The sequence below is a fragment of the Gopherus flavomarginatus genome, unplaced genomic scaffold, assembly GCF_025201925.1.
Source record: "Gopherus flavomarginatus isolate rGopFla2 unplaced genomic scaffold, rGopFla2.mat.asm mat_scaffold_89_arrow_ctg1, whole genome shotgun sequence".
NCBI lineage: Eukaryota > Metazoa > Chordata > Testudines > Testudinidae > Gopherus > Gopherus flavomarginatus.
In genome coordinates this window covers 16,787-143,240 of record NW_026115175.1, presented here as the reverse complement: position 1 = coordinate 143,240, position 126,454 = coordinate 16,787, and the positions used below count along the sequence as shown (strand labels likewise).

The window sequence follows — 126,454 nt, the reverse complement described above, 5'->3', positions numbered from 1 at the left end:
TGGCACAGAAGTTAAACTAACTGGTCTGTAGTTTCCTGGGTTGTTTTTATTTCCCTTTTTATAGATGGGCACTATATTTGCCCCCTTCCAGTCTTCTGGAATCTCCCCCGTCTCCCATGATTTCCCAAAGATAATAGCTAGAGGCTCAGATACCTCCTCTATTAACTCCTTGAGTATTCTAGGATGCATTTCATCAGGCCCTGGTGACTTGCAGGCATCTAACTTTTCTAAGTGATTTTTTACTTGCTCTTTCCTTATTTTCTCTTCTAAACCTACCCTCTTCCCGTAAGCATTCACTATACTAGACATTCCTTCAGACTTCTCAGTGAAGACTGAAACAAAGAAGTCATTAAGCATCTCTGCCATTTCCAAGTCTCCCGTTACTGTTTCCCCCTCCTCACTGAGCAGTGGGCCTACCCTGTCCTTAGTCTTCCTCTTGCTTCTAATGTATGACAGATACCAATGTCCTGGCTGTAGATGTTCCTCCACGGTGGCCTCAGGGCTGGAAGAGCTCCCACTCCCTTCTATTACCTGGGGGCTGCAGCAGGGGCACAGAGCTTCTCTGGTCTCACTCCTTTACCCCTGCCCCGCTGTGGCCCTGACACCAGAGAAGCTCTGTGCCCCTGCTGCAGCCTCTGCGCCATATCAGGGAGTGGGAGCTCCTCCAGCCCTGGGGCCACCGTGAGGGAGACTTTTCCAGGGGGGACCCAATTTGGCCAGGGGCCCCCGGGACCCCGACAGCCTGGATGTAGGGTTATGTGCGACCACAGCCCCTCTATGTACCCCAGGAACATCTACAGCCAGGACATTGGTATCTGTGCCCCCCGAACCCACAAAGCCCCCCAGGGACCTTTACAGCCAGTATGTTGGTATCTGTGCCCCCCATAAATCTCCTAAGCGCTCCAGGACCCCTCCAGTCTGCATGTAGGTATCTGTGACCCCCATAATTCTCCTAAGACCTCTGGGACCCCTCTAGTCTGCACGTAGGTATCTGTGACCCCCAGAAATCCCTGAATGCCCCAGGAACCCCTACAGCCTGGACTTAGGTATCTGTGACTCCAACGAACCTCCTAAACCACCCAAGACACCTCCAGCTATGACGTAGGTATCTGTTCCCCCCTCAACCCCCAATCCCCTCGGGACCCCTAGACCCTGGACGTAGGTATCTGTGTCAGCCCCGATCCCTTAAGCACTCCCATTACCCCTTCAGCCTGGACGTAACTACCTGTGACCCCCACGAACCCCCTAAGCCCCCAGGGAATCCCTACAGCCTGGACACAGGTGTCTGAGCACCGCACGAACCCCCTAAGCTCCTCGGGACACATCCAGCCTGGATGTATCTGAGCCCCCAGTGAACCGCCTCATCTCCTCGGGACACCGACAGCCTGTACCTAGGTATCTGTGCCCCCTACAAACCCTCTATACCCCCAGGACCCCTCCAGCCTAGATGTAGGTATCTGTACCCCCACAGCCCCCCTGGGACTCCTACAGCCTGGAGGTTCGTATCTGTGCCCCCCATGAAACCCCAACCCCCCCTGCCCCCTCCAGCCTGGACATAAGTATCTGTGCACCCCATGAACCCATAAGCACCTGTAGGGACCCCTACAGCATGGACTTAGGTATCTGGGGCCCCCCAAAACCCCCTAAGCCCACCAGGGACCACTACAGCCTAGAGATAAGTATCTGTGCCCCCTGAACCCCATAAGCCCCCCCTGGATCCCTCCAGCCTGGATTTAGGTATCTGTGCCCCCTACGAACCCGCTAAGCTCCCCAGGGACCCTCCAGCCTGGACGGAGGTATCTGTGCCCCCCCACAATCCCTAAGTGCCGAGACACCCCTCCAGCCTGGAGGTAGGTATCTTTGCCGAACACAAACTGCCTAAGCCCCCCCCCATCGGGAACCCTCCAGCCTGGATCTAGGTATCTGTGCCCCCCCAACACACTAATTCCCCCTGGAAGCCCTATTGCCTGGACTTAGGTATCGCTGCCCCCCACAAACCCCCTAAGCCTCCCAGGGACCCCTACAGCCTAGACGTATGTATCTGTACCCCTCAGAAAACCCCTAATCCACCCGGGGACCCCTACAGCATGGACCTAGGTATCTGTGCCCCCCAGGAACCCCCTAAACCCCCAGGAACCACTCCAACCTGGACATAGTTATCTGTGCCTCCCAAAAAAACCCTAAGCCCCCCAGGGACCCCTAGATCCTGGAGATAGGTATCTCTGCTGTCCACAAAAATTCCTTATACTCCCTGGAACCTCTCCAGCCTGGACGTACATAGCTGTGCCCCCCACAACCCCCCTAAGCCCCCCGGGACCCCTCCAGCCTGGATGTAGGTATCTGTGCCCCCCCAAAGCCCTAAGCCCCCCCAGAATGCCTATAGCCTGGACGTAGGTATCTGTGTCCCCTACAATACCACTAAGCCCCCCCAGGGACCCCTCCAGGACAAACATAGGTATCTGTGCCCCTCACCAAGTTCCTAAACCCCCAGGGATCACTGTGCTCACCACAACCTCTAAGCCGTCCAGGGACCTCTCCAGCCCGGACGTAGATATTGGTGTCCTCCAGGAAGCCCTTAATCCCCACCAGGACCTCTACAGCCTGGACGCAAGTACCTATGCCCCCCACAACCCCCCTAACTCCCCCAGAGTCCCGACCATCCTGGACGTAGGTATCTGTGACCCTACGAACCCCCTTAAACCCCCCAGAATGCCTCCAGCCTGGACGTAGCTATCTGTACCTCCCATGACCCCTAAGCCCCCAGGGATCTCTACAGCCTCTACGTAGGTGTGATGCTCTGTGCATTACCCTGAGTGGCCACACAGTGTCACTGTTGCTCCATGCAGGAAATGCTCTGGGCATTACCCTGCGTGGCCACATGGTGTCACTGTTGTTCCATGCGGGAAATGCTCTGGGCATTACTGTGATGGAGTGGGGACTGTCTGTGTGGGGGATGGGAGAGCAGGGGGTGACTTTAGGTGAGGGACAGGACCTAAGCCTGTAACTCGAGCTAGGCAGGGCTGAGAGAGTGAGCACCTTTGCCCGGGAAGCTGGACACAGGAAGGGGTCGGCTGGAGGGAGTTAGTTCAGTTTTGGTTTGGAGCTGGGTAGTTGGAATTCAGAGAATCCCAAACTGGGAACTAAGCTTCCTGAACCCCCAGAAGGACTCGAGGGAGTTAGTTCAGTTTTGGTTTAGAATTCCTTGGTGCAAAAACACCGTGAAACTCCCCTTTCTTCTTCACAGAGGGCTTCAACACCCCTTTTCTCACTCAGGCTCACAACTGCCCAGAATTCGAGAACTGTCCCTGTTCCCATTGGACAAATGGGAGGAGCCTGAGGTACAGAGAAGGGAGGTGACCTACCCAAGGGCCTACACAGCAAGGCGGTGGCAGAGCCAGAAAGAGAAGCCGCCAGTCAGACTCCTGTTCTAACAGACAACAAATCCCCCCAGAGGCAGGGATAGAGCTCAGGAACTGCGATGGTGGGAAAATTTCATTCCAACCGTTTCTGTCCAAATATCCCATTCAGACTAAACCAGTTTGTTTCTCAGAATCATAACAAGTGAGATGGAAGTTCTTTGCAAAAAGATTTTGTTGCAAAACAAAAGCATCTCCTGTTTGTCACAGTGTGTTAAATTGTGTCATCACACACAAGGAGGAGACACTTAGATCTTGAAAATTAGATAAGATGCTTCAGTCTGAGCTAAGTCATTGCTGCTCTTAACAATTCCAAAATAAAAAAATACAAATAAAAAAGACTGTTTCAGCTAATCTATTATGTCATAATCTGCTCTGAGTAAACGTGATGGGACACCTCATATTATGCACTACTCTTAGTGACACTCTCCAATGGATCCCCATCCTCCACCCACCATGAGGTAGGTAAGAGTGGATCATTATTATCCCTACCTGAAAGCACACCATGGCCGCTTCACTTCTCCTGCCTCCCCTAGACCCTGGACGTAGGTATCTGTGTCAGCCCCGATCCCTTAAGAACTCCCATTACCCCTTCAGCCTGGACGTAACTACCTGTGACCCCCACGAACCCCCTAAGCCCCCAGGGTTCCCTACAGCCTGGACACAGGTGTCTGAGCACCCCACAAACCCCCTAAGCTCCTCGGGACACATCCAGCCCTAAGCCCCCCGAGACCCCTAGAGTATGGAGATAGATATCTCTGCCATCCGCAAAAACCCCTAATCCTCTCCGGAACCTCTCCAGCCTGGATGTACATATCTGTGCCCCTCCCCACAAACCACCTAAGCCCCCCGGGACCCCTCCAGCCTGGATGTAGGTATCTGTGCCCCCCTAAAGCCCTAAGCCCCCCCAGAATGCCTATAGCCTGGACGTAGGTATCTGTGTCTCCTACAGTACCACTAAGCCCCCCCCAGGGACCCCTCCAGGACATACATAGGTATCTGTGCCCCTCACCAAGTCCCTATACCCCCAGGGATCACTGTGCTCACCACAACCCCCTAAGCGTCCAGGGACCCCTTCAGCCTGGACGTAGATATTGCTGTCCTCCAGGAAGCCTTTAATCCCCACCAGGACCTCTACAGCCTGGACGCAAGTACCTATGCCCCTCACAACCCCCCTAACTCTCCCAGGGTCCCGCCCATACTGGATGTAGATATCTGTGACCCTACGAACCCCCGTAAGCCCTCGAGGGATCTCTACAGCCTCCACGTAGGTGCGATGCTCTGTGCATTACCCTGTGTGGCCACATGGTGTCACTGTTGCTCAACGCAGGAAATGCTCTGTGCATTACCCTGCATGACCATATGGTGTCACTGTTGCTCCATGCAGGAAATGCTCTGTGCATTACCCTGCGTGACCACATGGTGCCACTGTTGCTCCATGCAGGAAATGCTCTGTGTATTAGCCTGCGTGGCCACACGGTGTCACTCTTGCTCCATGCAGGAAATGCTCTGTGCATTATCCTGTCTGGCCACATGGGGTCACTGTTGCTCCACGGGGGAAATGCTCTGTGCATTACCCTGCATGGCCACACAGAGTTACTGTTGCTCCATGCGCGAAATGCTCTGGGCATTACTGTGATGGAGTGGGGACTGTCTGTGTGGGGGATGGGAGAGCAGCGGGTGACTTTAGGTGAGGGACAGGACCTAAGCCTGTAACTTAAGCTAGGCAGCTGGGAGGGGGTCAGCACCTTTGCACAGGAAGCTGAATAAAGGAAGGGGCTGGCTGGAGGGAGTTAGTTCAGTTTTGGTTTGGAGCTGGGTTGTTGGAATTCAGGGAATCCCAAACTGGGAACTAAGCTTCCTGAACCCCCAGAAGGACTCGATTGAGGGGTCCTGGTTGTGCCCAAAAGCCCTGCTGTATCCTTCGTTCCTGTTGGCCAAAAAAACCTTCTGTTTTACTGGCTGGCTGAGTCACTGTGTGTCCCAGGAAGAGGGGTGCAGGGCCAGATTCCACCACACTACGTGACACCCCCTAAGTCCCTCTGGGACCCCTGCAGCCTGGACGTAGGTATCTGTGCCCCCCACCAAACTCCTGAGCCCCCCCCGACCCCCTACAGCCTGGACCTAGATATCTGTGCCCCCCACGAACTCCCTAAGCCCCCCAGGGACCCCTTGAGCCTGGACGTAGGTGGAACCCTTCTGCCAGGCTGAACTGATAGCAGCAAGGACTGGGTTCAATACATAGGGGTCCCTTGCCTACAATGTAATGCAAACCAGCTCGAGTCCCCACCCAGTGACATGGGAAAATTTTACATACGCACTCCTAGGTGCCTCAAAGAGGCAATACTTCCCCTCTCGCAAGCACAGAGTCTGGGTGTAGCAGAAAATGTTTAATAACGTGAGATAAACAACATAGCATTAAATTGGGAAAACACCTCAACTAGGCCGTGTCCTTTTCCCTGGGCTCATGAGTCCAGCAATCCCCAAATCACCCCAAGGCTCCAAAGTCCAATATCTCCAACGTTTCAAGAGTCCAGCAACCCCAAAATCACCCACAGTTGCGCAACCCCAGAGCTTCAAGAGTCTATCTGCAGGGTTTTTCCCCCTGCCAGCCTGAGTAGAAAGGGGCACCTTATGTGGTCCACTGCTGACTGCTCTGCCTCTCCATGGGATTCTGCTTTTGCCTTCCCCACAAACTGCTCAGCTCGGTCCACCAGCTGCTCTGCCAGCCGACCTGTGTTCTGCTCCAGCTATCCCCCAAAACTGCTAGACTCATCTCACTCCATGGGACACTCCCACAAACTGCTCCTGTCTGTCAACTACTGTGTTCTGCAATACAGTTTCAGAGTCCCCCACAAGCTAACACATCTTTTCAGTGATTTCAGCTCAAGAACCTAGAAATTCAACTTTTAAGAGAATAAAAAATCAACACTGCTATTCAACTGTTAAAAGAAAAAAAGTGCAATTGGTGACTCTAGCTCACCCAAGGAGCCCACTCCCTTGTCTAGTGAGTGCCACTCAACTGATGGTGAGAATCCCTGTCTCAAAGCTGTTTCACAGTTCCTCATCCACACAATCAGGGTGACAACACTCCACATCTCACACCCCAACAACAAATAAACTGGGGATACCATAGCTGCCAAAGTAACCATCCCAGGCTGCCGTGGCCGTGTCACGCACGGTGAGTGTGTCTATGCAAACATGATCAGACCCTGAAATCCTTTTCCACACTTGCCATAATTCACCACCAGATGTGAGGGTAGAGTTCATCCTGCTTCTGTTTACATAGGTATCTGTGCCCCCCACAACCCCCTAATCCCACCAGAACCCATCTAGCCTGGATAATGGTATCTGTGCTCTCCACAAACCTCTAAGCCCCCCAGGGAACCCACAAGCCCAGATGTAGGCATCTGTATGCCCCACACACCCCTTAATACCCACAGGAACCTTCCAGACTGTAGGTAGGTATCTGTGACCCCTAGAGCCCCACAAAGTCCCTCGGGACCCCTACAGCATGGATGTTTGTATCTGTGACCGACAAAAACCGCCTAAGCTACCCAGGGCCACCTACCATCAGGATGTAGGTATCTGTTCCCCTCCTCAAACACACCTAATCCCCCCGGAACCCCTCCAGCCTAGATGTAGGTATCTCTGACCCCACGAATCCGCTAAGACATGACAGGACCCCTCCAGCATCGACATAGGTATCTGTGCCCACACAACCCTCCTAAGACCCCCAAAACCCCTCCAGCCTAGACGCAGGTATCTGTGCCCAGCATGAACCCCCTAAGGTCCCTAGGACCCCTCTTGCCTGGATGAATGTATCTGTGCCCCTTACAAACCCCTAAGCCCCCCCCAGGATCCCTATAGACCGGACGTAGATATCTGTGCACCCTCACGAACCCACTGATCCTCCCAGCGACCCCTACAGCATGGAAGTAGGTATCTGTACCCCAAAATTCCCCAAAGCAACCCCAGGACCCCTACAGCCTCGATATAGGTATCTGTGCCCCCGCACAACTCCCTAATACCCCCAGAACTCCTCCAGCCTGGACGTAGATATTTGTGACTTCCAGGAACCCCCAAAGCCCTCCCCAGGACTTCTCCAGTCCCTACATAGGTATCTCTGCCCCCCACCAGCCTTCTAAGACCCATAGGGCCCCCACCAGCCTGGTTATAGCTATGTGTACGCCACACAAACCCCCTAAGCTCCCCAGGGCCCCCTCCAACCGGTACGTAGGTATCTGCGCAACCACAAACCCTTAAGTCCCCCAGGGACCCCTCCAGACCATACTTAGGTTTCTGTGACCCTTACCAACTCCTTAAACCCCCAGGGACCACTACAGCATGGACGTATGTATCTATGCTCACCACAACCCCCTAAGCCATCCAGGGACCTCTCCAGCCCTGACGTAGATATTTGTGCCCCTCATGAAGCCCCTAATGCCCACCAGAATGTCTCCAGCCTGGACGTAGCTATCTGTGCCCCCCATGACCCCTAAGTCCCCCAGGGATCTCTACAGCCTCTACATAGGCGTGATGCTCTGTGCATTACCCTGCATGGCCACATCTTGTCACTGTTCCTCTATGAGAGAAATGCTCTGTGCATTACTCTGCGTGGCCACATGGAATCACTGTTGCTCCATCCAGGAAATGCTCTGTGCATTTCCCTGCATGGCCACATGGTGTCACTGTTGCTCCATGCAGGAAATGCTCTGTCCATTACCTGGTGTGGTCACAAGGTGTCAATGTTGCTTCATACGGGAAATGCTCTGTGCATTACCCTGTGTGGCCACATGGTGTCACTGTTGCTCCACGGGGGAAATGCTCTGGGCATTACCCTGCATGGCCACACAGTGTTACTGTTGCTCCATGCGCGAAATGCTCTGGGCATTACTGTGATGGAGTGGGGACTGTCTGTGTGGGGGATGGGAGAGCAGCGGGTGACTTTAGGTGAGGGACAGGACCTAAGCCTGTAACTTAAGCTAGGCAGCTGGGAGGGGGTCAGCACCTTTGCCCAGGAAGCTGAATAAAGGAAGGGGCTGGCTGGAGGGAGTTAGTTCAGTTTTGGTTTGGAGCTGGGTTGTTGGAATTCAGGGAATCCCAAACTGGGAACTAAGCTTCCTGAACCCCCAGAAGGACTCGATTGAGGGGTCCTGGTTGTGCCCAAAAGCCCTGCTGTATCCTTCAGTTCCTGTTGGCCAAAAAAACCTTCTGTTTTACTGGCTGGCTGAGTCACTGTGTGTCCCAGGAAGAGGGGTGCAGGGCCAGATTCCACCACACTACGTGACACCCCCTAAGTCCCTCTGGTACCCCTGCAGCCTGGACGTATGTATCTATGCTCACCACAACCCCCTAAGCCATCCAGGGACCTCTCCAGCCCTGACGTAGATATTTGTGCCCCTCATGAAGCCCCTAATGCCCACCAGAATGTCTCCAGCCTGGACGTAGCTATCTGTGCCCCCCACGACCCCTAAGCCCCCCAGGGATCTCTACAGCCTCTACATAGGCGTGATGCTCTGTGCATTACCCTGCATGGCCACATGTTGTCACTGTTCCTCTATGAGAGAAATGCTCTGTGCATTACCCTGCATGGCCACATGGAATCACTGTTGCTCCATCCAGGAAATGCTCTGGGCATTTCCCTGCATGGCCACATGGTGTCACTGTTGCTCCATGCAGGAAATGCTCTGTGCATTACCTCGTGTGGTCACACGGTGTCACAGTTGCTCCATATGGGAAATGCTTCTGTGCATTACCCAGTGTGGCACACTGGTGTCACTGTGGCTCCATGCGGGAAATGCTCTGTGCATTACTGTGATGGAGTAGGGACTGTCTGTGTGGGGGATGGGAGAGCAGGGGGTGACTTTAGGACCGGACACGTGCTCAGCCTGTAACCTGAGCTAGGCGCGGGGAGGGGTCAGCACCTTTGCCCGGGAAGCTGGACACAGCAAATGGCCAGCTGGAGGGAGTTGGGTTAGTTCAGTTTCGGTTTTGGTCTGGGTGGTTGGAATTCAGGGATTCCCAAACTGGGAACTAAGTTTCCTGAACCCCTAGAAGGACTTGATTGTGGGGTCCTGCTTGTGCCTCCAAGCTCTGCTGTATCCTTCGCTCCTGTTGTCCAATAAACCTTCTGTTTTACTGGCTGGCTGAGAGTCACTGTGAGTCCCAGGAAGAGGGGTGCAGGACCGGACTCCCCCACACTCCGTGACAGACCCTAAGCCCCTCCGAGACCCCTGCAGCCTGGACGTAGGTATCTGTGCCTCCCACCAAACACCTAAGACACTCAGAGATCCCTCCAGCCTGAACTTAGGTATCTGTGCCCCCCACAAACCCCCTAAGCCCCCGAGGGACCTATACAGCCAGAACATTGGTATCTGTTCCCCATATAGACTCCATAAGCCCCTTGCGACACTCCAGTGTGCACGTAGGTATATGTGCCCCTCAGAAACCCTCTAAGCCCCCAGGAACCCCTTACAGCCTGGACATAGGTATTTGCACTCCCACAACCCCCCTAACCCCCCCCTCCCGGGACATCTACAATCTGGACGTAGATATCTGTGCCCCTCACGAAACCTCTAACCCCCCCTGGGAACGATACAGCCTGGACATACGTATCTGTGCCCACTCGAACCCCTAAAACCCACTGGTACCCCTACAGCCTGGACATCATAGGTGTCTTTGGCCCCCACAAATCCCCTAAGACTCCCAGGATGCCTCCAGCCTGGACGTAGGTATCTTTGCCCCCCACTAACCCCCTAAGCCCCCCTGGTAACCCTACAGCCTGGATGTAGGAATATGTGCCCCCCACGAACCCTCTAAGCCCCCATGGGACCCTAGAGCATGGAGATTGGTATCTGTGTCCCCCCAAACTCTCTAAGCCCCCCAGGGACCGCTATGGCCTGGACATAGGTATCTGTGCACCCCAAGGCCCCTAAGATCCCCCGGACCTCTGCAGCCTGGCTGTAGGTGTGACGGTGCTGCCCGTGGGAGCCAGCTCAGCTCACTCAATCAGAGTGAATTGCAAACAAAACAGGGCAGACAAATCCCAAACGCTGCTGGTTATTTCAATACTTAGATTTACCAAGCCAGCACAAAACAGCTTCTGTAGTACCTCACTGGTTACTTAGAAGTTTAAACCACGCAGTTCCCTTAAAGTACCCAGCCTCAGGCCTCCGTCCAGACACACCTGTTAGATATGATGATGATTCCTGAAAATCTTACTTCATCATATAAAAGAAAAGATTCTTCCGATCCCAAAGGATCAGCCACATAACCAGGTTCAATTATAACTTAGATTTTACCTAAAATACATGCTATAGCCAATTCTTATTAACTAAGCTAAAATTTATTAGAAAAGAAAAGAGAGAGAGTGAGTGTTGGTTAAAAGATTAATAGACATATAGACTTGAATTCAATTTTTGAGGTTCAGATACAAAGTAGACATGAGCTTGTAGTTGCCAAAAGTCCTTTTAGAAATAGTCCATAGGTTATAATCCACTGTCCATATTCAGGGTGGCTCCAGTCAATGACTGGGGATCTCAATCCTTGTGGCTTAAGGTTTCCCCCTCTTGAAACCCAAAGCAGATCTGAGATGAAGAAGGATCGTGTCCCAGGTTCTTAAACATTTCCAGCAGCCTTTCAGCCTGAGAAAACAATAGGCTTAACTCTTCTTCCAAACATCCTGGCAATTAGTACATCCATCAAACAGTTCAGATACAGATTACCACAACCTTCAAAGAGACACAGACAATAATACTATTTCACTCAAGTATCATCATAAATGTTAATATTCTTTTTTTGCTCTTTGAATTAAAACTAGAGCAATAGACAAGACTTGTTTGCTGACATCACAAGACCTGAGCAAACACCTCCCCTTCTACCTCTAACACTGCAGACTTGCATTTCAAAGCTCTGTTCATTTACATATCTTGTTAACCAGTTTTTAAGGTTCACCCACGGGTCAGGTCAGTCGGTGAGGTGAGTTAATTAACTCTTTCTGGCCCTGTCACCTTTCAATGAGATATTAGATTATACTTATGTCAGGGACTCTAACCCAGACGGCAAAGTTCGTTGTCTGACCGCGAGAGAGACAGGCAACACCAGCAAGGTCCGATCAAAAGCTCTTTATTGACAAGTGCACGCATCAATAGAGAGCAGCTCGTCTCCAGAGAGAACCAGCCTGCTCTTTACATCTTAGTATAAGCCTATGTAGACAGTTCCGTCGCGTCATAAATTATTCACTGGAGCAACCCACCCCCTTCTTCTAACAACTAGAAACTAGACACCTTTAGTATACATGCATGCCTAAAGTTAGAAATGTAGGGGAGTTAAAAACAAACAAAGAACAAAACCAGGAGCGAAAACAAGGAGGCTGGGAAACTAGGACTCTTATCAGTTCTTCGAAGGAGCTGCCCGAACACAGCACATCTGGTACTATGCCAGGAATGCAGCTTCTCTCTTATCTCACTTTTTCCCAGCGCTTGTGAGACATGCTGCTGCTTCTCAGTGTTTTCCACTCAGGGATTACCCACAAACCTCTGTTAGCCTGACTTTGGTCAGGTTGGCATACCTGGTTTTGTCTGCTATATCTTTATTCAGGCCTAACAATCCCCCCTTTGTCCCTAGAGGACCATAATGGGACTCTTGGGACACATATCCATTTAACAATTGTACGGGGGAGGCTAGTAAACCATGACCCAAGGTCTGAGTGGAGGTCCTTAAAACTAAAAGTGTGATCAAGAGATATAGCATGGAAAACAACAGCAACATTCTTAATAGCTTGTAAATCTTTGTCAATTAAGCCAGAGTGATTAACAGCAAAGCAACATTTTTCCCCAATGCGAGCACAAGCCCCTCTCTAATTCAGCATTCATGGCATTTAGCACACGTCTATTTTGCAAAGTTACTTCTGCTACTTCATCAGTCTTTCGTTGCAACTTTTGGAAAGCGTCTATTAATGCATTAGCTGGTTTTTTTCAAGCTCTGCAGAAATATTTACAACTGCTCTCTTGAGCTTAGCCACCCACAATCCAGGAATGAGTGCACGGACAAAAGAGTGGAATCCTGTTTGTCTGACAACTAAGGGATTGGGGCACTGACTATAAATCAGTTAGGTATACCAAGTGGTCTAATTTCCCAGATGTTTCGGTGAATAATCCAGTCCCATGTGCATCCTCCCCATGGACCCGTCAGGATTCGGTATGTGGAAGCCCACACCCCCCAGTCCAAATGCTTGGAAGGAGCACTGTAAATGTTTACACTTCCACCCAGAAAGTCTTTAGTATATCTCCATGACCACAGATCAGATGGTACTCCTGATGTGTCTGTAAGGGCAGTGGGCCAAGTCTGGTACTCAAGATCACTCCAAATGGCCATCAGCTGGTCATTCAGGAAATTCTGAATCTCCAAACATACTAGATCCCACTGCAATGCCTTCCCAGCCTCAGTGATATTTAATACCATCTTTCCTTGGTGTAGTACTATATTACATTTGTTATTTAACTATTTTCAGGTACTTTTAAAAGGCATTGACATTAATAGCATAGGAGGGGGTTACATTATTAGTCACTGGAATGGTTTCAATACAGGTAAAATTTCCAGTGGCAGAACAAACTCTTCGGGTACTTGTTATTTAAAATCCAATTAGAGAGAGCAATACATGCTGAAGAATTTATCCACAACACAGGGCACAGCCTGTAGAATAAACCCCAAAATCCAATCAATACCACATTCCCAAGCATGGGTCCCACAAATTTTTTCTGCCAGTGTACAATTCTTTGTTTCTTCACCGGGGTCAGTTCTTAATGTCCTTTCTAGTCAGGAATTCCTGGACTTTAGCAATTTCAGTGGAGTGAGTGTTCCTTCTTCTTTCCCAAAACAGTCTTGGTGCAGCATCATATAGGGGAGAGGTTACTAGCACATCACCCTGTAATGGTTTTGCTTTTTCTAGAAAAATTCAAAGGCACAGTAGATCTGTCAGTGGATAAGGGAGAGGCTACTAGCACTTCACCTTGTACTTTTTCCCTACTGTCCAGAAGGCACAGTGGAGCTAGAAGGTGAAATAGGCTAATCATCAGTAGGAGAATTCTCCCAATGTGGAGGGGTCTTTTTGCAGTGAGAATCTTGGGTCCAAGCAGTCAGTCTTTGGTACTTCACAGCGGTGTTGGTAGTCATCAGGACTTAAGGGCCTTTCCAGCATGGAGCCAAGGCAGTCTTTCGTTGGTGGACCTTTACATCAATCCCGTCTCCTGGTTCCAAGGAGTGGCAGGGCTGCTAGGGTCTTTGGGTAGCGCTTCCTTACCTGTGAGAAAAAAAACTTAACACATTTCATTAGTGCCTGGCAGTGTTTTTCAGATCTCATAGCTGCATGGGCAAATTCAAGCCCTCCTTTTCCTGGTTGTTAACCAAGTCTTAACTGTGAGCAGTGTCCTTGAATGGAGTCAGTGTCTTATCTATAGCCTGAGCTTGCTATTTTATTTTATTTTATTTTTTCAGTTAATTCATTCTGTTCTTTGTGCTTCTTCCCTTCTTGGCTTCTTTTAACCTGCAAAGGAAACTTTCACTTTTTACTTATACACCTTTTTCCCAACAATGAACACCTACACATTGTCATTATACAGTACATTAGTCTTATTATTTAATATATGCCACACACACCCTTTTACTAAAATAACCTTATTACAGAGCTTTCGAGCAACAAGCCAGGACAAGCACACCCACTTTGAGGAGTTCACTCAATACAACCTCTAGTCCAATAGCCTTCCACCATCCCCAGCCCTCTGGCTAGAAATCTGAGGTAGCCAGAAAGATCCCATGTACAATATGGGGAGTGGGTTAACTTTTCATGTCCTTGCTTTCAAAGACTGTTGGTATGCAAATTTTAACAACAATTTTTGCAATTAACAATTTGACCAATAAAGTTTCTTTTCCTTACTTAAGGAAATGCATTAGACTTTAGTATATCACATTCTCCTGATTTACCTAAACACTTTGTATTCCAAGTTGAACAAAACAAGTATCTGCATTTTAATTTAACCTTTTTGTTTGCTTTTAAACTAGATTATTTTATAAAAATATTAAACACAAAAATTCCGGCCACAAGACAAACACCACAAGACAGAACATAGAACACAAAACATAATTTCTATTGTGCCAGTAAATGCATGGTACGTTGAATGCTGTTTAGCTGGCATCAGTTTTCTCTGATTATCTGAAAGACAAAAAAACAGAGGTCTACCCCTTCTGGGCAGACAATCATTGCTTAAAATAGACAAATACCCTTGTTGATTTCAGGAAAAACAGAGGAATTATCCCATATTTTATGTGTTTCATAGGCAGCCCAGGTTTCAGTGGCTCCTACCTTATCAGTTAGATAATTTGCATGAATACAGATGCTTTCTGGCTTGCTTTTTACTTTTAACTCTTGCTTTCAAACACTGAAAGAAAACATCACTACTTATAGTGCCCTTACAGCCTAATAAAATTTCAATTACATAGCACTATATACATTCTTCAGCTAATTTAACTAAATTCTAAATGATTGCAATTAACAATTTCTTTGCCTCAATTTATTTACAAACATTTCAAAGACACCAAGAACTTTCCTCTTCAGCATTTTTGCAAAGTTCAACTGCTGTTTCCTCCAGCAACTACAGAGTTAACTTCTCACTCTCCCTTAAATCACTTGCTTGTCTCCCAACAGCCACTTTTATCAACTCAAATCACCATTCCAAGTAAGTTCTGGGTATTTGAAATCCCCATGCTTACACTTACTTACTCCTTCCTTCCACTACACCCTTAAAGTTTTCCAACCTGTTTTCCAATCTCTCTGTCTGTTGCCTGCCCGCCTGGGCCCGATCCTGCTTTTCTCACTGAACCGTCCCTTCCATAGGCACCAACTTCTTCCACTACCAGTTTAGCTAGGAGGGTGGGCTTCTCAACTAGCCCCCCACCCCTCCTGGTCTCTTCCCTTAAACATTCTTACTCACAAGACTACCCGAGTCCTCCTTCATGAGGCTTGCCACCTAGACGAAGACACATGGCCCATTGGGCAAAGGCCATTTACTTAACATATAATTTGAAGGACTACTCTTAGAGGGTTTACCCAGAGACTCATTCATCTGTTTGACACTTAAACAGAAAAGAGAATTACACAGAGAGCAGAGGGAATTACAGTCTAAGCCAGACTTTCCCACTTCTATACACTGACCGCTACAGGGGACAGGACAGAAGGATCTCAATTTAACCTCAGAGCTGTCTCGCACACATGGCTTCCACTCCGAGGAATTACGAACAAGAGGTTCAGTTCCACCCACACTCCTAACACCCAAATGAACAGAGAAAAAAAACAACAACAGTAACTGGTTAAATAGAACAGAACCAGAACCAAATAGTGTTTCCTTATCCTATTAGGACTCACTTTTACTCATGCAGTTCTCAGCATATAACACCAACAGTACCAAGCAAAGCAAACACAAAATAACAAGGGTAAAACAAATAGATGGTGTAAATTCTGCAGGGCTCCCCCCTTCTTAATTGCTCACCAAACTGTGACAAATTTCTGTTACCAATCTATCCCTCATGTCAGATGATCAGGCTGACACTACAGGATCGTTGGGGGAAGATAAAGAAAACACACCATATAACTGAATTTTAAAGCTTCATTAATAAAATAATAAAACAACAACGGAGAGTGTTGGGAACGCTCCCACATCACTCAGGAAAATATTAATGCCCCAAGCCCGAAGCTCCTTTCATACTTACACACGTACGTCCAGACTGGCCACTTCTGTGTATAATGTTCAGAGGAGGGGGAGAGGTGGAAGGGAGATTATCCTGTATACAGCTTGTCCAGAATTTCCAACATGCTTCTGCTCTTGGGAGGGCTGTTCTTTTACACCCTGGAATCTCCTGCGGCGTCTCTTTCAGAGATTCCAGTCCAGGTCGGCTGCCTGTGGCTTCTTTGGTGTCACCAAGCCACACCGACTCCAGGGTCACAAAGGCACACTGTTGGATCTTACTGGACAGTTAAGCTTTGCAAATGTAATTTCAGTTCTGTAACTTGTATTTCCTTTGCTTCGCCTCTGTCTATATTTTTTCCTTCACAGCCAGCTGGGGCCGAAAGCAGCCCCTCCCTGCACCAAGCACAGTCCGCGCCGATTCCTGACCCTGAACGCAGAGCACCCCCCTCCTTCCATCCCGGGGCCAAGATGATTTTTAAATTAACCCGTTCCTTATGTCTTTTTCTTTCTTTTTCTCTTTCCCATTAAACATTCTAGTAGCAATGCTAACTACTTCAGACAAACTTTTCCCTTGCGTACCATCTGGATGCTTTCTAAATCTTTTTGCAATATCCTTTGCACATTGTGACATGAAAACCATTTTAACCATCTCCTTTCCATGATCAGTTTCAGGATTTAAATTCCCATGCTTTTTAACTTCACAAATCAGTCGAGCACAAAAGTCAGAGAGGTGCTTATCTGGATGCTGAACACAAGCAGTCACCTTGCTCCAATTTGGAGTAGCCTCCCCTGCATCTCTAATACCATTCAAAACAGCTTTTAAAAATCCATCCAACTTTGTCTTTTGAGCTGGATTATTGGGATTCCAGTTAGGGTCAGTAATTAGCCAAGGTGCATTCAAATGAGCTGCAGATTTTTCTTTTACTTTTTGTCTTTCATCTTCTGTCATGAGAGTATCTAATAACTGATTTACATTTGCCCAAGTGGGCACATGAGTGAAAAAGATTGTGCAGAACATTCTTTCCACTGCCTCAGGATTGTCTCATAAGTGAGGCATAGTGCACTGCCAGTTAAACAAATTTGAAGTTGCAAACAGGGTATGGGTAAAACCATCTCATGTTCCCCAGCAACCAGTAGAACCAGATAAGTTCTCAATGAGGCTTGTAATATCAGAGGTGTCTCAGAAACATTCTCTCTCATGGAGTTAAGTAACCTAGTGGGGGTCCACAAGGGCAAGGACAAGGGCTGCTGTAATATTGGGGGTGTTTGAAAAGCAGTCCCTGACCAAGTTTGCAAAAGGCTGGCTGGAGGCTGCACAGAGGGGGTGAGGCTGCCTGATTCCTCTGAAGATGAGGGAACATCACTCTGAGCTCCCCCTTGATTCTCCTCTGTCCCTGAACTGTCCCTAACCTGCTTTTGAATCCTTGCACTCCATCAGACGGGGAAGAACAGGAACAAAATTGTCCTCCTCCCGGTGCGGCTCTGGTGCATATGGTGGGTGATTTTTTTACAAGAGCTCTCCATACAAACAGCTTCAAAAGCTACCCATCCCTCCATGGGTTTATAATTATACCATACAAACAAGTAATCCATTTGTCTCGGCCTAAGATCAACCAAAATATCCCTTAAGGAGTTCCTCCTATCTGTGGAAAAGGTTTCACCCACCGGCCAGTCTCTAGTTGGGGACAAATGAAAGGTAAATGATGGCCATTGGATCCAACACAGATTTCTCATCTTAAATTTAACTAGATCAGCTGTCTCAGAAATCTCTTTCCAATCTCTAAGTATCAGAGACAACGGGGCATCCCCCGGGCACTTACTGCCAACTTGTCTCATTTTAATGAAGGGACTCTAACCCCTCTTCATGAAGGGACTCTAACCCCTCCTCCCCGGGTCGAGGTAAAGGGACTCTAACCCCCACCTCCCCGCGTCGAGCGCTCGCTTACCTCTCCAGGGACTTGAACACCTGGACTGAAACTCAAACCCAGGCTGGGACTCTAACCCAGACAACTTGGATCCTGTGCAAACCTGGACTGGGACTCTAACCCAGACCTGGACTGGGACTCTAACCCAGACCTAAGTAGTCAGGGACTCTAACCCCGACAACCTGGACCCTACTCAATGGGTAGGTGGACGTTGCTGGATTTCTACGAGTTTCAGCTGGTTCACAGAACACGCCTTATCGCCAACGCAGAGATCAGATCACCAGGCAAGGCTCCTCTAAACTGGAGGATGCGCGCTGCGTTGCCTCAGGGTCCGATCCCCCGCCGGAGAGTCAGACGGGTCCCGGCGGAGTCGCCAAAGATGTCAGGGACTCTAACCCAGACGGCAAAGTTCGTTGTCTGACCGCGAGAGAGACAGGCAACACCAGCAAGGTCCGATCAAAAGCTCTTTATTGACAAGTGCACGCATCAATAGAGAGCAGCTCGTCTCCAGAGAGAACCAGCCTGCTCTTTACATCTTAGTATAAGCCTATATAGACAGTTCCGTCGCGTCATAAATTATTCACTGGAGCAACCCACCCCCTTCTTCTAACAACTAGAAACTAGACACCTTTAGTATACATGCATGCCTAAAGTTAGAAATGTAGGGGAGTTAAAAACAAACAAAGAACAAAACCAGGGAGCGAAAACAAGGAGGCTGGGAAACTAGGACTCTTATCAGTTCTTCGAAGGAGCTGCCCGAACACAGCACATCTGGTACTATGCCAGGAATGCAGCTTCTCTCTTATCTCACTTTTTCCCAGCGCTTGTGAGACATGCTGCTGCTTCTCAGTGTTTTCCACTCAGGGATTACCCACAAACCTCTGTTAGCCTGACTTTGGTCAGGTTGGCATACCTGGTTTTGTCTGCTATATCTTTATTCAGGCCTAACAATTATAATGTCACAGTCTCGGTGAGTTGACTGCTGCAGCTCCCCGTAGACTCTGCCTGCGCCTCTCACCGAGCTGGAGTACAGCAGGCGAGGGGAGAGCACTCAATGTATTGCATCTACACTAGACGCGATATATCAACCCCCGCTGGATCGATCGCTGCCCACCGATTCGGCAGGTGGTATAGACATACCCCGAGTATCTGGTGATCGGAGCTGGACCCCCGAGGGGGACACATTGAAGGAACTCAGGGGTTAAGGTGCCTCTATTGTCAACTGTCAGGGCTGCTGTGGCTCAGAGGAGGGTGCCTGACTGCCTGGCAGGCTTAGGCGCCGCAAGCCTTGGAGGTGGGAGAAGTGAAGCGGCCACGGCGTGCTCGGGGTGCTCGTGCTCGGAGCAGGGGTGAGCTCGGGCGAGGGGGGTGCCGCAGGGCAGAGCAGGAGAGTTGCCACAAGAGGGGAGCCTCAGGGTGGAGGGGGGAGCTGCCACGGGTGGGGCGCCTCAGGGCAGGGGTGCGGGGGGGGGAGGGTGCAAGGTGGAAGTTTCGCCTAGGGCATGAAACTTCCTTGCACCGGCCCTGCCCCACGCCCTGCCTGCAGCCAGCCCTGCACCCCCTGCCCTGCCCTGCCGGCAGTCAGCCTCTGTCTCCAGCCAGCCCTGCACCTTCTGCTCTGCCTGCACCAGCCGCATCCTCCCTGCCCTGTCTCCAGCCAACCCCTGATGCACCCCCTTGCCTGAAGCCAGCCAGCCACGCAGCCCTTGCCCTGCCTGAAGCCAGACCCTACCTCCAGCCAACCCCACATCCACTGGTGCCCTGCACTTCCCAGGGCAGTAACCCTGCACATCTGCTTCAATGAGGGGGGGCAGGGAGCAGCTGGGACCCACACATGTGCACACCCTAGGGTGACCAGACAGCAAGTGTGAAAAATCGGGACGGCGTGGGGGGTAATAGGATCCTAGATAAGACCCCAAAATTCGGACTGTCCCTATAAAATTGGGACATCTGGTCACCACAGCACACCCCCAGGACTCCTGAGTTCCATTGCTGGGTTTCCTATTGGTTCCTCTGCTGGTTGTTTTCCTTTTCCTGGGGACTTTGGGCAAGTTGCTCCCCACTCTCGGGCTCTGTCCCCAGCAGTCAAATGGGGATTTCATACCTTCCCGCTATTGGAAAGTGCTGGGAGAATCCCCCAGCAAAAGCTGCTCTGACAGTGCTAAGCAGCATCTGACCATTCAAGGTCGGAGCTCACTGCCCAGGAGGAGTGCTTGGCTCTGGGGTTTCACTTCAGCCCAGTGTAGAGAGAGAGCCCTAACCATGGAGTTTGGCTCAAGAAGACCAAGTCTCCAATTTGTTAAGGGTGTTTTGAATTTCAATCCTGTGCTCCAAAGTGCTTGGTGTCAGTTGTAAACTTTAGGAGCATGCTCTCCACTCCATTTTCCAAATCATTCATGAAAATATAGAATAGTACCTGACACCGGACTGATCCCTGCCAGACCCACTAGGTTCACCCTCCCCGTTGGGCAGCTAAACATGGAGAAGGGCTCCTGGAGTCTTGGCTTTCAACCAGCTCTGCACCCACATTACACTGATTGCAGCTGGACTACATTTCCCTCGTTTGCTTCTGAGAATGTCCTATGGGACTGTGTCAAAAGCCTTAGTAACACCAAGCTAGATCCCATCTATTGTTTACTCACCTCTACCAGGCCCAGAACCCTGCCAAAGAAGGAAAGAGGATTGGTTTGGAATGATTTGTTCTTGACAATTCCACGCTCACTAGTCATAAGAACCAAATCATCCTGTAGGTGCTGCTGACAAACTGAGTGTTTAAGAATGTATTGCAGGATCTCTCCAGCTATGGCAGTCAGGCTAGCTAGTCTGTAAGTCCCAGAGGTCTTTTTGTTCCCCTTTGAAAGATAGGTCCTGTCTTGTTCATGGATGGGAAGATGTTCTTTTTCAGGGGTCTCAGACGAGAACTGGGGCACAACACCTGGTTTGTTAAGGCCACAAAAACGGAGGCAGGAACCTCTTCTCTGCTGCTGGCAAAGAACCACAGGTACCTAAAAGATAGGGACTCACATCTTTGAATGGGCTTTAAAAAGGCAGTGGTTAATAAGTTTGGCCCCGACCATTTCTTGTTTCCACAGACTAGACATTTTAGCAAACTTTAGAATTCCTTGGTGCTAAACACTGTGAAACTCCCCTTTCTCCTTCACAGAGGGCTTTAATACCCCTTATCTCACTTGGGCTCTAAACTGCCCATAGTTCGAGAACTGTTCCTGTTCCGATTGGACAGATGGGAGAAGGGAAGTGACCTACCCAAGGCCTACACAACAAGGCGATGGCAGAGCCAGAAAGAGAAGCAACCAGTTCTGACTCCTGTTCTAACAGATGAAAACACCCCAGAGCCCAGGAATCGAGATGGTGGGAAAATTTCATTCAAACCGTTTCTGTCCGAAAATCCCATTTAGACTAAACCAGTTTGTTTCTCAAAATCATAACAAGTGGGATGAAAGATCTTTGCAAAAATATTTTGTTGCAAAACAAAAGCATCTCCTCTTTGTCAGAGTGTGTTAAATTGTCTCCTCGCACACAAAGAGGAGACACTTACATCTCAACCATTAGATAAGATGCTTCAATCTGAGCTAAGTCGTTGCTACTATTAACAATTTCAAAATAAAAAAATACAAATAAAATAGACGATTTCAGCTAATCTATTATGTCATAATCTGGGAAACTTCATATTATGCACTACTTCTAGTGACACTCCCAAATGGATCCGCATCCTTCACCCACCATGAGGTAGGTAAGAGCGGATCATTATTATCCCTACTTGAAAGAGGGAGAAGCTAAGGCTGAGAAAGGAGAATTGACTTGTCTTAGGTCACACAGCCCGTCAGAGGCAGTGTTGGGAATAGGACCGAAGAGCCCTGATTTTCAAACAAACCATCGGATCTTGAATTTCAGACATTGAATGACCTGAATACTGTGCTCTCAGATGAGCTCCAGACCAACAACAGTGACAGTAATTATTCAGCAAGTATTTGAGGAGAACTGCAATGTTAGAGGGAATCATCAACTGCTCAGAGACAATTAATGCAGAGAAGCAGCAAAATTAATCAAAGATAGAACTGGTTCTGACTTATTTACTTGATCTTAAAAGAGAACAACAAGGACCTGAGTCTCCTCCCTGTCAACATCCCCCTGCTCAACCAATCAGGGTAGAGACGGAGGACGGGAGGCTGAGGGTTCTCACCAGAGAGCCCAAAGGATGGCCCAGGTCACCGGTGGGGATCACTGCCCGAGCACTATTTCAGTCCCACATTTTTGGGTGGACCTTCCATAGTGGGAGCTGCAGAGGACTTCCCTGCAACACACACACACACACCTCCGTCCTGTTGTTGGGAAGGGAACAGGAGAAAGGACAAAAGAAGCAAGAGAAGAAGAGGAGGGAGGGATGGAGGAAGAGGTGAAACAAAAAGGACAAACCCTAATGTCCCCAGCGATTCTAAGGGACAAAATCCCAGGTGCGCAATAAAATTCTGCCTCCTTAAGCTCGTGTTTTCCATGCCTAGAATTCACTTGTCACCAGATAGATCAGACTGAACAGGTTTCAAACCTCCAGGAGGCTCTTACCTTCTAAACAGGGACGGCTGTTTTCTAGTAAAATCACTACAAGGGAAGGAGGAAACTCGGAAGAGGTTCCTCCTGGCGCTCACGTCCATGACCCCAAATAATCTCTCAGTCCTCAAAGAGAGACCTGGAGAAGGAAACGTGCTGAAGCAAAGCCACAGAGGTCTCTGAGGTTTCCCTGGCCCCTCGCCCCTGTCCTGCCTGGCTGATGTCAGCATCTCTCTGTGAGGTCACCACCTCCCCACCACCTTTGACCAATAGTCTGAGGTCCTGCAAACGGCCTTTGTGATGTCACTGCCACACCCCTCCCTTGCTGGGCTAATGTCCTGCCCCTGGCCAGGCACTTTGGAGGTTTGAGCTACTCCCTGTGGATCACCCCACTCAAGGAGCGTTCGTTCTAGGCAGCAAGCCGGCTAGACAGGAAAACATCAGACGCTGCTCCCAATGCTACACTCAGTTTTTCAGAAATTAGTCGACTTCATGGTCAGAAGACACCATTAGAGCATCTAACCTGCATATCACAGGCCTCCTGTATGACATAACAGCTACTTTGGGGGCAAACACATTCCAGAAAGGCATCTAGTCTTCATTAAATGACATCAGGAGATGGTGAATCCACCACTTTCCTTGGTAGCTTGCTCCTGTGGTGAATCATCCTCGCTGTTGACTATTGTGCCTCAGTTGTAATATGAATTTGTCTCTTTTCACTTTCCAGCCATTGGGTCTTGTTATGCCTTTCTCTGCTCCATTCAAGAGCCCGTAAATACCCAATCTTTTCTCTCCATTAAGGCCCTTCAACATTTCAATGAAATCACCTTTCAATCTTCTTTTGATAAGCTAAACAGGTTGAGCTCTTTCAATAGCTCACTGGAAGGCATTTTTCTCCAGCCCTCAGAACATTTGGTGGCTCTTTGCTGCCCTAGCTCCAATTTCACAACATCTTTTTCAAATGAGGATACCAGAACTGGAGGCAGTATAAAGGTTGTATAAAGGTAAAATTAAATAGGTTGCAGAGGAGTTTTTTTTAATTTCGGCTTTTGTTGCTAAAAATTTTGTCTCTCTGCGGTGAGAAAAAACACTCCCCGAATGCCAAAATTTGAGCCATGAAAAGCGGCAGTGTGAACAGCGCATCATAGGTGGAGCTGTGCTCCCGGTGACAAAGCTCCTGCCCCTCATTGGAGGTAGTTTGGCTTTGTTGCCGGGGAAGCTCTCTCTCAGCGATAAGGACGGCCACACAGCGCACCTTACAATGGCATGGTTAGAGTGGCACAGCTGCACCGTGGTAAGGTGCGCGGTGTAGACACAGCCTCAGAGCTGGGGAAAGCCGACAGGCGCTGAGGAGCACAGGGTTCAGACAGAGACATCCGTTAGGAGAGGAACTATTCACAGGGATTCTCTATAGCCTAGTAAGGTGGAGAGGATGGAAGATGATAATGTACAGGTAGGTTCTGATGAGAAACAGTGAAATGAAAGAGTCTCCCTCAATTACATCATGTAATAGCAGACAGCTAAAATGGGACACATTTTAGAAGTGCTTAAATACAAACGCTAAACGTCTAAGTACTAAGACTGGTGAATTTGAGTGCCTGGTATTGAGTGACGATATTGATAGAATAGGCATCACAGAAACCCTTGCACCCCCTCCTGCACCCACATGGGGAGACTGACCTGTGTGCATGGAGCAGCTGGCATTGCTGCCCCCCACTCCTCCCTGGAACGCTGCTCATCTGGGCACCCCTAGGGGCTGTGGGATGTGGGGGCAAGAAGTGAGATCATCCGAGCTCCCTGCATCCAGGTCACTTTCCTCAGCCGGGCTGCGTAGCGGGAGGGCAGAGAGCAGCAGCTTCTGATGCTCCCCTCACAGCACAGCCCAAGTGGGAAAAGTGACCAGGACGCATGGAGCACATAGGGTTGCTCCTTACTCCCCTCAAACCTCTATGGACCCATGGAGGAGCATTGGGGCAGGGGAGAGCAGTGAGCACCTTTGCACTGCCACACGGTGCCCTTTGACCCCTGGAGCCCTGGGCGGCTATCGGGGGGCACCACCCCTAAGGCCGGCCAGGCTCCCCAGAACGAGCAGCAGAAAACACAGAGACTGGCCACACACTGAGCAGTGGTAGCCTGGGCGGCTCGTAATGGAGGCTCAGGGGGGAGGGGCGTCATAACATTTTTTCCCAGATTTGGACCTTAGCGTCCAAAATATGGGTGTTAGCATGAAAACCTCCAAGCTTAGTTACCAGCTTGGACCTGGTAAAGCTGCCACCAGCCAGGGATTTATACAGTGCCTGGCTCGCTGTGGTCTCCCCAAAACCTTCCCCGGGGGACCCCCAGACTCAGATGCCTTGAGTCTCACAACAAAGGGGAATAAACCATTTCCCTTCCCCCTCCTCCCCTCCAGGTGTTCCCTCCCTGGGTTCCTGGAGAGATATACAGAAGCAAGCTCCGTGAATCTAAACAGAGGGACTCCCGCCTCCCTGTTTCCAGTCCTGGAAATAGAAGTACCAAGATAGCTAATCTCTCTTCCCCCTTACCCAGAGGGTATGCAAAGTCAGGCTAGTAAATCTAACACAACGAGATTTTCCCCCTGACTTCTTCCTCCCACCAATTCCCTGGTGAGCTGCAGACTCAATTCCCTGGAGTCCCCACTAAAGAAAAAATCCAACAGGTCTTAAAAAGAAAGCTTTATATAAAAAGAAAGAAAAGGACATAAAAATGGTCTCTCTGTATTAAGGTGACAAATACAGGGTTATTTGCTTAAAAGAAAAAAATGAATAAACAACCTTATCCAAAAAGAATACAGTTTAAACATTCCAGCAACTACACACATGTAAATACAAAAAAAAACAATATAAACTTATTGTCTTATTATCTTTGTACTTACAACTTGGAAACAGAAGATTAGAAAGGCAGGAGATAGAAAAATCACTCTCATAGCCGAGACGCCACAGACACAAGACAAAGAACAAAGAACTCACACACAAACTTCCCTCCACCCAGATTTGAAAAAGTCTTGTTTCCTGATTGGTCCTCTGGTCAGGTGTTTTAGGTTACTGGTGTTACCCCTTTATAGGTAAAAGAACATTAACCCTTAGCTATCTGTTTATGACAAGGGGGCTCAGCCTCCCCAAACCTTGCACTGCCAAGGGGACAGTGGGGCCCATGATCAGGGGCCCTGGCCAAGTTAGGTCCCCCTGGAAAAGTCTCCCCTATGTCAGCCCCAGGGCTGGAGGAGCTCCCACTCCCTGCTACAGCCCGGGGGCTGCAGCAGGGGCACAGAGCTTCTCTGGTCTCAGGGCCACAGCGGGGCAGGGGTAAAGGAGTGATAGGGTGGGGCTGGTGGGGGAAGGGGTGGAACAGAAGTGACAGTGGATAGGGCCATAGGTGGAAGGGGGTAGAGCCACAGACAGAAGGTAGGGGCATGGTTCTGGTGCTGGGGCCCCCACACTTGTTCTCCCTTTCCCGGGGGTTTGGCATCACTAGCCCCGGCTTAGCGAGTAGGGTTCAGTGGTCCCCATAATGTGGGGTGCGACTCCTAGGGGGACACAGAGGAACATTCATGGGGGCACCTCAGGACCTGAGCCAGCCCACATAGAGGGCAGGGAGGGAGCACCACTCTGCCACAGCTCTTCCCCAAACCCACCCTCAGCCTGAGACTCTGGCTCCCAGCCCGGCGTCGACCCCTTTTCCCCTGTCCGCACCCCTCACCCCAGCAAGCAACAGCCCCACTCCTCCCAGCCCCGGTTCTTGACCGTGGCTTCCGAGGGGCCACAGCCATGGCTAAGAGGGCACAATGTGAAATGTTTGGGGACCACTGGTTTAGGGTGACGTCCTCAATCACTTCTCTGCAGTCCAATAAAAGCTATTCCTCACTCACCTACCCCTCCATCAGGACGGACTAGGTATGTTCTGCTGCCCTTCACTCATACAGGAAGGAGAATAACATTTCATTCCACTCAATCCTAAAGTCATTTGTAACCCAAGACCATCCCAAACTGGTCATTTTGGGGAAGCGGCACCATCATGCTGCATAGCTAGGCAGAGTAGGTGTGTCTATGCAAACACGGTCTGTTCCTGAAGTCTTTCCCCAGCTCCTCACTAGGTGAGAGAGGGGAGCTCATTCAGACCCTGCTTTCGCTTAGTATTTAAAAACTCCTTAGTGTCCCTATCTCTGCCGGCCTTAGATTTCTCCTCCTGTCCGTTTTTTGACAGCTCAGATGAGGTGACCGAGTGGTTAAGGTGATGGACTGCTACCCCATTATGCTCTGCCTGCATGGGTTCAAATCCCATTCTCATCAGAGGCATTTAGTCTTCACCCACTTTTATAGACAACCATCTCCCCCTTTGGTACAATAACAGATCAAACAATGTTGCTTGTGTTACCCAAAATTGGGTCAGTTAGTAAGCTTAGAGAGGACTAATAATGCCCCTCCCCCCCAGAGTTTGGCAGAAAGCAGCACATTTATTAGCTTGATAGCTAAGCTCAAAAGAAGGGATGGGGGAGGGTGTCACACTCATACTCACGCTCCCAGGACAGGCCTGGCAGTGGAGATGACAGGATCCTTTAAGGTAAGTGTCCCACAGCGCAGCGATGGACGGTGCGATGAAGATCAGTCTCCCTGAGGTGCAATAGAATGTAACACAGCGAACCACTGGCCAGATGGGCCGGGTGAAGGGCATTCACTGGAGGTACAAAGGAGAGTGGGAAAGCCACTTCACAGGCATTCAAAGCGGGAAAGGACACAAGCTGGGGGAGTTTAACAGACCTTTTGAGCATACAGGTTATACAGAGCATACAGATCACTGCTGCTCCTACAACATGATAAGTTCCCAAGCAGCATGTTTCTTACTTTGCCCATCTGTCAATTTTGATGATTATTGATGGAAATATTTTGCCATTGGGTTGTGTGTTTACACAGAAATTGACATTTACCAACAAATACACAATTCTTCCAAGCCTGCCTAGTCTGCAGTTGATGGGTTTAGAGGGACACATTCACTCTTCCAGGTCCCCATTCCAGGCCTGTGCTCTCCAGGTTGTCAACTTCCCGCACTGCTGGGATCCTTCCCTCATCTCCCCGCAACCACTGCCCCACCCCCACTTCTGGGGTCCCCTCCCTACACTGTCTAACTCCACTGCTGGCAGGATCCCTTCCTGTTCCTTTCATTTCCTGCCTCCACTCTGGGCAAAAGCTCTGCACTCTTCCCACACCAGAAGTTGAACCCAGGCCACCTGGGTGAAAACCAGGAATCCTGACCACTAGCCCATATGGGACTATTGTTGCATCTGACGAAGTGGGTATTCACCCACGACAGCTCATGCTCCAATACGTCTGTTAGTCTAGAAGGTGCCACCGGATTCTTGGCTGCTATTATTACTACAACTCAGGCCTTGGCTACACTGGAGAGTTACAGTGCAGGTGGTGGCTTTACAGCGCTGTAACTTACTCCCCGTCCACACTGGCAAGGCACATACAGCGCTGTATCTCCCTGGCTACAGTGCTGCATGTGCTCCACCTCGACCAGAGGAATAAAGAGAACAGAGCTGGTGATGCAGCGCTGGGGTGCCAGTGTAAACAGTGATTAATCTTACTACGCTGTCACTGACCTCCGGAACCTTCCCATAATGCTTTTAAGTAGAGATAACGCTCTTTGTTTTGGTGTGATGCCTCTGTTTGCTTTGCTGTGAGCTCAAGACTCCCGGAGCTGCTTATCTAAAAACCAAACACAGTTACTGTTTGCAGTGAATGAGCAGAGGCAGGGGGATCCCTTTGGAACACCCACAGCTGGTGTTTGCTTGAGGAGAGAAGCAGCCGGGTGGGCACGGGGGAGGGGGGGTCTGTTTTGGATCAGCGGCTTATCTGGTCTGTGAGGAAAAAAACAAAGGCGGCTATTTGCATTTAGTGAATGAGAGAGGGGTGGGGGAGGAGGCTTGAACTTGCCAGGCAGGGAGCTGACACAGTGTCAGCTCCAAAAATCCACTCGCTCTGTCTCCTCCACGCTCCGTGTCACACTCCACCCCACCCTCCTCTTTTGAAAAGCACATTGCAGCCACTTGAATGCTGGGATAGCTGCCCATAATGCACCACTCCCAACAGCGCTGCAAATGTGGCCATGACAGAGTGCTGGTAGCTGTCAGTGTGTCCACACTGCAGCGCTTTCCCTAAACAGCTGTAGGAAGACAGCTTTAACTCCCAGCGCTGGACAGCTGCAAGTGTAGCCAAACCCTCTCTAAGCCGACCCCTTATGAGAACAGCAGGGACTAGCATGACTAGATGTCCCGATTTTTGGGTCTTTTTCTTATATAGGTGCCTATTAACCCCACCCCCATCCCAATTTTTCACATTTGCTGTCGGATCACCCTAGCAGGGGTTGCACACAGGGCTGCATTAACCTTCAGGTGCTGAGGTTTCCCTCTCTCCATTCCCAGAGCCTGTGATCAGGAAATAGACATCAGGGCTCCCAGGTGCTGCACAGACCATGACTGAGATCAGACCCCATATTATGCAAGGTGCTGTACAAACCCTGGGCAACACTGAGACACCCAGGAGGTTCCCCTCAATTTCCCTGAGCCTCTGCTGCCCAACTTCTTCTGAATCCCTCTGGCTCAGCCCCCCCCCACAAAAAAAACCCACCTTTCCAAACAGTCCTTCTTTCCTTGCCCCCTGACTCTGGTTTCACACCCTGGGACCATCTCCTCTCTTTGTCTCTCCCCCTCCAGGTGAAGCAGAGATGGAGGCAACTTCAGCCACTGGAGTCAGCCTCAGCGAGCACTGCAGCCGGCCCCGGGGGAGGGGGGTGTTTGCAGACACAGGAAGGGAGCAGGGGGTGCTGGGAAGAAGGCGGCAGGAGAACAAAGCTCAGAGACCCAATATGGGGAAATTCCAGGGGGCGGGGCTCTGACACATCCCAGGTGCGGGCAGCTCCTGGGGGCGGGGCTCTGGCTCAGCTCGGGGGCAGGGCAGCTCCTCGGGGCGGGGCTCCAGCACAGAGCAGGGGTGGGGCAGCTCCTGGGGGCGGGGCTCCAGCACAGAGCGGGGGCGGAGCAGCTCTGGGGGGAGGGGCTCTGGCACAGCCCGGGGGCGGGGCAGCTCCTGGGGGCGGGGCTCCGGCACAGCCCATGGGCAGGGCAGCTCCTGGGGGCGGGGCTCTGGCACAGCCCGGGGGCGGGGCAGCTCCTGGGGGCGGGGCTCTGGCACATTGTGACGCGGAGCCCGGGCTGAACAGCTGCTTCCTGGTTCTCCACGTGCTGCCAGCAGCGCTGGAGCTGCCCGAGCCGCTGTTCTCAGCTGCAGCCAGGATCTGCCCCCGGCCCCGCTGGGATCCAGGTGGGGACAGAGACTGGGGCCCGGGGGTTCCCCTTGGTGTGGCTGGCGGGGGCGGGAGGGGAGAACCGGAGCTGCAGCCGGGGGAAGGGCGGTGGGACATTGTGACCCGGAGCCCCTGGGGAATGAGAGGAGCTGGGGGGCAGGAAAGTGACTGTGCCCCAGGGAGCTTGGGAGAAGCCTTGAACGCGCCTCGGCCCCAGTGGAGCTGCAGGAGGATCCGCCCGCCCGCCCCGCTGGGATGGGGGGGCCGGGGCCCGGCCGTCGTGTGGGGGGGAGGGGCGGACCCCGGGCCAGGCGGGGGGGGGCGGTGTATTAAATCCCTCTCCTTAGCAATGTGCTACTCCCGGGCACTGCGCATGCCCAGTAACAGCCGCTGAAGCCGCTGCCCTTCCCCCTGCCCGGACCAGCCGTAACGTTCCGCCGGGCGCTGGGGGCGGGGCTGGAGCGGGGCGGGGGAGTGACAGGGAGCGTGGGAGGGGCGGGCGCAGAGCAGGAAATTGATGGGCGGGGGGGGGTCAGGCAGCTGGAGGCAGGGTTCGTGGGGGGCTAAAGGGCACAATCCGGGCTGGGGGGAGGAGCAGAAGTTGAGCTCAGGGTGAGGCGCTGGCAGAGCCCCCCCCTTTGGTGTGAGGGCGGAGGTGTCGAAGGGGGAGGAGAAGCCGGAGTTGCAGGGGGGGGAGGTCACTGGGGTGGGGGTGTAGATCTGTCTCTGTGCAGCCAGGACATTCCCGGGGTGGGAGGGAGGTGAGTTAACTGGATCCTGTCCCTGTTTTTGCCACTTCCTCCCACACACACATTCTCTCAAGATTTCCCCTTTTCTCTCTCATTATCACACGTGGCTATAAAATCCAGGGAGATTCTCCTCCCCCCCCCAATGATCAGCTCTCTAATTGCCTCTGATTTTCCCTTTTCTCTCCATACTTCTCAAATGTCAATTTAAAATCTCTCCGATGGGGGGTGGATTTTCCCACCCATTTTATCTGCAGCGATTTGTCCTTGTTTGGGTGGGAAATTGTTGCCCTGGGTCATTCCCCAGAACATGGCTCCCACTGGAGTGGGATGGGATGAGGTTCCCGTTCTCTGCCAGGGCAGGGAAGGGAAGGGAGGAGCACATCCCCCATGGAGACTGCCCAGACCCCATTTCCCAATTCCCCTGCGGCCCCCTTCCATTGTCCAGGGAGCCTTCCAGCTCCCCCCCGCCCTTAAATCAGCTCCTCGAAGGGCTCTGAGCTGCTCACGTGAATGGTTGCCCCGTGGCCGGGGTGGGGACCATCACATTCTGTTTATGTATTGGACAGTCATATAAAATCCAGTCCAACAGTCCCCCTTTTCCACTAGTTATTTAATAGCAACATCAAATCCCCTCCGATCTTGGTGGTTTTCTCTCATGTTATCAAATGTTGTTTGTGACAGGGTTCTCTCTGCGTGTGTCAAAGACTGATATAAAATACCCCAAACATTTGCCCCACTTCTCTCTAGTTGTTTTATTTCTAATTGAATATGATGGGTTGTTTCCCAATGTGCTAAGATGCAGCCGCCTCTGGGGTGGATCCATGGTGGCCATTATTTGCTAGTGACAGCCCGTGGATCTTTCTTGCCCTCCAGGCCTTCCATTCTCCTGTTAAAGAAGCACTCCCCAGGCTCCCTCTGCCTGTGTGACTGGCCAGCAGGAGGTGGTGTTAACTTTCTAGCCACTTCTCACACTCTGTGAGGTAACACTTGCAGGGGCAGGGAAGGTGTCTGTGTGGGGAGATTGCAGCTGAAGGGGCATTGTGGTAGGGGGAGGCCTCTGGGTGGCTGGGCAGGGGGTACCCTAGTCAGGTTGGTGGGTTGTGGAGGTTTGGGGTTTTCGGGGGTGGTGGTTCTGATGTGCCCATCCCTGAGGCTATGGGTCCTGGAGGTGGGTATCGCTGGGGGCCTGGTGGCTGCAGAACAGTGGGGGTGGGTGTCTCTTGGGGAGGCGGGACAGAGGGTTAGAGGGAGCCTGGTTCTGTGCCAGGGGCTCTGTCTGTGCTTCCCCCGCTGGTTCCTGGTTTTGTTGCCATGCCCAGTGCACAGAGCTGGGGGAGGGGATCCCTGGCACTAGGTGAGGGCATGCCAGGGAAGCAGAGTGATGGGTCGCACTGTAAAGCATCAGGGGGTCACACTGGGCAGAGGAGGGGGTCCCAGGCAAATGTCAGGGTAGATCGTTCTGGAGGGTGGGGAAGTTCCTAGGCAGGCAGTGAGGGACTGAGTTCCCAGTGGGGGGGGGGATCCCTTGAGGGGGTCCCTGGCTGCTGGGGGCTCTTGGTGGGGGGAACCCTTTGGGATTCCCAACCTGGCAATCATGGTGTGGTGGGGGTTCTCTGGCCGGTGGGGCTTTGAGGGGTATCTGGGGTCCCTGGCCAGGGACTCTGGGGGCTGCGTCCCAGGGAATATCTGATGGGATCCTGGCTGGGGGGTGTCTGGGGCCCCTGGCTGGGGGGTCTGGGCTCTGGGTACTAGGGGGTGTCTGGGGGCTGCTGCTAACCATGATCCTTCTCTCTGGTCAACTTGTACCAGAGTCCTGGCTCCTAGTCACCAGGTCACCAAGTCCATTCCCCAGTCACGTGCCCTGTCACTGTGATAACTTTCTGTCCACTTAGCAAACACTGTTAGTGTGAATTCACAGAATTTACTTTTCTCCTCTTTTGAAAACTGCAGGAACTTTCGGTTCCGTTTGGAAAATTTTTGCCCCCCAGTCCTTGTCCTAGATCTGCGGGGGTGAGGGAGGTGGGAAGGGAGTCAGCACTGCCACACGATGGTCTTTTCCACAGCGTTCTGAACTCATTCTTTCTGAAATCCGGTGTCATTGAGACCGTTGTTAATCCAGAGTCACTGTATGGAAAGACAAGGAGTGATTCCAGATGGACAGTGGGTCAAATGAGATCAGCCATTCTCCCTGTGAGGAGGGGCTCCCATTAGCTGCTCTCCCCAGAGAGCTAAAGGAGGGAAGCTGCTCATACACTCCGTCCCTCTCTGCTCAGGATATTGGGGTTCAGCTTCCTGGGTCAGATGCTGCAGCCTCCATTGTGATCTGGGAGACCAGGCTTGGCAGCTGCTGCTCCCCCAGTGGGGCTCTGTGCTGGGAAGTGACCTTAATTAAAGCTTCTTCTCTGCCCGGCCCAGGGGATGACTTTCTGCAGCTGGTCCTAGCCCCCTAGGGCAGTCCTGGGCCCTGTTACTACTAAATTCTGAGCCAGAGTCTCCAGGTAACTGAAAGACCTCAGGGAATGTCCTAGGGTCTGGCAAGAAAGTGACTCTGCACAAACAACACCACCTCATTTCTCCTCCCATTAGCGGTTGCCAGGAGGAAATCCAGCCATGGGAGAGCAAAGCCCCCAGGAATGGGACTGTCCCAGCCAGAGGGGCAGGGAGAGAGGACAGGGGAAGGAGAGGCTGAAAGGGGGAGTGGGAGAAATGAATGTGGGGGAGAGATTTCCAGCTCTCTAGTCCACCCAGACACATGTATTGCTGCATCCTGGGGCAGAACCACTTTCCAGTGAACAAAACAAGGATCAGACAGAGCAAAAGCCAGTTCCTGACTCCATATTCCCCCTGCTGGGGTGTGGCTGCCGTGGGGTCAGTGTCTGAGGGAATCCCCCACAGTGACTCCTTTGGTTCTGCTCTTTTCTAGCCTTGTGTTCAGAGAAGGGGTGAGGGGAGAGAGAAGGGAGGTTAAAAATGTGTCTGTGGACTTAGCCTGGCAGGAGGGGCCAGGTCTAAATTGTAATAAACAGATTGAGCATTTCCCAGCATGACAGAATCTAGGGTGTCTGTCTGCAGGGAAAGGGCCTGGGGGAATTGTGATGTGAAATTAACTAAAACCGGTTCTGAAACGCCCACAACTGCCCTTCTCCCCCAGACAGGCTGCAGAATGTTTTGCTCCAGCTCATCCCAGCCTGGCGTGGGACAGGGAAGAGAAATGGCTGCAGTGGAGTCAGTCCAGGTAGAGATTATCGGGGGGTTGCTGGTGGGTTCCTGCTGGAGGAAAGGGAGAGCAAATACACCAGAGGTGGGAAGGTTTGCAGAGTCTGGTTTGGAGGTTGGAGCGGGGCAGGAAATTCACAGTGTGGGGAAAGGAGGAGGCCAGGGTGTGGCAGACCTGCTGGGAGTTATTTACTAAGTGGCCTAGATTCTAGGAACAGACCCAGGAGGTTTGGAGGTGGAAATGCCCTAATTTGTGAAGAGAGAAAATAACCCACCTACATGGAGCTAGTCAAACTGACCAGACTCCTAGTGCTGGAGCCTGACCTCACTAACCATCAGCTGCTGTGAGATATAAAGGGGACACCCATGAGTCAGGCTTATTGGAGCTGCCTCTCCCTTCATATCCCACTCCTCACAATGAGGAGGGTGTTGGGCATCCTACCAGCGAGCTCTCCCTGGACCCTGCTAGGGGCTCCATCTCCTGTATCAGTCAGTGGCTAGTAGGGGGGTGATGGATATGCTGGGAGAGATAAGGGGCTCTCTCTTCATCCCCTCACCCTGGCAATTGCTGGATACTCTGAGCCAGGTCGAGGTGGGACTCTCCTGACTATGATCCACCCAGAGCTTCCATTTGATTCACTCTTCTCTGCCACAAATAGTGGGGCAGCAAGTCCTTAGTGTTGGACTCTTACTCTTTCAGGGGCTGGTGACCTTCAAGGAGATGGCTATGTATTTCACCAGGGAAGAGTGGGCTCTGCTGGACCCCACTCAGAGAGCCCTCTACTGGGATGTCATGCAGGAGAACTATGAGACTGTGACCTCGCTGGGTAAGGGTTCCTGTCCCTTCTGTTCTTGGAAGGGGAAATGAAGAGTGAAGGTTCACGCCACCCCCACAATGCCATCTGTACCCTGTCCTGTTTCAGCATCACCCCAATAGGCCAGTGACACACATAATACCAGAGACCCTCCTCTGCTGCAGAACACTTTGGGAACAGAGCACAGGAGCCGTATTGCACAGTGTCAAATATCTCCTGTTTGCTCAAGTGAAACTGGGGGTTAGGTCTGGCATAACTGTCCCATACCCCTAATCATTTTTGTTGCCCTTTTCTGAACCTTTTCCAATTCCAATATTTCTATTTTTGAGATGGGGTGACATGTGCATGCAGTATTCAAGATGTGGGTGTATCATGGATTTATTTGCTGTTTTTACAAATATGATCTATGAGATATTCTGTCATATCTATCACTTTCTTAATTATTTCCTACATTGTTCACTTTTTTTCACTGCTGCTGCACATTGAGTGGATGTTTTCAGAGAACTATCCACAGTGACTCCAAGATCACTCTCTTGAGTGGAAACAACTAATTTAGACCCCATCATTTTGTATGTATAGTTGGGATTGTGTTTTCCAATGGGCTGCACTATGTGCTATCCTGTCATCTAGTACTGCTGAGATCCTGGATTCAGTAATATCCCTGCCCTTCCTGTTCCCTTTCTCCACCGAACCCCGCCAGCCCATGCTTCCTGTTCCCAGCTTCCCCAGGATTCTCGCACTGTCTCTGAACCTCTCTGTCAGCAAGAAGCAGTGCCAGGGACACTTGCCCTCTGTCTGGAGTCTTCGATTTCTGGGACATGGATTTACTTTCTCTGTGTTGTAAGAGGCTCTGTCATAATGAGTGTCTGTGATGTTACCCAGAGTACAATCTGGACTGTTAAATAGCTGTACCTCAGTCCTCCAGCATGGGGTGCCTTTTCCACTGTTTTCCCGCGAGAACAGCCCCTCTTGGCCAATTAACACACAGTCTCCAGCATGTAACTCACTCCCAGCTACACAGTATTGAGTGCTGCTAGACAGCCACTCATGAATTACACCTCAGGAGAAAACCAGCAAATTCTCAAGTGCCCAACTTTCCCCCAGAAATGTGCATCTTGCACTGTCCAGCACGCTACTGAACGACCCAAGCTCATATGAAGTCTGTCATTTCATCAGCGGAAAATGACATGCACCAGCTTGTTATCCCAAACAGAGTTTCCAACACACTTCAATCCACACATACTGGTTAGATGAACAATAAACCAAGCTTGTTAACTACCAAAAACTAAAACTAGGCCCAGTCCATGAAAGGGGCACTCCCAGGAGAGACTGTATAAAGGCTGGAACATGAAACACCTTTGTACACCTGAGACAGCTGCCTTGGGGACAATGACAGGGAGAATCCCCCAAAGTGACTCCTTTGTTTCTGCTCTTCTCTGGCCTCCGATTGTTCCTTCCAACGTGGAGTACTTTGCACTTGTCTCTACTGAATTTGATCCTATTTACTTCAGATCATTTCTCCCGTTTGTCCAGATCATTTTGAATTTTAATCCAATCCTCCAAAGCACTTACAACCCCACCCAGCTTGGTGTTGTCCGCAAACTTGATACGTGTAAGAGAGAGACTGTTACTGGGAGGGTTTCCCCATGTGTCAGAGGGTTACACCCTGGTGGGAGGGGGCTAGGCCTGTACTGGAATAAGGTCACTCTGTGCTTCACAGTGTGCTAGAACCTAGAATGTGCATTAGCAGGGGAAAAGCTGGGGGGAATCGGCTTGTGGAATGGACAAAAGCCTAGTCTGAATTCTCACACCTTGCCCTTTTCACCCCGGCAGGCCAGAGAATAACATCCATGTTTCGCTGCAGATCATCTCGTCCTCCCAGGGGCAAGGAAATGGCTGCAATGCAGCTGGCTCAGGTAAGAGATTATCAGGGTGGCGGGCTCTGCTTGGAGGTTGAGGAGCAGTAAATGCATAAGAGGGTGGGAATTGCTAGAGGTGGTGGGAAGCAGGAAATATCTCGGGTGGAGAAAGGGAGGGGACAGCATGTGACAAACCTGCTGAGACTTGTGTAGTGTAGGGCGTGATGGGTTGTCACCCCCAGGAGGCAGTTTGTGGAGCTTCTGGGAACTGCTGTGTCCTCTAACCCTCACGCTGGGCTGGCCCTTCTCACACTGCTTTGCTGGAGATTTCGCCAGCCTCTCCAGGGCCTGTTATCACCCAACACAACAGCAGGTGGCGCCATGCAGCCAACTAAGCTACCTGAGTGCGTTACCTAAGCCACTCAAGGACAGATAGAAGACAAGAGCCAATTTCCCACTCCCCAACCTTGCACACTTGCTGTAGTATAAATCCAGAATGATACCATCTTATAGTGCACAGGGATCTCTATAATACAAGCTCATTAATGTAGTTCCCCTTCCCCTCGATATGGGACAGATGTGCACAACAAGCTGAGATTTTCCCCAGACACTTCACTCAAAATACGCTGGTTAAGATAAAGCATCAAACAAGTTTATTAACTGCAGAAAGATAGATTAAGTGATTATAAGTGATAACAAACAGATCAAAGCAGATTATTTAGCAAATAACCAAAACTCAGACTAAGCCTAACATACTAGATGGATAGAATTTGAATTAGCAATTTCTCACCCTGACTGATGGTACAAGCAGTCCCCCAAGTTTCCATACACAAGCTAGAAATCTCTTGATCCTGGGAGCAGCACTTCCCCCACATCCGTTTTTGTTTCTCAGGTGTTTCCAGAAGTTCTCTTGTGTGGAGAATGAGGCCAAGAGATGATGTCACACCCCACCTTATGTAGCTTTTCCATATGGTGGGAACCTTTTGTTCCAAACTCAGTTCCTAGTCCAGTTTGTGGAAAAATACAGCTACTAAAATGGAGTTTAGTGTCATGTGGTCTGGTCACAGGCCCTGCTGAGTCATAGTAGCCACGACTCATAGGCTGGCTGAAACATTCACAGGAAGGCTAAGCTCTTCCACAGTCCATTGTCTTTGTTGAGCCATCAGCACTGTCTGGCTTCTTCATTGTTGTACCTGAAAGGCTCATTGTGGGTGTTACCCAGAGTAAGCACATTTGAAATACAGATACAGAGTCAATATCCATAACTTCAGATACGAACATGATATGTGCACACAAATAGGATAATCATATTCAGCAAATCAGAACTTTTCCAGTGACACCACACATGATGCATCTTCTACAAAATAGATCATAATTATGTCCTAATCATATTATAATCATACCACTATGATGAATATGGGGGTGTAGTGTCAGATAGGTCCTAATTTCAAGGCACAGGAGTTGGGAATGGAACTTCCCCTCTTTGTGGAACAGGAAATAACCCTCCAGCCAGGGCTGGGACAACTTCCCAGACTCTCAGCGATGGAGCCTGAATCTACTGACATTTCATTAATTACCACCAACCCCAATCTTTGTGGCAACTGTAAACTTTATCAGTGATGATTTTGTACTCTCTTCTAAGTCATGGATAAGAATGTTAAATAGCAGAGGGCCAAGAACCAATCCCTGCAGGAACCTGCTAGAAAGAAATCCACTCGATCATGGTTCCCCATTTACTATCAGAGTTTTTAATCTATTTAATGTATGCCGTGTTTATTTTGTATCATTCTAGTTTTTTTTAGTAAAAATATTGTGCTAATCAAGTCATGTCCCTTACGGAAGTTTAGGTATATTACACCAATACTATTAGCTGCAACCAAACTTTTGATCTCATCCAATAAGGATATCCCGTTAGTTTGATAGGCTCTATTTTCTCTAAACCTTTGTTAATGGGCACTACAATTCTGACCTTCTAACTTCTATTCTTTATGATTGACTTCCCCTTTCTTCCATATATTTTATTTGGAGAGTGCTTGGATTCCTACCTGGGAGCCACTATCAGGGTCCAGAGACAGCCCCATCTCCTATATTAAGCTCTGGCTAGTAGCTATGTGATAAATGTGAAGACCCTGCTTCTGTCTGTCAGATGGGAGACACAAAGGTTCTCTCTTTCTACCCTCTGATGCCTCCTGGCTGCTGTAAGCAAGGTGGGGTGGGACTCTGTTAACATGTGCCTCCCGGAGCTTCCATTTCCCTGGTGCTGCTGTTCCGTGAATAGTGGGGTTGTGAGTGGGTCAGCAGGTACTGAGTATTGGACTCCTGCTCTTTCAGGGGCCGGTGACCTTGGAGGAGGTGGCTGTGTATTTCTCCAGGGAAGAGGGGACTCTGCTGGACCCCACTCAGAGAGCCCTCTACAGAGATGTCATGCAGGGGAACTATGAGACGATGGTCTTGCTGGGTAAGGATTCCTGTCCCTTCTGTTCTTGGAAGGGGAAATGAAGAGTGAAGGTTCATGCCACCCCCACAATGCCATCTGTACCCTGTCCTGTTTCAGCATCACCCCAATAGGCCAGTAACATACATACTACTAGAGACCCTCCTCTGCTGCAGAACACTTTGGGAACAGAGCACAGGAGCAGCATCACACAATGTCAAATATCTCCTCTTTACTCAAGTAAAACTGGGGTTAGGTCCAGCATAATGAACAGAAGCTTCCTACCCCCAGCCTTCTCTCAAACCCTGAGCCTTCTCTACCCAAACCAGAATGTGCTTGGGGTGTAACAAGCAGGCGGCTGGAGTCAGAGCTGCCAGTCCAGGGTTACTTACATACAGACACTCAGTGCGTCCTTGAACGCTGGCTGGGAGTATCCAGACAGGGGAGCTCCAGCAGCAGAACACTGAATCTCACCCAGGATTACAGATGACACAACTCCTCGCCGATCTGGATTGCACCCCAGCATGTGAAAATGGCCTAGGTTGGTAGTGACATTTCTTGAGACATGGAGAGTCTTGCTCCCATATCACCAGGTGAAATAAAAATAACAGGAAAGGCCAAATATGGAAAACTGATTGTTCAGCTTGCTTTTGACCTGCATCATATTTTGCAATATATTCCAAATAAGGAAATTAACGTGCAACGTATGTGTCATTGTTTGTGGTTTTAAACTGTAAAAGGCTTGTGTGATTTTTAGCTCAGGAACAGTATTCCAATAGCTGTCGCCCCCTGCGTGCTTGTAACCAAGAAAAGAGCCTCAGGCTGAGCCGATTCAAATATTAATCCTGTGGTCGTTTTCCACAACAGCCTCAATAGGTCCCTGTGATGGAATGTAAGGCTACATCTAGACTACCCACCGTATCGGCGGGTTAAAATCGATTGCTCGGGGATCGATATATGGCGTCTCATCTAGACGCCATATATCGATCCCCGAGCGCGCTTATATCGATTCCGGAACAACCCCAACCCCAACGGAGTTGCTGATTTGACAGGGGGAGCCGCGGACATCGATCCCGCGTGGTGAGGATGGGTGAGTAATCCGATCTTAGATATTCGCCTTCAGTTACGTTATTCACGTAGCTGAATTTGCGTATCTAAGATCGATTTCCCCCCGTAGTGTAGACCAGCCCTTAATGTCTTCACACCTTCCCCCTGCAGGAGAAGGGCTGTTTGACCAGCTGTTTGCCTTGCTGTCTCTGAGGAACTGGTCTGTGGGTGTTCCCCAGAACTGTAACTTTTTCAGTAATATCATACTGTAAAATCTCACAATTTTACATACAGTGTTACTACACATTTTAACAGGAGGATAATATTCAGTAGGTTATGTGTTTTCTAATGATACCTCACAAGCCATACTGGGTACAAAATTGATCATAATTTTCTAGAAGAGTGAACACAGGGGTACAGATTGACACAGTGTCTGTGTGTGTGTTCCCAGCAGATATGTGGGTATTTCAATCCCTCATAAGCACAATGTTTGGCATCTTCAAGGACCTGGGGAACTGGTCCTGGGAATTCACTAGTTTAGCAAGTGTGAGACTGCATGAAATTGTGAGACACTTTGGTATTAATAATGAAATAATGTAATCTGATAAAATTGCAATGAATCATGCTAGGTATGCCATGTAAAGTGTCAGTGAAAATGTTATGATTTGCCAAGTATGATAATTTTGTTTCTATGTTTCTATCACCTTTGTATTGTGAGTTACAGATATGTAAGGTATATCTGTATTTCCAGACTTGTGCAGTTTTTCTGGGTGACACCCCCAGACATATTGGCATCAACATTGCCTAGCATGTTTGATGGCCCATTGAGGGTCATCAGCTGTACAATGAACCTATGGACCAAGGGGACACACCTATTGAGTCAGCAAGACATGCCGGGGTTTGCCTGTGTAATGAAACCTCCAAAGCTTTTCCATGCCATGTGCTGTGAAGCTTGTGTTTGGGACACAGGAAGTACAAGCCACATGGCAAAAGGAATATAAAGCGCAGCTGCATCATCTCCATCTTGTCTTCAATCCCCCTTTCTACCTCTGGAGCAATTTCTCTACAAACTGAACCCTGGAACAAAGGACTGAATGACCCATCCAGGCTGTGGATACGTTCCAGACAGACTTTCAAGCCAGCAACTCACCAATACTGCTAAGAACCTGATATATCCATTTTGGAATGTATCTGACTGCTTTTCCATTTAAATTCTTTCTGTCTTTCTTTCTTTTAAACCTTTAGTTTAGATGCTAAAGAATTGTCTGGAAGGATGGAATTTAACTTCATTCTTTCATTTGTTCTTTCTTCTAAACATTTAGTTTAATTGCTAAAGGATTGGCTGGCAGCATGGTATTTTGGATGAGATCCAAACCTGGGTAATGTGGCTAACCTTCTACCCACCCACTTCCTGGATCCAATTAGGATCACTCTCCTGCTGCCCTCTGGCCATGCTGTATCACAGTGAGCAGAGTTTTTAAATAACCTCTCACTGTACGGGACCTAGTTGCTGATTAGGAGTCAGAGAACTGTCATGCAATAAAGGGGGCCGTGTGATTTCTTTTTTCAGAGTCTCGTTAACCAGTGTGTGGGATCAGAAGCACAGTTTGTGACTGGTCAGTGAGTTTAACTTCAGTGTTAACCACCAGTATGGGGAGCATCTGCTCTCCCTTTTTCAGCCTGCTCTGACCTTGGCATTTTCAGTGAGGACTGCCCCAGGCACACTAGGTCACACTAAGCACTGAAGATAAATTAACAGAATGTTTTTGATGATCAAGTTGTATGAAATCAACTGAACTCCTTTGTTTTCTTTCATCTGAGCGGAGTTTCTGGTTTTCCAACGTGATATGATCTCCCAGCTGGAACAAGGGGAAGAGCCATGGGTCCCAGAGCTCCAGGGTTCAGAGGAAAGAGAGATCCTGAGATCTCCCCGCACAGATGAGGAAACATTAAACCAATTCAGAATCTGTAAGTGCCTGAAGGAAACATCTAGGATGCCCTACAAAGCTCTTGGGAAGTCTCTCAGTTCATTATTGTCCATAGCAGGGGTCGCATCCGCAGGGTAAATATAGCTCAAGGCTTCCTATAGATGCTAGCAGACACCGGGCAGTAGCTTTCTCCCTTCCCCCTGTGAAGTTGGATGGGATGTGAAGGCTGAATTGATCCCCTCCTCTCTCCTGTTGGGGGGAGCTGAGTTCCTGATTTTTATTTGTCCTCTCTCCAGCACTTGTTTTGGTTTGGCCTTCCCCTTTCCATCCCTGTTTGAGGTTTCTGTCTCTATCACAGCAGGTGATGCAATGACGTGTGAGGTTCAGCACAGACCAGAAAAAGAGCAGGGAAACCAGCCAGGGGAGAAAATGGATAAATTTATTTCCTGTCAGGGAACTCAGAAGGGCCTTAAGGAAACCAGAATACAGCAGGAAATCTGCAGGGAAAAGCAAAAAAAATACATGTGCTGAGTGTGGGAAAAACTTCACTTACAGATCAGGCCTTTCTCAACATCAGAGAATCCACACAGGGGAGAGGCCCTGTGAATGCAATGAGTGCGGGAAAACTTTCAGTTGCAGCTCGCACCTTATTGGGCATCAGAGAATCCACACAGGGAAGAGATCCTATCATAGAATCCTAGCTTATAAGGGTTGGAAAGGACCTCAAGAGATCATCTAGTCCAACCCCCTGCTCAAAGCAGGACCAATTCCCAAATGGTTCCCTCAAGGATTGAACTTACAACCCTGGGTTTAGTAGGCCAATGCTCAAACCACTGAGCTATCCTCTCCCTCCTGAATGCACTGAGTGCGGGAAAACTTTCAGTCGCAGCTCACACCTTATTCGGCATCAGAGAATCCACACACAGGAGGGGTCCTATGAATGCAGTGAGTGCGGGAAAACCTTCAATCGCAGCTCTCACCTTATTCAGCATCAGAGAATCCACACGAGCAAGAAGCCCCGCGAATGCCGTCAGCAGGCCTGCACAACTCGTAAAGTGGTGATGTAGAGAAATCTCTGTATTAACTATCTCTATAAATCTTTATAACGTTGCATTGTGTTATTTTGTATTAAGTATCTTTATCTTTATGACATTGCATCCGGCATGATGTTATTTTGTAATTCATATGACTTGGCATTGTGCCTCTCTATTTTCATACAACTTTGTATTAGATCCCTATATAGAGAATTGGTAGAAAACTTTGTATCAAATGTTATAGCCCCTAAGGATAGTATAGTTAAAGTAAAAGAAAACATGTGCCTTTTTGCTAGAAGTAGAATAAGATCTTCCCCCGCACTCTGTAATCAATTGCTCTATTGACTGAATGAGGTGTGAATGAGTGAGGCTTGGAAGACACCCACCTCCAGACAGCTACAACAGTTGAAGAGGGAATGGGAGCCAGAGCAAAGGACAATACAACTTGTCAAGTGGGCCCAATAAAGAAGAGCAGACATATTGATGGCCTCAGGGATTAGAAGCAAGCACCTTCTTTAGAAAACACCCTCTTTGAGCAGCATTGGGACAACACCCAGAGAAAAGCAGCACAAAGACCAACGGACGCAGACCCAGATTTTGAATCTGGTCTAGATTTGCATAAGAGGGAAGCTGCTATAAATGCGAGGTGTCTTGCAGAAGGACCCCGGATCTCGTCTTGTCACCATCGGACCATCGATTTGGATCGGTAGAAGTCCGGCTCCACCCCTCCCCCATCTAACTCACCTGGCCAGTGCAGTTAAGGGGAGCAACTAGTTGGTAACAACAGCAAGACGGAGTGTGTTTATGTCTGTGTGTGTGCGTGAATGCATGACTGTGATATATATCTCATGTGCATATCATAGAGTATTAATTGATACCTGTATTACTAATAAATGTGGCATTTTGCCTTAATCCCCCTGAAAAGTTCCTGTACAGTACTTTGAGTAAAACAGCGAGGGCCACAATACTCCAAAGAAAACAGCTGAGGACCGAAACCCCCCGGCCCTGCGGAAACACCCCCCACTCAGGACCTCCCAGCCTGGCGGAAACACCCCGCCCAGCCCTGCAGAAACAAACCCTCCTTCCCCAGCGCCGCCCCACCAAAACAGCTGTGGGTCAAAAAGGAAGGTTGGTGGTGGGGAGGTGTTACTTGATGTTAAATCAACCAGGGACTCCCAGCCAAAGAGGTGGCTGGGAGCCCTCAGGGTCAAATTAAAGGGCCTGGGGCTCTGACGACTGGGGGAACCCGGAGCTTTTCAGGGCTGGGGCAGGGATTTAAAGGTCCCAGAGCTCCTGCTGCTGAGGGGAGCCTGAGCCCTTGAAATCCCAGCCTCACTCCATCCCCTGGAGCTGCCGCCAGGATTCAAAGGGCTCTGTGCTGCCTGCAGCCACAGGGATCCCTGAGCCCTTTAAACCTCAGCTGCAGCCGGGAATCTCTGCGAGCAGCCCAGAGCCCTTTGAATCCCAGCCGTGGCTGGCAGGCCGGCTTTAGGAAGTGCGGGGCCCCGCAGGGATGACTGGGGAAAAAAAAGCCTTTCAGTTCTTAACAACCGGTTCCCTATAAAAAGTTCTGCCACAGTATGTATTTTTTGTACCAGGAGGATTACCATGCGTCCGTATTTTCCTCCCAGATGGCGATTTAACAACCAAAAAGCCTGACATGTCCGGGAAAGTACAGATGTATGTTAACCCTACCTAAAAGTTCTTTTTTAAAAAGATGGGTCTGAACTAGAAATGAGCTCTGCCACTCCCTTAGGTTGTGCTAGGGTGCACATGTGTGGGTCCCAGCTGCTCCCTGCCCATCTCATTGAAGCAAGTGTGCAGGGTTACTTCCCTCGGAACTGCAGGGCACCAGTGAACATGGGGCTGGCTGGAGGTGGGGGAGGGGGAGGATGCGAGAGGTAGGGTCTGGCTGCAGGCTGGGCAAGGGGTGTGAGGCAGGCTGGAGACAAGAGGTGTGGGGTGGGCTGGCTGGCTTCAGGCAGGGCCACAGGGAGGGTGCTGCATGGGTTGGCAGGGCTGGAGACAAAGGAGTGCGGGACTGGCTGGCTTCAGGCAGCGGGGTGTGGCAGGGGTTGGCTGGAGACGGGTTGGTGCAGGGCTGAAGGCAAGGCAGGGGGTACGGGGTTGGCTGGAGACAGGGCAGGGGGTGCAGGGCTGGTGCGGGCAGAGCAGGCAGTGTGGCAGGGGCTGGCTGGAGACAGGGAAGGGGGTGCAGGGCTGGCTGGAGACAGGGGTTGGTGCAGGGCTGAAGGCAAGGCAGGGGGTGTGGGGCTGGCTGGAGATGGGCAGGCTGCAGGCAGGAACTGGTGCAAGCAGGGCAGGAGGTGCGGGGCTGGTGCGGGCAGGGGGTGCAGGAGGGGCTGGCTGGGGATGGGCTGGCTGCAGGCAGGGCAGGGGGTGCAGGTACAGGGGGTACAGCCCATCCTCTGTGGTGAGTGCCTCCTTCTCCTCCTCCTCCTCCCCCCTCTCCCTCTAGGGTAGCAGCAGCAGCCTGGGGCTTGGGGGCTATTTCAAGGGCCCGGGGCGCCCCTGCTTCCACTGCCCCAGCTCTGTAAATAGCCGCGGGAACCCTGGGGAAGTGGCGGGGCTCCAGCGGCTATTTAAAGGGCCAGGGAGGTAGAAGCAATGGGAGTCCTGGACTTTTTAAATAGCCCCCAGAGCCCCGCAGCCATACCCCAGGGCTCCAGAAGCAGGGCTCTAGTGGCAATTTAAAGGGCCTGGGCTTCCAGCTCCTGCTGGGAGCCCCAGGCCTTTTAAATTGCCCCCTGGGGAAACTGGGCCACCCTGGTACAGCGCACTGGCTTTTGCTGGTACTGGGGCTTGGGTGCGGGGTCCTCTTAGGAGCGAGGCCGATTCAAGGGAATTGGTTAAATTGGCCTAAAGCCGGCCCTGGTGGCTGGGATTTAAAGAGCTCTGAGCTCCCCGCCCGCCTGCCCAGAGCCCTATAAATCCTGGCCGCGGCTGAGATTTAAAGAGCTCTGGGCTCCCTGCGGCTGCGGGCAGCTCAGAACCTTTTGAATCCCGGCCACGGCTGAACTTTAAAGGGGTTTGGATTCCCCGCGGCTACGGGCAGCCCAGAGCCCTTTGATTCCCGGCTGCGGGACGCACAGTGAGACTTCACGGACCGCACGTTGCCCGTGGGCCGTATGTTGTGCAGGCCTGGCATGGAGGGGCAAAATAGGTAAGAAATTTCCGTGGCCTGTCACTAGCAAATAGTAGCCACCATGGATCCTGCCAGAGGTGGCTACATCTTAGCACTGTGGGAAGCAACCCTTCACAGAGACCATTTGTCTTGTGGTTTGGGATACTTCTCAAGACATGCTGCACTCAGAGTGACCCCCTCATCCTGTGCCAGCTGGAGAAAAGAAAAGGAGCCAGCCAACTCTCCCACTACCAGCTGCGAACCACTGATCCCCAAACAGGGGGAGGCCTCTGGCTTTGATGTGTATTAAATATCAGGCTGTTCTCTTTCTTTGGCAAATATCTAACAGAGCTAAAAGAGGAAACAAATGATCCTCAAAGGAGAGGGGAAAGACAATCACTGGGAAATATAATCCCCTGCAACATCCAGAATGGAGAGCGACTCAGGGCAACAGGTTCCCCCGAAGGAAGAAGTTTTTGGGATTTAGAAACATAAGGAACAGCACAAAACTTGAGAGGATTGTTAATTGACATTTGATAATGACACAGAGGGAAAACCTGAGCTTTCAGATCAGTGTTCAGAAATGAAAGACAAGGGGTGGAAATCAGAGATTTTGGATCCATTTTGCAAATTATAGAGAGGAAAGTGGAAAATCAGAGGGATTTTATATCAGTTGTTGATAGGAGGTAAAATCTGAGTGTTTCACATGAATACTTGATAAATGAATAAAGAGGAAATGGGCAACATTTGCAAACATTTTGTGTTCAATAATCTGAGAAAAGGTGTAAATCTGAGATTTTCTTATTATTTTATAATTAGAGACAGGAAAATCTCAGGGCATATTCAATTAGAAATAGACAACTAGAGAGAAGTGGGGCAAATGTTTAGGTTATTTTATTTGAATCTTTGAGATTTGCAAAGAAATTGTGTCACAAACTGCATATTTGATAACATGAGAGGAAAACACCAAGATCTGAGGGGAGAGAGTCACTTTCCTGTCAGGGCCCAGTGCTCCCTCCCCCTCCCCCTCCGGGGTCTCTCACTCACTGGGGGCTCCAGGTGGGGCTGGTGCGGTCAGAGCCTGGGGCTGCCTAGGGGGCAGGTCCCAGCTGGAGAAAGCCCCTCCCCCTCGGCCAAGATAGGAATGTGCTACTGGTAGCAGCCTGGGGCTGGACCCTCTCTATGGGGGACACTTGCTCCCCCCTCCCCTTCCTGGCCCTTCCCACGCCCTGTTGCCAGCAGAGAGTGGCCCCCCCAGCCCAGCCCAGAGGTGTCCCTGTCTCAGGCCCCCCCCCAGCCTCTGCCCAGTTCAGAAATCACTCGGGGTACCATTTCCCACCTACACAAGGACAAATCACTGCAGGTGAAAATGGGGGGAAACACCCCAAACCTGAGATCTGAACTGGCCATTGGCAAAGGGGAGAGAAAATGGGGCACAATGGGGGGAGGGGAACAGGGAACTTCTCAGGGGTTTGAGGGAAGGGGGTGTCAGCCTCGATGTTGCTTGTTGCTCTCTAGGGAGAAAGGGGGCAAGACAGGAGAGGAGGGGGGTCTCCACGGAGGGGGCAGTGGTAATTCCGAGGGGATCTCAGCCCTCCCTTTTTCTCCCCGCTCCTCAGGGGTCACCTGCTCTTCTCCCCTCGCCCCCCGGCCATGTCCCGGCTGCACAGACATTTTCCATCCATCCCTTTCCCAGGTCTCCCCCCTCCGCAGCCCCCGCCCGACCCCACGCAGGGGCTGCTAGGTGTAATGCATGTTCAGTAGGGATTTCTCCCCTACTAATGCTGGGGTGTCCTTCTCCTATAGGTTAGTCTACTAATGATCTCATCTTGGTGCCATGTGTGTCAGTTCATTGCCATGGCACTCGTGTGCTTAGACATCTGAGGATGCTCTATAGAAAAGCTCCTTGAGTGGGGTGATCCACAGGGAGTAGCTCAAAGCTCCAAAGTGCCTGGCCGGGGCAGGACATTGGCACAGCAAGGGCGGGGTGTGGCAGTGACATCACAAAGGCCTTTTACAGGACCTCACACTATTGGTCAAAGACTATTGGTGAGCAGGTGGTGACCTCACAGAGAGATGCTGACATCAGCCAGGCAGGACAGGGGCGAGGGGCCAGGGAAACCTCAGAGACCTCTGTGGCTTTGCTTCAGCACGTTTCCTTCTCCAGGTCTCTCTTTGAGGACTGAGAGATTATTTGGGGTCATGGACGTGAGCGCCAGGAGGAACCTCTTCCGAGTTTCCTCCTTCCCTTGTAGTGATTTTACTAGAAAACAGCCGTCCCTGTTTAGAAGGTAAGAGCCTCCTGGAGGTTTGAAACCTGTTCAGTCTGATCTATCTGGTGACAAGTGAATTCTAGGCATGGAAAACACGAGCTTGAGCCAGAATTTTATTGCGCACCTGGGATTTTGTCCCTTAGAATCGCTGGGGACATTAGGGTTTGTCCTTTTTGTTTCACCTCTTCCTCCATCCCTCCCTCCTCTTCTTCTCTTGCTTCTTTTGTCCTTTCTCCTGTTCCCTTCCCAACAACAGGACGGAGGTGTGTGTGTGTGTGTTGCAGGGAAGTCCTCTGCAGCTCCCACTATGGAAGGTCCACCCAAAAATGTGGGACTGAAATAGTGCTCGGGCAGTGATCCCCACCGGTGACCTGGGCCATCCTTTGGGCTCTCTGGTGAGAACCCTCAGCCTCCCGTCCTCCGTCTCTACCCTGATTGGTTGAGCAGGGGGATGTTGACAGGGAGGAGACTCAGATCCTTGTTGTTCTCTTTTAAGATCAAGTAAATAAGTCAGAACCAGTTCTATCTTTGATTAATTTTGCTGCTTCTCTGCATTAATTGTCTCTGAGCAGTTGATGATTCCCTCTAACATTGCAGTTCTCCTCAAATACTTGCTGAATAATTACTGTCACTGTTGTTGTTCTGGAGCTCATCTGAGAGCACAGTATTCAGGTCATTCAATGTCTGAAATTCAAGATCCGACGGTTTGTTTGAAAATCAGGGCTCTTCGGTCCTATTCCCAACGCTGCCTCTGACGGGCTGTGTGACCTAAGACAAGTCAATTCTTCTTTCTCAGCCTGAGCTTCTCCCTCTTTCAAGTAGTGATAATAATGATCCGCTCTTACCTACCTCATGGTGGGTGAAGGATGCGGATCCATTTGGGAGTGTCACTAGAAATAGTGCATAATATGAAGTTTCCCAGATTATGACATAATAGATTAGCTGAAATCGTCTATTTTATTTGTATTTTTTTATTTTGAAATTGTTAATAGTAGCAACGACTTAGCTCAGATTGAAGCATCTTATCTAATGGTTGAGATGTAAGTGTCTCCTCTTTGTGTGCGAGGAGACAATTTAACACACTCTGACAAAGAGGAGATGCTTTTGTTTTGCAACAAAATATTTTTGCAAAGATCTTTCATCCCACTTGTTATGATTCTGAGAAACAAACTGGTTTAGTCTAATGGGATTTTCGGACAGAAACGGTTTGAATGAAATTTTCCCACCATCTCGATTCCTGGGCGCTGGGGTGTTTTCATCTCTTAGAACAGGAGTCAGAACTGGTTGCTTCTCTTTCTGGCTCTGCCATCGCCTTGTTGTGTAGGCCTTGGGTAGGTCACTTCCCTTCTCCCATCTGTCCAATCGGTACAGGAACAGTTCTCGAACTATGGGCAGTTTAGAGCTCAAGTGAGATAAGGGGTATTAAAGCCCTCTGTGAAGGAGAAAGGGGAGTTTCACAGTGTTTAGCACCAAGGAATTCTAAAGTTTGCTAAAATGTCTAGTCTGTGGAAACAAGAAATGGTCGGGGCCAAACTTATTAACCACTGCCTTTTTAAAGCCCATTCAAAGATGTGAGTCCCTATCTTTTTGGTACCTGTGGTTCTTTGCCAGCAGCAGAGAAGAGGTTCCTGCCTCCGTTTTTGTGGCCTTAACAAACCAGGTGTTGTGCCCCAGTTCTCGTCTGAGACCCCTGAAAAAGAACATCTTCCCATCCATGAGCAAGACAGGACCTATCTTTCAAAGGGGAACAAAAAGACCTCTGGGACTTACAGACTAGCTAGCCTGACTGCCATAGCTGGAGAGATCCTGCAATACATTCTTAAACACTCAGTTTGTCAGCAGCACCTACAGGATGATTTGGTTCTTCTGACTAGTGAGCGTGGAATTGTCAAGAACAAATCATTCCAAACCAATCCTCTTTCCTTCTTTGGCAGGGTTCTGGGCCTGGTAGAGGTGAGTAAACAATAGATGGGATCTAGTTTGGTGTTACTAAGGCTTTTGACACAGTCCCATAGGACATTCTCAGAAGCAAACGTGGGAAATGCAGTCCAGCTGCAATCAGTGTAATGTGGGTGCAGAGCTGGTTGAAAGCCAAGACTCCAGGAGCCCTTCTCCATGTTTAGCTGCCCAACGGGGAGGGTGAACCTAGTGGGTCTGGCAGGGATCAGTCCGGTGTCAGGTACTATTCTATATTTTCATGAATGATTTGGAAAATGGAGTGGAGAGCATGCTCCTAAAGTTTACAACTGACACCAAGCACTTTGGAGCACAGGATTGAAATTCAAAACACCCTTAACAAATTGGAGACTTGGTCTTCTTGAGCCAAACTCCATGGTTAGGGCTCTCTCTCTACACTGGGCTGAAGTGAAACCCCAGAGCCAAGCACTCCTCCTGGGCAGTGAGCTCCGACCTTGAATGGTCAGATGCTGCTTAGCACTGTCAGAGCAGCTTTTGCTGGGGGATTCTCCCAGCACTTTCCAATAGCGGGAAGGTATGAAATCCCCATTTGACTGCTGGGGACAGAGCCCGAGAGTGGGGAGCAACTTGCCCAAAGTCCCCAGAAAAAGGAAAACAACCAGCAGAGGAACCAATAGGAAACCCAGCAATGGAACTCAGGAGTCCTGGGGGTGTGCTGTGGTGACCAGATGTCCCAATTTTATAGGGACAGTCCGAATTTTGGGGTCTTATCTAGGATCCTATTACCCCCCACGCCGTCCCGATTTTTCACACTTGCTGTCTGGTCACCCTAGGGTGTGCACATGTGTGGGTCCCAGCTGCTCCCTGCCCCCCTCATTGAAGCAGATGTGCAGGGTTACTGCCCTGGGAAGTGCAGGGCACCAGTGGATGTGGGGTTGGCTGGAGGTAGGGTCTGGCTTCAGGCAGGGCAAGGGCTGCGTGGCTGGCTGGCTTCAGGCAGGGGGGTGCATCAGGGGTTGGCTGGAGACAGGGCAGGGAGGATGCGGCTGGTGCAGGCAAAGCAGAAGGTGCAGGGCTGGCTGGAGACAGAGGCTGACTGCCGGCAGGGCAGGGCAGGGGGTGCAGGGCTGGCTGCAGGCAGGGCGTGGGGCAGGGCCGTTGCAAGGAAGTTTCATGCCCTAGGCGAAACTTCCACCTTGCACCCTCCCCCCCCCCGCCCCCCTGCCCTGAGGCGCCCCACCCGTGGCAGCTCCCCCCTCCACCCTGAGGCTCCCCTCTTGTGGCAACTCTCCTGCTCTGCCCTGCGGCACCCCCGTCGCCCGAGCTCACCCCTGCTCCGAGCACGAGCACCCCGAGCACGCCGTGGCTGCTTCACTTCTCCCACCTCCAAGGCTTGCGGCGCCTAAGCCTGCCAGGCAGTCAAGCACCCTCCTCTGAGCCACAGCAGCCCTGACAGTTGACAATAGAGGCACCTTAACCCCTGAGTTCCTTCAATGTGTCCCCCTCGGGGGTCCAGCTCCGATCACCAGATACTCGGGGTATGTCTATACCACCTGCCGAATCGGTGGGCAGCGATCGATCCAGCGGCGGTTGATATATCACGTCTAGTGTAGATGCAATACATTGAGTGCTCTCCCCTCGCCTGCTGTACTCCAGCTCGGTGAGAGGCGCAGGCAGAGTCTACGGGGAGCTGCAGCAGTCAACTCACCGAGACTGTGACATTATAATTGTTAGGCCTGAATAAAAATATAGCAGACAAAACCAGGTATGCCAACCTGACCAAAGTCAGGCTAAGAGAGGTTTGTGGGTAATCCCTGAGTGGAAAACACTGAGAAGCGGCAGCATGTCTCACAAGCGCTGGGAAAAAGTGAGATAAGAGAGAAGCTGTATTCCTGGCATAGTACCAGATGTGCTGTGTTCGGGCAGCTCCTTCGAAGAACTGATAAGAGTCCTAGTTTCCCAGCCTCCTTGTTTTCGCTCCCTGGTTTTGTTCTTTGTTTGTTTTTAACTCCCCTACATTTCTAACTTTAGGCATGCATGTATACTAAAGGTGTCTAGTTTCTAGTTGTTAGAAGAAGGGGGTGGGTTGCTCCAGTGAATAATTTATGACGCGACGGAACTGTCTATATAGGCTTACACTAAGATGTAAAGAGCAGGCTGGTTCTCTCTGGAGACGAGCTGCTCTCTATTGATGCGTGCACTTGTCAATAAAGAGCTTTTGATCGGACCTTGCTGGTGTTGCCTGTCTCTCTCGCGGTCAGACAACGAACTTTGCCGTCTGGGTTAGAGTCCCTGACATCTTTGGCGACTCCGCCGGGACCCGTCTGACTCTCCGGCGGGGGATCGGACCCTGAGGCAACGCAGCGCGCATCCTCCAGTTTAGAGGAGCCTTGCCTGGTGATCTGATCTCTGCGTTGGCGATAAGGCGTGTTCTGTGAACCAGCTGAAACTCTTGGAAATCCAGCAACGTCCACCTACCCATTGAGTAGGGTCCAGGTTGTCGGGGTTAGAGTCCCTGACTACTTAGGTCTGTGTTAGAGTCCCAGTCCAGGTCTGGGTTAGAGTCCCAGTCCAGGTTTGCACAGGATCCAAGTTGTCTGGGTTAGAGTCCCAGCCTGGGTTTGAGTCTCAGTCCAGGTGTTCAAGTCCCTGGAGAGGTAAGCGAGCGCTCGACGCGGGGAGGTGGGGGTTAGAGTCCCTTTACCTCGACCCGGGGAGGAGGGGTTAGAGTCCCTTCATGAAGAGGGGTTAGAGTCCCTTCATTAAAATGAGACAAGTTGGCAGTAAGTGCCCGGGGGATGCCCCGTTGTCTCTGATACTTAGAGATTGGAAAGAGATTTCTGAGACAGCTGATCTAGTTAAATTTAAGATGAGAAATCTGTGCTGGATCCAATGGCCATCATTTACCTTTCATTTGTCCCCAACTAGAGACTGGCCGGTGGGTGAAACCTTTTCCACAGATAGGAGGAACTCCTTAAGGGATATTTTGGTTGATCTTAGGCCGAGACAAATGGATTACTTGTTTGTATGGTATAATTATAAACCCATGGAGGGATGGGTAGCTTTTGAAGCTGTTTGTATGGAGAGCTCTTGTAAAAAAATCACCCACCATGTGCACCAGAGCCGCACCGGGAGGAGGACAAGTTTGTTCCTGTTCTTCCCCGTCTGATGGAGTGCAAGGATTCAAAAGCAGGTTAGGGACAGTTCAGGGACAGAGGAGAATCAAGGGGGAGCTCAGAGTGATGTTCCCTCATCTTCAGAGGAATCAGGCAGCCTCACCCCCTCTGTGCAGCCTCCAGCCAGCCTTTTGCAAACTTGGTCAGGGACTGCTTTTCAAACACCCCCAATATTACAGCAGCCCTTGTCCTTGCCCTTGTGGACCCCCACTAGGTTACTTAACTCCATGAGAGAGAATGTTTCTGAGACACCTCTGATATTACAAGCCTCATTGAGAACTTATCTGGTTCTACTGGTTGCTGGGGAACATGAGATGGTTTTACCCATACCCTGTTTGCAACTTCAAATTTGTTTAACTGGCAGTGCACTATGCCTCACTTATGAGACAATCCTGAGGCAGTGGAAAGAATGTTCTGCACAATCTTTTTCACTCATGTGCCCACTTGGGCAAATGTAAATCAGTTATTAGATACTCTCATGACAGAAGATGAAAGACAAAAAGTAAAAGAAAAATCTGCAGCTCATTTGAATGCACCTTGGCTAATTACTGACCCTAACTGGAATCCCAATAATCCAGCTCAAAAGACAAAGTTGGATGGATTTTTAAAAGCTGTTTTGAATGGTATTAGAGATGCAGGGGAGGCTACTCCAAATTGGAGCAAGGTGACTGCTTGTGTTCAGCATCCAGATAAGCACCTCTCTGACTTTTGTGCTCGACTGATTTGTGAAGTTAAAAAGCATGGGAATTTAAATCCTGAAACTGATCATGGAAAGGAGATGGTTAAAATGGTTTTCATGTCACAATGTGCAAAGGATAATGCAAAAAGATTTAGAAAGCATCCAGATGGTACGCAAGGGAAAAGTTTGTCTGAAGTAGTTAGCATTGCTACTAGAATGTTTAATGGGAAAGAGAAAAAGAAAGAAAAAGACATAAGGAACGGGTTAATTTAAAAATCATCTTGGCCCCGGGATGGAAGGAGGGGGGTGCTCTGCGTTCAGGGTCAGGAATCGGTGCGGACTGTGCTTGGTGCAGGGAGGGGCTGCTTTCGGCCCCAGCTGGCTGTGAAGGAAAAAATATAGACAGAGGCGAAGTAAAGGAAATACAAGTTACAGAACTGAAATTACATTTGCAAAGCTTAACTGTCCAGTAAGATCCAACAGTGTGCCTTTGTGACCCTGGAGTCGGTGTGGCTTGGTGACACCAAAGAAGCCACAGGCAGCCGACCTGGACTGGAATCTCTGAAAGAGACGCCGCAGGAGATTCCAGGGTGTAAAAGAACAGCCCTCCCAAGAGCAGAAGCATGTTGGAAATTCTGAACAAGCTGTATACAGGATAATCTCCCTTCCACCTCTCCCCCTCCTCTGAACATTATACACAGAAGTGGCCAGTCTGGACGTACGTGTGTAAGTATGAAAGGAGCTTCGGGCTTGGGGCATTAATATTTTCCTGAGTGATGTGGGAGCGTTCCCGACACTCTCCGTTGTTGTTTTATTATTTTATTAATGAAGCTTTAAAATTCAGTTATATGGTGTGTTTTCATTATCTTCCCCCAACGATCCTGTAGTGTCAGCCTGATCATCTGACATGAGGGATAGATTGGTAACAGAAATTTGTCACAGTTTGGTGAGCAATTAAGAAGGGGGGAGCCCTGCAGAATTTACACCATCTATTTGTTTTACCCTTGTTATTTTGTGTTTGCTTTGCTTGGTACTGTTGGTGTTATATGCTGAGAACTGCATGAGTAAAAGTGAGTCCTAATAGGATAAGGAAACACTATTTGGTTCTGGTTCTGTTCTATTTAACCCGTTACTGTTGTTGTTTTTTTTCTCTGTTCATTTGGGTGTTAGGAGTGTGGGTGGAACTGAACCTCTTGTTCGTAATTCCTCGGAGTGGAAGCCATGTGTGCGAGACAGCTCTGAGGTTAAATTGAGATCCTTCTGTCCTGTCCCCTGTAGCGGTCAGTGTATAGAAGTGGGAAAGTCTGGCTTAGACTGTAATTCCCTCTGCTATCTGTGTAATTCTCTTTTCTGTTTAAGTGTCAAACAGATGAATGAGTCTCTGGGTAAACCCTCTAAGAGTAGTCCTTCAAATTATATGTTAAGTAAATGGCCTTTGCCCAATGGGCCATGTGTCTTCGTCTAGGTGGCAAGCCTCATGAAGGAGGACTCGGGTAGTCTTGTGAGTAAGAATGTTTAAGGGAAGAGACCAGGAGGGATGGGGGGCTAGTTGAGAAGCCCACCCTCCTAGCTAAACTGGTAGTGGAAGAAGTTGGTGCCTATGGAAGGGACGGTTCAGTGAGAAAAGCAGGATCGGGCCCAGGCGGGCAGGCAACAGACAGAGAGATTGGAAAACAGGTTGGAAAACTTTAAGGGTGTAGTGGAAGGAAGGAGTAAGTAAGTGTAAGCATGGGGATTTCAAATACCCAGAACTTACTTGGAATGGTGATTTGAGTTGATAAAAGTGGCTGTTGGGAGACAAGCAAGTGATTTAAGGGAGAGTGAGAAGTTAACTCTGTAGTTGCTGGAGGAAACAGCAGTTGAACTTTGTAAAAATGCTAAAGAGGAAAGTTCTTGGTGTCTTTGAAATGTTTGTAAATAAATTGAGGCAAAGAAATTGTTAATTGCAATCATTTAGAATTTAGTTAAATTAGCTGAAGAATGTATATAGTGCTATGTAATTGAAATTTTATTAGGCTGTAAGGGCACTATAAGTAGTGATGTTTTCTTTCAGTGTTTGAAAGCAAGAGTTAAAAGTAAAAAGCAAGCCAGAAAGCATCTGTATTCATGCAAATTATCTAACTGATAAGGTAGGAGCCACTGAAACCTGGGCTGCCTATGAAACACATAAAATATGGGATAATTCCTCTGTTTTTCCTGAAATCAACAAGGGTATTTGTCTATTTTAAGCAATGATTGTCTGCCCAGAAGGGGTAGACCTCTGTTTTTTTGTCTTTCAGATAATCAGAGAAAACTGATGCCAGCTAAACAGCATTCAACGTACCATGCATTTACTGGCACAATAGAAATTATGTTTTGTGTTCTATGTTCTGTCTTGTGGTGTTTGTCTTGTGGCCGGAATTTTTGTGTTTAATATTTTTATAAAATAATCTAGTTTAAAATCAAACAAAAAGGTTAAATTAAAATGCAGATACTTGTTTTGTTCAACTTGGAATACAAAGTGTTTAGATAAATCAGGAGAATGTGATATACTAAAGTCTAATGCATTTCCTTAAGTAAGGAAAAGAAACTTTATTGGTCAAATTGTTAATTGCAAAAATTGTTGTTAAAATTTGCATACCAACAGTCTTTGAAAGCAAGGACATGAAAAGTTAACCCACTCCCCATATTGTACATGGGATCTTTCTGGCTACCTCAGATTTCTAGCCAGAGGGCTGGGGATGGTGGAAGGCTATTGGACTAGAGGTTGTATTGAGTGAACTCCTCAAAGTGGGTGTGCTTGTCCTGGCTTGTTGCTCGAAAGCTCTGTAATAAGGTTATTTTAGTAAAAGGGTGTGTGTGGCATATATTAAATAATAAGACTAATGTACTGTATAATGACAATGTGTAGGTGTTCATTGTTGGGAAAAAGGTGTATAAGTAAAAAGTGAAAGTTTCCTTTGCAGGTTAAAAGAAGCCAAGAAAGGAAGAAGCACAAAGAACAGAATGAATTAACTGAAAAGATAAAATAAAATAAAATAGCAAGCTCAGGCTATAGATAAGACACTGACTCCATTCAAGGACACTGCTCACAGTTAAGACTTGGTTAACAACCAGGAAAAGGAGGGCTTGAATTTGCCCATGCAGCTATGAGATCTGAAAAACACTGCCAGGCACTAATGAAATGTGTTAAGTTTTTTTTCTCACAGGTAAGGAAGCGCTACCCAAAGACCCTAGCAGCCCTGCCACTCCTTGGAACCAGGAGACGGGATTGATGTAAAGGTCCACCAACGAAAGACTGCCTTGGCTCCATGCTGGAAAGGCCCTTAAGTCCTGATGACTACCAACACCGCTGTGAAGTACCAAAGACTGACTGCTTGGACCCAAGATTCTCACTGCAAAAAGACCCCTCCACACTGGGAGAATTCTCCTACTGATGATTAGCCTATTTCACCTTCTAGCTCCACTGTGCCTTCTGGACAGTAGGGAAAAAGTACAAGGTGAAGTGCTAGTAGCCTCTCCCTTATCCACTGACAGATCTACTGTGCCTTTGAATTTTTCTAGAAAAAGCAAAACCATTACAGGGTGATGTGCTAGTAACCTCTCCCCTATACGATGCTGCACCAAGACTGTTTTGGGAAAGAAGAAGGAACACTCACTCCACTGAAATCGCTTAAGTCCAGGAATTCCTGACTAGAAAGGACATTAAGAACTGACCCCGGTGAAGAAACAAAGAATTGTACACTGGCAGAAAAAATTTGAGGGACCCATGCTTGGGAATGTGGTATTGATTGGATTTTGGGGTTTATTCTACAGTCTGTGCCCTGTGTTGTGGATAAATTCTTCAGCATGTATTGCTCTCTCTAATTGGATTTTAAATAACAAGTACCCGAAGAGTTTGTTCTGCCACTGGAAATTTTACCTGTATTGAAACCATTCCAGTGACTAATAATGTAACCCCCTCCTATGCTATTAATGTCAATGCCTTTTAAAAGTACCTGAAAATAGTTAAATAACAAATGTAATATAGTACTACACCAAGGAAAGATGGTATTAAATATCACTGAGGCTGGGAAGGCATTGCAGTGGGATCTAGTATGTTTGGAGATTCAGAATTTCCTGAATGACCAGCTGATGGCCATTTGGAGTGATCTTGAGTACCAGACTTGGCCCACTGCCCTTACAGACACATCAGGAGTACCATCTGATCTGTGGTCATGGAGATATACTAAAGACTTTCTGGGTGGAAGTGTAAACATTTACAGTGCTCCTTCCAAGCATTTGGACTGGGGGGTGTGGGCTTCCACATACCGAATCCTGACGGGTCCATGGGGAGGATGCACATGGGACTGGACTATTCACCGAAACATCTGGGAAATTAGACCACTTGGTATACCTAACTGATTTATAGTCAGTGCCCCAATCCCTTAGTTGTCAGACAAACAGGATTCCACTCTTTTGTCCGTGCACTCATTCCTGGATTGTGGGTGGCTAAGCTCAAGAGAGCAGTTGTAAATATTTCTGCAGAGCTTGAAAAAACCAGCTAATGCATTAATAGACGCTTTCCAAAAGTTGCAACGAAAGACTGATGAAGTAGCAGAAGTAACTTTGCAAAATAGACGTGTGCTAAATGCCATGAATGCTGAATTAGAGAGGGGCTTGTGCTCGCATTGGGGAAAAATGTTGCTTTGCTGTTAATCACTCTGGCTTAATTGACAAAGATTTACAAGCTATTAAGAATGTTGCTGTTGTTTTCCATGCTATATCTCTTCATCACACTTTTAGTTTTAAGGACCTCCACTCAGACCTTGGGTCATGGTTTACTAGCCTCCCCCGTACAATTGTTAAATGGATATGTGTCCCAAGAGTCCCATTATGGTCCTCTAGGGACAAAGGGGGGATTGTTAGGCCTGAATAAAGATATAGCAGACAAAACCAGGTATGCCAACCTGACCAAAGTCAGGCTAACAGATGTTTGTGGGTAATCCCTGAGTGGAAAACACTGAGAAGCAGCAGCATGTCTCACAAGCGCTGGGAAAAAGTGAGATAAGAGAGAAGCTGCATTCCTGGCATAGTACCAGATGTGCTGTGTTCGGGCAGCTCCTTCGAAGAACTGATAAGAGTCCTAGTTTCCCAGCCTCCTTGTTTTCGCTCCCTGGTTTTGTTCTTTGTTTGTTTTTAACTCCCCTACATTTCTAACTTTAGGCATGCATGTATACTAAAGGTGTCTAGTTTCTAGTTGTTAGAAGAAGGGGGTGGGTTGCTCCAGTGAATAATTTATGACGCGACGGAACTGTCTACATAGGCTTATACAAAGATGTAAAGAGCAGGCTGGTTCTCTCTGGAGACGAGCTGCTCTCTATTGATGCGTGCACTTGTCAATAAAGAGCTTTTGATCGGACCTTGCTGGTGTTGCCTGTCTCTCTCACGGTCAGACAACGAACTTTGCCGTCTGGGTTAGAGTCCCTGACATAAGTATAATCTAATATCTCATTGAAAGGTGACAGGGCCAGAAAGAGTTAATTAACTCACCTCACCGACTGACCTGACCCGTGGGTGAACCTTAAAAACTGGTTAACGAGATATGTAAATGAACAGAGCTTTGAAATGCAAGTCTGCAGTGTTAGAGGTAGAAGGGGAGGTGTTTGCTCAGGTCTTGTGAGGTCAGCAAACAAGTCTTGTCTATTGCTCTAGTTTTAATTCAAAGAGCAAAAAAAGAATATTAACATTTATGATGATACTTGAGTGAAATAGTATTATTGTCTGTGTCTCTTTGAAGGTTGTGGTAATCTGTATCTGAAGTGTTTGATGGATGTACTAATTGCCAGGATGTTTGGAAGAAGAGTTAAGCCTATTGTTTTCTCAGGCTGAAAGGCTTCTGGAAATGTTTAAGAACCTGGGACACGATCCTTCTTCATCTCAGATCTGCATTGGGTTTCAAGAGGGGGAAACCTTAAGCCACAAGGATTGAGATCCCCAGTCATTGACTGGAGCTACCCTGAATATGGACATTGGATTATAACCTATGGACTATTTCTAAAAGGACTTTTGGCAACTACAAGCTCATCTCTACTTTGTATCTGAACCTCAAAAATTGAATTCAAGTCTATATGTCTATTAATCTTTTAACCAACACTCACTCTCTCTCTTTTCTTTTCTAATAAATTTTAGCTTAGTTAATAAGAATTGGCTATAGCATGTCTTTTAGGTAAAATCTAAGTTATAATTGAACCTGGTTATGTGGCTGATCCTTTGGGATCGGAAGAATCTTTTCTTTTATATGATGAAGTAAGATTTTCAGGAATCATCATCATATCTAACAGGTGTGTCTGGACGGAGGCCTGAGGCTGGGTACTTTAAGGGAACTGCGTGGTTTAAACTTCTAAGTAACCAGTGAGGTACTACAGAAGCTGTTTTGTGCTGGCTTGGTAAATCTAAGTATTGAAATAACCAGCAGCGTTTGGGATTTGTCTGCCCTGTTTTGTTTGCAATTCACTCTGATTGAGTGAGCTGAGCTGGCTCCCACGGGCAGCACCGTCACACCTACAGCCAGGCTGCAGAGGTCCGGGGGATCTTAGGGGCCTTGGGGTGCACAGATACCTATGACTAGGCCATAGCGGTCCCTGGGGGGCTTAGAGAGTTTGGGGGGGACACAGATACCAATCTCCATGCTCTAGGGGTCCCATGGGGGCTTAGAGGGTTCGTGGGGGGCACATATTCCTACATCCAGGCTGTAGGGTTACCAGGGGGGCTTAGGAGGTTAGTGGGGGGCAAAGATACCTACGTCCAGGCTGGAGGCATCCTGGGAGTCTTAGGGGATTTGTGGGGGCCAAAGACACCTATGATGTCCAGGCTGTAGGGGTACCAGTGGGTTTTAGGGGTTCGAGTGGGCACAGATACGTATGTCCAGGCTGTATCGTTCCCAGGGGGGGTTCGAGGTTTCGTGAGGGGCACAGATATCTACGTCCAGATTGCAGATGTCCCGGGAGGGGGGGGTTAGGGGGGTTGTGGGAGTGCAAATACCTATGTCCAGGCTGTAGGGTTTCCTGGGGGCTTAAGGGTTTCTCAGCGGCACATATACCTACGTGCACACTGGAGTGTCGCAAGGGGCTTATGGAGTCTATATGGGGTACAGATACCAATGTTCTGGCTGTATAGGTCCCTCGGGGGCTTAGGGGGTTTGTGGGGGGCACAGATACCTAAGTTCAGGCTGGAGGGATCTCTGAGTGTCTTAGGTGTTTGGTGGGAGGCACAGATACCTACGTCCAGGCTGCAGGGGTCTCGGAGGGGCTTAGGGTCTGTCACGGAGTGTGGGGGAGTCCGGTCCTGCACCCCTCTTCCTGGGACTCACAGTGACTCTCAGCCAGCCTGTAAAACAGAAGGTTTATTGGACAACAAGAGCGAAGGATACGGCAGAGCTTGGAGGCACAAGCAGGACCCCACAATCAAGTCCTTCTAGGGGTTCAGGAAACTTAGTTCCCAGTTTGGGAATCCCTGAATTCCAACCACCCAGACCAAAACCGAAACTGAACTAACCCAACTCCCTCCAGCTGGCCATTTCCTGTGTCCAGCTTCCCGGGCAAAGGTGCTGACCCCTCCCCCCGCCTAGCTCAGGTTACAGGCTGAGCACGTGTCTGGTCCTAAAGTCACCCCCTGCTCTCCCATCCCCCACACAGACAGTCCCTACTCCATCACAGTAATGCACAGAGCATTTCCCGCATGGAGCCACAGTGACACCGTGTGGTCACACTGGGTAATGCACAGAGCATTTCCCGCATGGAGCAACAGTGACACCATGTGGCCACGCACGGTAAAGCACAGAACATTTCCCATATGGAGCAACTGTGACACCGTGTGGCGAGACAGGGTAATGCACAGAGCATTTCCCGCAGGGAGCAACATTGATGCCTTGTGACCACACCAGGTAATGGACAGAGCATTTCCTGCATGGAGCAACAGTGACACCATGTGGCCATGCAGGGAAATGCACAGAACATTTCCTGGATGGAGCAACAGTGATTCCATGTGGCCACACAGGGTAATGCACAGAGCATTTCTCTCATAGAGGAACAGTGACAACATGTGGCCATGCAGGGTAATGCACAGAGCATCACGCCTATGTAGAGACTGTAGAGATCCCTGGGGGACTTAGGGGTCGTGGTTGGCACAGATAGCTACGTCCAGGCTGGAGACATTCTGGTGGGCATTAGGGGCTTCATGAGGGGCACAAATATCTACGTCAGGGCTGGAGAGGTCTCTGGATGGCTTAGGGGGTTGTGGTGAGCATAGATACATACGTCCATGCTCTAGTTGTCCCTGGGGGTTTAAGGAGTTGGTAAGGGTCACAGAAACTTAAGTATGGTCTGGAGGGGTCCCTGGGGGACTTAAGGGTTTGTGGTTGCGCAGATACCTACGTACCGGTTGGAGGGGGCCCTGGGGAGCTTAGGGTTTTGTGTGGCGTACACATAGCTATAACCAGGCTGGTGGGGGCCCTATGGGTCTTAGAAGGCTGGTGGGGGCAGAGATACCTATGTAGGGACTGGAGAAGTCCTGGGGAGGGCTTTGGGGGTTCCTGGAAGTCACAAATATCTACGTCCAGGCTGGAGGAGTTCTGGGGGTATTAGGGAGTTGTGCGGGGGCACATATACCTATATCGAGGCTGTAGGGGTCGTGGGGTTGCTTTTGGGGAATTTTGGGGTACAGATACCTACTTCCATGCTGTAGGGGTCGCTGGGAGGATCAGTGGGTTCGTGAGGGTGCACAGATATCTATGTCCGGTCTATAGGGATCCTGGGGGGTTCTTAGGGGTTTGTAAGGGGCACAAATACATTCATCCAGGCAAGAGGGGTCCTAGGGACCTTAGGGGGTTCATGCTGGGCACAGATACCTGCGTCTAGGCTGGAGTGGTTTTAGGGTCTTAGGAGGGTTGTGTGGGCACAGATACCTATGTCGATGCTGGAGGGGTCCTGTCATGTCTTAGCGGATTCGTGGGGTCAGAGATACCTACATCTAGGCTGGAGGGGTTCCGGGGGGATTAGGTGTGTTTGAGGAGGGGAACAGATACCTACATCCTGATGGTAGGTGGCCCTGGGTAGCTTAGGCGGTTTTTGTCGGTCACAGATACAAACATCCATGCTGTAGGGGTCCCGAGGGGCTTTGTGGGGTCTAGGGGTCACAGATACCTACCCACAGTCTGGAAGGTTCCTGTGGGTATTAAGGGGTGTGTGGGGCATACAGATGCCTACATCTGGGCTTGTGGGTTCCCTGGGGGGCTTAGAGGTTTGTGGAGAGCACAGATACCATTATCCAGGCTAGATGGGATCTGGTGGGATTAGGGGGTTGTGGGGGGCACAGATACCTATGTAAGCAGAAGCAGGATGAACTCTACCCTCACATCTGGTGGTGAATTATGGCAAGTGTGGAAAAGGATTTCAGGGTCTGATCATGTTTGCATAGACACACCCACCGTGCGTGACACGGCCACGGCAGCCTGGGATGGATACTTTGGCAGCTCTGGTATCCCCAGTTTATTTGTTGTTGGGGTGTGAGATGTGGAGTGTTGTCACCCTGATTGTGTGGATGAGGAACTGTGAAACAACTTTGAGACAGGGATTCTCACCATCAGTTGAGTGGCACTTACTAGACAAGGGAGTGGGCTCCTTGGGTGAGCTAGAGACACCAATTGCAATTTTTTTCTTTTAACAGTTGAATAGCAGTGTTGATTTTTTATTCTTTTAAAAGTTGAATTTCTAGGTTTTTGAGCTGAAATCACTGAAAAGATGTGTTAGCCTGTGGGGGACTCTGAAACTGTATTGCAGAACACAGTAGTTGACAGACAGGAGCAGTTTGTGGGAGTGGCTCACGGAGTGAGGTGAGTCCAGCAGTTTTGGGGGACAGCTGGAGCAGAACACAGGTCAGCTGGCAGAGCAGCTGGTGGACGGAGCTGAGCAGTTTGTGGGGAAGGCAAAAGCAGAATCCCATGGAGAGGCAGAGCAGTCAGCAGTGGACCACATAAGGTGCCCCTTTCTACTCAGGCTGGCAGGGGGAAAAACCCTGCAGATAGACTCTTGAAGTCTGGGGTTGCGCAACTTTGGGTGATTTTGGGGTTGCTGGACTCTTGAAACGTTGGAGATATTGGACTTTGGAGCCTTGGGGTGATTTGGGGATTGCTGGACTCATGAGCCCAGAGAAAAGGACACGGCCTAGTTGAGGTGTTTTCCCAATTTAATGCTATGTTGTTTATCTCACGTTATTAAACATTTTCTGCTACACCCATTCTCTGTGCTTGCGAGAGGGGAAGTATTGCCTCTTTGTGGCACCTAGGAGTGCGTATGTAAAATTTTCCCATGTCACTGGTTGGGGGCTCGAGCTGGTTTGCATTACATTGTAGGCAAGGGACCCCTATGTATTGAACCCAGTCCTTGCTGCTATCAGTTCAGCCTGGCAGAAGGGTTCCACCTACGTCCAGGCTCAAGGGGTCCCTGGGGGGCTTAGGGAGTTCGTGGGGGGCACAGATATCTAGGTCCAGGCTGTAGGGGGTCGGGGGGGGGCTCAGGAGTTTGGTGGGGGGCACAGATACCTACGTCCAGGCTGCAGGGGTCCCAGAGGGACTTAGGGGGTGTCACGTAGTGTGGTGGAATCTGGCCCTGCACCCCTCTTCCTGGGACACACAGTGACTCAGCCAGCCAGTAAAACAGAAGGTTTTTTTGGCCAACAGGAACGAAGGATACAGCAGGGCTTTTGGGCACAACCAGGACCCCTCAATCGAGTCCTTCTGGGGGTTCAGGAAGCTTAGTTCCCAGTTTGGGATTCCCTGAATTCCAACAACCCAGCTCCAAACCAAAACTGAACTAACTCCCTCCAGCCAGCCCCTTCCTTTATTCAGCATTCTGGGCAAAAGTGCTGACTCCCTCCCAGCTGCCTAGCTTAAGTTACAGGCTTAGGTCCTGTCCCTCACCTAAAGTAACCTGCTGCTCTCCCATCCCCCACACAGACAGTCCCCACTCCATCACAGTAATGCCCAGAGCATTTCGCGCATGGAGCAACAGTAACTCTGTGTGGTCACGCAGGGTAATGCCCAGAGCATTTCCCCCGTGGAGCAACAGTGACACCATGTGGCCACACAGGGTAATGCACAGAGCATTTCCTGCATGGAGCAAGAGTGACACGGTGTGGCCACACGGGGTAATGCACAGAGCATTTCCTGCATGGAGCAACAGTGACACCATGTGGTCACGCAGGGTAATGCACAGAGCATTTCCTGCATGGAGGAACAGTGACACCATGTGGTCATGCAGGGTAATGCACAGAGCGTTTCCTGCATGGAGCAACAGTGGCACCATGTGGTCACACATGGTAATGCACAGAGCATTTCCTGCATGGAGCAACAGTGACACCACGTGGAAACACAGGGTAATGCACAGAGCATCGCACCTACGTGGAGGCTGTAGAGATCCCTCGAGGGCTTACGTGGGTTCGTAGGGTCACAGTTATCTACATCCAGTATGGGCGGGACCCTGGGAGAGTTAGGGGGGTTGTGAGGGGCATAGGTAGTTGCGTCCAGGCTGTAGAGGTCCTGGTGGGGATTAAAGGCTTCCTGGAGGACAGCAATATCTACGTCCAGGCTGAAGGGGTCCCTGGACGCTTAGGGGGTTGTGGTGAGCACAGTGATCCCTGGGGGTATAGGGACTTGGTGAGGGGCACAGATACCTATGTATGTCCTGGAGGGGTCACTGGGGGGGGCTTAGTGGTACTGTAGGAGACACTGATACCTACGTCCAGGCTATAGGCATTCTGGGGGGGCTTAGGGCTTTGGGGGGGCACAGATACGTACATCCAGGCTGGAGGGGTCCCGGGGGGCTTAGGTGGTTTGTGGGGAGGGGCACAGATATGTACATCCAGGCTGGAGAGGTTCCGGAGAGGATTAGGGGTTTTTGCGGATGGCAGAGATACCTATCTCAATACTCTAGGGGTCCCGGGGGGCTTAGGGTTTTTTGGGAGGCACAGATATCTATGTCCAGGTTGGAGTGGTTCCTGGGGGGTTAGGGAGTTCCTGGGGGGCACAGATACCTAGGTCCATGCTGTAGGGTTCCCTGGGTGGATTAGGGGTTTTCTGGGTGGCAGAGATACCTACGTCTAGGCTGTAGGGGTCCCTGGGAGGCTTAGGGGGTTTGTGGGGGGCAGAGATACCTACTTCCAGGCAATAGGTCTTCCAGGGGGAATTAGTGTGTTGGGGGGGCACAGATACCTAGGTTCAGGCTGGAGGGTTCCCGGGGGGGGGGATTACGCTGTTTGTGTTGGGCACAGATATCTGCATCCAGGCTGGAGTGGTCCCTGGGGGGGCTAAAGCGGTTTCTGGTGGGCACAGATAACTACCTCCAGTCTGGAGGGGTTTCTCGGCACTTAGGGGTTGTGGGGGGCACAGATACTTCCATCCAGGCTAGAAGGTCCATGGGGGGCTTAGCGGGTTCATGTGGGGCACAGATACCTAAGTCCAGGCTGGATGGGTCCAGGGGGGGCTTATGGGGTTCAGGGAGCACAGATGCTTATCTCTAGGCTATAGGGGTCCCTGGTGGGCTTCGGGGGTTTTGGGGGGCCCCAGATACCTAAGTCCATGCTGTAGGCGTCCCTAGAGGTGCTTATGGTTTCGTGGGGTGCACAGATACTTATGTCCAGTCTGGAAGGGACAGGAGGGGTTGGGGTTTCATGAGGGGCACAGATACAAACCTCCAGGCTGTAGGAGTCCCAGGGAGGCTGTTCGGGTACAGATACCTACATCTAGTCTGGATGGGTCCTGGGGGTTATAGGGGGCTTGTGGGGGGCACAGGTACCTAGGTACAGGCTGTCGGTGTCCCGAGGAGATTAGGCGGTTCACTGGGGGCTCAGATACATCCAGGCTGGATGTGTCCCGAGGAGCTTAGGGGGTTTGTGGGGTGCTCAGACACCTGTGTCCAGGCTGTAGGGGTCCCTGGGGGCTTAGGGGGTTCGTGGGGGTCACAGGTAGTTACGTCCAGGCTGAAGGGGTAATGGGAGTGCTTAAGGGATCGGGGCTGACACAGATACCTACGTCCAGGGTCTAGGGGTCCCGAGGGGATTGGGGGTTGAGGGGGGAACAGATACCTACGTCATAGCTGGAGGTGTCTTGGGTGGTTTAGGAGGTTCGTTGGAGTCACAGATACCTAAGTCCAGGCTGTAGGGGTTCCTGGGGCATTCGGGGATTTCTGGGGGTCACAGATACTTACGTGCAGACCAGAGGGGTCCCAGAGGTCTTAGGAGAATTATGGGGATCACAGATACCTACATGCAGACTGGAGGGGTCCTGGAGCGCTTAGGAGATTTATGGGGGGGCACAGATACCAACATACTGGCTGTAAAGGTCCCTGGGGGGCTTTGTGGGTTCGGGGGGCACAGATACCAATGTCCTGGCTGTAGATGTTCCTGGGGTACATAGAGGGGCTGTGGTCACACATAACCCTACATCCAGGCTGTCGGGGTCCCGGGGGCCCCTGGCCAAATTGGGTCCCCCTGGAAAGGTCTCCCTCACGGTGGCCCCAGGGCTGGAGGAGCTCCCACTCCCTGATATGGCGCAGAGGCTGCAGCAGGGGCACAGAGCTTCTCTGGTGTCAGGGCCACAGCGGGGCAGGGGTAAAGGAGTGAGACCAGAGAAGCTCTGTGCCCCTGCTGCAGCCCCCAGGTAATAGAAGGGAGTGGGAGCTCTTCCAGCCCTGAGGCCACCGTGGAGGAACATCTACAGCCAGGACATTGGTATCTGTCATACATTAGAAGCAAGAGGAAGACTAAGGACAGGGTAGGCCCACTGCTCAGTGAGGAGGGGGAAACAGTAACGGGAGACTTGGAAATGGCAGAGATGCTTAATGACTTCTTTGTTTCAGTCTTCACTGAGAAGTCTGAAGGAATGTCTAGTATAGTGAATGTTTACGGGAAGAGGGTAGGTTTAGAAGAGAAAATAAGGAAAGAGCAAGTAAAAAATCACTTAGAAAAGTTAGATGCCTGCAAGTCACCAGGGCCTGATGAAATGCATCCTAGAATACTCAAGGAGTTAATAGAAGAGGTATCTGAGCCTCTAGCTATTATCTTTGGGAAATCATGGGAGACGGGGGAGATTCCAGAAGACTGGAAGGGGGCAAATATAGTGCCCATCTATAAAAAGGGAAATAAAAACAACCCAGGAAACTACAGACCAGTTAGTTTAACTTCTGTGCCAGGGAAGATAATGGAGCAGGTAATCAAAGAAATCATCTCCAAACACTTGGAAGGTGGTAAGGTGATAGGGAATAGCCAGCATGGATTTGTAAAGAACAAATCGTGTCAAACTAATCTGATAGCGTTCTTTGATAGGATAACGAGCCTTGTGGATAAGGGAGAAGCGGTGGATGTGATTTACCTAGACTTTAGTAAGGCATTTGATACGGTCTCGCATGATATTCTTATAGATAAACTAGGAAAGTACAATTTAGATGGGGCTACTATAAGGTGGGTGCATAACTGGCTGGATAACCGTACTCAGAGAGTAGTTGTTAATGGCTCCCAATCCTGCTGGAAAGGTATAACAAGTGGGGTTCCGCAGGGGTCTGTTTTGGGACCGGTTCTGTTCAATATCTTCATCAATGATTTAGATGTTGGCATAAAAAGTACGCTTATTAAGTTTGCGGATGATACCAAACTGGGAGGGATTGCAACTGCTTTGGAGGACAGGGTCAAAATTCAAAATGATCTGGACAAATTGGAGAAATGGTCTGAGGTAAACAGGATGAAGTTCAATAAAGATAAATGCAAAGTGCTCCACTTAGGAAGGAACAATTAGTTTCACACATACAGAATTGGAAGAGACTGTCTAGGAAGGAGTATGGCAGAAAGAGATCTAGGGCTCGTAGTAGACCACAAGCTTAATATGAGTCAACAGTGTGATACTGTTGCAAAAAAAGCAAACGTGATTCTGGGATGCATTAACAGGTGTGTTGTAAACAAGACACGAGAAGTCATTCTTCCGCTTTACTCTGCGCTGGTTAGGCCTCAACTGGAGTATTGTGTCCAGTTCTGGGCACCACATTTCAAGAAAGATGTGGAGAAATTGGAGAGGGTCCAGAGAAGAGCAACAAGAATGATTAAAGGTCTTGAGAACATGACCTATGAAGGAAGGCTGAAGGAATTGGGTTTGTTTAGTTTGGAAAAGAGAAGACTGAGAGGGGACATGATAGCAGTTTTCAGGTATCTAAAAAGGTGTCAACAGGAGGAGGGAGAAAACTTGTTCACCTTAGCCTCCAATGATAGAACAAGAAGCAATGGGCTTAAACTGCAGCAAGGGAGATTTAGGTTGGACATTAGGAAAAAGTTCCTAACTGTCAGGGTAGTTAAACACTGGAATAGATAGCCTAGGGAAGTTGTGGAATCTCCATCTCTGGAGATATTTAAGAGTAGGTTAGATAAATGTCTATTAGGGATGGTCTAGACAGTATTTGGTCCTGCCATGAGGGCAGGGGACTGGACTCGATGACCTCTCGAGGTCCCTTCCAGTCCTAGAGTCTATGAGTCTATGAGTAATCTGTGCCCCCCATAAACCACCTAATCCCCACGGGAACCCCTACAGTCAGGATGTTGGTATCTGTCCCCCTATAAATCTCCTAAGCCCTCTGGAACCCTTCCAGTCTGAACGTAGGTATCTGTGACCCCCAGAAATCCCCGAATACCCCAGGAACCCCTACAGCCTGGACTTAGGTATCTGTGACTCCAACGAACCTCCTAAACCACCCAGGACCCCTTCAGCTAGGACGTAGGCATCTGTTCCCCCCTCAACCCCCAATCCTCTCGGGACCCCTAGACCCTGGACGTAGGTATCTGTGTCCGCCCCGATTCCCTAAGCACCCCCATTACCCCTTTAGCCTGGACGTAGGTATCTGTACTCCCACAAACCCCCTAAACGTCCCAGCGACCCCTTCAGCCTGGAAGTCCCTATCTGTGACACCCACGAACCTCTAACCTCCCAGGGATCCCTACAGCCTGGACACAGGTGTCTGAGCACCCCACAAAACCCCTAAGCTCCTCGGGACACATCCAGCCTGGATGTATCTGAGCCCCCAGTGAACCGCCTCATCTCCTCGGGACACCGACAGCCTGTACCTAGGTATCTGTGCCCCCCACAAACCCCCTATAACCCCCAGGACCCATCCAGACTAGATGTAGGTATCTGTACCCCCACAGCCTCCCTGGGACTCCTACAGCCTGGAGGTTTGTATCTGTGCCCCTCATGAAACCCCAACCCCCCCTGTCCCCTCCAGACTGGACATAAGTATCTGTGCACCCCACGAACCCATAAGCACCTGTAGGGACGCCTACAGCATGGACTTAGGTATCTGGGCCCTGCCAAAACCCCCTAAGCCCACCAGGGACCCCTATAGCCTAGAGATAAGCATCTGTGCTCCCTGAACCCCATATGCCCCAACTGGACCCATCCAGCCTGGACTTAGGTATCTGTGCCCCACATGAACCCGCTAAGCCCCCCAGGGACCCTCCAGCCTGGATGGAAGTATCTGTGCCCCCCACAACCCCTAAGTGCCGAGAAACCCCTCCAGACTGGAGGTAGTTATCTGTGCCCACCAGAAACCGCTGTAGCCCCCTCAGGGACCACTCCAGCCTGGATGCAGATATCTGTGCCCAACACAAAAGGCGTAAGCCCCCCCCCCCGGGAACCCTCCAGCCTGAACCTAGGTATCTGTGCCCCCCCAACACACTAATTCCCCCTGGAAGACCTATTGCCTGGAAGTAGGTATCTCTGCCCCCCACAAACCCCCTAAGCCTCCCAGGGACCCCTACAGCCTAGACGTAGGTATCTCTGCCACCCAGAAAACCCCTAATCCACCCAGGGAACCCTACAGCATGGACCTAGGTATCTGTGCCCCCCAGGAACTCCCTAAACCCCCCAGGAACCACTCCAACCTGGACATAGATATCTGTGCCTCCCAAAAAACCCTAAGCCCCCCGGGACCCCTAGAGTATGGAGATAGGTATCTCTGCCATCCGCAAAAACCCCTAATCCTCTCCGGAACCTCTCCAGCCTGCATGTACATATCTGTGCCCCTCCCCACAAACCACCTAAGCCCCCCGGGACCCCTCCAGCCTGGATGTACGTATCTGTGCCCCCCCAAAGCCCTAAGCCCCCCCAGAATGCCTATAGCCTGGACGTAGGTATCTGTGTCTCCTACAGTACCACTAAGCCCCCCCCAGGGACCCCCTCCAGGACATACATAGGTATCTGTGCCCCTCACCAAGTCCCTATACCCCCAGGGATCACTGTGCTCACCACAACCCCCTAAGCGTCCAGGGACCCCTTCAGCCTGGACGTAGATATTGCTGTCCTCCAGGAAGCCTTTAATCCCCACCAGGACCTCTACAGCCTGGACGCAACTACCTATGCCCCTCACAACCCCCCTAACTCTCCCAGGGTCCCGCCCATACTGGATGTAGATATCTGTGACCCTACGAACCCACGTAAGCCCTCGAGGGATCTCTACAGCCTCCACGTAGGTGCGATGCTCTGTGTATTACTCTGTGTGGCCACACGGTGTCACTGTTGCTCCATGCGGGGAAATGCTCTGTGCATTACCCTGCATGACCACATGGTGTCACTGTTGCTCCATGCAGGAAATGCTCTGTGCATTACCCTGTGTGGCCACACGCTGTCACTGTTGCTCCATGCAGGAAATGCTCTGTGTATTACCCTGCATGGCCACACGCTGTCACTCTTGCTCCATGCAGGAAATGCTCTGTGCATTACCCTGTGTGGCCACATGGTGTCACTGTTTCTCCACGGGGGAAATGCTCTGGGCATTACCCTGCATGGCCACACAGTTTTACTGTTGCTCCATGCGCGAAATGCTCTGGGCATTACTGTGATGGAGTGGGGACTGTCTGTATGGGGGATGGGAGAACAGGGGGTGACTTTAGGTGAGGGACAGGACCTAAGCCTGTAACTCGAGCTAGGCAGGGCTGAGAGAGTGAGCACCTTTGCCCGGGAAGCTGGACACAGGAAGGGGTCGACTGCAGGGAGTTAGTTCAGGTTTTTTTTGGAGCTGGGTAGTTGGAATTCAGAGAATCCCAAACTGGGAACTAAGCTTCCTGAACCCCCAGAAGGACTCGACTGACGGGTCCTGGTTGTGCCCCAAAGCCCTGCTGTATCCTTCGTTCCTGTTGGCCAAAACAACCCTCTGTTTTACTGGCTGGCTGAGTCACTGTGTGTCCCTGGAAGAGGGGTGCAGGGCCAGATTCCACCAGACTCCATGACACCCCCTAAGCCCCTCTGGGACCCCTGCAGCTGGGACGTAGGTATCTGTGCCCCAAACCCCTGAGCACCCCAGGGACACCTACAGCCTGGACCTAGATCTCTGTGCCCCCCAGGAACCTCCTCATATCCCCAGGGACCCCTTCAGCCTGGACATAGGTGGAACCCGTCTGCCAGGCTGAATTGATAGCAGCAAGGACTGGGTTCAATACATAGGGGTCCCTTCTCTTTTACGTAATGCAAACCAGATCGAGCCCTCACCCAGTGACATGGGAAAATTTTACATACACACCCCTAGGTGCCTTAAAGAGGCAATACTTCCCCTCTCGCAATCATAGAATCTGGGTATAGCAGAAAATGTTTAATAACGTGAGATAAACAACATAGCATTAAATTTGGAAAACACCTCAACTAGGCCGTGTCCTTTTCCCTGGGCTCTAGAATCTAGCAATCCCGAAATCACCCCAAGACTCCAAAGTACAATACCTCAAATATTTCAAGACTCCAGCAACCCCATAATCACCCACATTCCCGCAGCCCCAGAGTTCAAGAGTCTATCTGCCGGGTTCTCCCCCCTGCCAGCCTGGGTAGAAAGGGGCACCTTACGTGGTCCACTGCTGTCTGCCCTGCCTCTCCGTGGGATTCTGCTTCTACCTTTCCCACAAACTGCTCAGCTCAGTCCACCAGCTGCTCTGCTCCACCAACCAACCTGTGATCTGCTCCAGCTGTCTCCAAAAACTACTTAGCTTACTTCACTCCGTGAGCCATTCCAAGTGCTCCACAAACTGCTCTTCTCCATCATCTGCTCTGCAATATAGTTTCAAATTCCCCCACTATTTAACACAGCACTTCAATGACTTCAGCTCAGGAACCTCAATCTTCAGTTATTATAAAATTCAACAACCAGCTCTACTACTCAACTGTTAAAAAAGAAGAAGATGTAATTGATGTTTCTGGCTCATCCAAGGAGCCCACTCCCTTGTCTAGTGAGTGCCACTCAACTGATGGTGAGAATCCCTGTCTCAAAGCTGTTTCACAGTTCCTCATCCACACAATCAGGGTGACAACACTCCACATCTCACACCCCAACAACAAATAAACTGGGGATACCATAGCTGCCAAAGTAACCATCCCAGGCTGCCGTGGCCATGTCACGCACGGTGAGTGTGTCTATGCAAACATGATCAGACACTGAAATCCTTTTCCACACTTGCCATAATTCACCACCAGATGTGAGGGTAGAGTTCATCCTGCTTCTGCTTACATAGGTATCTGTGCCCCCCACAACCCCCTAATAACACCAGAACCCATCTAGCCTGGATAATGGTATCTGTGCTCTCCACAAACCTCTAAGCCCCCCAGGGAACCCACAAGCCCAGATGTAGGCATCTGTATGCCCCACACACCCCTTAATACAAACAGGAAACTTCCAGACTGTAGGTAGGTATCTGTTACCCCTAGAGCCCCACAAAGTCCCTCGGGACCCCTACAGCATGGATGTTTGTATCTGTGACCAACAAAAACCGCCTAAGCTAAACAGGGCCACCTACCATCAGGATGTAGGTAGCTGTTCCCCCCCAAACACACCTAATCCCCCCGGAACCCCTCCAGCCTAGATGTAGGTATCTCTGACCCCACGAATCCGCTAAGACATGACAGGACCCCTCCAGCATCGCCATAGGTATCTGTGCCCACACAACCCTCCTAAGACCCCCAAAACCCCTCCAGCCTAGACGCAGGTATCTGTGCCCAGCATGAACCCCCTAAGGTCCCTAGGACCCCTCTTGCCTGGATGAATGTATCTGTGCCCCTTACAAACCCCTAAGACCCCCCCAGGATCCCTATAGACCGGACGTAGATATCTGTGCACCCTCACGAACCCACTGATCCTCCCAGCGACCCCTGCAGCATGGAAGTAGGTATCTGTACCCCAAAATTCCGCAAAGCAACCCCAGGACCCCTACAGCCTCGATATAGGTATCTGTGCCCCCGCACAACTCCCTAATACCCCCAGAACTCCTCCAGCCTGGACGTAGATATTTGTGACTTCCAGGAACCCCTAAAGCCCTCCCCAGGACTTCTCCAGTCCCTACATAGGTATCTCTGCCCCCCACCAGCCTTCTAAGACCCATAGGGCCCCCACCAGCCTGGTTATAGCTGTGTGTACGCCACACAAAACCCTAAGCTCCCCAGTGCCCCCTCCAACCGGTACGTAGGTATCTGCGCAACCACAAACCCTTAAGTCCCCCAGGGACCCCTCCAGACCATACTTAGGTTTCTGTGACCCTTACCAACTCCTTAAAGCCTCAGGGACCACTACAGCATGGACGTATGTATCTATGCTCACCACAACCCCCTAAGCCATCCAGGGACCTCTCCAGCCCTGACGTAGATATTTGTGCCCCTCATGAAGCCCCTAAAGCCCACCAGAATGTCTCCAGCCTCGACGTAGCTATCTGTGCCCCCCACGACCCCTAAGTCCCCCAGGCATCTCTACAGCCTCTACATAGTCGTGATGCTCTGTGCATTACCCTGCATGGCCACATGTTGTCACTGTTCCTCTATGAGAGAAATGTTCTGTGCATTACCCTGCGTGGCCACATGGAATCACTGTTGCTTCATCCAGGAAATGCTCTGTGCATTTCCCTGCATGGCCACATGGTGTCACTGTTGCTCCATGGAGGAAATGCTCTGTCCATTACCTGGTGTGGTCACAAGGTGTCAATGTTGCTCCATGCGGGAAATGCTCTGTGCATTACCCTGCATGGCCACACGGTGTCACTCTTGCTCCATGCAGAAAATGCTCTGTGCATTACCGTTTGTGGCCACACAGTGTCACTGTTGCTCCATGCACGAAAAGCTCTGTGCATTACCCTGTGTGGCCACACGGTGTCACTCTTGCTCCATGCAGGAAATGCTCTGTGCATTACCCTGTGTGGCCACATGGTGTCACTGTTGCTCCACGGGGGAGCTGCTCTGGGCATTACCCTGCATGGCCACACGGTGTTACTGTTGCTCCATGCGCGAAATGCTCTGGGCATTACTGTGATGGAGTGGGGACTGTCTGTGTGGGGACTGGGAGAGCAGCGGGTGACTTTAGGTGAGGCACAGGACCTAAGCCTGTAACTTAAGCTAGGCAGCGGGGAGGGGGTCAGCACCTTTGCCCAGGAAGCTGAATAAAGGAAGGGGCTGGCTGGAGGGAGTTAGTTCAGTTTTGGTTTGGAGCCGGGTTGTTGGAATTCAGGGAATCCCAAACTGGGAACTAAGCTTCCTGAACCCCCAGAAGGACTCGATTGAGGGGTCCTGGTTGTGCCCAAAAGCCCTGCTGTATCCTTCATTCCTGTTGGCCAAAAAAACCTTCTGTTTTACTGGCTGGCTGTGTCACTGTGTGTCCCAGGAAGAGGGGTGCAGGGCCAGATTCCACCACACTACGTGACACCCCCTAAGTCCCTCTGGGACCCCTGCAGCGTAGACGTATGTATCTATGCTCACCACAACCCCCTAAGCCATCCAGGGACCTCTCCAGCCCTGACGTAGATATTTGTGCCCCTCATGAAGCCCCTAATGCCCACCAGAATGTCTCCAGCCTGGACGTAGCTATCTGTGCCCCCCACGACCCATAAGCCCCCCAGGGATCTCTACAGCCTCTACATAGGCGTGATGCTCTGTGCATTACCCTGCATGGCCACATGTTGTCACTGTTCCTCTATGAGAGAAATGCTCTGTGCATTACCCTGCGTGGCCACATGGAATCACTGTTGCTCCATCCAGGAAATGCTCTGTGCATTTCCCTGCATGGCCACATGGTGTCACTGTTGCTCCATGCAGGAAATGCTCTGTCCATTACCTGGTGTGGTCACAAGGCGTCAATGTTGCTCCATGCGGGAAATGCTCTGTGCATTACCCTGCCTGGCCACACGGTGTCACAGTTGCTCCATATGGGAAATGTTCTGTGCGTTACCGTGCGTGGCCACATGGTGTCACTGTGGCTCCATGCGGGAAATGCTCTGGGCATTACTGTGATGGAGTAGGGACTGTCTGTGTGGGGGATGGGAGAGCAGGGGGTGACTTTAGGACCGGACACGTGCTCAGCCTGTAACCTGAGCTAGGTGGGGGGAAGGGGTCAGCACCTTTGCCCGGGAAGCTGGACACAGGAAATGGCCAGCTGGAGGGAGTTGGGTTAGTTCAGTTTCGGTTTTGGTCTGGGTGGTTGGAATTCAGGGATTCCCAAACTGGGAACTAAGTTTCCTGAACCCCTAGAAGGACTTGATTGTGGGGTCCTGCTTGTGCCTCCAAGCTCTGCTGCATCCTTCGCCCCTGTTGTCCAATAAACCTTCTGTTTTACTGGCTGGCTGAGAGTCACTGTGAGTCCCAGGAAAAGGGGTGCAGGACCGGACTCCCCCACACTCCGTGACAGACCCTAAGCCCCTCCGAGACCCCTGCAGCCTGGACGTAGGTATCTGTGCCTCGGACCAAACACCTAAGACACTCAGAGATCCCTCGAGCCTGAACTTAGGTATCTGTGCCCCCCACAAACCCCCTGAGCCCCCGAGGGACCTATACAGCCAGAACATTGGTATCTGTTCCCCATATAGACTCCATAAGCCCCTTGCGACACTCCAGTGTGCACGTAGGTATATGTGCCCCTCAGAAACCCTCTAAGCCCCCAGGAACCCTTTACAGCCTGGACATAGGTATTTGCTCTCCCACAACCCCCCGAACCCCCCCTCCCGTGACATCTACAATCTGGACGTAGATATCTGTGCCCCTCACGAAACCTCGAACCCCCCCTGGGAACGATATAGCCTGGACATATGTATCTGTGCCCACTCGAACCCCTAAAACTCACTGGTACCCCTACAGCCTGGACATCATAGGTGTCTTTGGCCCCCACAAATCCCCTAAGACTCCCAGGATGCCTCCAGCCTGGACGTAGGTATCTTTGCCCCCCACTAACCCCCTAAGCCCCCCTGGTAACCCTACAGCCTGGATGTAGGAATATGTGCCCCCCACGAACCCTCTAAGCCCCCATGGGACCCTAGAGCATGGAGATTGGTATCTGTGTCCCCCCAAACTCTCTAAGCCCCTCAGGGACCGCTATGGCCTGGACATAGGTATCTGTGCACCCCAAGGCCCCTAAGATCCCCCGGACCTCTGCAGCCTGGCTGTAGGTGTGACGGTGCTGCCCGTGGGAACCAGCTCAGCTCACTCAATCAGAGTGAATTGCAAACAAAACAGGGCAGACAAATCCCAAACGCTGCTGGTTATTTCAATACTTAGATTTACCAAGCCAGCACAAAACAGCTTCTGTAGTACCTCACTGGTTACTTAGAAGTTTAAACCACGCAGTTCCCTTAAAGTACCCAGCCTCAGGCCTCCGTCCAGACACACCTGTTAGATATGATGATGATTCCTGAAAATCTTACTTCATCATGTTAAAGAAATGATTCTTCCGATCCCAAAGGATCAGCCACATAACCAGGTTCAATTATAACTTAGATTTTACCTAAAATACATGCTATAGCCAATTCTTATTAACTAAGCTAAAATTTATTAGAAAAGAAAAGAGAGAGAGTGAGTGTTGTTTAAAAGATTAATAGACATATAGACTTGAATTCAATTTTTGAGGTTCAGATACAAAGTAGAGATGAGCTTGTAGTTGCCAAAAGTCCTTTTAGAAATAGTCCATAGGTTATAATCCAATGTCCATATTCAGGGTGGCTCCAGTCAATGACTGGGGATCTCAATCCTTGTGGCTTAAGGGTTCCCCCTCTTGAAACCCAAAGCAGATCTGAGATGAAGAAGGATCGTGTCCCAGGTTCTTAAACATTTCCAGCAGCCTTTCAGCCTGAGAAAACAATAGGCTTAACTCTTCTTCCAAACATCCTGGCAATTAGTACATCCATCAAACAGTTCAGATACAGATTACCACAACCTTCAAAGAGACACAGACAATAATACTATTTCACTCAAGTATCATCATAAATGTTAATATTCTTTTTTTGCTCTTTGAATTAAAACTAGAGCAATAGACAAGACTTGTTTGCTGACATCACAAGACCTGAGCAAACACCTCCCCTTCTGCCTCTAACACTGCAGACTTGCATTTCAAAGCTCTGTTCATTTACATATCTTGTTAACCAGTTTTTAAGGTTCACCCACGGGTCAGGTCAGTCGGTGAGGTGAGTTAATTAACTCTTTCTGGCCCTGTCACCTTTCAATGAGATATTAGATTATACTTATGTCAGGGACTCTAACCCAGACGGCAAAGTTCGTTGTCTGACCGCGAGAGAGACAGGCAACACCAGCAAGGTCCGATCAAAAGCTCTTTATTGACAAGTGCACGCATCAATAGAGAGCAGCTCGTCTCCAGAGAGAACCAGCCTGCTCTTTACATCTTAGTATAAGCCTATGTAGACGGTTCCGTCGCGTCATAAATTATTCACTGGAGCAACCCACCCCCTTCTTCTAACAACTAGAAACTAGACACCTTTAGTATACATGCATGCCTAAAGTTAGAAATGTAGGGGAGTTAAAAACAAACAAAGAACAAAACCAGGGAGCGAAAATAAGGAGGCTGGGAAACTAGGACTCTTATCAGTTCTTCGAAGGAGCTGCCCGAACACAGCACATCTGGTACTATGCCAGGAATGCAGCTTCTCTCTTATCTCACTTTTTCCCAGTGCTTGTGAGACATGCTGCTGCTTCTCAGTGTTTTCCACTCAGGGATTACCCACAAACCTCTGTTAGCCTGACTTTGGTCAGGTTGGCATACCTGGTTTTGTCTGCTATATCTTTATTCAGGCCTAACAATCCCCCCTTTGTCCCTAGAGGACCATAATGGGACTCTTGGGACACATATCCATTTAACAATTGTACGGGGGAGGCTAGTAAACCATGACCCAAGGTCTGAGTGGAGGTCCTTAAAACTAAAAGTGTGATCAAGAGATATAGCATGGAAAACAACAGCAACATTCTTAATAGCTTGTAAATCTTTGTCAATTAAGCCAGAGTGATTAACAGCAAAGCAACATTTTTCCCCAATGCGAGCACAAGCCCCTCTCTAATTCAGCATTCATGGCATTTAGCACACGTCCTATTTTGCAAAGTTACTTCTGCTACTTCATCAGTCTTTCGTTGCAACTTTTGGAAAGCGTCTATTAATGCATTAGCTGGTTTTTTTCAAGCTCTGCAGAAATATTTACAACTGCTCTCTTGAGCTTAGCCACCCACAATCCAGGAATGAGTGCACGGACAAAAGAGTGGAATCCTGTTTGTCTGACAACTAAGGGATTGGGGCACTGACTATAAATCAGTTAGGTATACCAAGTGGTCTAATTTCCCAGATGTTTCGGTGAATAATCCAGTCCCATGTGCATCCTCCCCATGGACCCGTCAGGATTCGGTATGTGGAAGCCCACACCCCCCAGTCCAAATGCTTGGAAGGAGCACTGTAAATGTTTACACTTCCACCCAGAAAGTCTTTAGTATATCTCCATGACCACAGATCAGATGGTACTCCTGATGTGTCTGTAAGGGCAGTGGGCCAAGTCTGGTACTCAAGATCACTCCAAATGGCCATCAGCTGGTCATTCAGGAAATTCTGAATCTCCAAACATACTAGATCCCACTGCAATGCCTTCCCAGCCTCAGTGATATTTAATACCATCTTTCCTTGGTGTAGTACTATATTACATTTGTTATTTAACTATTTTCAGGTACTTTTAAAAGGCATTGACATTAATAGCATAGGAGGGGGTTACATTATTAGTCACTGGAATGGTTTCAATACAGGTAAAATTTCCAGTGGCAGAACAAACTCTTCGGGTACTTGTTATTTAAAATCCAATTAGAGAGAGCAATACATGCTGAAGAATTTATCCACAACACAGGGCACAGCCTGTAGAATAAACCCCAAAATCCAATCAATACCACATTCCCAAGCATGGGTCCCTCAAATTTTTTCTGCCAGTGTACAATTCTTTGTTTCTTCACCGGGGTCAGTTCTTAATGTCCTTTCTAGTCAGGAATTCCTGGACTTTAGCAATTTCAGTGGAGTGAGTGTTCCTTCTTCTTTCCCAAAACAGTCTTGGTGCAGCATCATATAGGGGAGAGGTTACTAGCACATCACCCTGTAATGGTTTTGCTTTTTCTAGAAAAATTCAAAGGCACAGTAGATCTGTCAGTGGATAAGGGAGAGGCTACTAGCACTTCACCTTGTACTTTTTCCCTACTGTCCAGAAGGCACAGTGGAGCTAGAAGGTGAAATAGGCTAATCATCAGTAGGAGAATTCTCCCAATGTGGAGGGGTCTTTTTGCAGTGAGAATCTTGGGTCCAAGCAGTCAGTCTTTGGTACTTCACAGCGGTGTTGGTAGTCATCAGGACTTAAGGGCCTTTCCAGCATGGAGCCAAGGCAGTCTTTCGTTGGTGGACCTTTACATCAATCCCGTCTCCTGGTTCCAAGGAGTGGCAGGGCTGCTAGGGTCTTTGGGTAGCGCTTCCTTACCTGTGAGAAAAAAAACTTAACACATTTCATTAGTGCCTGGCAGTGTTTTTCAGATCTCATAGCTGCATGGGCAAATTCAAGCCCTCCTTTTCCTGGTTGTTAACCAAGTCTTAACTGTGAGCAGTGTCCTTGAATGGAGTCAGTGTCTTATCTATAGCCTGAGCTTGCTATTTTATTTTATTTTATTTTATTTTTTCAGTTAATTCATTCTGTTCTTTGTGCTTCTTCCCTTCTTGGCTTCTTTTAACCTGCAAAGGAAACTTTCACTTTTTACTCATACACCTTTTTCCCAACAATGAACACCTACACATTGTCATTATACAGTACATTAGTCTTATTATTTAATATATGCCACACACACCCTTTTACTAAAATAACCTTATTACAGAGCTTTCGAGCAACAAGCCAGGACAAGCACACCCACTTTGAGGAGTTCACTCAATACAACCTCTAGTCCAATAGCCTTCCACCATCCCCAGCCCTCTGGCTAGAAATCTGAGGTAGCCAGAAAGATCCCATGTACAATATGGGGAGTGGGTTAACTTTTCATGTCCTTGCTTTCAAAGACTGTTGGTATGCAAATTTTAACAACAATTTTTGCAATTAACAATTTGACCAATAAAGTTTCTTTTCCTTACTTAAGGAAATGCATTAGACTTTAGTATATCACATTCTCCTGATTTATCTAAACACTTTGTATTCCAAGTTGAACAAAACAAGTATCTGCATTTTAATTTAACCTTTTTGTTTGATTTTAAACTAGATTATTTTATAAAAATATTAAACACAAAAATTCCGGCCACAAGACAAACACCACAAGACAGAACATAGAACACAAAACATAATTTCTATTGTGCCAGTAAATGCATGGTACGTTGAATGCTGTTTAGCTGGCATCAGTTTTCTCTGATTATCTGAAAGACAAAAAAACAGAGGTCTACCCCTTCTGGGCAGACAATCATTGCTTAAAATAGACAAATACCCTTGTTGATTTCAGGAAAAACAGAGGAATTATCCCATATTTTATGTGTTTCATAGGCAGCCCAGGTTTCAGTGGCTCCTACCTTATCAGTTAGATAATTTGCATGAATACAGATGCTTTCTGGCTTGCTTTTTACTTTTAACTCTTGCTTTCAAACACTGAAAGAAAACATCACTACTTATAGTGCCCTTACAGCCTAATAAAATTTCAATTACATAGCACTATATACATTCTTCAGCTAATTTAACTAAATTCTAAATGATTGCAATTAACAATTTCTTTGCCTCAATTTATTTACAAACATTTCAAAGACACCAAGAACTTTCCTCTTTAGCATTTTTACAAAGTTCAACTGCTGTTTCCTCCAGCAACTACAGAGTTAACTTCTCACTCTCCCTTAAATCACTTGCTTGTCTCCCAACAGCCACTTTTATCAACTCAAATCACCATTCCAAGTAAGCTCTGGGTATTTGAAATCCCCATGCTTACACTTACTTACTCCTTCCTTCCACTACACCCTTAAAGTTTTCCAACCTGTTTTCCAATCTCTCTGTCTGTTGCCTGCCCGCCTGGGCCCGATCCTGCTTTTCTCACTGAACCGTCCCTTCCATAGGCACCAACTTCTTCCACTACCAGTTTAGCTAGGAGGGTGGGCTTCTCAACTAGCCCCCCACCCCTCCTGGTCTCTTCCCTTAAACATTCTTACTCACAAGACTACCCGAGTCCTCCTTCATGAGGCTTGCCACCTAGACGAAGACACATGGCCCATTGGGCAAAGGCCATTTACTTAACATATAATTTGAAGGACTACTCTTAGAGGGTTTACCCAGAGACTCATTCATCTGTTTGACACTTAAACAGAAAAGAGAATTACACAGAGAGCAGAGGGAATTACAGTCTAAGCCAGACTTTCCCACTTCTATACACTGACCGCTACAGGGGACAGGACAGAAGGATCTCAATTTAACCTCAGAGCTGTCTCGCACACATGGCTTCCACTCCGAGGAATTACGAACAAGAGGTTCAGTTCCACCCACACTCCTAACACCCAAATGAACAGAGAAAAAAAAACAACAACAGTAACGGGTTAAATAGAACAGAACCAGAACCAGATAGTGTTTCCTTATCCTATTAGGACTCACTTTTACTCATGCAGTTCTCAGCATATAACACCAACAGTACCAAGCAAAGCAAACACAAAATAACAAGGGTAAAACAAATAGATGGTGCAAATTCTGCAGGGCTCCCCCCTTCTTAATTGCTCACCAAACTGTGACAAATTTCTGTTACCAATCTATCCCTCATGTCAGATGATCAGGCTGACACTACAGGATCGTTGGGGGAAGATAAAGAAAACACACCATATAACTGAATTTTAAAGCTTCATTAATAAAATAATAAAACAACAACGGAGAGTGTTGGGAACGCTCCCACATCACTCAGGAAAATATTAATGCCCCAAGCCCGAAGCTCCTTTCATACTTACACACGTACGTCCAGACTGGCCACTTCTGTGTATAATGTTCAGAGGAGGGGGAGAGGTGGAAGGGAGATTATCCTGTATACAGCTTGTCCAGAATTTCCAACATGCTTCTGCTCTTGGGAGGGCTGTTCTTTTACACCCTGGAATCTCCTGCGGCGTCTCTTTCAGAGATTCCAGTCCAGGTCGGCTGCCTGTGGCTTCTTTGGTGTCACCAAGCCACACCGACTCCAGGGTCACAAAGGCACACTGTTGGATCTTACTGGACAGTTAAGCTTTGCAAATGTAATTTCAGTTCTGTAACTTGTATTTCCTTTGCTTCGCCTCTGTCTATATTTTTTCCTTCACAGCCAGCTGGGGCCGAAAGCAGCCCCTCCCTGCACCAAGCACAGTCCGCGCCGATTCCTGACCCTGAACGCAGAGCACCCCCCTCCTTCCATCCCGGGGCCAAGATGATTTTTAAATTAACCCGTTCCTTATGTCTTTTTCTTTCTTTTTCTCTTTCCCATTAAACATTCTAGTAGCAATGCTAACTACTTCAGACAAACTTTTCCCTTGCGTACCATCTGGATGCTTTCTAAATCTTTTTGCAATATCCTTTGCACATTGTGACATGAAAACCATTTTAACCATCTCCTTTCCATGATCAGTTTCAGGATTTAAATTCCCATGCTTTTTAACTTCACAAATCAGTCGAGCACAAAAGTCAGAGAGGTGCTTATCTGGATGCTGAACACAAGCAGTCACCTTGCTCCAATTTGGAGTAGCCTCCCCTGCATCTCTAATACCATTCAAAACAGCTTTTAAAAATCCATCCAACTTTGTCTTTTGAGCTGGATTATTGGGATTCCAGTTAGGGTCAGTAATTAGCCAAGGTGCATTCAAATGAGCTGCAGATTTTTCTTTTACTTTTTGTCTTTCATCTTCTGTCATGAGAGTATCTAATAACTGATTTACATTTGCCCAAGTGGGCACATGAGTGAAAAAGATTGTGCAGAACATTCTTTCCACTGCCTCAGGATTGTCTCATAAGTGAGGCATAGTGCACTGCCAGTTAAACAAATTTGAAGTTGCAAACAGGGTATGGGTAAAACCATCTCATGTTCCCCAGCAACCAGTAGAACCAGATAAGTTCTCAATGAGGCTTGTAATATCAGAGGTGTCTCAGAAACATTCTCTCTCATGGAGTTAAGTAACCTAGTGGGGGTCCACAAGGGCAAGGACAAGGGCTGCTGTAATATTGGGGGTGTTTGAAAAGCAGTCCCTGACCAAGTTTGCAAAAGGCTGGCTGGAGGCTGCACAGAGGGGGTGAGGCTGCCTGATTCCTCTGAAGATGAGGGAACATCACTCTGAGCTCCCCCTTGATTCTCCTCTGTCCCTGAACTGTCCCTAACCTGCTTTTGAATCCTTGCACTCCATCAGACGGGGAAGAACAGGAACAAAATTGTCCTCCTCCCGGTGCGGCTCTGGTGCATATGGTGGGTGATTTTTTTACAAGAGCTCTCCATACAAACAGCTTCAAAAGCTACCCATCCCTCCATGGGTTTATAATTATACCATACAAACAAGTAATCCATTTGTCTCGGCCTAAGATCAACCAAAATATCCCTTAAGGAGTTCCTCCTATCTGTGGAAAAGGTTTCACCCACCGGCCAGTCTCTAGTTGGGGACAAATGAAAGGTAAATGATGGCCATTGGATCCAACACAGATTTCTCATCTTAAATTTAACTAGATCAGCTGTCTCAGAAATCTCTTTCCAATCTCTAAGTATCAGAGACAACGGGGCATCCCCCGGGCACTTACTGCCAACTTGTCTCATTTTAATGAAGGGACTCTAACCCCTCTTCATGAAGGGACTCTAACCCCTCCTCCCCGGGTCGAGGTAAAGGGACTCTAACCCCCACCTCCCCGCGTCGAGCGCTCGCTTACCTCTCCAGGGACTTGAACACCTGGACTGAGACTCAAACCCAGGCTGGGACTCTAACCCAGACAACTTGGATCCTGTGCAAACCTGGACTGGGACTCTAACCCAGACCTGGACTGGGACTCTAACCCAGACCTAAGTAGTCAGGGACCCTAACCCCGACAATCTGGACCCTACTCAATGGGTAGGTGGACGTTGCTGGATTTCCAAGAGTTTCAGCTGGTTCACAGAACACGCCTTATCGCCAACGCAGAGATCAGATCACCAGGCAAGGCTCCTCTAAACTGGAGGATGCGCGCTGCGTTGCCTCAGGGTCCGATCCCCCGCCGGAGAGTCAGACGGGTCCCGGCGGAGTCGCCAAAGATGTCAGGGACTCTAACCCAGACGGAAAAGTTCGTTGTCTGACCGCGAGAGAGACAGGCAACACCAGCAAGGTCCGATCAAAAGCTCTTTATTGACAAGTGCACGCATCAATAGAGAGCAGCTCATCTCCAGAGAGAACCAGCCTGCTCTTTACATCTTAGTATAAGCCTATATAGACAGTTCCGTCGCGTCATAAATTATTCACTGGAGCAACCCACCCCCTTCTTCTAACTACTAGAAACTAGACACCTTTAGTATACATGCATGCCTAAAGTTAGAAATGTAGGGGAGTTAAAAACAAACAAAGAACAAAACCAGGGAGCGAAAACAAGGAGGCTGGGAAACTAGGACTCTTATCAGTTCTTCGAAGGAGCTGCCCGAACACAGCACATCTGGTACTATGCCAGGAATGCAGCTTCTCTCTTATCTCACTTTTTCCCAGCGCTTGTGAGACATGCTGCCGCTTCTCAGTGTTTTCCACTCAGGGATTACCCACAAACCTCTGTTAGCCTGACTTTGGTCAGGTTGGCATACCTGGTTTTGTCTGCTATATCTTTATTCAGGCCTAACAATTATAATGTCACAGTCTCGGTGAGTTGACTGCTGCAGCTCCCCGTAGACTCTGCCTGCGCCTCTCACCGAGCTGGAGTACAGCAGTCGAGGGGAGAGCACTCAATGTATTGCATCTACACTAGACGCGATATATCAACCGCCGCTGGATCGATCGCTGCCCACCGATTCGGCAGGTGGTATAGACATACCCCGAGTATCTGGTGATCGGAGCTGGACCCCCGAGGGGGACACATTGAAGGAACTCAGGGGTTAAGGTGCCTCTATTGTCAACTCTCAGGGCTGCTGTGGCTCAGAGGAGGGTGCCTGACTGCCTGGCAGGCTTAGGCGCCGCAAGCCTTGGAGGTGGGAGAAGTGAAGCGGCCACGGCGTGCTCGGGGTGCTCGTGCTCGGAGCAGCGGTGAGCTCGGGCGACGGGGGTGCCGCAGGGCAGAGCAGGAGAGTTGCCACAAGAGGGGAGCCTCAGGGTGGAGGGGGGAGCTGCCACGGGTGGGGCGCCTCAGGGCAGGGGTGCGGGGGGGGGAGGGTGCAAGGTGGAAGTTTCGCCTAGGGCATGAAACTTCCTTGCAACGGCCCTGCCCCACGCCCTGCCTGCAGCCAGCCCTGCACCCCCTGCCCTGCCCTGCCGGCAGTCAGCCTCTGTCTCCAGCCAGCCCTGCACCTTCTGCTTTGCCTGCACCAGCCGCATCCTCCCTGCCCTGTCTCCAGCCAACCCCTGATGCACCCCCCTGCCTGAAGCCAGCCAGCCACGCAGCCCTTGCCCTGCCTGAAGCCAGACCCTACCTCCAGCCAACCCCACATCCACTGGTGCCCTGCACTTCCCAGGGCAGTAACCCTGCACATCTGCTTCAATGAGGGGGGCAGGGAGCAGCTGGGACCCACACATGTGCACACCCTAGGGTGACCAGACAGCAAGTGTGAAAAATCGGGACGGCGTGGGGGGTAATAGGATCCTAGATAAGACCCCAAAATTCGGACTGTCCCTATAAAATTGGGACATCTGGTCACCACAGCACACCCCCAGGACTCCTGAGTTCCTTTGCTGGGTTTCCTATTGGTTCCTCTGCTGGTTGTTTTCCTTCTTCTGGGGACTTTGGGCAAGTTGCTCCCCACTCTCGGGCTCTGTCCCCAGCAGTCAAATGGGGATTTCATACCTTCCCGCTATTGGAAAATGCTGGGAGAATCCCCAGCAAAAGCTGCTCTGACAGTGCTAAGCAGCATCTGACCATTCAAGGTCGGAGCTCACTGCCCAGGAGGAGTGCTTGGCTCTGGGGTTTCACTTCAGCCCAGTGTAGAGAGAGAGCCCTAACCATGGAGTTTGGCTCAAGAAGACCAAGTCTCCAATTTGTTAAGGGTGTTTTGAATTTCAATCCTGTGCTCCAAAGTGCTTGGTGTCAGTTGTAAACTTTAGGAGCATGCTCTCCACTCCATTTTCCAAATCATTCATGAAAATATAGAATAGTACCTGACACCGGACTGATCCCTGCCAGACCCACTAGGTTCACCCTCCCCGTTGGGCAGCTAAACATGGAGAAGGGCTCCTGGAGTCTTGGCTTTCAACCAGCTCTGCACCCACATTACACTGATTGCAGCTGGACTGCATTTCCCTCGTTTGCTTCTGAGAATGTCCTATGGGACTGTGTCAAAAGCCTTAGTAACACCAAGCTAGATCCCATCTATTGTTTACTCACCTCTACCAGGCCCAGAACCCTGCCAAAGAAGGAAAGAGGATTGGTTTGGAATGATTTGTTCTTGACAATTCCACGCTCACTAGTCAGAAGAACCAAATCATCCTGTAGGTGCTGCTGACAAACTGAGTGTTTAAGAATGTATTGCAGGATCTCTCCAGCTATGGCAGTCAGGCTAGCTAGTCTGTAAGTCCCAGAGGTCTTTTTGTTCCCCTTTGAAAGATAGGTCCTGTCTTGTTCATGGATGGGAAGATGTTCTTTTTCAGGGGTCTCAGACGAGAACTGGGGCACAACACCTGGTTTGTTAAGGCCACAAAAACGGAGGCAGGAACCTCTTCTCTGCTGCTGGCAAAGAACCACAGGTACCTAAAAGATAGGGACTCACATCTTTGAATGGGCTTTAAAAAGGCAGTGGTTAATAAGTTTGGCCCCGACCATTTCTTGTTTCCACAGACTAGACATTTTAGCAAACTTTAGAATTCCTTGGTGCTAAACACTGTGAAACTCCCCTTTCTCCTTCACAGAGGGCTTTAATACCCCTTATCTCACTTGGGCTCTAAACTGCCCATAGTTCGAGAACTGTTCCTGTACCGATTGGACAGATGGGAGAAGGGAAGTGACCTACCCAAGGCCTACACAACAAGGCGATGGCAGAGCCAGAAAGAGAAGCAACCAGTTCTGACTCCTGTTCTAACAGATGAAAACACCCCAGAGCCCAGGAATCGAGATGGTGGGAAAATTTCATTCAAACCGTTTCTGTCCAAAAATCCCATTTAGACTAAACCAGTTTGTTTCTCAAAATCATAACAAGTGGGATGAAAGATCATTGCAAAAATATTTTGTTGCAAAACAAAAGCATCTCCTCTTTGTCAGAGTGTGTTAAATTGTCTCCTCGCACACAAAGAGGAGACACTTACATCTCAACCATTAGATAAGATGCTTCAATCTGAGCTAAGTCGTTGCTACTATTAACAATTTCAAAATAAAAAAATACAAATAAAACAGACGATTTCAGCTAATCTATTATGTCATAATCTGGGAAACTTCATATTATGCACTAATTCTAGTGACACTCCCAAATGGATCCGCATCCTTCACCCACCATGAGGTAGGTAAGAGCGGATCATTACTATCCCTACTTGAAAGAGGGAGAAGCTCAGGCTGAGAAAGAAGAATTGACTTGTCTTAGGTCACACAGCCCGTCAGAGGCAGCGTTGGGAATAGGACCGAAGAGCCCTGATTTTCAAACAAACCATCGGATCTTGAATTTCAGACATTGAATGACCTGAATACTGTGCTCTCAGATTAGCTCCAGACCAACAACAGTGACAGTAATTATTCAGCAAGTATTTGAGGAGAACTGCAATGTTAGAGGGAATCATCAACGGCTCAGAGACAATTAATGCAGAGAAGCAGCAAAATTAATCAAAGATAGAACTGGTTCTGACTTATTTACTTGATCTTAAAAGAGAACAACAAGGACCTGAGTCTCCTCCCTGTCAACATCCCCCTGCTCAACCAATCAGGGTAGAGACGGAGGACGGGAGGCTGAGGGTTCTCACCAGAGAGCCCAAAGGATGGCCCAGGTCACCGGTGGGGATCACTGCCCGAGCACTATTTCAGTCCCACATTTTTGGGTGGACCTTCCATAGTGGGAGCTGCAGAGGACTTCCCTGCAACACACACACACACACACCTCCGTCCTGTTGTTGGGAAGGGAACAGGAGAAAGGACAAAAGAAGCAAGAGAAGAAGAGGAGGGAGGGATGGAAGAAGAGGTGAAACAAAAAGGACAAACCCTAATGTCCCCAGCGATTCTAAGGGACAAAATCCCAGGTGCGCAATAAAATTCTGCCTCCTTAAGCTCGTGTTTTCCATGCCTAGAATTCACTTGTCACCAGATAGATCAGACTGAACAGGTTTCAAACCTCCAGGAGGCTCTTACCTTCTAAACAGGGATGGCTGTTTTCTAGTAAAATCACTACAAGGGAAGGAGGAAACTCGGAAGAGGTTCCTCCTGGCACTCACGTCCATGACCCCAAATAATCTCTCAGTCCTCAAAGAGAGACCTGGAGAAGGAAACGTGCTGAAGCAAAGCCACAGAGGTCTCTGAGGTTTCCCTGGCCCCTTGCCCCTGTCCTGCCTGGCTGATGTCAGCATCTCTCTGTGAGGTCACCACCTCCCCACCACCTTTGACCAATAGTCTGAGGTCCTGCAAACGGCCTTTGTGATGTCACTGCCACACCCCTCCCTTGCTGGGTTAATGTCCTGCCCCTGGCCAGGCACTTTGGAGGTTTGAGCTACTCCCTGTGGATCACCCCACTCAAGGAGCGTTCGTTCTAGGCAGCAAGCTGGCTAGACAGGAAAACATCAGACGCTGCTCCCAATGCTACACTCAGTTTTTCAGAAATTAGTCGACTTCATGGTCAGAAGACACCATTAGAGCATCTAACCTGCATATCACAGGCCTCCTGTATGACATAACAGCTACTTTGGGGGCAAACACATTCCAGAAAGGCATCTAGTCTTCATTAAATGACATCAGGAGATGGTGAATCCACCACTTTCCTTGGTAGCTTGCTCCTGTGGTGAATCATCCTCGCTGTTGACTATTGTGCCTCAGTTGTAATATGAATTTGTCTCTTTTCACTTTCCAGCCATTGGGTCTTGTTATGCCTTTCTCTGCTCCATTCAAGAGCCCGTAAATACCCAATCTTTTCTCTCCATTAAGGCCCTTCAACATTTCAATGAAATCACCGTTCAATCTTCTTTTGATAAGCTAAACAGGTTGAGCTCTTTCAATAGCTCACTGGAAGGCATTTTTCTCCAGCCCTCAGAACATTTGGTGGCTCTTTGCTGCCCTAGCTCCAATTTCACAACATCTTTTTCAAATGAGGATACCAGAACTGGAGGCAGTATAAAGGTTGTATAAAGGTAAAATTAAATAGGTTGCAGAGGAGTTTTTTTTAATTTCGGCTTTTGTTGCTAAAAATTTTGTCTCTCTGCGGTGAGAAAAAACACTCCCCGAATGCCAAAATTTGAGCCATGAAAAGCGGCAGTGTGAACAGCGCATCATAGGTGGAGCTGTGCTCCCGGTGACAAAGCTCCTGCCCCTCATTGGAGGTAGTTTGGCTTTGTTGCAGGGGAAGCTCTCTCTCAGCGATAAGGACGGCCACACAGCGCACCTTACAATGGCATGGTTAGAGTGGCACAGCTGCACCGTGGTAAGGTGCGCGGTGTAGACACAGCCTCAGAGCTGGGGAAAGCCGACAGGCGCTGAGGAGCACAGGGTTCAGACAGAGACATCCGTTAGGAGAGGAACTATTCACAGGGATTCTCTATAGCCTAGTAAGGTGGAGAGGATGGAAGATGATAATGTACAGGTAGGTTCTGATGAGAAACAGTGAAATGAAAGAGTCTCCCTCAATTACATCATGTAATAGCAGACAGCTAAAATGGGACACATTTTAGAAGTGCTTAAATACAAACGCTAAACGTCTAAGTACTAAGACTGGTGAATTTGAGTGCCTGGTATTGAGTGACGATATTGATAGAATAGGCATCACAGAAACCCTTGCACCCCCTCCTGCACCCACATGGGGAGACTGACCTGTGTGCATGGAGCAGCTGGCATTGCTGCCCCCCACTCCTCCCTGGAACACTGCTCATCTGGGCACCCCTAGGGGCTGTGGGATGTGGGGGCAAGAAGTGAGATCATCCGAGCTCCCTGCATCCAGGTCACTTTCCTCAGCCGGGCTGCGTAGCGGGAGGGCAGAGAGCAACAGCTTCTGATGCTCCCCTCACAGCACAGCCCAAGTGGGAAAAGTGACCAGGACGCATGGAGCACATAGGGTTGCTCCTTACTCCCCTCAAACCTCTATGGACCCATGGAGGAGCATTGGGGCAGGGGAGAGCAGTGAGCACCTTTGCACTGCCACACGGTGCCCTTTGACCCCTGGAGCCCTGGGCGGCTATCGGGGGGCACCACCCCTAAGGCCGGCCAGGCTCCCCAGAACGAGCAGCAGAAAACACAGAGACTGGCCACACACTGAGCAGTGGTAGCCTGGGCGGCTCGTAATGGAGGCTCAGGGGGGAGTGGCGTCATAACATTTTTTCCCAGATTTGGACCTTAGCGTCCAAAATATGGGTGTTAGCATGAAAACCTCCAAGCTTAGTTACCAGCTTGGACCTGGTAAAGCTGCCACCAGCCAGGGATTTATACAGTGCCTGGCTCGGTGTGGTCTCCCCAAAACCTTCCCCGGGGGACCCCCAGACTCAGATGCCTTGAGTCTCACAACAAAGGGGAATAAACCATTTCCCTTCCCCCTCCTCCCCTCCAGGTGTTCCCTCCCTGGGTTCCTGGAGAGATATACAGAAGCAAGCTCCGTGAATCTAAACAGAGGGACTCCCCCCTCCCTGTTTCCAGTCCTGGAAATAGAAGTACCAAGATAGCTAATCTCTCTTCCCCCTTACCCAGAGGGTATGCAAAGTCAGGCTAGTAAATCTAACACAACGAGATTTGCCCCCTGACTTCTTCCTCCCACCAATTCCCTGGTGAGCTGCAGACTCAATTCCCTGGAGTCCCCACTAAAGAAAAAATCCAACAGGTCTTAAAAAGAAAGCTTTATATAAAAAGAAAGAAAAAGGACATAAAAATGGTCTCTCTGTATTAAGGTGACAAATACAGGGTTATTTGCTTAAAAGAAAAAAATGAATAAACAACCTTATCCAAAAAGAATACAGTTTAAACATTCCAGCAACTACACACATGTAAATACAAAAAAAACCAATATAAACTTATTGTCTTATTATCTTTGTACTTACAACTTGGAAACAGAAGATTAGAAAGGCAGGAGATAGAAAAATCACTCTCATAGCCGAGACGCCACAGACACAAGACAAAGAACAAAGAACTCACACAAAAACTTCCCTCCACCCAGATTTGAAAAAGTCTTGTTTCCTGATTGGTCCTCTGGTCAGGTGTTTTAGGTTACTGGTGTTACCCCTTTATAGGTAAAAGAACATTAACCCTTAGCTATCTGTTTATGACAAGGGGGCTCAGCCTCCCCAAACCTTGCACTGCCAAGAGGACAGTGGGGCCCATGATCAGGGGCCCTGGCCAAGTTAGGTCCCCCTGGAAAAATCTCCCCTATGTCAGCCCCAGGGCTGGAGGAGCTCCCACTCCCTGCTACAGCCCGGGGGCTGCAGCAGGGGCACAGAGCTTCTCTGGTCTCAGGGCCACAGCGGGGCAGGGGTAAAGGAGTGATAGGGTGGGGCTGGTGGGGGAAGGGGTGGAACAGAAGTGACAGTGGATAGGGCCATGGGTGGAAGGGGGTAGAGCCACAGACAGAAGGTAGGGGCATGGTTCTGGTGCTGGGGCCCCCACACTTGTTCTCCCTTTCCCGGGGGTTTGGCATCACTAGCCCCGGCTTAGCGAGTAGGGTTCAGTGGTCCCCATAATGTGGGGTGCGACTCCTAGGGGGACACAGAGGAACATTCATGGGGGCACCTCAGGACCTGAGCCAGCCCACATAGAGGGCAGGGAGGGAGCACCACTCTGCCACAGCTCTTCCCCAAACCCACCCTCAGCCTGAGACTCTGGCTCCCAGCCCGGCGTCGACCCCTTTACCCCTGTCCGCACCCCTCACCCCAGCAAGCAACAGCCCCACTCCTCCCAGCCCCGGTTCTTGACCGTGGCTTCCGAGAGGCCACAGCCATGGCTAAGAGGGCACAATGTGAAATGTTTGGGGACCACTGGTTTAGGGTGACGTCCTCAATCACTTCTCTGCAGTCCAATAAAAGCTATTCCTCACTCACCTACCCCTCCATCAGGACGGACTAGGTATGTTCTGCTGCCCTTCACTCATACAGGAAGGAGAATAACATTTCATTCCACTCAATCCTAAAGTCATTTGTAACCCAAGACCATCCCAAACTGGTCATTTTGGGGAAGCGGCACCATCATGCTGCATAGCTAGGCAGAGTAGGTGTGTCTATGCAAACACGGTCTGTTCCTGAAGTCTTTCCTCAGCTCCTCACTAGGTGAGAGAGGGGAGCTCATTCAGACCCTGCTTTCGCTTAGTATTTAATAACTCCTTAGTGTCCCTATCTCTGCCGGCCTTAGATTTCTCCTCCTGTCCGTTTTTTGACAGCTCAGATGAGGTGACCGAGTGGTTAAGGTGATGGACTGCTACCCCATTATGCTCTGCCTGCATGGGTTCAAATCCCATTCTCATCAGAGGCATTTAGTCTTCACCCTCCTTTATAGACAACCATCTCCCCCTTTGGTACAATAACAGATCAAACAATGTTGCTTGTGTTACCCAAAATTGGGTCAGTTAGTAAGCTTAGAGAGGACTAATAATGCCCCTCCCCCCCAGAGTTTGGCAGAAAGCAGCACATTTATTAGCTTGATAGCTAAGCTCAAAAGAAGGGATGGGGGAGGGTGTCACACTCATACTCACGCTCCCAGGACAGGCCTGGCAGTGGAGATGTCAGGATCCTTTAAGGTAAGTGTCCCACAGCGCAGCGATGGACGGTGCGATGAAGATCAGTCTCCCTGAGGTGCAACAGAATGTAACACAGCGAACCACTGGCCAGATGGGCCGGGTGAAGGGCATTCACTGGAGGTACAAAGGAGAGTGGGAAAGCCACTTCACAGGCATACAAAGCGGGAAAGGACACAAGCTGGGGGAGTTTAACAGACCTTTTGAGCATACAGGTTATACAGAGCATACAGATCACTGCTGCTCCTACAACATGATAAGTTCCCAAGCAGCATGTTTCTTACTTTGCCCATCTGTCAATTTTGATGATTATTGATGGAAATATTTTGCCATTGGGTTGTGTTTACACAGAAATTGACATTTACCAACAAATACACAATTCTTCCAAGCCTGCCTAGTCTGCAGTTGATGGGTTTAGAGGGACACATTCACTCTTCCAGGTCCCCATTCCAGGCCTGTGCTCTCCAGGTTGTCAACTTCCCGCACTGCTGGGATCCTTCCCTCATCTCCCCCCAACCACTGCCCCACCCCCACTTCTGGGGTCCCCTCCCTACACTGTCTAACTCCACTGCTGGCAGGATCCCTTCCTGTTCCTTTCATTTCCTGCCTCCACTCTGGGCAAAAGCACTGCACTCTTCCCACACCAGAAGTTGAACCCAGGCCACCTGGGTGAAAACCAGGAATCCTGACCACTAGCCCATATGGGACTATTGTTGCATCTGACTAAGTGGGTATTCACCCACGACAGCTCATGCTCCAATACGTCTGTTAGTCTAGAAGGTGCCACCGGATTCTTGGCTGCTATTATTACTACAACTCAGGCCTTGGCTACACTGGAGAGTTACAGTGCAGGTGGTGGCTTTACAGCGCTGTATCTTACTCCCCGTCCACACTGGCAAGGCACATACAGCGCTGGATCTCCCTGGCTACAGTGCTGCATGTGCTCCACCTCGACGAGAGGAATAAAGAGAACAGAGCTGGTGATGCAGCGCTGGGGTGCCAGTGTAAACAGTGATTAATCTTACTACGCTGTCACTGACCTCCGGAACCTTCCCATAATGCTTTTAAGTAGAGATAACGCTCTTTGTTTTGGTGTGATGCCTCTGTTTGCTTTGCTGTGAGCTCAAGGCTCCCGGAGCTGCTTATCTAAAAACCAAACACAGTTACTGTTTGCAGTGAATGAGCAGAGGCAGGGGGATCCCTTTGGAACACCCACAGCTGGTGTTTGCTTGCGGAGAGAAGCAGCCGGGTGGGCACGGGGGAGGGGGGGTCTGTTTTGGATCAGTGGCTTATCTGGTCTGTGAGGAAAAAAACAAAGGCGGCTATTTGCATTTAGTGAATGAGAGAGGGGTGGGGGAGGAGGCTTGAACTTGCCAGGCAGGGAGCTGACACAGTGTCAGCTCCAAAAATCCACTCGCTCTGTCTCCCCCACGCTCCGTGTCACACTCCACCCCACCCTCCTCTTTTGAAAAGCACATTGCAGCCACTTGAATGCTGGGATAGCTGCCCATAATGCACCACTCCCAACAGCGCTGCAAATGTGGCCATGACAGAGTGCTGGTAGCTGTCAGTGTGTCCACACTGCAGCGCTTTCCCTAAACAGCTGTAGGAAGACAGCTTTAACTCCCAGCGCTGGACAGCTGCAAGTGTAGCCAAACCCTCTCTAAGCCGACCCCTTATGAGAACAGCAGGGACTAGCATGACTAGATGTCCCGATTTTTGGGTCTTTTTCTTATATAGGTGCCTATTAACCCCACCCCCATCCCAATTTTTCACATTTGCTGTCGGATCACCCTAGCAGGGGTTGCACACAGGGCTGCATTAACCTTCAGGTGCTGAGGTTTCCCTCTCTCCATTCCTAGAGCCTGTGATCAGGAAATAGACATCAGGGCTCCCAGGTGCTGCACAGACCATGACTGAGATCAGACCCCATATTATGCAAGGTGCTGTACAAACCCTGGGCAACACTGAGACACCCAGAAGGTTCCCCTCAATTTCCCTGAGCCTCTGCTGCCCAACTTCTTCTGAATCCCTCTGGCTCACCCCCCCCCCACGAAAAAAAACCCACCTTTCCAAACAGTCCTTCTTTCCTTGCCCCCTGATTCTGGTTTCACACCCTGGGACCATCTCCTCTCTTTGTCTCTCCCCCTCCAGGTGAAGCAGAGATGGAGGCAACTTCAGCCACTGGAGTCAACCTCAGCGAGCACTGCAGCCGGCCCCGGGGGAGGGGGGTGTTTGCAGACACAGGAAGGGAGCAGGGGGTGCTGGGAAGAAGGCGGCAGGAGAACAAAGCTCAGAGACCCAACATGGGGAAATTCCAGGGGGCGGGGCTCTGACACATCCCAGGTGCGGGCAGCTCCTGGGGGCGGGGCTCTGGCTCAGCTCGGGGGCAGGGCAGCTCCTCGGGGCGGGGCTCCAGCACAGAGCAGGGGCGGGGCAGCTCCTGGGGGCGGGGCTCCAGCACAGAGCGGGGGCGGAGCAGCTCCGGGGGGCGGGGCTCTGGCACAGCCCATGGGCAGGGCAGCTCCTGGGGGCGGGGCTCTGGCACAGCCCGGGGGCGGGGCAGCTCCTGGGGGCGGGGCTCTGGCACAGCCCATGGGCAGGGCAGCTCCTGGGGGCGGGGCTCTGGCACATTGTGACGCAGAGCCCGGGCTGAACAGCTGCTTCCTGGTTCTCCACGTGCTGCCAGCAGTGCTGGAGCTGCCCGAGCCGCTGTTCTCAGCTGCAGCCAGGATCTGCCCCCGGCCCCGCTGGGATCCAGGTGGGGACAGAGACTGGGGCCCGGGGGTTCCCCTTGGTGTGGCTGGCGGGGGCGGGAGGGGAGAAGCCGGAGCTGCAGGCGGGGGAAGGGCGGTGGGACATTGTGACCCGGAGCCCCCGGGGAATGAGAGGCGCTGGGGGGCAGGAAAGTGACTGTGCCCCAGGGAGCCTGGGAGAAGCCTTGAACGCGCCTCGGCCCCAGTGGAGCTGCAGGAGGATCCGCCCGCCCACCCCGCTGGGATGGGGGGGCCGGGGCCCGGCCGTCGTGTGGGGGGGAGGGGCGGACCCTGGGCCCGGCGGGGGGGGGCGGTGTATTAAATCCCTCTCCTTACCAATGTGCTACTCCCGGGCACTGCGCATGCCCAGTAGCAGCCGCTGAAGCCGCTGCCCTTCCCCCTGCCCGGACCAGCGGTAACGTTCCGCCGGGCGCTGGGGGCGGGGCTGGAGCGGGGCGGGGGAGTAACAGGGAGCGTGGGAGGGGCGGGCGCAGAGCAGGAAATTGATGGGCGGGGGGGCAGGGGTCAGGCAGCTGGAGGCAGGGTTCGTGGGGGGCTAAAGGGCACAATCCGGGCTGGGGGGAGGAGCAGGAGTTGAGCTCAGGGTGAGGCGCTGGCAGAGCCCCCCCCCCTTTGGTGTGAGGGCGGAGGTGTTGAAGGGGGAGGAGAAGCCGGAGTTGCAGGGGGGGGAGGTCACTGGGGTGGGGGTGTAGATCTGTCTCTGTGCAGCCAGGACATTCCCGGGGTGGGAGGGAGGTGAGTTAACTGGATCCTGTCCCAGTTTTTGCCACTTCCTCCCACACACACATTCTCTCAAGATTTCCCCTTTTCTCTCTCATTATCACACGTGGCTATAAAATCCAGGGAGATTCTCCTCCCCCCCCAATGATCAGCTCTATAATTGCCTCTGATTTTCCCTTTTCTCTCCATACTTCTCAAATGTCAATTTAAAATCTCTCCGATGGGGGGTGGATTTTCCCACCCATTCCATCTGCAACGATTTGTCCTTGTTTGGGTGGGAAATTGTTGCCCTGGGTCATTCCCCAGAACATGGCTCCCACTGGAGTGGGATGGGATGAGGTTCCCGTTCTCTGCCAGGGCAGGGAAGGGAAGGGAGGAGCACATCCCCCATGTAGACTGCCCAGACCCCATTTCCCAATTCCCCTGCGACCCCCTTCCATTGTCCAGGGAGCCTTCCAGCTCCCCCCAGCCCTTAAATCAGCTCCTCAAAGGGCTCTGAGCTGCTCACGTGAATGGTTGCCCCGTGGCCGGGGGGGGGGACCATCACATTCTGTTTATGTATTGGACAGTCATATAAAATCCAGTCCAACAGTCCCCCTTTTCCACTAGTTATTAAATAGCAACATCAAATCCCCTCCGATCTTGGTGGTTTTCTCTCATGTTATCAAATGTTGTTTGTGACAGGGTTCTCTCTGCGTGTGTCTAAGATTGATATAAAATACCCCAAACATTTGCCCCACTTCTCTCTAGTTGTTTTATTTCTAATTGAATATGATGGGTTGTTTCCCAATGTGCTAAGATGCAGCCGCCTCTGGGGTGGATCCATGGTGGCCATTATTTGCTAGTGACAGCCTGTGGATCTTTCTTGCCCTCCAGGCCTTCCATTCTCCTGTTAAAGAAGCACTCCCCAGGTTCAAAATGATCTGGACAAACGGGAGAAATGATCTGAAGTAAATAGGATCAAATTCAGTAGAGACAAGTGCAAAGTACTCCACGTTGGAAGGAACAATCGGAGGCCAGAGAAGAGCAGAAACAAAGGAGTCACTTTGGGGGATTCTCCCTGTCATTGTCCCCAAGGCAGCTGTCTCAGGTTTACAAAGGTGTTTCATGTTCCAGCCTTTATACAGTCTCTCCTGGGAGTGCCCCTTTCATGGACTGGGCCTAGTTTTAGTTTTTGGTAGTTAACAAGCTTGGTTTATTGTTCATCTAACCAGTATGTGTGGATTGAAGTGTGTTGGAAACTCTGTTTGGGATAACAAGCTGGTGCATGTCATTTTCCGCTGATGAAATGACAGACTTCATATGAGCTTGGGTCGTTCAGTAGCGTGCTGGACAGTGCAAGATGCACATTTCTGGGGGAAAGTTGGGCACTTGAGAATTTGCTGGTTTTCTCCTGAGGTGTAATTCATGAGTGGCTGTCTAGCAGCACTCAATACTGTGTAGCTGGGAGTGAGTTACATGCTGGAGACTGTGTGTTAATTGGCCAAGAGGGGCTGTTCTCGCGGGAAAACAGTGAAAAAGGCACCCCATGCTGGAGGACTGAGGTACAGCTATTTAACAGTCCAGATTGTACTCTGGGTAACATCACAGACACTCATTATGACAGAGCCTCTTACAACACAGAGAAAGTAAATCCATGTCCCAGAAATCGAAGACTCCAGACAGAGGGCAAGTGTCCCTGGCACTGCTTCTTGCTGACAGAGAGGTTCAGAGACAGTGCGAGAATCCTGGGGAAGCTGGGAACAGGAAGCATGGGCTGGCGGGGTTCGGTGGAGAAAGGGAACAGGAAGGGCAGGGATATTACTGAATCCAGGATCTCAGCAGTACTAGATGACAGGATAGCACGAAGTGCAGCCCATTGGAAAACACAATCCCAACTATACATACAAAATGATGGGGTCTAAATTAGTTGTTTCCACTCAAGAGAGTGATCTTGGAGTCACTGTGGATAGTTCTCTGAAAACATCCACTCAATGTGCAGCAGCAGTGAAAAAAAGTGAACAATGTAGGAAATAATTAAGAAAGTGATAGATATGACAGAATATCTCATAGATCATATTTGTAAAAACAGCAAATAAATCCATGATACACCCACATCTTGAATACTGCATGCACATGTCACCCCGTCTCAAAAATAGATATATTGGAATTGGAAAAGGTTCAGAAAAGGGCAAGAAAAATGATTAGGGGTATGGGACAGTTATGCCAGACCTAACCCCCAGTTTCACTTGAGCAAACAGGAGATATTTGACACTGTGCAATACGGCTCCTGTGCTCTGTTCCCAAAGTGTTCTGCAGCAGAGGAGGGTCTCTGGTATTACGTGTGTCACTGGCCTATTGGGGTGATGCTGAAACAGGACAGGGTACAGATGGCATTGTGGGGGTGGCGTGAACCTTCACTCTTCATTTCCCCTTCCAAGAACAGAAGGGACAGGAACCCTTACCCAGCGAGGTCACAGTCTCATAGTTCTCCTGCATGACATCCCAGTAGAGGGCTCTCTGAGTGGGGTCCAGCAGAGCCCACTCTTCCCTGGTGAAATACATAGCCATCTCCTTGAAGGTCACCAGCCCCTGAAAGAGTAAGAGTCCAACACTAAGGACTTGCTGCCCCACTCACAGCCCCACTATTTGTGGCAGAGAAGAGTGAATCAAATGGAAGCTCTGGGTGGATCATAGTCAGGAGAGTCCCACCTCGACCTGGGTCAGAGTATCCAGCAATTGCCAGGGTGAGGGGATGAAGAGAGAGCCCCTTATCTCTCCCAGCATATCCATCACCCCCCTACTAGCCACTGACTGATACAGGAGATGGAGCCCCTAGCAGGGTCCAGGGAGAGCTCGCTGGTAGGATGCCCAACACCCTCCTCATTGTGAGGAGTGGGATATGAAGGGAGAGGCAGCTCCAATAAGCCTGACTCATGGGTGTCCCCGTTATATCTCACAGCAGCTGATGGTTAGTGAGGTCAGGCTCCAGCACTAGGAGTCTGGTCAGTTTGACTAGCTCCATGTAGGTGGGTTATTTTCTCTCTTCACAAATTAGGGCATTTCCACCTCCAAACCTCCTGGGTCTGTTCCTAGAATCTAGGCCACTTAGTAAATAACTCCCAGCAGGTCTGCCACACCCTGGCCTCCTCCTTTCCCCACACTGTGAATTTCCTGCCCCGCTCCAACCTCCAAACCAGACTCTGCAAACCTTCCCACCTCTGGTGTATTTGCTCTCCCTTTCCTCCAGCAGGAACCCACCAGCAACCCCCCGATAATCTCTACCTGGACTGACTCCACTGCAGCCATTTCTCTTCCCTGTCCCACGCCAGGCTGGGATGAGCTGGAGCAAAACATTCTGCAGCCTGTCTGGGGGAGAAGGGCAGTTGTGGGCGTTTCAGAACCGGTTTTAGTTAATTTCACATCACAATTCCCCCAGGCCCTTTCCCTGCAGACAGACACCCTAGATTCTGTCATGCTGGGAAATGCTCAATCTGTTTATTACAATTTAGACCTGGCCCCTCCTGCCAGGCTAAGTCCACAGACACATTTTTAACCTCCCTTCTCTCTCCCCTCACCCCTTCTCTGAACACAAGGCTAGAAAAGAGCAGAACCAAAGGAGTCACTGTGGGGGATTCCCTCAGACACTGACCCCACGGCAGCCACACCCCAGCAGGGGGAATATGGAGTCAGGAACTGGCTTTTGCTCTGTCTGATCCTTGTTTTCTTCACTGGAAAGTGGTTCTGCCCCAGGATGCAGCAATACATGTGTCTGGGTGGACTAGAGAGCTGGAAATCTCTCCCCCACATTCATTTCTCCCACTCCCCCTTTCAGCCTCTCCTTCCCCTGTCCTCTCTCCCTGCCCCTCTGGCTGGGACAGTCCCATTCCTGGGGGCTTTGCTCTCCCATGGCTGGATTTCCTCCTGGCAACCGCTAATGGGAGGAGAAATGAGGTGGTGTTGTTTGTGCAGAGTCACTTTCTTGCCAGACCCTAGGACATTCCCTGAGGTCTTTCAGTTACCTGGAGACTCTGGCTCAGAATTTAGTAGTAACAGGGCCCAGGACTGCCCTAGGGGGCTAGGACCAGCTGCAGAAAGTCATCCCCTGGGCCGGGCAGAGAAGAAGCTTTAATTAAGGTCACTTCCCAGCACAGAGCCCCACTGGGGGAGCAGCAGCTGCCAAGCCTGGTCTCCCAGATCACAATGGAGGCTGCAGCATCTGACCCAGGAAGCTGAACCCCAATATCCTGAGCAGAGAGGGACGGAGTGTATGAGCAGCTTCCCTCCTTTAGCTCTCTGGGGAGAGCAGCTAATGGGAGCCCCTCCTCACAGGGAGAATGGCTGATCTCATTTGACCCACTGTCCATCTGGAATTACTCCTTGTCTTTCCATACAGTGACTCTGGATTAACAACGGTCTCAATGACACCGGATTTCAGAAAGAATGAGTTCAGAACGCTGTGGAAAAGACCATCGTGTGGCAGTGCTGACTCCCTTCCCACCTCCCTCACCCCCGCAGATCTAGTACAAGGACTGGAGGCAAAAATTTTCCAAACGGAACCGAAAGTTCCTGCAGTTTTCAAAAGAGGAGAAAAGTAAATTCTGTGAATTCACACTAACAGTGTTTGCTAAGTGGACAGAAAGTTATCACAGTGACAGGGCACGTGACTGGGGAATGAACTTGGTGACCTGGTGACTAGGAGCCAGGACTCTGGTACAAGTTGACCAGAGAGAAGGATCATGGTTAGCAGCAGCCCCCAGACACCCCCTAGTACCCAGAGCCCAGACCCCCCAGCCAGGGGCCCCAGACACCCCCCAGCCAGGATCCCATCAGATATTCCCTGGCGCTCACGTCCATGACCCCAAATAATCTCTCAGTCCTCAAAGAGAGACCTGGAGAAGGAAACGTGCTGAAGCAAAGCCACAGAGGTCTCTGAGGTTTCCCTGGCCCCTCGCCCCTGTCCTGCCTGGCTGATGTCAGCATCTCTGTGAGGTCACCACCTCCCCACCACCTTTGACCAATAGTCTGAGGTCCTGCAAACGGCCTTTGTGATGTCACTGCCACACCCCTCCCTTGCTGGGCTAATGTCCTGCCCCTGGCCAGGCACTTTGGAGGTTTGAGCTACTCCCTGTGGATCACCCCACTCAAGGAGCGTTCGTTCTAGGCAGCAAGCCGGCTAGACAGGAAAACATCAGACGCTGCTCCCAATGCTACACTCAGTTTTTCAGAAATTAGTCGACTTCATGGTCAGAAGACACCATTAGAGCATCTAACCTGCATATCACAGGCCTCCTGTATGACATAACAGCTACTTTGGGGGCAAACACATTCCAGAAAGGCATCTAGTCTTCATTAAATGACATCAGGAGATGGTGAATCCACCACTTTCCTTGGTAGCTTGCTCCTGTGGTGAATCATCCTCGCTGTTGACTATTGTGCCTCAGTTGTAATATGAATTTGTCTCTTTTCACTTTCCAGCCATTGGCTCTTGTTATGCTTTTCTCTGCTCCATTCAAGAGCCCGTAAATACTCAATCTTTTCTCTCCATTAAGGCCCTTCAACATTTCAATGAAATCACCTTTCAATCTTCTTTTGATAAGCTAAACAGGTTAAGCTCTTTCAATAGCTCACTGGAAGGCATTTTTCTCCAGCCCTCAGAACATTTGGTGGCTCTTTGCTGCCCTAGCTCCAATTTCACAACATCTTTCTCAAATGAGGATACCAGAACTGGAGGCAGTATAAAGGTTGTATAAAGGTAAAATTAAATAGGTTGCAGAGGAGTTTTTTTTTATTTCGGCTTTTGTTGCTAAAAACTTTGTCTCTCTGCAGTGAGAAAAAACACTCCCCGAATGCCAAAATTTGAGCCATGAAAAGCGGCAGTGTGAACAGCGCATCATAGGTGGAGCTGTGCTCCCGGTGACAAAGCTCCTGCCCCTCATTGGAGGTAGTTTGGCTTTGTTGCCGGGGAAGCTCTCTCTCAGCGATAAGGACGGCCACACAGCGCACCTTACAATGGCATGGTTAGAGTGGCACAGCTGCACCGTGGTAAGGTGCGCGGTGTAGACACAGCCTCAGAGCTGGGGAAAGCCGACAGGCGCTGAGGAGCACAGGGTTCAGACAGAGACATCCATTAGGAGAGGAACTATTCACAGGGATTCTCTATAGCCTAGTAAGGTGGAGAGGATGGAAGATGATAATGTACAGGTAGGTTCTGATGAGAAACAGTGAAATGAAAGAGTCTCCCTCAATTACATCATGTAATAGCAGACAGCTAAAATGGGACACATTTTAGAAGTGCTTAAATACAAACGCTAAACGTCTAAGTACTAAGACTGGTGAATTTGAGTGCCTGGTATTGAGTGACGATATTGATAGAATAGGCATCACAGAAACCCTTGCACCCCCTCCTGCACCCACATGGGGAGACTGACCTGTGTGCATGGAGCAGCTGGCATTGCTGCCCCCCACTCCTCCCTGGAACGCTGCTCATCTGGGCACCCCTAGGGGCTGTGGGATGTGGGGGCAAGAAGTGAGATCATCCGAGCTCCCTGCATCCAGGTCACTTTCCTCAGCCGGGCTGCATAGCGGGAGGGCAGAGAGCAGCAGCTTCTGATGCTCCCCTCACAGCACAGCCCAAGTGGGAAAAGTGACCAGGACGCATGGAGCACATAGGGTTGCTCCTTACTCCCCTCAAACCTCTATGGACCCATGGAGGAGCATTGGGGCAGGGGAGAGCAGTGAGCACCTTTGCACTGCCACACGGTGCCCTTTGACCCCTGGAGCCCTGGGCGGCTATCGGGGGGCACCACCCCTAAGGCCGGCCAGGCTCCCCAGAACGAGCAGCAGAAAACACAGAGACTGGCCACACACTGAGCAGTGGTAGCCTGGGCGGCTCGTAATGGAGGCTCAGGGGGGAGGGGCGTCATAACATTTTTTCCCAGATTTGGACCTTAGCGTCCAAAATATGGGTGTTAGCATGAAAACCTCCAAGCTTAGTTACCAGCTTGGACCTGGTAAAGCTGCCACCAGCCAGGGATTTATACAGTGCCTGGCTCGGTGTGGTCTCCCCAAAACCTTCCCCGGGGGACCCCCAGACTCAGATGCCTTGAGTCTCACAACAAAGGGGAATAAACCATTTCCCTTCCCCCTCCTCCCCTCCAGGTGTTCCCTCCCTGGGTTCCTGGAGAGATATACAGAAGCAAGCTCCGTGAATCTAAACAGAGGGACTCCCCCCTCCCTGTTTCCAGTCCTGGAAATAGAAGTACCAAGATAGCTAATCTCTCTTCCCCCTTACCCAGAGGGTATGCAAAGTCAGGCTAGTAAATCTAACACAACGAGATTTTCCCCCTGACTTCTTCCTCCCACCAATTTCCTGGTGAGCTTCAGACTCAATTCCCTGGAGTCCCCACTAAAGAAAAAATCCAACAGGTCTTAAAAAGAAAGCTTTATATAAAAAGAAAGAAAAGGACATAAAAATGGTCTCTCTGTATTAAGGTGACAAATACAGGGTTATTTGCTTAAAAGAAAAAAATGAATAAACAGCCTTATCCAAAAAGAATACAATTTAAACATTCCAGCAACTACACACATGTAAATACAAAAAAAACCAATATAAACTTATTGTCTTATTATCTTTGTACTTACAACTTGGAAACAGAAGATTAGAAAGGCAGGGATAGAAAAATCACTCTCATAGCCGAGACGCTGCAGCGCTTTCCCTAAACAGCTGTAGGAAGACAGCTTTAACTCCCAGCGCTGGACAGCTGCAAGTGTAGCCAACCCTCTCTAAGCCAACCCCTTATGAGAACAGCAGGGACTAGCATGACTAGATGTCCCGATTTTTGGGTCTTTTTCTTATATAGGTGCCTATTAACCCCACCCCCATCCCAATTTTTCACATTTGCTGTCGGATCACCCTAGCAGGGGTTGCACACAGAGCTGCATTAACCTTCAGGTGCTGAGGTTTCCCTCTCTCCATTCCCAGAGCCTGTGATCAGGAAACAGACATCAGGGCTCCCAGGTGCTGCACAGACCATGACTGAGATCAGACCCCATATTATGCAAGGTGCTGTACCAACCCTGGGCAACACTGAGACACCCAGGAGGTTCCCCTCAATTTCCCTGAGCCTCTGCTGCCCAACTTCTTCTGAATCCCTCTGGCTCACCCCCCCCCACAAAAAAACCCCACCTTTCCAAACAGTCCTTCTTTCCTTGCCCCCTGATTCTGGTTTCACACCCTGGGACCATCTCCTCCCTTTGTCTCTCCCCCTCCAGGTGAAGCAGAGATGGAGGCAACTTCTGCCACTGAAGTCAGCCTCAGCGAGCACTGCAGCCGGCCCCGGGGGAGGGGGGTGTTTGCAGACACAGGAAGGGAGCAGGGGGTGCTGGGAAGAAGGCGGCAGGAGAACAAAGCTCAGAGACCCAACATGGGGAAATTCCAGGGGGCGGGGCTCTGACACATCCCAGGTGCGGACAACTCCTGGGGGCGGGGCTCTGGCTCAGCTCGGGGGCAGGGCAGCTCCTCGGGGCGGGGCTCTGGCACAGCCCATGGGCAGGGCAGCTCCTGGGGGCGGGGCTCCAGCACAGAGCGGGGGCGGAGCAGCTCCTGGGGGCGGGGCTCTGGCACAGAGCGGGGGCGGAACAGCTCCTGGGGGTGGGGCTCCAGCACAGAGCAGGGGCGAAGCAGCTCCTGGAAGCGGGGCTCTGGCACAGCCCGGGGGCGGGGCAGCTCCTGGGGGTGGGGCTCTGGCACAGCCCATGGGCAGGGCAGCTCCTGGGGGCGGGGCTCCAGCACGGAGCGGGGGCGGGGCAGCTCCTGGGGGCGGGGCTCCAGCACAAACGGGGGCAGAGCAGCTCCTGGGGGCGGGGCTCTGGCACAGCCCATGGGCAGGGCAGCTCCTGGGGGTGGGGCTCTGGCACAGCCTGGGGGCGGGGCAGCTCCTGGGGGCGTTGCTCTGGCACAGCCCATGGGCAGGGCAGCTCCTGGGGGCGGGGCTCTGGCACATTGTGACGCGGAGCCCGGTGTGAACAGCTGCTTTCTGGTTCTCCACCTGCTGCCAGCAGCGCTGGAGCTGCAGGAGGATCCGCCCGCCCTGCTGGGATGCGGGGGCCGGGGCCCGGCCATCGTGTGGGGGGGGGCGAACCCCGGGACAGGCGGGGGGGGGCGGTGTATTAAATCCCTCCCCATAGCAATGTGCTACTCCCGGGCACTGCGCATGCCCAGTAACAGCCGCGGAAGCCGCTGCCCTTCCCCCTGCCCGGACCAGCGGTAACGTTCCGCCGTTCGCTGGGGGCGGGGCTGGAGCGGGGCGGGGAAGTGACAGGGAGCGTGGGAGGGGCGGGCGCAGAGCAGGAAATTGATGGGCGGGGGGGGTCAGGCAGCTGGAGGCAGGGTTCGTGGGGGGCTAAAGGGCACAATCCGGGCTGGGGGGAGGAGCAGGAGTTGAGCTCAGGGTGAGGCGCTGGCAGACCCCCCCCCTTTGGTGTGAGGGCGGAGGTGTCGAGGGGGGAGGAGAAGCCGGAGTTGCAGGGGGGGAGGTCACTGGGGTGGGGGTGTAGATCTGTCTCTGTGCAGCCAGGACATTCCCGGGGTGGGAGGGAGGTGAGTTAACTGGATCCTGTCCCTGTTTTTGCCACTTCCTCCCACACACACATTCTCTCAAGCTTTCCCCTTTTCTCTCTCATTATCACACGTGGCTATAAAATCCAGGGAGATTCTCCTCCCCCCCCCCCCCAAAGATCAGCTCTCTAATTGCCTCTGATTTTCCCTTTTCTCTCCATACTTCTCAAATGTCAATTTAAAATCTCTCCGATGGGGGGTGGATTTTCCCACCCATTTCATCTGCAGCGATTTGTCCTTGTTTGGGTGGGAAATTGTTGCCCTGGGTCATTCCCCAGAACATGGCTCCCACTGGAGTGGGATGGGATGAGGTTCCCGTTCTCTGCCAGGGCAGGGAAGGGAAGGGAGGAGCACATCCCCCATGGAGACTGCCCAGACCCCATTTCCCAATTCCCCTGCGGCCCCCTTCCATTGTCCAGGGAGCCTTCCAGCTCCCCCCCTGCCTTTAAATCAGCTCCTCAAAGGGCTCTGAGCTGCTCACGTGAATGGTTGCCCCGTGGCCGGGGGGGACCATCACATTCTGTTTATGTATTGGACAGTCATATAAAATCCAGTCCAACAGTCCCCCTTTTCCACTAGTTATTTAATAGCAACATCAAATCCCCTCCGATCTTGGTGGTTTTCTCTCATGTTATCAAATGTCGTTTGTGACAGGGTTCTCTCTGCGTGTCTCAAAGATTGATATAAAATACCCCAAACATTTGCCCCACTTCTCTCTAGTTGTTTTATTTCTAATTGAATATGATGGGTTGTTTCCCAATGTGCTAAGATGCAGCCGCCTCTGGGGTGGATCCATGGTGGCCATTATTTGCTAGTGACAGCCCGTGGATCTTTCTTGCCCTCCAGGCCTTCCATTCTCCTGTTAAAGAAGCACTCCCCAGGCTCCCTCTGCCTGTGTGACTGGCCAGCAGGAGGTGGTGTTAACTTTCTAGCCACTTCTCACACTCTGTGAGGTAACACTTGCAGTGGCAGGGAAGGTGTCTGTGTGGGGAGATTGCAGCTGAAGGGGCATTGTGGTAGGGGGAGGCCTCTGGGTGGCTGGGCAGGGGGTACCCTAGTCAGGTTGGTGGGTTGTGGAGGTTTGGGGTTTTCGGGGGTGGTGGTTCTGATGTGCCCATCCCTGAGGCTATGGGTCCTGGAGGTGGGTATCGCTGGGGGCCTGGTGGCTGCAGAACAGTGGGGGTGGGTGTCTCTTGGGGAGGCGGGACAGAGGGTTAGAGGGAGCCTGGTTCTGTGCCAGGGGCTCTGTCTGTGCTTCCCCCGCTGGTTCCTGGTTTTGTTGCCATGCCCAGTGCACAGAGCTGGGGGAGGGGATCCCTGGCACTAGGTGAGGGCATGCCAGGGAAGCAAAGTGATGGGTCGCACTGTAAAGCATCAGGGGGTCACACTGGGCAGAGGAGGGGGTCCCAGGCAAATGTCAGGGTAGATCGTTCTGGAGGGTGGGGAAGTTCCTAGGCAGGCAGTGAGGGACTGAGTTCCCAGTGGGGGGGGGGGTCCCTTGAGGGGGTCCCTGGCTGCTGGGGGCTCTTGGTGGGGGGAACCCTTTGGGATTCCCAACCTGGCAATCATGGTGTGGTGGGGGTTCTCTGGCCGGTGGGGCTTTGAGGGGTATCTGGGGTCCCTGGCCAGGGACTCTGGGGGCTGCGTCCCAGGGAATATCTGATGGGATCCTGGCTGGGGGGTGTCTGGGGCCCCTGGCTGGGGGGTCTGGGCTCTGGGTACTAGGGGGTGTCTGGGGGCTGCTGCTAACCATGATCCTTCTCTCTGGTCAACTTGTACCAGAGTCCTGGCTCCTAGTCACCAGGTCACCAAGTCCATTCCCCAGTCACGTGCCCTGTCACTGTGATAACTTTCTGTCCACTTAGCAAACACTGTTAGTGTGAATTCACAGAATTTACTTTTCTCCTCTTTTGAAAACTGCAGGAACTTTCGGTTCCGTTTGGAAAATTTTTGCCCCCAGTCCTTGTCCTAGATCTGCGGGGGTGAGGGAGGTGGGAAGGGAGTCAGCACTGCCACACGATGGTCTTTTCCACAGCGTTCTGAACTCATTCTTTCTGAAATCCGGTGTCATTGAGACCGTTGTTAATCCAGAGTCACTGTATGGAAAGACAAGGAGTGATTCCAGATGGACAGTGGGTCAAATGAGATCAGCCATTCGCCCTGTGAGGAGGGGCTCCCATTAGCTGCTCTCCCCAGAGAGCTAAAGGAGGGAAGCTGCTCATACACTCCGTCCCTCTCTGCTCAGGATATTGGGGTTCAGCTTCCTGGGTCAGATGCTGCAGCCTCCATTGTGATCTGGGAGACCAGGCTTGGCAGCTGCTGCTCCCCCAGTGGGGCTCTGTGCTGGGAAGTGACCTTAATTAAAGCTTCTTCTCTGCCCGGCCCAGGGGATGACTTTCTGCAGCTGGTCCTAGCCCCCTAGGGCAGTCCTGGGCCCTGTTACTACTAAATTCTGAGCCAGAGTCTCCAGGTAACTGAAAGACCTCAGGGAATGTCCTAGGGTCTGGCAAGAAAGTGACTCTGCACAAACAACACCACCTCATTTCTCCTCCCATTAGCGGTTGCCAGGAGGAAATCCAGCCATGGGAGAGCAAAGCCCCCAGGAATGGGACTGTCCCAGCCAGTGGGGCAGGGAGAGAGGACAGGGGAAGGAGAGGCTGAAAGGGGCAGTGGGAGAAATGAATGTGGGGGAGAGATTTCCAGCTTTCTAGTCCACCCAGACACATGTATTGCTGCATCCTGGGGCAGAACCACTTTCCAGTGAACAAAACAAGGATCAGACAGAGCAAAAGCCAGTTCCTGACTCCATATTCCCCCTGTTGGGGTGTGGCTGCCGTGGGGTCAGTGTCTGAGGGAATCCCCCACAGTGACTCCTTTGGTTCTGCTCTTTTCTAGCCTTGTGTTCAGAGAAGGGGTGAGGGGAGAGAGAAGGGAGGTTAAAAATGTGTCTGTGGACTTAGCCTGGCAGGAGGGGCCAGGTCTAAATTGTAATAAACAGATTGAGCATTTCCCAGCATGACAGAATCTAGGGTGTCTGTCTGCAGGGAAAGGGCCTGGGGGAATTGTGATGTGAAATTAACTAAAACCGGTTCTGAAACGCCCACAACTGCCCTTCTCCCCCAGACAGGCTGCAGAATGTTTTGCTCCAGCTCATCCCAGCCTGGCGTGGGACAGGGAAGAGAAATGGCTGCAGTGGAGTCAGTCCAGGTAGAGATTATCGGGGGGTTGCTGGTGGGTTCCTGCTGGAGGAAAGGGAGAGCAAATACACCAGAGGTGGGAAGGTTTGCAGAGTCTGATTTGGAGGTTGGAGCGGGGCAGGAAATTCACAGCGTGGGGAAAGGAGGAGGCCAGGGTGTGGCAGACCTGCTGGGAGTTATTTACTAAGTGGCCTAGATTCTAGGAACAGACCCAGGAGGTTTGGAGGTGGAAATGCCCTAATTTGTGAAGAGAGAAAATAACCCACCTACATGGAGCTAGTCAAACTGACCAGACTCCTAGTGCTGGAGCCTGACCTCACTAACCATCAGCTGCTGTGAGATATAAAGGGGACACCCATGAGTCAGGCTTATTGGAGCTGCCTCTCCCTTCATATCCCGCTCCTCACAATGAGGAGGGTGTTGGGCATCCTACCAGCGAGCTCTCCCTGGACCCTGCTAGGGGCTCCATCTCCTGTATCAGTCAGTGGCTAGTAGGGGGGTGATGGATATGCTGGGAGAGATAAGGGGCTCTCTCTTCATCCCCTCACCCTGGCATTTGCTGGATACTCTGAGCCAGGTCGAGGTGGGACTCTCCTGACTATGATCCACCCAGAGCTTCCATTTGATTCACTCTTCTCTGCCACAAATAGTGGGGCAGCAAGTCCTTAGTGTTGGACTCTTACTCTTTCAGGGGCTAGTGACCTTCAAGGAGATGGCTATGTATTTCACCAGGGAAGAGTGGGCTCTGCTGGACCCCACTCAGAGAGCCCACTGCTGGGATGTCATGCAGGAGAACTATGAGACTGTGACCTCGCTGGGTAAGGGTTCCTGTCCCTTCTGTTCTTGGAAGGGGAAATGAAGAGTGAAGGTTCACGCCACCCCCACAATGCCATCTGTACCCTGTCCTGTTTCAGCATCACCCCAATAGTCCAGTGACACACATAATACCAGAGACCCTCCTCTGCTGCAGAACACTTTGGGAACAGAGCACAGGAGCCGTATTGCACAGTGTCAAATATCTCCTGTTTGCTCAAGTGAAACTGGGGGTTAGGTCTGGCATAACTGTCCCATACCCCTAATCATTTTTCTTGCCCTTTTCTAAACCTTTTCCAATTCCAATATTTCTATTTTTGAGATGGGGTGACATGTGCATGCAGTATTCAAGATGTGGGTGTATCATGGATTTATTTGCTGTTTTTACAAATATGATCTATGAGATATTCTGTCATATCTATCACTTTCTTAATTATTTCCTACATTGTTCACTTTTTTTCACTGCTGCTGCACATTGAGTGGATGTTTTCAGAGAACTATCCACAGTGACTCCAAGATCACTCTCTTGAGTGGAAACAACTAATTTAGACCCCATCATTTTGTATGTATAGTTGGGATTGTGTTTTCCAATGGGCTGCACTATGTGCTATCCTGTCATCTAGTACTGCTCAGATCCTGGATTCAGTAATATCCCTGCCCTTCCTGTTCCCTTTCTCCACCGAACCCCGCCAGCCCATGCTTCCTGTTCCCAGCTTCCCCAGGATTCTCGCACTGTCTCTGAACCTCTCTGTCAGCAAGAAGCAGTGCCAGGGACACTTGCCCTCTGTCTGGAGTCTTCGATTTCTGGGACATGGATTTACTTTCTCTGTGTTGTAAGAGGCTCTGTCATAATGAGTGTCTGTGATGTTACCCAGAGTACAATCTGGACTGTTAAATAGCTGTACCTCAGTCCTCCAGCATGGGGTGCCTTTTCCACTGTTTTCCCGCGAGAACAGCCCCTCTTGGCCAATTAACACACAGTCTCCAGCATGTAACTCACTCCCAGCTACACAGTATTGAGTGCTGCTAGACAGCCACTCATGAATTACACCTCAGGAGAAAACCAGCAAATTCTCAAGTGCCCAACTTTCCCCCAGAAATGTGCATCTTGCACTGTCCAGCACGCTACTGAACGACCCAAGCTCATATGAAGTCTGTCATTTCATCAGCGGAAAACGACATGCACCAGCTTGTTATCCCAAACAGCTTCCAACACACTTCAATCCACACATACTGGTTAGATGAACAATAAACCAAGCTTGTTAACTACCAAAAACTAAAACTAGGCCCAGTCCATGAAAGGGGCACTCCCAGGAGAGACTGTACAAAGGCTGGAACATGAAACACCTTTGTAAACCTGAGACAGCTGCCTTGGGGACAATGACAGGGAGAATCCCCCAAAGTGACTCCTTTGTTTCTGCTCTTCTCTGGCCTCCGATTGTTCCTTCCAACGTGGAGTACTTTGCACTTGTCTCTACTGAATTTGATCCTATTTACTTCAGATCATTTCTCCCGTTTGTCCAGATCATTTTGAATTTTAATCCAATCCTCCAAAGCACTTACAACCCCTCCCAGCTTGGTGTTGTCCGCAAACTTGATACGTGTAAGAGAGAGACTGTTACTGGGAGGGTTTCCCCATGTGTCAGAGGGTTACACCCTGGTGGGAGGGGGCTAGGCCTGTACTGGAATAAGGTCACTCTGTGCTTCACAGTGTGCTAGAACCTAGAATGTGCATTAGCAGGGGAAAAGCTGGGGGGAATCGGCTTGTGGAATGGACAAAAGCCTAGTCTGAATTCTCACACCTTGCCCTTTTCACCTCGGCAGGCCAGAGAATAACATCCATGTTTCGCTGCAGATCATCTCGTCCTCCCAGGGGCAAGGAAATGGCTGCAATGGAGCTGGCTCAGGTAAGAGATTATCAGGGTGGCGGGTTCTGCTTGGAGGTTGAGGAGCAGTAAATGCATAAGAGGGTGGGAATTGCTAGAGGTGGTGGGAAGCAGGAAATATCTCGGGTGGAGAAAGGGAGGGGACAGCATGTGACAAACCTGCTGAGACTTGTGTAGTGTAGGGCGTGATGGGTTGTCATCCCCAGGAGGCAGTTTGTGGAGCTTCTGGGAACTGCTGTGTCCTCTAACCCTCACGCTGGGCTGGCCCTTCTCACACTGCTTTGCTGGAGATTTCGCCAGCCTCTCCAGGGCCTGTTATCACCCAACACAACAGCAGGTGGCGCCATGCAGCCAACTAAGCTACCTGAGTGCGTTACCTAAGCCACTCAAGGACAGATAGAAGACAAGAGCCAATTTCCCACTCCCCAACCTTGCACACTTGCTGTAGTATAAATCCAGAATGATACCATCTTATAGTGCACAGGGATCTCTATAATACAAGCTCATTAATGTAGTTCCCCTTCCCCTCGATATGGGACAGATGTGCACAACAAGCTGAGATTTTCCCCAGACACTTCACTCAAAATACGCTGGTTAAGATAAAGCATCAAACAAGTTTATTAACTGCAGAAAGATAGATTAAGTGATTATAAGTGATAACAAACAGATCAAAGCAGATTATTTAGCAAATAACCAAAACTCAGACTAAGCCTAACATACTAGGTGGATAGAATTTGAATTAGCAATTTCTCACCCTGACTGATGGTACAAGCAGTCCCCCAAGTTTCCATACACAAACTAGAAATCTCTTGATCCTGGGAGCAGCACTTCCCCCACATCCGTTTTTGTTTCTCAGGTGTTTCCAGAAGTTCTCTTGTGTGGAGAATGAGGCCAAGAGATGATGTCACACCCCACCTTATGTAGCTTTTCCATATGGTGGGAACCTTTTGTTCCAAACTCAGTTCCTAGTCCAGTTTGTGGAAAAATACAGCTACTAAAATGGAGTTTAGTGTCATGTGGTCTGGTCACAGGCCCTGCTGAGTCATAGTAGCCATGACTCATAGGCTGGCTGAAACATTCACAGGAAGGCTAAGCTCTTCCACAGTCCATTGTCTTTGTTGAGCCATCAGCACTGTCTGGCTTCTTCATTGTTGTACCTGAAAGGCTCATTGTGGGTGTTACCCAGAGTAAGCACATTTGAAATACAGATACAGAGTCAATATCCATAACTTCAGATACGAACATGATATGTGCACACAAATAGGATAATCATATTCAGCAAATCAGAACTTTTCCAGTGACACCACACATGATGCATCTTCTACAAAATAGATCATAATTATGTCCTAATCATATTATAATCATACCACTATGATGAATATGGGGGTGTAGTGTCAGATAGGTCCTAATTTCAAGGCACAGGAGTTGGGAATGGAACTTCCCCTCTTTGTGGAACAGGAAATAACTCTCCAGCCAGGGCTGGGACAACTTCCCAGACTCTCAGCGATGGAGCCTGAATCTACTGACATTTCATTAATTACCACCAACCCCAATCTTTGTGGCAACTGTAAACTTTATCAGTGATGATTTTGTACTCTCTTCTAAGTCATGGATAAGAATGTTAAATAGCACAGGGCCAAGAACCAATCCCTGCAGGAACCTGCTAGAAAGAAATCCACTCGATCATGGTTCCCCATTTACTATCAGAGTTTTTAATCTATTTAATGTATGCCGTGTTTATTTTGTATCATTCTAGGTTTTTTTTAGTAAAAATATTGTGCTAATCAAGTCATGTCCCTTACGGAAGTTTAGGTATATTACATCAATACTATTAGCTGCAACCAAACTTTTGATCTCATCGAATAAGGATATCCCGTTAGTTTGATAGACTCTATTTTCTCTAAACCTTTGTTAATGGGCACTACAATTCTGACCTTCTAACTTCTATTCTTTATGATTGACTTCCCCTTTCTTCCATATATTTTATTTGGAGAGTGCTTGGATTCCTACCAGGGAGCCACTATCAGGGTCCAGAGACAGCCCCATCTCCTATATTAAGCTCTGGCTAGTAGCTATGTGATAAATGTGAAGACCCTGCTTCTGTCTGTCAGATGGGAGACACAAAGGTTCTCTCTTTCTACCCTCTGATGCCTCCTGGCTGCTGTAAGCAAGGTGGGGTGGGACTCTGTTAACATGTGCCTCCCGGAGCTTCCATTTCCCTGGTGCTGCTGTTCCGTGAATAGTGGGGTTGTGAGTGGGTCAGCAGGTACTGAGTATTGGACTCCTGCTCTTTCAGGGGCCGGTGACCTTCGAGGAGGTGGCTGTGTATTTCTCCAGGGAAGAGGGGACTCTGCTGGACCCCACTCAGAGAGCCCTCTACAGAGATGTCATGCAGGGGAACTATGAGACGATGGTCTTGCTGGGTAAGGATTCCTGTCCCTTCTGTTCTTGGAAGGGGAAATGAAGAGTGAAGGTTCATGCCACCCCCACAATGCCATCTGTACCCTGTCCTGTTTCAGCTTCACCCCAATAGGCCAGTAACATACATACTACTAGAGACCCTCCTCTGCTGCAGAACACTTTGGGAACAGAGCACAGGAGCAGCATCACACAATGTCAAATATCTCCTCTTTACTCAAGTAAAACTGGGGTTAGGTCCAGCATAATGAACAGAAGCTTCCTACCCCCAGCCTTCTCTCAAACCCTGAGCCTTCTCTACCCAAACCAGAATGTGCTTGGGGTGTAACAAGCAGGCGGCTGGAGTCAGAGCTGCCAGTCCAGGGTTACTTATCATACAGACACTCAGTGCGTCCTTGAACGCTGGCTGGGAGTATCCAGACAGGAGAGCTCCAGCAGCAGAACACTGAATCTCACCCAGGATTACAGATGACACAACTCCTCGCCGATCTGGATTGCACCCCAGCATGTGAAAATGGCCTAGGTTGGTAGTGACATTTCTTGAGACATGGAGAGTCTTGCTCCCATATCACCAGGTGTAATAAAAATAACAGGAAAGGCCAAATACGGAAAACTGATTGTTCAGCTTGCTTTTGACCTGCATCATATTTTGCAGTATATTCCAAATAAGGAAATTAACGTGCAACGTATGTGTCATTGTTTGTGGTTTTAAGCTGTAAAAGGCTTGTGTGATTTTTAGCTCAGGAACAGTATTCCAATAGCTGTCGCCCCCTGCGTGCTTGTAACCAAGAAAAGAGCCTCAGGCTGAGCTGATTCAAATATTAATCCTGTGGTCGTTTTCCACAACAGCCTCAATAGGTCCCTGTGATGGCATGTAAGGCTACATCTAGACTACCCACCGTATCGGCGGGTTAAAATCGATTGCTCGGGGATCGATATATGGCGTCTCATCTAGACACCATATATCGATCCCCGAGCGCGCTTATATCGATTCCGGAACAACACCAACCCCAACGGAGTTGCTGATTTGACAGGGGGAGCCGCGGACATCGATCCCGTGCGGTGAGGATGGGTGAGTAATCCGATCTTAGATATTCGACTTCAGTTACGTTATTCACGTAGCTGAATTTGCGTATCTAAGATCGATTTCCCCCCGTAGTGTAGACCAGCCCTTAATGTCTTCACACCTTCCCCCTGCAGGAGAATGGCTGTTTGACCAGCTGTTTGCCTTGCTGTCTCTGAGGAACTGGTCTGTGGGTGTTCCCCAGAACTGTAACTTTTTCAGTAATATCATACTGTAAAATCTCACAATTTTACATACAGTGTTACTACACATTTTAACAGGAGGATAATATTCAGTAGGTTATGCGTTTTCTAATGATACCTCACAAGCCATTTTCCACTAGCGGGGTCTTCTCTGTTCACAGAATTTCTGATAGTTTGATGTCTGCTGGCACTGGATATCACTATTTTGGCATCTCTCTCTCTGTCTCAGTGAGCACCCGCTGTGGTTGTTGAAAGTCTGTGATGGGATCTATGGGATGCAACTGAACAGTGGCACCCCTGAGCCCTTTGTCCCACCACCTGGGCTCCCTCTCACACATGTGATGCTGAGACAAGCTGTGAATCTCTGGCAGATATTGCACTTACACAGACATCCGTAGGTAGGGACACAGCCAACTGAATTACATGAATGCTTCTGCAGCCACTCATAACACTAATGATAGAAAGTCGCCCCCCCTACAGCTCTGCAGCCTTGCACCCCTGGATCATACCATCTTGCCTTAATCAGAAGCCTGATCAGTGTGAGTTTATTACACAGGGTCCACCCCTCCCTCACTGTGAATAGTACATGAACCAGCCTTGTAATGGAGCTGAGATTTCCCAAGAACTTCAAGCAAAATATACCAGTTTAAGTAGAGCATAAAACAGATTTATTAACTACAGAAAGATGGAGTTTTAAGGATTATAAGTGGTAGGAATAAAAGATCAAAGTAAATTACCATGGAAATTAAAGATAAACTCACAATCTAAACTTTACACCTTATTACACTAGGGCATAGTTCAGTTATGCACACAGGAAGGCTTAATGCTCGAGCTGCTGCACATGCTGGGCAGGCTTAAGGTCGGGCTCCCCATGGCAGGAGAGAAGAAGACTCGGCCCCTGGAGGGGCAGGCTGGGGCTTCCTGGATCCCATTTGCTCACAGCCAGCGCCCTGCCCCCACTTCCCAAGTCATCCATGGCGCCCCCAGGTCGGCCAGAATGGAGCAGCAGTTTTCACTGCACTACGTCCACTTATGGCTTACAGGCAACTCCCAGACTCACCACAGTCCACCATCTCGGCCAGAAAGGAGCCCACTCAGCCTCACCATTGCTGCTTTTCCTTCCCCCCAGAACCCCGCTTCTCCTGGGCTGCAAGTAGCCATCCCTGGGATGCCAACAGGCAGCCACAGGGGTCTGTCTCTCAGCAGCCAACCGCACCTCCATGGGTTCAGCCCTCAGAAGGGCAGGTGGGGGTTTCCTGGATTCCAGTTGCTCACAGCCAGCCCAGCCTCCACCTCTAAAACCATCAGTCATGCCCCCAGGTTGGCCATAAAGGAGCCGCCATTCTCCACTTGGACTCAGCTTTGCTTGTTTTCCTTTCACCCAGAACCTCCCTTCTTCTCCTGGGCTGCAAGTAGCCACTCCTGGGAAGCCAAGAGGCAGGCACAGGATTCTACCTCCCAGCAGCCAACCACACCTCCCCAGGCTTTGCAGAATGAAGGGTGGTGCTCTACTAACCCCACTTAGCCGCACAGCTTCTTCCCTGCCTTCCTCAGCTCAACTTTCCTCTATTGCCCCATTCCTGCCTCACTCCCTCCTTTGGCCAGTCACGCAAAGGAGCCCAGCAGGAAGTGAGAGCCTCTATAGGCCAACCTCCAACAGCAGAGGTGGCCAAGCCACAAGCCTCCAAATGGTGACTGGCCTAACTACTCTAGGTTCTCCAGCCTGACACCAAGGTGCTTTCTCCACTGCTGTCAGCATCCTCTGTCATGCAGGGGTTGGAGTTATCCCAGGGACAGGCCAATAGGAGGAGTGCCCTTTCTGAATAACAAGGGGATCTGGGAAAAGGAAGCCAGCGTGTTTCTGCCTGGTTTTGAACCAGGGACCTTTTGCGTGTTAGGCAAATGTGATAACCACTACACTACAGAAACTCCACCTACTGGGTTGTTGCTCACTCTGGCACAGACTTATGGACAAATCTAGAGAATGTGGTGGTAGCCCCTCGATAGGTCAGCTGGCAAGGCAGAGGACTGGAGCCAGCACTCAGGAAGTCGTCCTTACCTCGCCCGTGTGACTCCAGCTTGAGGGAGAGCTTCTTTTTCTTCTCCTTGCTGACAAAGAGCAAGAGAAGAATGAAAGGTCAGGTGGGCCAACTCGGTGCAGAAGCCCATGCTGTCTTTTCCTGCTGCATAGCCTGAAATGAGGGACTCGTGGCAGTTAAAGGAACTGCTGCACTCTCAGAAAACATCCCGCCCGTGCATAAAGGAGGATAGAAGAGCCTGTTAGTCTAGCACGCTCCCAGCTGAACTGTTTCAGCAGCTGCTAGGTTTCTTTTTGGCCTGTTACTTTTCTGTCTGGGATGTTGTTGTCAGCTGTGGCACAGAAAAAGGACGTCATTTTGAGCTGCCCATGAAGATAAGATTAACTTTTGCCTTCCTTGCTCGGCTTTACTTGCTTCCTCACCCTATTCCTGCCTTAGTTCCTGTGTTACCTGAAGGCAACGGGGGCCCAGCAGTACGAAGAGGAAGTTAGACAGCTAGACCCTGGTGGCAAAAGTTCTACCACCGCTTGCCACCCCACTCTCTTCTCCCAGCTTCACATATTGACCGCCAGGGACTTAGTGCCCAGCAGCGCAACGGAAGGCAGTGGACAGAGCCACCCTCGCCTTGAAGCTCTGGCTCATTAAACCGTATCTTCAGTCGCTGATGGCCAATGAGAGACCAACAGCGCTTGCCATTTTAGCACTTGAAAATGCCATTGGTCAGTCACTGGATCTCTTTAATGCTGTTACATAAGAAATGAAAATAGAATCTCAGTGTGACATTCTGTACCTTTGGGGGAGTGTGCTGTAACCCCCATATTCCTCATTTTCATATAATCGTGATCTTATATACAGAGCATGCCTTGTAAGGTATCAGGGGAAAGGATATGATCTGCTGAAAGTCATTTCTCTACCCATAGATGTTTACCATTCATGCATATGAAGTTATGAGAATTGTGCAGTGTGGTTATCACTATGCTGTAAGGTGGGGGAGTCAGCCAAATATTAGCTCCCCAGTGACAACAGCAAGGAAAGTAACCAACACCCGGACAGGGTGTCAAACAACCCATCAACAGCCATTGTTCAGCAAGGGAGCTACAGTGCAATCACTTACCTGCAAGAGGACACCCCAGGGGAATTGCTCAGACTTGCTTGGAGAGACGCAGTGATGCTCACCTGACTCTGAAGGGGGAGCAAAGCCAAGAGGGAAGAAAGGACATGATAAAAGCAGAGACATTTGCCATGCTTTGTCTCTCTCGTCCACCTACATCTACAGACACCCCCACACCAAGCAACTGAAGCGCTGACGAAAGGGGAGAGCCTGGCTGAAAAGCCACCAGCCGGCCTGTGGTGAGAAGCATCTAAGTTTGTAAGGACATTGAAAGGGTTAAGATCAGCTTAGAGTGCATTTTGCTTTTATTTCACAAAAACAACGAGGAGTCCGGTGACACCTTAAGAACTAACAGATTTATTTGGACACAAGCATTCGTGGGTAAAAAGCCCTCTTCTTCAGATGCATGGAGTGAAAATTGCAGATAGAGGCATAAATATATATTGGAACATGATGTAAAGGGAGTTACCATACAAGGGGAGAACCAGTGTTGAAGGCTAATTCAGTCAGGGTGGATGTGGCTCTCTCCAAGTAATTGACAGGGAGGTGTCAATACCAAGAGAGGGAAAATTGCTTTTGTAGTGAGCCAGTCACCCCCAGTCCCTCTTCAAGCTCAAATTAATGGTGTTAAGTTTGCAGATCAGTTGTAACTCTGCAATTTCTCTTTGAAGTCTGTTTTTGAAGTTTTTTGAATGGCTTCTTTTAAATGGCTACTTTGAATGGCTACGTTTAATTGTGTTATTGAATATGAACATGTAAACGTGTTATGGAAGTCCCATGTGGTCTAGTGGTTAGGATTCTTGGCTTTCACCCAGACAGCCTGGGTTCAATTCCCCACACAGGAACAATGCAGAGCTTCTCCTTGGAGGGGAGGCAAGAAACAAAAAGAATGGGAAGGGATCCTGCCAGCAGCAGAGCTGGATAGAGTTGGGAGCAGTACTGGATTTGACATGGTGCCATAGTGCTAGGCCCAAGCTCTGAAGGGACCTGTAACAGTAACTTCCTCCCCTCTGCAGAAAGGGAGCCTCAGAGCAGCCTGGATATTCAGTAGGGGAGCTGAGACCCCATAGGGCCCTGGGAGCTGTAGTTCCTTGACCAGCTCCCTGCCTTGGAGCAGAGAAGGAACATTTCCCAGCATTCCCTTGGCTGCTATCAACAGGAAAGGGAGGGGGGAAGCTGTGAGACTCCATGTGCTGCAGCTTGCTGTGGTTGGGGGGCTGGCTGCTAGAAGGGGGTGCCACCTGTGAATAGGGAAGAAGTGTGACCAAGGAGTAGAAGGCTTTGGCCCAGGTAGCACCCTCAGAAGACTTCCCCAGACAGGCTTAGGGATGCTGGTGTGACCTCGCCTGGCAGCCCCCAAAGATGGAACTGGGTGGACTAACTGGACAGGGCCCCTCTCTATCTGAAGCTGGGCAAGGGAGGTATGTGGATCCCACCAGAAGGTAAAATGGTAAGTAAGGAAGGGGAGGCTCTACTGGACCTGGACAGCTTCAGATACAGGACAGGAGGATTTCCACTTCTGAGCCATGAAAATAGAAATTGACTTTTCCTTTCCAGATGTATCTAATATTCATAAAGGGAATCTAGCCCCTGCCTTCCAGATCTGAACACCTCAAAATCAGGAGTGCTCAAGCTCAATTTGGGCAGCTGTTACTTCATTTCTCCCAAATCAAATATGCTGATCCACTGTCATTTACTGTAGAAAAAGTAGGAGAAAATTGAGCAACAAACGTTGGGGTCTTCACAGTGCTAACGAGGGCTGGAATTGCTATTTTCAACAGCCATTACACTTTTTTTTTTAGTTTTGTTTGTTTAAAAGGAAGACAGTGATATTGCACTGGCAAATTCCCCATAGAAACAAAGAATGGAACAAAAGAATAATAAAGGCACCTCAACTTTCCTCATTTATGTAGGACGGTCTTATTAGATGGATCCAGACATCTTCCAATCACAGAAGCTGATAATTGTTCCACTTTACTGCAGTTCTGTAACCATGCAGGAACCTAGAGGAGGAAAGTGCCTAACTCCAGAGTCTGCAGCTGCCTAGGGCCAGTGCTGAGGATTTAGAGTCCCTAGTGCTGCCCTTGCAAGGTTCAAGCATGCTCAGCCTTGGCATTGCCTCCGCTCCTGCGGCTAGTAGCTGCAGCTGTCTAAGTCTGGCCTCTGGCAGTTGCCCCATGGCTGTAGCTAGAGAAACTACAAGTGGCTGTATGACTCCTGGGGCCATTAAGCTAGAGCTCCTAAAGACACTGGAGTTAACCTCAAGGAACAGAGGTCACCAGTAGGAAAGGAATGTCGGGGGAGCAGGGAAGGCGGGAGCAGGTCAGGCTTGCAGAGGGAGCTTCCAGCTGGTTGGGAGCATGTCCAAAGTAGAAAGGAAACAAGTATGGGGAGAGGTGGTGGTGACCAGGTAGCAGACTAGCATGTAGATGGGAGCAGAGGGAGAGACGCTGGTGTCTTCAGATTCCCAAGGGCTAAGTCCTCACTTTGGGGAAATGGTGTTTGCAGGTGGCTTGCTCACATGGCAGGATGGGGGCTGAGGGAGGGATCTGTCAGAACTGATCAGGTGTCTGCTGGCTTTAGGACTTTGAGCTGAGACTAGGACCACATGCAGTGACTGGTGACATGGGGGGTACTGGAGACGTGGCTAGAGAAGGTCTGAATGAGGAAAGAGATAAATCTGTGGGGAGTTTCCTTGGTCACTATGAAAGTTCTGCTCACTGTGGACACTGGTAAACCCACATGGGTGTACAGCTCAATAAGAAAACCCGCGGGCTGAGGGAGCTGTGTATGGCAATGCATATAGTCATGGAGAGGTGTGTGATCAAAATGAAAAATGTCTCTGAGGTTCAGTACCGGGTATACGAAGGCACCAATGGCACTGCCCCACCAGGCCCACACTCGGAGCCCACAGTTACTACACTGGGGCCCCCAAATATGTTTGGTGCCAGGGCCAACAAAAGGTTAATCCAGCCCTGACTGCCTGAGCACTATTTCAGCCTCACATTTTTGGGTGGAACTCCCACAGTGAGAGCTGCAGAGCACTCCCCCGCAACACACACGCACACACTCGTCCTGGTGTTGGGAGGGGAACAGGAGAAAGGACAAAAGAAGAGATGAAGAGAAAGGAGGGAGGGACAGGTGGATGGAGGAAAAGGTGAAACACAAAGGACAAACCCTAATGTCCCCATGATTCTAAGGGACAAAATCCCAGGTGCGGAATAAAATTCTGCCTCCTTAAGCTCATGTTTTCCATGCCTAGAATTCAACTCTCACCAGATGGATCAGACTGAACAGGTTTCACACCTCCAGGAGGCTCTTACCTTCTAAACAGGGACGGCTGTTTTCTAGTAAAATCACTACAAGGGAAGGAGAAAACTGGAAAGAGGTTTCTCCTGGCGCTCACGTCCGTGAACCCGAATACTCTCTCAGTCCTCAGACAGAGACCTGGAGAAGGAGACTTGCTGAAGCAAAGCCACAGGGGTCTCTGAGGTTTCCCTAGCCCCTGGCCCCTGACTGATGTCAGGATCTCTCTGTGAGGTCACCACCTGCTCACCAATAGTCTTTGACCAATAGTGTGAGGTCCTGCAAAAGGCCTTTGTGATGTCACTGCCACACCCCGCCCTTGCTGTGCCAATGTCCTGCCCCTGGCCAGGCACTTTGGAGCTTTGAGCTACTCCCTGTGGATCACCTCACTCAAGGAGCTTTTCTGTAGAGCATCCTCAGATGTCTAAGCACACGAGTGCCATGGCAATGAACTGACACACATGGCACCAAGAGGAGATCATTAGTAGACTAACCTATAGGAGAAGGACACCCGAGCATTAGTAGGGGAGAAATCCCTACTGAACATGCATTACACCTAGCAGCCCCTGCGTGGGGTCGGGCAGGGGCTGCGGAGGGGGGAGACCTGGGAAAGGGATGGATGGAAAATGTCTGTGCAGCCGAGACATGGCCGGGGGGCGAGGGGAGAAGAGCAGGTGACCCCTGAGGAGCGGGGAGAAAAAGGGAGGGCTGAGATCCCCTCGGAATTACCACTGCCCCCTCCGTGGAGATCCCCCTCCTCTCCTGTCCTGCCCCCTTTCTCCCTAGAGAGCAACAAGCAACATCCAGGCTGACACCCCCTTCCCTCAAACCCCTGAGAAGTTCCCTGTTCCCCTCCCCCCATTGTGCCCCATTTTCTCTCCCCTTTGCCAATGGCCAGTTCAGATCTCAGGTTTGGGGTGTTTCCCCCCATTTTCACCTGCAGTGATTTGTCCTTGTGTAGGTGGGAAATGGTTCCCCCGAGTGATTTCTGAACTGGGCAGAGGCTGGGGGGGGGCTGAGACAGGGACACCTCTGGGTTGGGCTGGGGGGGCCACTCTCTGCTGGCAACAGGGCGCGGGAAGGGCCAGGAAGGGGAGGGGGGAGCAAGTGTCCCCCATAGAGAGGGTCCAGCCCCAGGCTGCTACCAGTAGCACATTCCTATCCTGGCCGGGGTGGGGGGGGGCTTTCTCCAGCTGGGACCTGCCCCCTAGGCAGCCCCAGGCTCTGACCGCACCAGCCCCGCCTGGAGCCCCCAGTGAGTGAGAGACCCCGGAGGGGGAGGGGGAGGGGGAGGGAGCACTGGGCCCTGACAGGAAAGTGACTCTCTCCCCTCAGATCTTGGTGTTTTCCTCTCATGTTATCAAATATGCAGTTTGTGACACAATTTCTTTGCAAATCTCAAAGATTCAAATAAAATAACCTAAACATTTGCCCCACTTCTCTCTAGTTGTCTATTTCTAATTGAATATGCCCTGAGATTTTCCTGTCTCTAATTATAAAATAATAAGAAAATCTCAGATTTACACCTTTTCTCAGATTATTGAACACAAAATGTTTGCAAATGTTGCCCATTTCCTCTTTATTCATTCATCAAGTATTCATGTGAAACACTCAGATTTTACCTCCTATCAACAACTGATATAAAATCCCTCTGATTTTCCACTTTCCTCTCTATAATTTGCAAAATGGATCCAAAATCTCTGATTTCCACCCTTTGTCTTTCATTTCTGAACACTGATCTGAAAGCTCAGGTTTTCCCTCTGTGTCATTATCAAATGTCAATTAACAATCCTCTCAAGTTTTGTGCTGTTCCTTATGTTTCTAAATCCCAAAAACTTCTTCCTTCGGGGGAACCTGTTGCCCTGAGTCGCTCTCCATTCTGGATGTTGCAGGGGATTACATTTCCCAGTGATTGTCTTTCCCCTCTCCTTTGAGGATCATTTGTTCCCTCTTTTAGCTCTGTTAGATATTTGCCAAAGAAAGAGACCAGCCTGATATTTAATACACATCAAAGCCAGAGGCCTCCCCCTGTTTGGGGATCAGTGGTTCGCAGCTGGTAGTGGGAGAGTTGGCTGGCCCCTTTTCTTTTCTCCAGCTGGCACAGGATGAGGGGGTCACTCTGAGTGCAGCATGTCTTGAGAAGTATCCCAAACCACAAGACAAATGGTCTCTGTGAAGGGTTGCTTCCCACAGTGCTAAGATGTAGCCACCTCTGGCAGGATCCATGGTGGCTACTATTTGCTAGTGACAGGCCACGGAAATTTCTTACCTATTTTGCCCCTCCATGCCAGGCCTGTACAACATACGGCCCACGGGCAACGTGCGGCCCGTGAAGTCTCACTGTGCGTCCCGCAGCCGGGAATCAAAGGGCTCTGGGCTGCCCGTAGCCGCGGGGAATCCAAACCCCTTTAAAGTTCAGCCGCGGCCGGGATTCAAAAGGTTCTGAGCTGCCCGCAGCCGCAGGGAGCCCAGAGCTCTTTAAATCTCAGCCGCAGCCAGGATTTATAGGGCTCTGGGCAGGCGGGCGGGGAGCTCAGAGCTCTTTAAATCCCAGCCACCAGGGCCGGCTTTAGGCCAATTTAACCAATTCCCTTGAATCGGCCTCGCTCCTAAGAGGACCCCGCACCCAAGCCCCAGTACCAGCAAAAGCCAGTGCGCTGTACCAGGGTGGCCCAGTTTCCCCAGGGGGCAATTTAAAAGGCCTGGGGCTCCCAGCAGGAGCTGGAAGCCCAGGCCCTTTAAATTGCCACTAGAGCCCTGCTGCTGGAGCCCTGGGGTATGGCTGCG

At 50.2% G+C, this 126,454-nt stretch overlaps 1 long non-coding RNA gene and 1 other non-coding gene across 3 annotated transcripts; both read right to left on the bottom strand.

The window, feature by feature from the left end:
- Positions 1 to 11,527: 11,527 nt before the first annotated feature.
- On the bottom strand, positions 11,528 to 79,503 carry LOC127042670 (uncharacterized). 2 transcript variants are annotated; one of them, XR_007772012.1, is made up of 2 exons: positions 79,273 to 79,503; positions 11,528 to 11,968 (listed from the first exon to the last, which is right to left on the bottom strand). It is a non-coding gene; the product is annotated as an uncharacterized LOC127042670 (long non-coding RNA). The 2 variants fall into 2 exon arrangements; XR_007772011.1 differs by lacking the exon at positions 11,528 to 11,968 and adding an exon at positions 18,536 to 18,977.
- Positions 79,504 to 119,067: 39,564 nt separating this feature from the next.
- On the bottom strand, positions 119,068 to 119,140 carry TRNAV-AAC (transfer RNA valine (anticodon AAC)). The gene has a single exon. It is a non-coding gene; the product is annotated as a tRNA-Val (tRNA).
- Between the last annotated feature and the right edge of the window lie 7,314 nt (positions 119,141 to 126,454).